Raw genomic sequence first — 144,179 nt, 5'->3', positions numbered from 1 at the left:
GGACAAAAAATAGGCCTGGGCATTTAAGCCTGAGCAGACCATTTTTATTTATTTATTTATTTATTTATTGTTAAAGCCCACCCTTCATGTACCATCTTTGCATTTACTCACTCATTCACACAAATCATTAACACATTTATTAATGCAGTCTCACAAATCATTCAAGCAATTCATCCACACATGAATTCATTAATTGTCATACGCATTCACACAATTCATCCACACATTTATTCATTCATTCTCATACGCATTCACACTACCCCCTCTCCCCATCTTATCTGCCTCTTCTCACTATGTTCTCCCTTTTTACTATGTACCCCCTTTCACTATCTAACCCCCCTCTCCCCCTTCTCACTGCGCCCCCCCTCCCTCACCCTACTTACCTTTTTGCTGGAGCAAGCACCAACTGCGACCGGGCCCGCGGCAGGGCCGGATTGACTTAGGGGCTGATGGAGTTGCAGCTCCAGGCCCCTACCTTAAAATAGGCCCAGTCAAGACCGGACTGACTGGGCCTATGCGGCCTCTACGCAGGGCCCCTTAAGCCCACCGCAACTGCGACCGGGTCCGCCACTCTAAGGGGCCGGGAAGCCCCCACCAGGGCCGGCCTTAGGGGTCTGCGGCCACACAGGGCTTAAATTAAAACATCGGGGGGGGTTTAACTTTATTTAACATCCTCCATGTTAAATAAAGTAAAAAAAAACTTTATTTAACATGGAGGATGTTAAAGTAAAAAAAAAAATCCCAATGTTTTAATTTAAACCCTGTGCGGCCGCACACCTGTAAGGCTGGCCCTGGCGGGGGCTTCCCAGCCCCTTAGAGTGGCGGACCCGGTCGCAGTTGCAGCGGGCTTAAGGGGCAGGTGCCCCTTATGCCCTGCGTTAATGTGGCCATAGTGGCCCAGTCAGTCCGGTTCTGACTGGGCCTATTTTAAGGTAGGGGCCTGGAGCTGGACAGTCCGGGCCTGACTGTATGTGTATGCCCGGGGAGGGAGAATATAAATTTCAAAGAGGATAAAAAATGTAAAAGGCAGGTAAGCAAGATAAAAGGCAATAGAAAAAATGTCAGCAAGTGATGTGCAAATAAAGAGACAGGACAAAAGAAGAACAAGAAATCCAGAAAAGGGGGTCCTTCCTGAGTAATTGCTCAAGGGCCCAAAACTCCTTAATCCTGCCTTGCTGATTGGGGTGTGACCAATCCGCAGCATTAGCGCAAATGGTAAATGTGAAGCTTTCCTCTTGTGGGTAAACTTTGTACTAGGTATATGTTTGGTAAACCATGATTCTAATTTTCATAAGCAGCTTAACATAAAAAGGTGGGTATAATTTTGATTAGGGGTTTTTGCTATAGGATGAGTGCCACTGCTGGGGGAAAAAACATTTTTGGCAACATCCCTCAAGTACAGTAAATATTTTTTTGTGTTTTGTAGGGTCAAAGTTAAAGTAACAAATGTGTTTTTTCATATTTATGTATTACCTTTTTGCTTCTTTTCTAGGTAATAAAAAGGTACCCATGGGGCTTTGTGGATACCAGAGATCAATCGTGTAACTAGAGGATGCTCCTAGTGATGCCAATTGGATCCCTTTTAAATGCATTTTGAAAACTGTGTATATACATCAATGACATTTTGCTAATTGTACATTGTATTGATTATCCGTAATGTACATGTTATACTGCACTCATTGCAATATTTTTTAAACACAGATACAGATGCCCAGGTTACAGCTTTAATTCAGTTTAAGTTATTGAAAAAAATGTACAATAGTTGATTAAAAAACAGAGAAGACTAAAGAGTATGTGTGATATGTAGCTGTTTATAATGTATGAGATAGGGTAAGCTAAGGGCTAGTAGAGTCTATGAATAAGTAGATTGTTGCGCCCAATGTCACCAATTTTATTCCCGAAAATGTGATATCAGGCCATGTCTGTGGCAATGTTACCTGGGGTGATGCGTGATGCCACTCCCTGCTCACATTATGTTGGCACATGCCCAATGTTGTTTTGCTGGCATTGGAATTTATATGTTATTACTGTAGTTATTCCTTATTTCAAGGAATATCAAAACATTCTTTGGGGCAGCTGGCCAGTAGGACCATTAAAATCTAGACTGTTGGCAACTATGCTCTCTAGGACATAACAGACATCCAAATATCTTCACAGTGAGGCATCAAAACCATAATCAGATGCATACACTAGCACAAAGTTATACAGGCAGAAATGTTTGATGTTGGAATAAAGAGACCGTTCTGTCTAAATAAATAAAAAGCTCTTTTTATATATTACAACAATTATGGACAGAATAATGTAACAACTGAAAATAAGACATGCAAACCAAAGCATTGTAAGTGCTCAAAGTTTAAGAATAAATGTACTTTAACCACCTTGATATACTGAAACTATGAAATAAGAAGCCCACAGATTATGCAACAACCATTATGTTATAATTAATATGTACGTAAGTACGATTTAATTGTGATATATTGTGCTTTTTGTACAGCAGAATATGGTATTCATTACGGATTTATTAAGCAAAAATACGTGTTGTCACCTTGTCGCTAAGGTTTTCTGTCGTGACAAACCTCCCCTCAAAGCAACATGGCTGACAGGACAAATATAAGTGTCATTTGTAAAGTAGCATGTGGGATAGTGAACTGCACAAGATGAAAGGTGAGTCTTGCAGGCAACTATCACTAATGTGCAGAAGATGGGGAAAGGCTGGGACATACCTGCAAGCAATTTGTTAGAGAATCATGGGTCATGATGGTAAACAGATCTTTTCCAGTAGCTTATATACCAACCCATTGTCTCCCTTTCTTTTATTCATTTGGCTCTATACGTTCATACATTAGCTCTGTTGTATACATTATCTGTCTCAATCCATATATACAGTATGAATGGATACAAATACTTGACTGGCAAATCCATTTTTCTCATGTAAATGTGTGTGTATGTACGTGTGTGTATATAAACCCACACATGTGCAGACACAGTTTTTGGGTGTGTGTTTCGGTACAACGATTAACTCCATACCATTATATCCTCTGTCCTTTCCTTTGGGTCTACTGCATTCACCCTTTTCTTCTTTCCTCCCCTTTTACTATACCCCTTATACTACATGGCTTGTTTTCTTATTTAGCTATGTATTGTCTCTAGATCTACTCTTTCCTCTATGTCTATGTTTCGCCCTGTATGTCTGTGTTCCCCCTCCCGTCTCCCTTTCCGTATGTTTCTATGTTTCTCCCTCGCTCTGTCTCCACCAGTGCCGCCTCCCCCTATAAAATGCACCAAAGGCTGTCAAACATCACAGCTGCAACATTTCCATGCCCTAGTGTCACAGCAAATTTAATAAATAAACCCATTTATCTGCCTGGATTTTAATAAGAACCCATCTATTGAAAATCAACTAAGCCACTGCTGTTTTATGATTAGCCTGTATAATTATTTTCTTTTTTAATTTATACCATTATTTCAAAGAAATATAAAACGGTGTCCTTCTATTTTTCTCTTAATCAAAATAAATTGGATTGCTTTTCTACAATACCTTTTATTTTTGAATACATGCATAATACAGTTGTTATATACTGACTTTTTCATTTTTTTGTACAAAACACAACAAACTCAAAATGATATCCATTTATCTTACTATCTGAACTGTAACTAAAACCACGATTTGTGCAAAAAACACCACAAATTACTGAACCGTGTCTTTCGGCATTGTCCTTATGCACAATGCACGGACAATAATTTTTTTAGTTCTGTTTTACTTATCAAATAAAAACATTAATATGGTTTTTTTAAAACCAGATATTATGTTCTTTTTTGTTGGAGCTATTCCTGCAAAAGCAGAGAAAGAAATGTGCTTTATTCTAACAATAGCAGAAATATAAATAAATAATTGCTCACCTTTGTGACAAACACGGAGACAATATCCCTGTAATCTGTATTTTTACTGTATTGTAGTATAATCAGAATTCTTAAAAATGCAACAGTTGCAATAATGATGTCTTACGTCCTCTGAATGTGCACTTTCTCTAAATTGCAATTCTCTGTTAACCATTTTTCAAGGCACAGAGATAAAAATGAGGTAGATCCGAAGGCAGAAATGCACCATTTCCTTGTGACCCCCATAAAATTCTTACAGAAAGTAACAAATACTATGGCCAGTTTTGCACCTAATAATGTGTTATAAAGGCAAACATACTTGGGTAATTCGCACTATGAACTAATATGAAATGGAGTAGGATATGCAAAACAAAATATCCCCTGCATTGCAAAGGGGCCTTTGTTCATCTTCAAATAAAAATGGATTTTCTATGATTATATATACTTTAATAGAGAAAGAGCAATGCACGTGAAGTAATTCCACATGTGTCCTATTATGTTGCCACTCTCTGCCACTACACCAACCCAATAGGAAAATCACACAAATCTAACTGAATATAGTTCCATTTTATTCGTTATCCATATGTAGAGTATGTGTACCGTCTAAAGTTGTATGAGAAAAATATCACATTTAAACATGTGGCCTATTGCGTAGTTTTCCCTTAAGTTTCACTCCCAATCTTATTTAAATTTGACCCTCAATGCAATGATTTCCCACCCACATACATAGCGATATGTACACACATGCCTAGCATTGAACATTGAGCATTGATGATGATAATGACTATAACCATTAAACGATTGTGTTTTGCATTGTAAAGTATATGGCAGCATATATGATATGGTTATTTTATAGACATCAAGACATACTGGATAACTATCATTTTAAAATGAAAATTCCAAATAATTAGGATGTTCTTTTAGCAGTTACATCTCGGGATAACCTTTTCCAGGTAAACATGCATAATGTATAAAAGAGGATTTTTAGCATTATAATGAGAAAATAATGGAGGTGGCAATGTACATTCCTCACTCGATTCCTTAATTATTGAGGATTTTGCCACTTACCAAAGGTTATACCCTGGGCAGTTTAGCTGGTTATCCTTTATTTTATTCCTCAACGTCTTTCTTTCTGATAAAATACATGTTTAAATTGTAACACCATGCCTGCTCCCTGCAGTATATGAAGGATTTACTGTCCCTTCCATTCCATTCAAACACCCCTAGGGGAAATATACAAGCCACTCGTTTTCACATTACATGAATGGATTTTGCATTAAATTTACCAAATAGCTTAAGTCATTTTACACACATCATCTTTCTATATACTACCCCGTAAACCCTTCAAACCATTGCATATTTACCCCTCAGTGATACTAATGTGTGCCTACGTGTGATGGGAGAGCAGTTGTTTTCCGACAGAAACACAAATATGTGTGTTGCCAACAAATGCCATGTCGCCCGTTTCTACATTTTAGCTCAATCACCCTCCCTTATCCCTTTATAGAGTACCTGATCCACAGCAGAGTTGCAGGTTGACAGGGATGGATCCTTTGAAAATATATACAGGCCCATATATCGCTCGCAAAAGATGATGCTGCTACCTCCCAGAATCGCAGCAATGGAGAATATACCAGCATCAGGACCACAGCAGACCACGCCCACTCAGGGCCTTACCCCCCCCCCCCGCCTGCCGTCTTTAATTGGTCAGAGGGGTTAGGATACTCCCTTTCATCGCCACAGACAGGGGTAGCGGGAATCTATAAGGAAAAAAAGGGTGATGACACTTTGATTGGCAAGGAGAAGAACCTATGGATGTAGAGAAGGTATCTGGCGTGTGTATGGCTGTGTGTGAGTGAAGAAGGAGGGAGAGAGGGGAGGGCGAAGTGAGAAGGAAATAAGGAAGGATATGTAAAGGCAAGATGAGAAATATAGCAAGGGGTAGCGGGAGAGTGCAGTAGGGCGACGTATGCGATTAAAAAGATACAGTGGCACCGAAACATCATTTTACTGTAATCTTTCCTCCCCTAATACCCTCATGTAGCGGGGATTCTGCGTCGCCCTTTATTTTATTCCGCCGTTAATGCATCCCCCTCCCCCAACATCCAAAACTACAGGAAATCAATGAGGTGAGGGATAGCAGGCATATCTCTTTCACGGCTACATTCTTTCATCCTCGTTTATACTTTATTTGTCCGCGCAATATTTACTTTCCTTTGCGCATCCACTGAAGGTTTCCCTTTCTCTCTTTTACCACCTACACAGAGGCTGCCTAACCCGTATATTTCTTTTTTCCTCTATCATGTGCCCGTCTACGTTTTGGTCTTATAACCTTCCACCATCGTGATTATCCTTGAGTTTCCCTATTGCTATGCCTTCCCCATCTATCTCAACCTGCATTTCTCTGTGTCTCTCTTTTCCTCCCACCATCCTTCCTCTCCCCGTTTTGCTCTCTCCATATCTCTTTCTCTCTCTCTCTCCTTCTCATTTACTACATCTGTTCCTTGTTCCCTGTGCCTGGGCCGCTCTCTTCCCCCAAACACTTAACAATCTGTTCTTTGCTCACACAGAATGCCTCCCATATTGTCACTGTCACAATTACATAGTACATTGAATTCTCACACAGTCACCAAGGCAGCCTTTTTGTCCTCCGTCCTCTGAGACCCTATAAACTGTCCCATGACAGATCCAGACACCTGCCAATATCACTGCAATATTTACTATGTTGTGTGAGGAAGAAAGGGAGGGTGAGCTAGAATGAAAAGGGTGTAGGGGAGATATACCATATATATATATATATATATATATATATATATATATATATATATATATATATATATATATATATATATATATATATATATATATATATATATGTAGGTAGATATCATACATATTTATAGGTATAGTACATAATCATTCGTTGATGATGGATATGCAAATGTGTTGTCATGGATAATGTTGTTAGATAGCTGGGTACATGTAGAAGGTGACCATTATGTAAAATAAATGAATGGGGGGGGTTGGAGGAAAAATGCAGGTGTTACAATGAGGCAAAGCATTATTTAGAATGTTCCCATCCATCAAATGCAGAGACAGGCAGAGTGAAAATGAAATATTGATCATTAAATGACAATAATTCCCTTATCAGCGTTAAACAGTAACGCGTTTACTGACAGCAAAGATATTTGGCGGCATAAGAACGATGGTGTATGAAGAGTTGTGTCCGTGTGCACAGTGCTGTATATTCTGCGTGTGTATACGGAAGGGAGAGTGTGAGGCTGGTGGGGAGAATGAAGGAGAGAAGAGAAGGCGACAGAGGAGGAGGTAGGCGGCCCGTGAACTGCTGGACGTGATGAGTCCAGAATTGTGACTCACGGTGACAAATCGAAGTCCCGGTGTATCGATCTGTGAGGATATGTCTGACAGAAAAGGGCGGGAGGAGAAGGAGTTAAATAGCGATTACCACAGGAGAAAAAAAAACAGAACGGCTAGAGAGGTGAGGAAAACGAGAAAAAAAGGAGAGAAGGAAGTATAAAAAGAGAAAGTAACCAAAAGCCCCTTTTTTCTAATGAAGGTAAGGCTACCATTATTATTATGGTGGTACTGCCCTCTTATGGACAATATGTAACGCGCCTGTATACACAATCTGTAAAATGCCTGAAATCTGTGTATAAAATGTTACATCACGTAGTGATTTGTGTGCCAAAAAGAAACAGGCAACCTGGCTTCACATGATTACAGATGCCTTCAGTGTTCCAAGGTAAAGTAAATATAAACACCATAGCATTGCTCAGTCCTTCCCACCACTTCCAGATTGCATTGATTTATCCCTGTAATCTTGTTTTTTGCACAGTTAAATTTGATCTGTGGTGGATCTGCATATTCTCTCTGGATATAGTAAAATTAACGTTTGTCATGTGTCAGATTAAAAGGTTCCTTGTGGCAGTAGGCAATCTGATCACAGGAGTTTAGGGTCAATAAATACATAAACGGATAATAACGTTATCTAGTATTTCTGCTATTAGTAGCTGGGTTGTGATATGCGTGTTTTTTTAATTTTTATTTTATAATACTTTTTAAGGGTCAGTAAAGAAAACTGCCCTTGCTACGGTATTAGTGTAACTGTTTTCATGTAAAAATGTAAAACACATTTTGCTCAGTTACCTTTTGTCTCCCTATTAACATCATGGTTCATTCATTGAATCAGTCAATAGGAAGTGCAAATTATCTGCATAAACACTAAGTCTGATATTTCTCACTTGCTGTTGAACTGCAGACCTACTGAAGAGAGGTGTTAGGCAGTTTCATTCCTTAAATAGAAAAATTATAAATCCTGTTTTTTTGGATTTTTCTTTTTTTTTTTCTATGTATCCTCCATCTATTTGGGTTTGCTCGTACCAGTGAAGTATCAGTGAAGATGCATGGGAAATGTGAGTTAGGACTAAATTCCATCTTGGATTTACCACTAATAAGCTACTAATGGGCATACTTGAAAACTCTCTGGCTTTGACCTGGAGACTCAAATTGCCTTCCTTTCTTCTGACATGGGGGCAGCATTTGTCCCTGCTTACTCCCCACCACATTGATTTACTCCTAGTTAATTTAAAGCAATCTGGGGCTAGACCGGCATTCATGCAAAGCCACTGCCCAGAAGAGGCGTACCTCCAAGTGACTAACGCTGGGAAATTCCCAGGTATGATCATGGATTAGATAATCCACTAGTTTCTAGATTTTTTTTTTAGCTCTTGTGAGCGCGACTGAGTGTTACTTTCTGTCAACACAAATAGTGAATTTGCCAATTACTATTATTTTCAGATTTATATAGCACCATCATATTCTGCAGCACTGGACAATGGGTAAACAGGACCTAAAAAGCAGGGAATCACATAAGAATTTGGATTTATAGGGATAAAAGATGAAAAGGGCTCAAACAAGCTTACAAACAAGATGTTGGATTTAAGTCCACTCAAGGGATACTTACCAGCTGTCCTACACAAAGGCATGAGTTATAATATCACAGTGCATTCTTAACGTGGAATGCCCTATCTCCTCCCTGATTTGAGAATTGGGCATGCTAAACTTCCATCAGTAAATGGGGTATTTGCCTACACATAAACTCAGTTAACAGAACAACCCACCAGAAAAAGTACACGGCACACCTATTCAATGAACATGGTGGTTTACTTAAGCATAAAGCAGGCAACGTTCCAGTCCTCACAGACCTTTATCTAGTCTTGATAAAGGTCCTTGAGGACTGAGATGTCTGCTTTATGCCGGATTAAATTAGTGTTTTCATTGAAGAAGTGAGCTGTATCATTTTTCTGGTGAATGTCTATTTTGAGACAAAGCAGAATCCTGCACATACTTTCACCCTTAAACAAGAGTTGGCATGTATGACTGATTTTATAAGGTGCCACTGTTACATATATTCTTTCACAGTTCCCAGAACTGTCACAAATTTATGACTGTTGGCAAATATGGCCCAAGTATATAGTCAGATTACATTGTTGATGTAACTCAAGATTCATATGATGTCTAAATGTAATACATCTATTTACTACATATATATATATATATATATATATATATATATATATACACTTCTAATGCTAACATACTACATGCTTGTGATATGTCCTTGCCTTAGGGCATACATAAAAAAAAAATTTCTACTTTGGATCTCTGTAATGTAACACATTCTTTAGTTTCATGTGGTAAACACAGTTATAAAAACATAATAACCCTATTCACTAAAGGCTGAGTCAGGGGAAGAAAATATAACAAATGAGAATCAGGGGACATGATATTGCATTATTTTTCTTTTTCCAATTACTGTGTTGATAACATTTGGAAAGTTTTCCTATTTAATGAAAAAAATTATATCAAGCAGAGTATAAAATGTTTATGCATGGCCGGTACCAACATGTTGCTTTTACAGAAATACACAATTACATCAAAATACAACGCCTTGCAAAAGTATTCACCCCCTTGGCATTTTTATTTTGTTGCATTACAACCTGGAATTAAAATTGATTTTTATTTGGATTCCATATAATGGGCATACACAAAATAGTCTAAATTGGTGAAGTGAAATGAAGATTTTTTGGGGGGAAAACACTTCTAAAAAATAAAAAAGGGAAAAATGGTGCATGCATATGTATTCACCCCTTTGCTATGTAGCCGCTAAATAAGATCTGATGCAACCAATTACCTTCAGAAGCCACATAATTAGTTAAGTAAAGTACATCTGTGTGCAATCTCAGTGTCACATGATCTCAATATATACAACTGTTCTGAAAGGCCCTAGATTCTGCAACACCAGTGAGCAAGGAGCACCACCAAGCAAGTGGAACCATGAAGCCCAACAAGACCCAACAGGTCAGGGACAAAGTTGTGGAGAAGTACAGAGGTTGGGTTCCAAAAAAATATCTGAAACTTTCAACATCCCACAGAGCACCATTAAATCCATTATTAAGACATTGAAAGAATATTGCACCAATATTGGCACCTGCCAAGAGAGGGCTGGCCACCAAAACTCACGGGCCAAGCAAGGAAGGCATTAATCAGAGAAGCTATGTCTGGTGCAAACCCAACACCTCTCATCAACTCAAGAACACTATCCCTCCAGTGAAGCATGGTGGGGGCAGTATCATGCTGTGGGGATGTTTTTCACCGACAGGGACTGGAAAACTGGTCAGGATTGAAGGAATGATGGATGGCACTAAACACAGGGAACTTCTTGAGAGAAACCTGTTTCAGTCTTCCAGAGATTTGAGACTGGGACTGAGGTTCACCTTTCAGTAGGACATTGAACCTTGAGTGGTTTAAGGGGAAACATTTAAATGTCAAATGTCTTTGAAAGGCCTAGTCAAAGCCCAGACCTCAATCCAATTGAGAATATCTGGTATGATTTAAAGATTTCTGTACACCAGCAAAAGCCATCCAACTTGAAGGAGCTGGAGCAGTTTTGCCTTGAAGAATGGGCAAAATCCCAGTGGCTAGATGTGCCAAGTTTATAGAGACGTACCCCAAGAGACTTGCAGCTGTAACTTTTATCTTATTAAAGATCTTATTAAAGAAAGGGCCCAGGTCGGAAGGGCCCTTTCTAAACTATTTTTAACTGGCACGGGGAGACAGGAGCATATTGGGGATAACGTGATGTCATAGTTTGTGAGCAGCCGGATAGGAACCTGCAGAAGCGGTGAGAGGTAAGGCCATTGGAGTACAGTTGAACTCACTGTCATGTTCAAGAAACCAGTTTGAGGTGATGTGACATAGCCATCAGAAGATGGGTACACTGTGGTTATAAATACTCATCAGACCAGGCAACGTTCCTCCAGTCTGTCCAATTTTGGTGAGCCTGTCCATATTGTTTCCTGTTCCTGCTTCAAGGTTCGACATGTTGTGTGTTCAGAGAAGGTATTATGCATTCCTTGGAAACAAGTGGTTATTTGAGTTACTGTTGCCTCTCTACTGTCATCTCGAACCAGTCTGCCTATTCTCCTCTGACCTCTGACATTAACAAGGCATTTTTGTCCACACAACTGCCGGTCACTGGATATTTTCTCTTTTTGGACCATTCTCTGTAAACCCTAGATACAGTTGTGCGAGAATAATCACAATATCAGCATCACTTAAATTCCCATTTACATGCCTAAATGCATTGAGTTGCTGCCATGTGATTGGCTGATTAGCTATTTGTGTTGAACAGGTGTACCTAATAAAGTGACCAGTGAGTGTATGTATGTATGTATGTTAGCATGGATGTGTACTTCTGTGTGTGAGCATGGATGTGTACCTGTCTGTGTGTGAGCATGGGTGTGTACTTGTTTGTGTTTGTGTGAGCATGGATTTGTACTTGTGTGTTTGTGTGTGTGAGCATGGATGTGTACTTGTGTGTTTGTGTGTGCCAGGCCCCATCCAGGCCTGCTGGATGGGGCCTGCATGTCTTTAGTTTACCTAGTCCTTGCTACAGTGTCCTTAGTCCTTGCTACAGTGTTCCTAGTCCTTGCTATAGTTCTCCTTTTGCAGTATTCCATTCCTGGATTTCCCTATGCTCTGTCCTGTACCTCTGATTCCTTGATTCCAGTCTTGCTCTTTGCTTTAGCTCTGTTTCCTTTAGAAGGTCTGTCCCACCTGTGTGTTCTGTTTGTCTCAGTCTGCAGTCTACAGGTATGTCTCTCTGATATGTGTTTGGGTTTCATGTTTAGTTTGTTTAGTACCTCTGTAGGCAGGTTTTAATGTTAGGACCCACTGGATTGGAGTACTTTGGCGTAGTGGTGGGCTAAGCATCTCCAAGCATCTCCAATAGTTATCATACAATCCTAGGCTAGTTCCTGTATTTATGTGTGTCTGTCTGTGATGTAACCTGTATCCCCGGTAGAGGGGTGTCCTGTCCTGAATCCCCGGAAGAGGGGTGTCCTGTCCTGTTCATGTCAGATCTTGAGTATTCCTTGTCTTGTTCCCTGTGGTACCCTGTATTATGTATATCTTGCTTGGTCACCCTGCTCCTTGCTCTGTCCCCCTTGCTTGCTATGTTTCTCCTGTACTCTGCTTAGCTTTCCACACTCCCAGCCTGCAGCATCCTGCGCATGATTCTACTGCTATGTCTCATGCCTGCTCCAGGGTGCCTGCAGGATATCTCCAAGTTCTGGTTAACATCCGCTGCTATATCAGGGCGCTGGTATGTGGCTGCACAACCCTAGATGCCCACCCGGGAGAGTTTGCTTTATACTCTGCTACTGCGCAATAACTCCTGCACTCCATCTTTGGGCGCTCTGGGTCATTACAGTCGAGCAATAACCCTTACTATTGGCCTAGCTTAAATAATTTGGGCCTCTGGCAACAGCTTTGGTATTTTTCTTATAATTTCACTTATGAGAACAGGATGCATCTAGAGTAAAATACAGCCAAGTGTTTCAGTAGCTGTTCCCTCCAGTCTGTTTGGGTGATTGCCATTATGTGTTGAACAGAAATCGTGCATGCTGCACTAGTTTATATGGAATTCTGTATTACCCTACATTTTGATTGAGTTTGCCCTGCATGCTTAAAGTTGCCTCCGTGTCTTGGCATACCGTGGAGTTTACCCTGCCTTTCCTGCTTCTCTAAGAGGTATTTTCTGCTAAATTGAACATTTGCTTTATTCTGTCCTTATTCACCCCAAATCGGAGCTATTTTATGTCTACATCTTAGTGTTAATAGACCGTTGTAATCATTTTTATATTTGTATGTATACAGCTCCACATATGACTGTAAAGGAGAAAAAGAGCTTCTATTTCTATAACCTTTGATTGGAAAGTATATTTTATTATTTGGTTTCTTTATGACTTCTTATTCCTTGAAGGACCATTTATGCAGCCCAGGTATGAGCCTACCATTAGAGATGGGTGAGGTGGCCAGTGGAGTAGCATTCACCAAGCTGGGCTGAGCCATGCCTCTGTCTCAGCTGATTGAGTTATGCATTAGGTAGATGTGCTCCTAACTGGTGGAACATGCCTATTACCATTCCATGCTAGCAATCCTATAAACAAGCAAAAAAATACATAATCCGGCTGTACATATTAAAATTGGTGGGGTAGCACAAAAGATTATTCTTAGCTGGCGCGCCATTTGGTCTAGGACCTGTCAGTTGTTTTAGTTTTTGAATGCTGTTTTCAGACAGCTGGATATTGGTCATTTTAGGTGCCCTAGCTGTGTTATCTAAACTCAATATACAAACAACCAAACTCCTTATCATATTGATATACAGTATAGTCTCAATCCAGACTAATGAAAGTCTTTGAAAGAAAGCATTTCTTGTACAAGTAGGACTTCATCAGCATTGCCATAAAGAGTCAGCTCAGTGAAGAAGTGTTTCAGCAAGAGAAATCTGTAAAAATATCACATAGACTGACTACAATAGGAGCTTCCAGTTCTGTAGGTAACAGAAGATTGTTTGAGCAAAACAAAGGAAAACCTAATTTTTTTTTAAATAGCACTGTATTTTTGTTCAATGAGAAAAACAGACTGCCAATTTCCTAAAGAACAAAGCAAATAGAGATCCATAATCTTGAAAGCACTAGACATAATTTTTATATAAGCTCAAACATGTACTGAACTCTCTCCCATAGGCTGCTGTTGTACATGATGCATAAGATATAATGACTAATGGCATGTCAGGTGGCTTTAGATCCTTAATGTAGATGCAAGGGACATCTTCATTATCTATTTTCTGTAAGAGCTAAATTAAAATAGCAGGGCTTCCATCAGGGAGGTATAACCAGTACCCATCAATGTGGCCCAAGCAACCAAGGGTACCATGACTGTGCCCCTGCAGCCTACAACTTGTGTCTGGGCCCCTGTAGGCGTTGGGACCCAGGTGACCTCTTTCCAGTAATTGTGCCACTTTCTGGGGATCGTGGCCTGAGGTTTACCAAGGATTAGGGCTTGGTAGGATGGTATGGTGAGAGGAGCGTGAGACAGGGCAAAAAAGGCCCTCTCTTTAGGCCCTACTGGTATGCCACAAAATAAAAGCAAGCACACCTTGTGCTACCAGAATTATAGGCATAAGACACAGGACAAAATTCCTAATCATGGTATGTCTGTTCAGAAACTGTGAGGTCCCTACTTTAAGGACCAGTTGTCGGCACTAGCGCTGAATCCCATGGCACTGAATCCAGTGGAGTCCAGTGTGTTAGCAGATCTTCTGTGTATCTGTAGGAAGATTTGCTGCTTATTTAAAATAGTAAGGAGATAATATTATGTCCTAGTTCACATTGCATTCAAAAAGCTCTCAATGAGAGACACAGGGGAAACAGGGGAGTAGGTACTCACTAGATACAAATGTATGCACAAATGTGGCAGTTGTGCCCAGTGTAACAACATAAATAATACCAAATGGTTTAACCCCTTCAGGACCGGGATTTTCATACTAACGTGTCGCTAAAGGACCGGAGCCGTTTTTGTGTTTTTGCCATGTCTTTCTTCAACTGTAATTTCTCTCTTATCAATTGGTGCACCCACACAAATCATATATTGTTTTTTTCAGCACAAGTAGGGCTTTCATTTGAAACCATATTAAGCTGGGTAGTACATTGTTTTGTTTGAAATAAACTGGAAAAAGTGGGAAAAAAATGAAAAAAAACGCATTTTTTTTACAGTTTTGTATACATACAAATTGTACACACATTGAACCAATGGGAAAAAATTATCCCAAATATATTCATTAAGTTGTCCTGATTTGGAAACCACCCAACATGGCCAGGATTTTTATCTATTTTGACCAGTATAGGGCAAATATTGCAAGGCATGTATCACGTTTTTGAAATGTAATTTTTTTCAAATTTGGCATGGTAGTCTAATAACTGCAATAGTTGTCACAGATACTGATTATCCCCCCAAAATTATATGTTTATGAAAAGTAGATAAGTCAAGGTGTACAACTAGGGTCATTTTGACACTTTTCAAACAGGGATTTTATCGCCAATTGCTGCCAAATTTTGAGGTATTTTTATATATTTTTGGGGTTTTTTTTGCATATGTTGCAATGTTGCTTTAGATTTTATATTAGATTTTGTATAGAATATGTGCAACTGCAGAAAAAAACACCAAATTGTGTTCACCAACATCCCCCGGTTCCAACAAGGCCTCACATGCATGGTTCATGCATTTTTTGAGGAAGCTATGAGGGCAAAACTGGAACATGCGCATTTTCGTTTTCACATTTGGAATTTTCAGAAATTTTTTCCTGGGCCCATATCCCATTTGGGACATTTTGGAAGCCCCCCGCTGTAAATTACCCCATAAAAGTATATATTTATGAACAGTAGACAAGTCAAGGTGTTCAACTAGGGTAGTTTTGACAGTTTTCAGCCAGCCATTTCTTCACTGATGTCTGCCAAACTTCACAGGGAAATTATTTTACTGCTTTTTTAACGCATACATTTCAATGTTGCACTGAATTTCTTGCACACCATAAGTGCAACAGTGGAAGAAAACACCATTTTGTTCACCAAGATCCCCTGATTCCAACAAGACCTCACTTGCATGGTTCATGCATTTTTTGAGGAAGCTATGAGGGCAAAACTGGAACATGTGCATTTACATTTTTTTAAATATTTTTTTTCATCAGATTACTTGTAAGTGACAGGTTTAGGCCGCTGACATCAATCAGGGAGACCGATCAATAATCAGCGACTTAAAATGTCACCGACAAGTGATCAGGTAATAATTATGATTATTTCATTTATTAATAATTTGTGTTTTCATAATTACCCTAGATGACCCCTCTCTCTTTGTAGAGCAGGGTCATCCGTGGGCTGCCATAATGATCCGATCACTCCTATTGGCCAGGAGCGATCTGATCAGCCCAGCCCAGCATTTGACCTGGAAGCACCCTGGACTTTCAGGTCAGTGCTGTTATTTTTTTTATTATTATTATTATTATTATTATTATTATTTTATTAATTTTTTTTAATTAATTGTTTTCTTTTTTATTATTATTATTATTTACATTTTTTTTTAACTCTTTCAATGCTGATGCTCCATTGAAGCACAGCATTGACTGATATTAGTCCCCACAAGCTTGTGGGGACTAAATATTAACCCCTGCAATGCTGCGATAGGGGTCATACACAATTGAAGGGGTTAATTGAGGAAGAGGGGGGGTAGGGGTTAACTGAGGAAGGGTGGGGGGGGTCTGGTCTCCACACTCATGTGGAGACCAAAGAACCCTGTCTCCCTGTCCCTGAAGCTGCCTCTGGCAGCTGGGACACAATCTCCAATAGACTGGAGATTGTAGGGGAGGAGTCTCTCTGATAAGTCCTACAGGACTGATCAGAGGACTTCTGGGGGTCGTTTTTGCTGTTGCTGGTCTGCCTGGGCTTCCAGGCAGACCACCAGCAGCAGAGCCCCCTACAAAACGTGAATTAACCCCTTCAATGCCACGATCGCGGCATTGAAGGGGTTAACGCTGCACTGACGCTCTCATGGAGCGATCAGGCAGCAGGGGGGTGTTGGATCAGGTCCCCACACTTGTGTGAGGACCCATTCAACACCCCCCCTTCCCTGAAGCTGCCTGTGGCAGCTGAAACCGCGATTGCAGATTTTTCTGCAATCGCTGTTTCTGCCTACAAAATCACTCCGTGGGAGCGATCGTAGGCTTGGGGGCGGGCTTAGACAGGCTGTGCTGTCTGCCCAGGACTCCTGGGCAGACAGCAGCAGCAGCGCCCCCACGATCACCGCGATTGTGGTGATGTGGGGGCGTTTTTTGGAGGAGACGTACCTGGTACGTCCCGGTCTACCGGTGACTATTAACCAGGAAGTACCAGGTACGTCCCGGTACTGAAGGGGTTAATCAGCCCTACACCGGTAAAAAGGTTTATATTAACTCCTTCATTAACTGTGCCACTGCTTTTGTGGTATATGTTCTTTTTTGTCCATGTTCCAAAACTTATGTAGGCACTACCCAAAGACCTTTAAAGGAACGTATATCTGAGTATAAATCTGCTATTCGTAATGCCATTAAAATTATTGGGACCATGGCTGTCCACTACCATCTGGCAGGCCACGGATCTCCGGCATCCTTGAGATTTTATGGTTTAGAGATGGTTCCTGTTCAATCTAGAGGCAGGGATAGGGTGAGGACTTTATTACGCCGTGAATCCTTTTGGATTTCAGGAATTAGGAGATTTGCAAAATGAAAATAATCAGGCAGGCCTTAATAGGGGGATTAATTGGTCTCTGTTTTTATAAATAGCAGTCCTTTAAGTATTAACCCTTTATGTTTTTCATTTCATTTTTTTTTCAGTAACATGTACATATTTACACATCTTTACTATTCTATGGTGTATAAATAATGGGAATGGAAGTGATATATTTTTGTAAATTTTTTTGTATGTATTGTATTATACATTGTTCAAATTGTTGGTAACCGATTAAGTGATTGTTTGTTATTACTCCCCCATTTGGGTCACATGACCTTATAGGGAGGGTACTTAAGGTTATCTGTGAATACCATTTGTAGGTTTCACCTTGATAAGGGCGTTTGTTCACGCCGAAACCGGTCGATGTTTCCAGAAATAAAGAGAACTGTATTTGATTATTATCCTGGCTGAGTTTTCTGCTTTTCTTCATATTCATGATTGAGGGTGATTCATTTGTATCCAGTGAGTACCTACTCCTCTGTTTCCCCTGTCTCTCTCATTGAGAGCTTTTTGAATATTTATTGTTGCTACCTACAGAGTGGAGTTCACATTTATAAGCAGCTCCGGTGATCCTTTACTAGTTCGCATTGCAGACATTTCTTTAGAACATAATAATAAGTCCTACGTTCATGGAGTTAAAAGGGAGGAGAGAAGAAGCCCAATTAGTGCAGAAGTCGACCACAAATGAGAAAGAACATAGGCAGGAACAAAGGAATATGAAAGAGGTTAAAAAAAAAATTGAGAAATGATAGAGCGTGTGTCTAAAGGTAAATGCAAAGTTGCCCATCGTTCCTCGTTTAGCTGTGACAATGAACTTGGTGGAGTATAAACAGAAGAAACTGCTTCTTCTCTCATGTATATATTAAGCCCCATTTTGATACCCTTGTTCTTCTGTAAAATGAACATAGTTTATCAGGATATTGCTGAAGGTAGTGTCTAATGATACATAGTTACACATTTAGTAAAGTTGAAAAAAGGCACGTCCTTCCAGATTAACCTTTCCAATATGTCCCTTATTATATTGATTCAAATAAAGTAACAAATAATTTTTTACGTCGCAAATGGATAGTTAGAATAATCCCTGCATCAACTCTTAAATAAAAATTTAATAACTATGAATACCGTTTCCCTATCTTAAATGAGTATTGTTTAAACTATAATCAGTATCTGCAGCCACCACCTCCATGGATGTTATATTCTATTGGTCTCTTATATATACTGTGTCTGTGACGTGTTTTCCACTGCTACTGCTTTATACTGACATTTGTACGTTATAATAAGACCAGGCCTTAAGCAGTCCTTTTTAGAGTAAAAAAAAATCTATCTTGGCTAATTACTCATCATAAATGAGATGCCCCATTCCCTTAATCAACTCTTATGCATTCATGTGAACTTAAGTTTCATCTTTCCTTTGAATTGGTGCCTTAATTCCAAGTTAAGCCTAAGAAATGTTTTTACGATCTAATAAAATGTTTGCCTTAGCTACTGCAACTTCACATTGAATATACACACAGAGATTACACCCAAATCTTTGCTTTGATAACATTCCTTGTCTTTCCTTGTTTAGCTCATATTTAGGATGCATTGTATTATATTAATTAATAACAAATCATTTATACCATTTATCTGACATTACCAGAACTTAATGAAATTATTGTAATAAGCATTCTTCATGAGCTGAATGTATAACCTTACACACTCTCCCAAAGAATGCTCCTTTAAATACCTATGTGTGATAGACCACTTTAAATTAATTCAACTAAATAGAAGCAGTCCATAACAATATACTAGCACCAGAACCTTATAGTCTATTTTGTAAAGCAAATTCTTTCTCAATAATTTCCAATCAGAATCACACTAAAATAATTAAATAATAATTATTAAAAATTAAGTTTTATTAATAATATGTTTGTAAGGATTTCAAACAATTGTTTTTGCTTGTCAGATATGCATATAGGAACACTGTGTTCCATGGTATATCTAATGCTTTGGAAATTCTTTTGTACCCTTCTCCTGACTGATATCTTTCAACAATGAGATCCTTCCGATGCTTTGGAAGCTCTCTGCGGACCATGGCTTTTGCTCTGGGATGCAACTAAGCAAATGTCAGGTAAATCTTACTAGAACAGCTAAACTTTATTTGTGATTAATCAGTCACTTTAACCCCTTCAGGACCGGGATGTACCAGATACGTCTCCTCCAAAAACCGCCCCCACATCGCCACAATCGTGGCGATCGTGGGGGCGCTGCTGCTGCTGTCTGCCCAGGAGTCTGGGCAGACCAGCAGAGCCACTCAGAGCCCGTCCCCAAGCCTACGATCACTCCCACGGAGTGATTCTCTAGGCAGAAACCGCGATTGCAGAAAAATCTGCAATCGGGGTTTCAGCTGCCAGAGGCAGCTTCAGGGAAGGTGGTGGTGTGTTAAATGGGTCCCCACACAAGTGTGGGGACCTGACCCAACACCCCCTGCTGCCTGATCGCTCCATGAGAGCGTCAGTGCAGAGTTAACCCCTTCAATGCCGCAATCGCGGCATTCAATGCCGCGATCACGGCATTTAAGGGGTTAATTCCCGTTTTGTAGGGGGCTCTGCTGCTGGTGGTCTGCCTGGAAGCCCAGGCAGACCAGCAACAGCAAAAACGAGCCCCCAGAAGTCCTTTGATCAGTCCTGTAGGACTGATCAAAGAGACTCCTCCCCTACACTCTCCAGTCTATTGGAGATTGTGTCCCAGCTGCCAGAGGCAGCTTCAGGGACAGGGAGACAGGGTTCTTTGGTCTCCACATGAGTGTGGAGACCAGACCCCCCACAACCACCCTTCCTCAGTTAACCCCTACCCCCCTCTTCCTCAATTAACCTCTTCAATGCTGCGATTGTGTATGACCCCCATCGCAGCATTGCAGGGGTTAATATTAGTCCCCACAAGCTTGTGGGGACTAAGTATCAGTCAATGCTGTGCTTCAATGGAGCATCAGCATTGAAAGAGTTAAAAAAAAAATTTAAAAAATAATAATAAAAAAAATTTAATTAAAAAAAAAAAAATTAAATAAAATTAATAAAATAATAAAAAATAAAAAAATAACAGCACTGACCTGAAAGTCCAGGGTGCTTCCAGGTCAAATGCTGGGCTGGGCTGGGCTGATCAGATCGCTCCTGGCCAATAGGAGTAATCGGATCATTATGGCAGCCCACGGATGACCCTGCTCTACAAAGAGAGAGGGGTCATCTAGGGTAATTATGAAAAAACACAAATTATTAATAAATGAAAAAATCATAATTATTACCTGATCACTTGTCGGTGACATTTTAAGTCGCTGATTATTGATCGGTCTCCCTGATTGATCTCAGCGGCCTAGACCTGTAATTTACAAGTAATCTGATAAAAAAAATATTTAAAAAAATTTAAATGCACATGTTCCAGTTTTGCCCTCATAGCTTCCTCAAAAAATGCATGAACCAAGCATGTGAGGCCTTGTTGGAACAGGGGGGTGTTGGTGAACAAAATGTGGTGTTTTCTTCCAGTGTTACACTTATGCTGTGCAAGAAATAAATTGCAACATTGAAATTTATGCGTTAAAAACGCAATAAAATAATTTCCCTTTGAAGTTTGGCAGACATCCATGAAGAAATGGCTGGCTGAAAACTGTCAAAACTACCCTAGTTGAACACCTTGACTCGTCTACTGTTCATAAATATATACTTTTATGGGGTAATTTACAGTGGGGGGCTTCCAAAATGTCCCAAATGGGATATGGGCCCAGGAAACCAATTTCTGAAAATTCCAAATTTGAAAAGTAAAATGCGCATGTTCCAGTTTGGCCCTCATAGCTTCCTCAAAAAATGCATGAACCATGCATGTGAGGCCTTGTTGGAACCGGGGGATGTTGGTGAACACAATTTGGTGTTTTCTTCTGCAGTTGCACATATTCTATACAAAATATAATATAAAATCTAAAGCAACATTGCAACATATGCAAAAAAAACATAAAATAATAAATATAAAAATACCTCAAATTTTGGCAGCAATTGGCGATAAAATCCCTGTTTGAAAAGTGTCAAAATGACCCTAGTTGTACACCTTGACTTATCTACTGTTCATAAACATATAATTATGGGGGGATAATCAGTATCTGTGACAACTATTACAGTTATTAGACTACCATGCCAAATTAGAAAAAAATTACATTTCAAAAACGTGATGGATGCCTTGCAATATTTTCCCTATACTGGTCAAAATAGATAAAAATCCTGGCCATGTTGGGTGGTTTCCAAATCAGGACAACTTAATGAATATATTTGGGATAATTTTTTCCCATTGGTTCAATGTGTGTACAATTTATATGTATACAAAACTGTAAAAAAATGCAGTTTTTTTTCATTTTTTCCCCACTTTTTCCAGTTTATTTCAAACAAAACAATGTACTACCCAGCTTAATATGGTTTCAAATGAAAGCCCTACTTGTGCTGAAAAAAACAATATATGATTTGTGTGGGTGCACCAATTGATAAGAGAAATTACAGTTGAAGAAAGACATGGCAAAAACACAAAAACGGCTCCGGTCCTTTAGCGACACGTTAGTATCAAAATCCCGGTCCTGAAGGGGTTAAATGATGGCAGGTGTGTAATGACTTTTATTTAACATGAGTTTGAATGTGATTGGTTCATTCTGAACACAGCCCCAGTTATAAGAGGGTGTTCTCACTTATGCAACCAAGTTATTGTGAGGTTTTTTTCCCCCTCAAAGATTTCAGTTTGTTTTGTAATTTAATTGTTCATGTTATAGGTCACATTAAAGGTAGAAAAAGTTTTGACATGATTTATCACAAGAACCTGACACAAGAACCTGGGTGTGTAGACTTTTTAAATTCACTGTATTTTTGAAAACACCACAGGGTATTTCAAATGGTTCTACATACTAATTTTGCATTAGGCGATGTTGCTGAAACATATTGTTGTTTGACAGTGACCTATACGAGGAGCTGTAAATTCATACCAGAAGTAAAAAATGTGTGAAATCATAATGCCACAGGTTCGGTATCATTTGGATTACCTGACATTTCCAGCAATGCATGGTATGTACTTAAAACACAATATTTTTGCCTAGACCTAGAGCTGATTGTGGTATAATGCCAGTAAAGTTGGTTCAAGGTCTTAAGGGAAAAATTACAATAAAACTGCCTTTAGTCTGTGATACTGGTAATCAATCAATTATATCCAACAGTGTATTTTACTTTGAAGGTAAATGGGCATTTTGCCGTTAACTTAACTTTAGCTGTTAAAGCTGTTATTGAGCTCTTCCGTTTGAAAACAATGCAATGACTTACTGCATTGCTAACTTAATTACCCAAGTCTGTCTTATTATAGAGATGTTAAAATACCTAAGATGTATTAATTTGATAACATTTGTTTCCATTTGCATAGACTGTATGTTTAACGCCAACACACTGTATTATGAAACAATGTGGCGACCGTGGAGGGAAAGTGTCCCTGGATTTTCTCCTTTTTTGGTAAAGACATACAAAAAACTATTTCACTGCAGATAAGCTCCATTCATCCTGTTTTATATGCTGTTAAGGTTCAAACCTTTATTAGCCCTCAGGAGCCATAAGCATATTTACATTTATCTACCACTTCTGCTGTGAGGCTTTTCCACTTATACACCACCCAAAAGTATATTTTCCTGACAGTACGTAAATGTCAACATTAGTTTTCTTTTCAAGCCACTGTGTCAATTTTGGACAATCCTGTGCTACCTGCACAGCAGCAGTGCAGTCCACTGGACTGGAAGTCCACAGAACCTCTGAGATTTTTATTTAATGTAAGGTAGATCTATTTTACTGAAGGGCTGGTAGACAAGTGGGATAGCCTCCCAGCAAAGGCAGCCTGAGGTCCACAGAACACCTGACATTTTTATTTCTATTTAATGTAAGAAAGTGTTTCTTAATGTAAGGATGACTAACCTTACTGAGATATGTAGAATGGCCAGATAGAATTGGACGGTCAGATTTAAAATGTCAACATTTTGGACCGTATTGCAGTCCTTTAACATACAGTCCGAAATGTTGACATTTTTAATCTTTAGTCCAATAAAAGATGAATTTTCTATATTCAGAAAAAGTTTAGTGAGTGCACCTTTTGTGTTAGACTTTTATATCGTAGTTTAGGCTGTTAGCACCAAGGCAGTGAAATATACTAATAGGTTGAGACAGAGTGCAGATAGTTTGGACTATATGCCACATTATTAAGATAACAGATGTTTTGGATAAGAAAAACTTACTTTGAACTGAAATTTATGGAAAGGCAATGTGCCTATATCAAAATTGTGGGTTGCAAAGTCAATTTTCAAGTAAAGATTTGATTAGATCACTATTTACACATTAAGGAGAAAATTAACGCTCTAATAAAAGGGTTTCTTTGCTATAGCACAAACTGGAACATCTTTAGAGTTTAATGAAACAATTAGGAGCACAAGCAATTAAAATACATTGTCTGAGGGAGGACAGTTCTTCTCGATGAGTATCTCTTATGAAGTAATGTCATGCACTCTCCATCTTATGAGCGTTGTTGACCTGTAAGAAGCAGAGAAGGCATATTCACCCGAAATGTGAGGTAATATTTGTTAGACATTCTACCACCTTCCCCTGAGCCAGCAAAGTGGGGAGGAGGTATTGGGGTGAGGATATCCCCCCTAGAAAAAATCCCATGCTACAAATTATATGTAGCCCATGCTACAAATAAATATGAAAGGGAGGGTGTACCAAAATTTCAAATAATACAAAAATATCAGAGTTGGCTTAAATGAGTAGATGTTTCCCTAATTGCATGATGCCAGAATGTGTTTAAACTGAGAGATTGCAGGGCAGTTAACATTTCAACTCCCTAGCATCATCATGCTGGGCAAACTAAACGGGAGAAGTCGTAGAGGTTGCCCCTACATAATGCATTGTGAAGTTGGCAAGTTTAAAATGCAACTCTCCTGCAACCCACCAATTCCCACTTTTGTAAATAAATCCAAGTCACAGAGAGACTGTAAAGCAAACTGGATAGACAAGACAATTTATTCCTGTGCTGTCTTGTTACTTGTTAGAAATCTTCAACTATGGAGTCACAGTTTGATGCTTGGAGTGCACTTTAATTAAACTAATGATCTAAATGACTCTAAGTAGGTGAATCAGTAATTTGTGCTGCAACTATTTGCTTACATGCATTTATCATGGAACATAAAATGTTATTACACAGGTGTGCAAATTCAGGATGTGGTGGGCAGATTGATATCAATTTCACTACATTGACAATCTTTATTATTGTTGATATTCATGATTACCCTGCAGTTAAGTATTTGTAATGTACATTTTTGAATTCACCTTACAAAAAAAACAGAAGTGCGCTGAACTGAGTCTGGAGAATAGTTTTTGAAATCTATGGTGTCTATATTTTGTAAAATAAAACTGTAGTTTCATTGACTAGAGCTGTTTTCACATTTATGTTATCATTGTGAAAAAATATCTGCTTAACAAAAATGTTGGCTACCAGTACAGATTTAGTGAACAGTCTATTCTGTTATGTGTGGATAACTAATTTAGCAGGGTTTGTCCAAAACCACAAGCGCAGTTCAAAAAGCAGGGACAGAACCACTGTAGACATAAACACCTAGAATCTGACAGTGATAAGAACTTTTCAGCTTGGCCATTCTGCCTTTTTTCCTCTGCTTTTATTCTGCCTTTTTTCCTCTGCCTTTATTCTGCCTTTTAACCTCAAACCCTATTCAGGGTTGTCATCCATGGGAAGTCAATAACTGTTCTAGGAATTTTAGTGGAAACAAAGAGCAGTATCCGTTTAGTACTGTATCCTAGTTGTGCCTATGGAACCTAAAGTAGTGAAAAATATTTCTGTGACTGGGAGGGGTTCTGTAGTGAGATGAAGCTACCACTAAAACCCTCATGAAAGCATGACACCGTACTGTTGTAGACCATTAATCATATTACTATAAGGTGCACATTATCTAAAGGAGGTAAGAGGTGTTTAAAATCAACTAGGGTCCCAAGGTCCTCCTGGTCTCTATGCATACCATGCTAGCATTTCAGGTTCCCAAAACAGGACATCATTGGGGTGGAGGAGTGGTTGGAAACAAAAAGAAGGCATGGTGAGAAGCAGTGCACGAAACTAAACTTACCACTTTGTGTTGCAGTAAGGCAAAACTTTGGCATATGGTGTCATATGAGTGCACAATTTTAATGTGACGCAAAGGGTCACATGGTGGCTGTCATTAATCAATGTTAAAGCTTGGCCAGGGAAGATCTTTTGATTATAAGCAGAACAGGTGGGCAGCTCAGTAGGACAAATCCTGAAAACAATTCCTGCCCTGCAGAAAAAAGGATGGTTTGGAGGTTTGCTATATGTCTCAAAGTGTACCTGTAGCCCACTACATTTCAACAGTGCATCTGTAGAACCTTTTGTATCAGCACTTTGTACCTAGCTATTAATTTCCTTTAGATTTGTGGCATAGTATAAGTGCTATAAGCATATTTTAACTAAAGAATATTTTTATATACAAGCCATTTTACATCACACACCTTCAGGTCGCTCTGGTAATCACGAGGAGGCCCAGGTACTTAAGGGCAGCGGCCTCTTGATGACCTAAGTGTGGCCGACGGCTAGATATACATGGCCACATGCTAGGTTTTTACGCTCATGTAGCATGCAGTGAGGGACTGCACACCTTGTGTAAACTTCCCTTACATGTTTTTTCCCCATTAATTATTTTTTGTGTTTTGTTCTATGCATGTGTCTGTTACATCTTTCTGTCACATTTCCCTATGTCTTTATTATATATTTCCTGATAAAACCCTGTCAGTACCACAATGTTGTACCTGCTCAGCATAATGCCAGAAATTGTACTTACCTTGCTGGTTATAAACGATCATCAAATACAGAATCATCTTCCACCTTTGAATCCTCCTCTTTTAAAGCTGCAAGAACAAAGGGGTGGCATAAATAAGCAATCTGTTCCTCAAAACCCAGACAAGATTTGATGTGAAGGGATACCATTTTATCACAACAGAAAACAATAATTAAAACTATGTATAGCTTGTGCTATTCATCAATCAGCATAATTTTGGGGATATTCAATGTAACTCCGTTAAACACCAGACTCGCATAAAACTGCTGTTTAACACCAATTGACCGGCGTACTTGTTATTCAGCGACGTGAGCGCTACCAGACACGGCACTAATCACACCACTGGAACCACCAGAAAGTGGAAAAAAGACCCCATAGGGTCTGCACAGATGTACACAAGGTGTAATCAGTACACAATAAGAAAATAGAATTGGCATGTTCCCTCTCTTCAAAAAAAAAAAGGGGGAATATCATTTCTAAAACCAAAATACTAAAAATACATTTTAAAAACCTAAAGTGCCCATGATGTCACAATGACATCTTTAGGCATAAAACCTAAATGCAAGAGAGATCCCTGGGGTTGTCAAAGATCCTGAAAGAATCTCAAAAATAGTCATGTTCCACAAGTGACCTTATATCCATTCTAATATTGTATTCCCTGATATCACAAACTTAACCTCAAATTGCCAATCTCTTTTTTTTTTTTTTTTAAACTAAAATATAGAGAAGTACCATTTTCTCGTTTGATATGTGTACATCACAATATACCATCTAAGGTTTAAGCAAAACAATACATTTTATATATTGTAAATTAGATGCTCATCACATACATATATAAATGTTCTACACAACACAGAAGAGCATGTGTTTTCAAACCAATATAAGATATCTTCTAAAAATATATAGTGTCATGAGATATAAGCAGGTGCTTAATACCTGGCTGTATTGACGTCCTCTTAAACGACCGTGGCAGGGATAAAGAGAAATGCCGAGAATTGTTAGAGGACTCACGCTTTTCACTCATACTTTTAGACTTCTTCTTGCACTCTACGGAGAGATGATCTTTACAATGCTTGTGACAAGTGACTCCACAGGCTGTGGAAAATACAAATAGTATATAATAACATACCTTACATAAGTAGTGCTATCCAAATAAAATTACAAACCTTTTCCTCAAAAATCATACCCAAAAGAATCTGTATGCAAAAATATTTTTCCCGTCGTGTAGTGTCAGTACCACGGGGGTGTCGCTCTTCCTGGGACAAGGACCTAGAACCGAAGAGGTTAAGATCCCTCCTAACCCCTCCTACTCCTCCCTATAAGAGCCCCGGCAACCCTCATACCTCCAGTTTCTTCCTTGTCCCTTGTCAGGGACGGACCTTGTTTCTTGTTTTTTCGTTGGTGGGGCACACGGGTTGTGTCCGGGGGTTCCCTCCGATTGCTCCCCGGGTGGTGAGCAGAGCGAGGAGTAACGTCCGCATCGGCGGACGTTACGGAGCCGTTTAGACGCCGCACTCTTATGCCGGCAGGTTGGAGCATGCGCACAGCGGTGGAACGCACGCCAGAGGGCGCTGCGTTCCACCAAGAGTACTGACACGCTATTGAGCATGCGTGATTCAGTTTTCTCTTGTTCAGGGCGCGAAAACTAACTGGTTTTCGCATATATATAGCTGTGTTGCCCAGTCTGACAGCAGAGGAGCTTGTCAACACTGGGATTTCCGTGTCACCAGCCCCCCCACACGGATTGAGGAGTTGTAAGGTAGGATTTGGTTAATCTTACCTTGTCAAATCCTCTGCCCTTTATTTTTTTCTACTAAAAAAATTTTTTTTTTTTTTGTGTTTTATATTAGATGTCTGGTCCGGTTTCACCAGATAAGCCGGATAAAGAGAAATCTTTTACACCTGCTCCAAAAAAGGCTGTGGTTAAAACCAAACATTTATCGTGCACTGAATGTGCCACTCCGTTGCCGGATGGTTGTAAGAAGAAATTTTGCAATGCCTGCTCTGCTGAGAGTTTGGCAAAAGAAAAACAAAAAGACATGCAGTCTTTTTTAGGTTGGTTCCAGGACAACCTGGCGCAAACGTTTGAAACGTTTAAAGCAGCAGCAGCTACACCTGTGGAACCCGTTAAACTTAAATCCCACAAACGTAAGAGGATATCATCCCCTCATTCTGATTTATCCTCTGGGGAGGTTTCTAGTTCATCCTATTCAGCTTCATCTAGTGGGGAGTCAGAGGATGAGACCAATTTTCCTCCACAGGAGCTGCGTAAATTTGTTAAGGAAGTCTCACGGCTTTTTCAGGATTCAGACCTGTCAGCGCACCCCAAAGGGTTGCCCATGTTATCTCACATGCAGAATCTCATGTATAGAGAGTGGAATAATCCAGGCAAAAGAGCCTTTATATCAAAGCACTCTAAGCAGCTTTTTTACCTTCAGGGCGATGAAAAATGGGAAGATATCCCTAAAGTGGACGTCCAGATAGCCCAGCTTTCCAAACGTACGACCATTCCCATTAGTGAAGTGGCTGGTCTTAAGGATCCTATGGATAAGAGGGCAGAAACGTCTTGCAGACGGGTTTACCAATCATCTGGTTTCCAGTGTAAAGTGGCGTTGTCTAGCGCATCTGTGGCTAAAGCGCAAGGTGTCTGGTTGCAGTCCTTAGAGGGCAGTCTTTCAGAATCTATGGATGAAGGTTTGTCTAAACTATTTAAAAACCTGACACTGGCTAATAGCTTCCTGCTGGAAGCTGCAGAAGAGGGCCTTAAGCTTTCAGCCCGTAACATGGGTTTGTCTTCCGTTGCCAGAAGGGCATTATGGCTACGTTCCTGGGCAGCAGATACTGCCTCCAAATCTACTCTATGCGATCTGCCCTTTGAAAGAACCAAGCTATTCGGTTCTTCCTTGGAGGAACTGATCAGACACATGTCTGATACTAAAAAGGCACTTCCTCAGGATAGGAAAAGCAGATGGAACAAGCGATACCAGTATAGACCTTCCAGGCCTTTTCAACCAGTTTTCAAGACTCAGGCCTTTCGTAAACAACACGAGAGAAAGTTTCAAGAACACCCTAAGAAACCAGAGGGTAGGAAGTTCTGACGGTGTTGGAGGTCGTCTGCAATGGTTCCTACCAAAATGGAGACAAACCACAAACAATTCCTGGGTCCTCAGGATCATTGCGGACGGGTACAGGATAAAGTTTTCCAGTTTTCCTCGTCCTCTGTTCCTGATTTCGTTTTACCCCTCTCAGGTGAAGAACTCAGCACTGTTTGCCGAAAGCCTTACCCTTCTAAAAAAGGGTGTCATAGAGCCTGTTCCAAAAAATCAGGAGTTTCAGGGAGTTTATTCCCGTCTCTTCCTGGTCTCAAAGCCGGATGGGTCCTTCCGTCCAATTCTGGATTTAAAGAAAGTCAATGCTTATATCCCTTACCGTCACTTCAGAATGGAATCCATTCTCACGGTTACCCGCCTGTTGAGACAAGGGGACCTTATGGTTACGTTAGACCTAAAAGATGCCTATCTCCATGTGCCTATCGCCATAGCCTCCAGGAAATATCTCCGGTTTGCCATAAGAGTCGGGACAAGAGTTCGTCATTTCCAGTTTACTGCTCTCCCTTTTGGCCTGTCGTCAGCTCCTCGGATCTTCACAAAGCTTTTAACTCCTATTGCAGCGACTTTACGGAAAGAGGGGATCACAGTCGTCCCTTATCTAGACGATTGGCTGCTAAAAGCAAGTTCTTCTCAGGAGCTCCGGGCACATCTCAGCCTTACGACCCGCTGCTTGGGGGAACACGGCTGGATCATAAATTACAAAAAGTCCAACCTGATTCCAACTACGAAGATCCAGTTTCTGGGGCTCATAGTGGATTCCGTCTCTTCGAGACTTTATCTCCCGCGCTCCAAGATCAAGAAGATAAAGAATCAGGTTTCCTTTCTGCAACAAAATCCAACCCTTTCCTTCAGGTTGGCTATGAGTATCCTGGGCAGTCTTACAGCGTGTATTCCGGCAGTAAGCTGGTCCAAAGCACAGTTGAGACCCCTGCAATGGGACATCCTACAACAGTGGTCCAGGAGACCGGAGGATCTAGATGTTACCTTCACGGTATCCAGGGAGGTTTTACTCCGGCTGAATTGGTGGAAAGCGAAGGAGCGCCTCACCCAAGGGCGATCTTTTCTACCACGTCATTGGGTCACCCTCACCACGGATGCCTCCAAGGTAGGCTGGGGAGCTCATCTACTCGACCTCTGCAGTCAGGGCAGCTGGTCCTTAATCGATCAAGCCCAATCATCAAACTTTCGGGAACTGAAAGCTGTGTTCCTGGCACTCAAGACCTTCGGTCCAAGATTACGGGGAAAAGCTGTGAGAATCCAGTCCGACAATGCCACCACAGTCTCATATATAAACAGACAGGGTGGCACCCGAATTCCAAGGCTACAGGACCTTTCAGACCATCTCATGCGCTGGGCCCAAAGAAACCTGGAGGATTTAGCAGCGACACATATCAAAGGAGTAGACAACTGTCTGGCAGACGATCTCAGCAGATCTCGTTGCTCCCAAGCAAACTGGTCCCTGGACAAGAGCATTTTTTCTCTCCTAGTTCAAAGATTCGGCCTACCAGATATAGACCTTATGGCGACCAGACAAAACAGGAAATTACCAGTTTTCGCCTCCCTTTACAGGCAGGACCATCCCCCCCTGCTAGACGGAATGTCAGTGGTTTGGTCTTTCAAGATGGCTTATGTGTTTCCTCCGGTAGCCATGATTCCTCGGATCCTCCTAAAGATTCGGGTAGACAGAGCCAGGGTTTTAGCTATTCTCCCTTATTGGCCGAATCGAAGTTGGTTTTCGGAGCTGCTCAGTATGGCGATTTCAGTATGGGAGCTGCCAGTTTCCTCCCATCTTCTGGAAAACAAGAACCTGTCCAAGGATGTTCTTCTGCAGTTCAGATTGACGGCCTGGCTGCTGCAAGGGTGATCCTCCAGAGCAGAGGCATTTCCAATTCTATGTCAGAAATCCTCTTGGGTTCAGTACGAAGATCTACGTCCACTATTTATCTTCGAGTCTGGAATAAATTTCTCCACTGGTGTGTCTCCAAAGGTTTGGATTTCTCTTCTCCCCCCACAAGTTCTGTTCTGGATTTTTTGCAGGAAGGTTTTTCAGCGGGTCTCACAGTCTCGACGCTTAAGGGACAGGTTTCAGCCCTGAGTCATTTTCTCCTGTCAGAGTTGGCGTCCCAAGTTCTCGTCAGGCGTTTTTTTAAGGCTGCCACCATTCAACGGCCTCCCAGACGTTCGCATTTTCCCTCCTGGGATTTGTCATTGGTCCTCCAAGCACTCTGCTCTGAACCATTCGAACCTTTGGAAGAGGTATCTCTAAAATTTTTATCCCTCAAGACGGCTTTTTTGGTAGCCATTACCTCAGCGAGGAGGGTCAGTGAACTTCAGGCTCTTTCCGCGGCTCCAGAATTTACTATATTCCACCAAGATAAAGTCGTCCTGTATGTTAAACCTTCTTTTTTGCCCAAGGTTATCTCTGAAGCTAATGTCAATCAGCCATTAATTTTGCCCTCTTTTTTCCCGTCTCCTTCTACTCCGGAAGAATCACTCTGGCACACTTTAGACGTCCGCAGAGCTCTACGAATTTACATAGACCGCACTGCCTTTTTCCGCTCCATGGATCAATTGTTTGTTAATTATTTTGGTAGATCCACAGGCAATGCGGCCTCCAAGCACACGATATCTCGATGGCTTTCCGACACTATTCACTTAACCTACTCTCTCAGTGGTCAGGTTCTTTCATCCCGCGTTACTGCTCACTCCACCAGAGCTATGGCTACATCCTGGGCTGAAAGGTCTTCGGCATCTCCAGAAGAAATATGCAAAGCAGCTACTTGGTCTTCCTTTCACACGTTTATCAAGCATTACCGGCTAGACATCTTCTCCTCCTCTGATGCTGACTTCGGGCGTAAGGTGCTTCAGGCAGTTACCTCGTGACCGTTTTTTCCCCACCCAGGAGGGGTCATCTTGCTATATGCCCGTGGTACTGACACTACACGACGGGAAAAATAGTAATTTTACTTACCGTAAATTCTTTTTTCCTTAGTGTAGTGTCAGTACATATATCCCTCCCTGTGCATTTTTGTATTAAAATTATTTTTTTGCAAGCTATCTTGTGTTTCTTGGTACTTTCTGGAGGTATGAGGGTTGCCGGGGCTCTTATAGGGAGGAGTAGGAGGGGTTAGGAGGGATCTTAACCTCTTCGGTTCTAGGTCCTTGTCCCAGGAAGAGCGACACCCCCGTGGTACTGACACTACACTAAGGAAAAAAGAATTTACGGTAAGTAAAATTACTATTTTTTCTGCTAAATTCGAGATTTGATATTAAAAAGGGACTAAACTGTAACACAAATCCATAGGTAAAAAAAACTAAGATTATATACCATATTTTAACAGCAGAGATTAAACAAAATCCCCTGGAAAAAGATGAATATGCACTTCTGATTACACAGATGGCCAAGGTATCAATTGACAGAGGTTTCAAATATACATGTGCTAGCAAAATTTAAACTTACTTAAAATCCCCAGCTATTTTGTGCCAGCACAGGAGGTAAAGACTCCAAATACAGATACCTGTTGGGCTGTAAGTGCATGTGTGCACACACAATCCTCTCCACTTGTATAACGTGTTATACTCACCTGTATTAGACAGTGTCTGTATTACATACTGTGTCACAAATTTGTATAGATCATTTACTATGATCCTTATTATTATTTATTGTTTTATATAGCGCCATTACATTCCGTAGCGCTGTACAATGGGTGGACAGGACACAATAAGTAGTATGTAACATAACAATTTGATTAACAGAGACAACAAATGAGGAGGGCCCTGTTCAAATGAGTTTACAATCTTATCAGACCAACCAGACTTCTTGGGAGTGTATCTAAGCTGTTTAGGGGTTTAAATCCCACTAACTAGGATAGCACATGTGACGGCCCTGGGTTAATCTGTGCCGTCTGTAGTAGTATTGTGACCATCCGGGGTTAAAATGTGTTTTACAATGTGGTGTTTGTGTGTCCTTTGTTCTCCCTCATGTCCTACCCTATCCATGTGCCACAAGCCCTGCCCACAGAATAACAGAGGTTATATTGACATTTTTAACTATATGTCTAATATTAAAAAATGAGTTAAAAAGTTGTACTGAAAATGAAACATTCAGTGCTCCACTAAATACTCACATCGACACTTCAGTCCCTTCTTATAAATTCCAAGTATCTGAAAAAAAGACATAAGTAATTGTACCTATGTACATGTATGTGTGTTAGTGCCTCTTGGTGTCTTTCAGCTTTATAAATTCAAACTACCGTACAAAAAAGTCAGATAAATATGGTCTTTTTTTAACTCAATATGTAGATCTTTTTAACTCAAAGGAACTGTTTTCCAATAGGAAAGTCACTTGTTCAGATTATTTAACAAATGGGACAAGCACTGAGAGAGTGAGGGTATGTCAGTGTTCTTACCAGTGGGGTACCTCAGGGATCTGTACTTGGACCCATTCTCTTTTTAGGTAAACTGGAAAAATGGTCAAAGCTGTGGCAACTGGTATTTAATGTGGATAAATGCAAAGTAATGCATCTAGGGCATACAAACCCAAGGACGGAATATAGAATATTTGATACTGTCCTAACCTCAACGTGCGAGGAAAGGGATTTAGGGGTAATTATTTCTGAGGATTTAAAGGTAGTAGACAATGAAATAGAGCAGCAGGAACTGCTTGCAGAATGCTTGGTTGTATAACGAGAGGTATTAGCAGTAAAAGGAGGGAAGTGGTGAGACCTCACTTGGAGTATTGTATACAGTATTGGAGACCGTATCTCCAGAAGGATATAGATATGTTGGAGAAAGTGCAGAAAAGGGCTACTAATATGGTTCACGGATTACATGATAAAACTTATATAGCCTGGAAGAAAGACGTGAAAGAGGGGTTATGATAGAAACATTTAAATACTTAAAGGAAATCAACAAGATAAAGGAAGAGCGTTTATTTAAAAGGAGAAATACTACCACAACAAGAAGGCATAGTCTTAAGCTGGAGAGGAAAAGGTTTAAAGGTAACATCAGGAAATATTACTTTACAGAAAGGGTAGTGGATGCATGGAATAGCCTTCCAGCAGAAGTGGTAGATGTTAATACAGTGAAGACATTTAAGCAAGAATGAGATAGGCATAAGGCTAAGCTAGATGTAGGATAAGGCCAGGTACTAAGGAAAGTATTCAGAGGTTGGGCAGACTGGATGGGCCGAATGGTTCTTATCTGCCATCACTTTCTATGTTTGTATATTTCTCTACAAAAAAGGAACAATTTAAGGGCCACTTTGCCACAGGAAGGCACGTCTTTCACCTGTCAGTATCATCTCTGCAGCTGCGCAAGAGACTAGAGAAGGTAAGTGAGCAGGAGGAACGGGGAGAGTTCATGGGGGACAGACAAGAGAAGGTCATGGGATACATTATAGAGAGGACTAGGTAAATAATAGAGAGAGACTTATAATTGAGCAACAAATTTAGTTTCCAAAGTCTGGAGTCTGTACAATCATTTAATATTATATTTGTTTTCTTACTATTTTAAAATTGTTATATTTTTTCCGTTTGATCCCATTTGCAGCTGATCACATAAGTCAGCAATCAGGGCTGTACAAACATAGAAACCTTTATGATGGATTTGCAGTTTCTACCTAACAAGCAAATGTTACAATCTGCAAAAATTCTGCATGATCAATAGCTTAAGTAGATGGCTTAAGATATCCATGCTCTGATTAGGGTGTTTCAACTGAGTCAGCCATATAAAAGTGGGGAGAATTTGAGTTTTTTGAGCTAAGACAAGGTGAAAGGTGAGCCTATAATGCGTAGAATACATACAGTGATATATACCGTATTGGCTCGAATATAGGCCGCACTTTTTTCCCCCACTTTAAGTTTTTAAAGTGGGGGTGCGGCCTATATTCGGGGTCTAGCGCCCGGGTGCCAGTGCCGGCACCGGAAGTTGTATACGCGTATTGCGTAGATGTCCCCCGCCGGCCCCGCAAGACACCCGGGAGTCTGCTCCGGTAAGTGAGGAGGACAGTGGTAGCATATCTCGGGCAGGGAGGAGGGCAGTGGCAGCATATCTCGGGGAGGGAGGACAGTGGCAGCATATCTCGGGCAGGGAGGAGGGCAGTGGCAGCATATCTCGGGGAGGGAGGACAGTGGCAGCATATCTCGGGGAGGGAGGACAGTGGCAGCATATCTCGGGGAGGGAGGACAGTGGCAGCATATCTCGGGTGGGGGAGGACAGTGGCAGCATATCTCGGGGAGGGAGGACAGTGGCAGCATATCTCGGGGAGGGAGGACAGTGGCAGCATATCTCGGGGGGAGGACAGTGGCAGCATATCTCGGGGGGAGGACAGTGGCAGCATATCTCGGGGAGGGAGGACAGTGGCAGCATATCTCGGGCAGGGAGGGAGGCCAGTGGCAGCATATCTCGGGCAGGGAGGACAGTGGCAGCATATCTCGGGGGGGGGGGGGACAGAGTGGCAGCATGTTTTTTTGGTGCTTTTTTAAAGAAAAAAACTTTTTCTTTAAAAAAGCACCAAACTTTTAGAGTGCGGCCTATATACGGGGGCGGCCTATATCCGAGCCAATATATGTGTATACATACGTATATTGTTGTAGCTGGATTAATGAGGGCAATAATTGTCACATTATACCAACCAGATTTCCACACTGTTGACAAGACACAGGTCGTATGAACGTCCTCTCGGAAAAATTGTGGATAAATCCCATTTTACAATCCAAGACTGAACTTGCTCTCAGGAAATAAGATGTCATCTCCTGCTTGCTGATCTTTCCATCTCTACACAAAAGATGCAAGGAAACTGAAATAATGTTGCTTCTTAAAGAGCTTCTTGTTTATCACAATTGACTTTGGCTTTCTCATACTTCTTTCTATATATATCGCATCCACAACTGAGAAAATGTACGCATACATATCAAAAACCACAAAATAAGCTTTTTACACAACTTGCCAGAATGTGGAACTTATTGACAAAACAGGTGTATGATAGACAGGTCTTAATAATTTAATTAAGAGGCATTTATTTAAAGGGTATACTACTTCGGTACATCTCAGAATATATAATACACTGTGACAACATCTTAATGTTTAGCAACATGTGTATTTTTCTCTACACAAAGCATATAAAAATAACATTATAATATAAGTCACAGAATATTTAAGACAGCCAGCAAAATAGTGGTAAGATCATACTCACTGATTTTGATCAATCTCATCAAATGCGCAAAGATAAGGGAAGTTACTACGAACTGTGTGGAACTCTTCTTGTGAGATGTGACCATCTCCATCTTCATCAAAAAGTCTGAAAACTGACTAGAATAAAACACAAAATAGATCATTTAAATTCCAATGCATGGGAATGATGCATGAACAAGTATTTTTTGTTAATTTTGGATTTGCCAAAAGTCTTTCAGAAAACAGGTCTAAAAATTAGTACAGGATGATAAAGCACGGACATGGTATTGCAATATTTCAAAACCTTAGATTCAACAAACATTACATTTGAATAGATGGCAATGTAATTAATGAATTTTCATGTATTTAAAAAATATTCAAAATGTATAGCTCATAAATGGCAAATAAATTGATTTGTAGAGACTCTGATGTTAATGACTGCGTCATAGATTAACTTTTGTATGTAGCCAGCACTGGTTATGCTGAGTATGAAATACAAAATAAAGATGTATGCCCCATTACTAGCCCAGCAATTATATCCACTAGGGATGATTGTGAGGAGCGGGCATCTTTTTCTTCTGAGTAGGCATTTGAAATATTCCCCTCATTGCCAACTTGGAAATCAAGTTTAAAGTGGTAGGCTTCATACTGTTTTGGTTTATGGAGCTGTCTCCTTTTCTGCAGCTCTGCTTTTTCTCTTGCCTCTTCTTGTTTTTCTGTATTCTTTCTTTACCTACTTCTCCTTGGTATCAGCTCTGTTATCCAGGTCCTTCTGAAAAAGGACGGAGCCTCTATGCACACCCACTCCCCCATTGGGAGAGGTTGCCCCCATGGTGTATGTGACGAGAAGCCCTGTACCCCGAATAGGTACTTTCGCCAAGTTGTGCTTCCTTCTGCCGAGACACTAGCGGTTAACCCCTTGCCGCTGGATGCCACTGCACCAGAGCTGCATTGGCACTGTGGCTAGCCGTAGATTAGTGTATTAGTACACGCACTGTGCTGAAAAGTGAGTTATTACAACAGCCAGCCCCAGACTGTCCCATAATAATTCCTTCCGCCAAAGTCATAGCCCTCTGGGGAACATTCTGTTGCAGAGCTTGTTATTGATTGTCCAACTCTACCTCCTGTTGGACCAGCTTGTCCAATATGGATATCCATTACTGCTGGTCCCGGTGTATAACAGCCTCCTGGTGGGCCACCTCCCATAGTGATCCTTGAATCTGTTGCCTCAGTTCCAGGTATTGCTCTGTAGGCAGAGCAGTGGTGTAGCAGGGGAGGATGATCCGCAGCCAAGTCCATGTCCCCGTCAAGGTGACCGAAGTCTGCCATCCTGACTATCAATCCCACTGCTGCCACCATTTGTGACGGGAAGCCCTGTACCCTGACTGGGTACTCCTGCCAAGCTGCACTTCTTTATGCCAAGATTCCAGGGGTTAACCCCTTGCCGCTGAATGCCATTGCACCAGAGCTGCGTTGGCACTGTGGCTAGCCATAGCTTATTCAGCACATGCTATTACATATGCTAATCTACAACTAGCCACAGCACCACTGCAGCTCCGGTGCAGCGGCTTCCAACTGCAAGGTGGTTAACCGCTGGTGTCTCGGCAGAAGGCAGAGAAGCTTGGCAGGAGTACCCAGTCAGGCTGTGGCTTCACTCTATTAAGAAGTAGTGCAAGAGGCCAGAATTTTTCAGACGGATTTGCTAAGAAAAAGAAGTAGAGCTGCAGAATAGGTGACAGGGGCATGGAAGCAGTTGGCAGAGATATAGGGAGACACTGACAGACAGAGAAAGTGAATGAGAGTATGAGAGAGAGCGTTAGAGAGAGTAAGAGTGTGAAAGCAACTAAAGCATAAAAAGTTGTCTTTTATTCTTTTGTTTTTTTCTTTTATTAAGAGCCAAAGTTTGGGGGGCCATCTTATAATCAGAGTCATCAATTGGGCAAACACGGAAACAGCCATCCTAGTGGGTATAATTTATCACTACATGGCTAAACTGCACTATAAAAGGTACATTTCTCTTTTTGGGGGGAAATACCTAACCATGGCAAGAAATCTTTCCTCATTACTGTTAATATATCACCCACCCCAAGTTGTTTCTACATGCTGTTGATACACATTTAAGACACTGAATAATAAATACCAGATATCCCAAATTTGGTATAACACATTAAAACATGGGGGGGGGTATAAAAATAGGCAGAAAGCCTTTAAATCCAGACCCCAACCAGCCAGACCACAAAAAAAGCTCTGCGTAAAAAAGTGAAATCCTTTCACCAATTTGTAAAGAAGACATGCCACATCCCTTCACCAAACACTGATGAAGTCAGCTAGACCTCTGAGTGAGCCAGTCAGAAGTTACTAAGAGCTTTTTAGAAAAGTACTGAATACGTTGCTTAGGAAACTTCCACAAACTGTATAATAAGAAAGTCTGATAGCTACCTCAATTTTACAGAAGGAATATACCTTATTTCTTTGACAATGGAGGAAAAATTTTAATGGTTCTGCAAAAAAGTAATTACAGAGGGAAAGACAGGAAAAGGAGAAATGATTGTTGAATAAGGTTTCTAGGCTTCATACTGTTTTTCCCCAGAACCGATAATGTAACTACAGACGCTTGTTGCTAAAATAGTTATGATACTTCATAAACTAATGAAAATGTATCTAGTGAGACCTGTAGTAAATTTTAAGAAATTTTAAGAAAGTACTGATATAGCAGAGTGTGAAGCATCATTGACATGGGCATCCACAGGATTTTTTATGGTGGGGTGAATATTGTCCCCACCTTTCCCCTGTCCTACCCCAATTCATCCTTACCTCATCCCCATTGCCTACCTTTGTTGGCTGATGAAAGGGTTTTCTTGGTGAGAGGTAAATGTTAGTTATCCATTACCAGGAAAAATGATAGGACAAGGGTAGTAGCTATCAGACCATCATGTAAAATCAAGCAAAATCACTGCTGAATATTATTGTTCATGCAGTCAACAAAAGTGTTTGCACTGTAGACTTACTGTAGCCCCCAAAGCCTGATCTACAGTTACCAGCTACTATTCCTACTATTGCAGGTTCAAGATCATGGGGGTTGTAGTCAAGAAAAGTTAATGTTGTGTTGTGTACTTCTGAAGTGTTACAAAAGGAGAGGAGTCAGATGGGAGTAAAATGGTAAGATTTGGCAATCAAACTGTTGTTATTACATTTGTCATGATGTTTACCCCACTAAATGGATGGCTGAGAATCATAAGCTGTGCATTCAACAGCAGCTGCAGTCACAATTCATAAATATTAATAACTAAGCTTTGACACTGCAGTTGTTTTCACTTTTCCATGATGCTTAACACACCAGACTGGCTGAGAGTCATGGGAACTTGAGTATTAACTAACCCTAACTGCAATACATGTGTGAAATAAAACTACCTTATGTCTGCAGCCTGCAAACTGTGCCTCTGCCCAGGTGGGGACTCTGTGTCTATTAAGAAGCAGCAGAGTGAAGGGGAGGAGACCAGCTTAGATGAACAGCAAGAGGGAAGATCAAACCACTCTGACATCAGAGGGGTAACAGAATTAAAGAAAATGTTTTTTTTCAGACTACAAGGTGTATTTTCTCTCTCTGTCTATTTAACCTACCCTAAACATCTCACTCTCTCTCTCTCTCCTGCTGCTGCTGTTTCAGTTGGCATCTTGTTGCACCCCCCTCCCCGATGCCCATGGTTATCTTGTTTGGCATCAATAGAATGATAGTCGGGGGACCAGTTGCGTGCAAACAATATCATTTGATCCTATTACAGGATCAAAGACAACAAAATAAGAGAAATGATTGTTGATTACGGTTCTGAAACAACAGTAAAAAATATATATATTGTCACACTTTTTTCCTAAAAAAGTTAGAGTGATATAGATATCATTTTGTTTGGGGAAACACAGTGATTGGACACATTGATTACAAAATGTTTCAAAAGAAGCAAAAGACGTTTTGCATTTCTAGAGCGTTGGCTTGGTGAAACATAAAAGATTGGCAGCATTAATGCAATACTTAAAGAGGGATTAGAAAGTAAAACACTGATATTGGCAAGAGGTTTGTACTTAAAGTTGTGGAGACAAAGTATTTGTGTGAGCATGGGCTGGGCTTAAGAGGGTATGGCAAAATTATAGGAAACCTAACAATGGCAATCTTCTAATTTAAAAATGATTTAAAAAATGAATCCTTTTCCTTCAAGGACCTTTTCCTTCAAAGCAAATTAAGGGTTTTAAAAGTTTTCCCTTTGTCCTCAACAACCTTTGAAGTGATTGATTGTATTAGTTATGAAAATGTTGCTGCAAAAAAGGCATACGAGCAGCCGTTACCAAGTCACTTAACCAAGCAACATCCACGTTGACATATATCCTGGTTGCCCGTTATTCCATCCTGGACAGAGATAAAGAGATATACCAAGCAGAAACATTAGTGCTTGGTAAATCCATTGCTCCAGTGGTAGAGTTCCTATGCCCACTTTAACCTCTCACATATCCTGTCAACTTTCAAGCTCCTGAGTTTCTCTTTTTGACTTCCGGCTTTTTTCCAGATTACACTTCCTGCCCCTTGTCTCATCCTTTACCTTATTAATCATTATTCTTGCCGGCTGCCGATTGGACTGTTCCTACTGCTCCTTTGCCCGTTCCTTCGCACTTTGTTTCCAGAATCCAGGCCCCTATGCTTACGTTCCTGCCTGGGTTACTCTGTTTCCCTTTAGACTGCTTGGATCTGAGATGTTCCATAAGGGGTGTTTTTAATTCTTCACTGGTAGTGCAGAAGCCCACACCTAACATCACATTTCTATTGTTTTCTACTATGTTGATTCAGCCTCTCAGCCTGAGCTCTTCACTGAAACCTGTTTAGAGCTCTACCTTATTTTTTTTTAAATTACCATCACTCATTCCTGTAACCTAGATGAAACGAATACATCAAAAGAAAAAGTTAATGTTAAATTATCCAGTGATTTCATTTGCCCCGGTACTTTGGACCTTACAGATTCTTAACAGTTTTCAGGGTATGTGTGGGTAAGTTACACAAATAAAACACAAATAATTAGGGTTGTTTCTTGAAATTATAATTTCTGAACATGGAATCCAAAAGTCAACCAAAAGAATATGTTGAATAAAAATGCTGAATACAAATTACATTTTTTACACGGCAAAAAAGACCTGATTATTAAACTAACCAAGAAGAAAGAAAAAGGTAAAGTGTAGCAAAGATAATTTGGTGCATCAATTAGTATTTGTCACGGAAGCCCCCGTGCCATAGGCCCCTGGAGGGGACTGAGTGCCAGCCTCCTTCCTACAGACTATGGGCCCTGGTATGGAGTTCCAGGTTTCCCAAAGTACCAGAGACTGTGGAGCTCAGACAGATTTGGGTTTCTGCATTTTGGGAGGGGGTTTATGTGTGGTTCTTGTTTTCCCTGTTGTATGCCCAGTGTATAACATGCCCTTTTGCCTGACCGGGTCCTGGCCATAATCCTCTGGAACTGTTTCTCGGCTAGGACCCGAGCACTTGCCTGCGGACTTTAACCCCTCATAACCCGGACACCATCGACTCCACCGGAACGCTATTTTGTGGAGTTGGCCCACGGGTGGTGGGATGCAAACCAGGGGTGGTTCAGAGAGGGAGCCGTCTGTAGATTCCTGGCCGATGGGACTTCCAGGAGATCATTTATTTTCCTTTTCAACACAATAGCATCCCTCCTTCTCTCTGCAACGCTGGTTCTGTCTGGCTGTGAAGGGGTTAATTGTTGGTGTACCGACAGGAGGAAGCAACGTTTGGCGGGAGAACCCAGCTGGGGTACAGGTCGTTCCCGTCACAGTGTTATTGCATATAATTGTATATATTGAGTTTGGTGTCCAGGTATTTGATATGGTAGTTTGTCAGTATACAGTATAGTATTGCAACAACTCTAAATATATACCTTTCCCATCTATAGTTACTCACCTGTCAGTGAGCAATATTAATTCCTTTTAATTCCAATAATGAGAAAGAATAATAAAGTGCCGGGGAAACTAGAGTAGGTACCATACTTTTGATATAAACAAACAGATATGTATGTTTCTTAGTAACTGCACAAATGGTTGTGACATCCTGCTGTTTTGTTACAAGTTTTATTATGGCAGTAATATTAATAATAATGAATTGTTGTACATTAATTATGTGACTAATGGTATGTTACTAGAATTCTATTGTAGAAAAGATCCAAGGTAACATTGCGATGTTTTTGCAAAATAAATACATTCTATTTTCGCCACAGCTTTTGGTAAGGGCTTTATAAAAATGTGTAAATGTTTATGTAAATACTTTTTAAAAACAATTTAGTTTCATGAGGTAAATCTGAAATATGTGTTTACTATTGTGCCTCTAATAGAAATCTAAAATACAGAATCATTTTGAACATTTGCCATCCGAAAAAAGAAAAAGCCACCTATTTACTTCCATATTGGGATGCTAGTGAATGCTAATTAGTGTTTTTTTTATAAAAACATAACACAAAATAATCGTGTTTTTCTGCAATAAAAATGATATACCTGTATTCCCAAGATATACATACCTCCACCATTTTCTCTATATGTTGGCACAGCAAAGCCTGATCTGGTTTAGCTTTGAGGGAAGCCCATTCTTCCAATGGAGGTGATGGAGTGGATTTTACATTTGTTTGCTAAAGAAGAAATTGTTAAAAAGTAAATAAAAAGTTTGACAGAAACATAGGAAATACACTTCTATAAACCTATCAAGTTTGATACAATTTTCTCCAATGATTATCAAACATCAACACATCTTCTCTTCTATTTATGGGTCTAGTTTAAACTCATAATAGTTATTACTGATCTGTAGCTGTGCATAGGTTCCTAACTCCTCATATTGCTCCCTATTTAACACTGCCTCTATATATATTGTCTCACCGAGGAACGCGCCCTTGGTTCTCTTTGAAGAGACAGTTGGTATATTTCTTCTTCCGACCGGTATTGGTCCAGTGATACCTGGAATCAAAGAATGACAGAAAGACTGAGCAGTGTATACAAATGCAGGAAATTAAAAATGTGTCTCTATTTTGGTTTTCACTAATTCACTTGATAGAGCAAATGCTCTGAAAAATACCCCTCGTCTTCTAATCGGGGTCGTCTTATAATCAGACCTCAAATAGAGGTCTGACTATGAGACTAAGATCCAGATCCAACGCACCGCTGGAGGGGACCTGGATCCTTCTGTCTCCCCCTCCCATTTAACACTCCCCCCCCACCCCACACACACTTACCGGTGCTTCCAATTTCCTGCTGTATTGCCGGGGCAGCGGGTTGACGTCCATCGCGCAGATCTTCCCCGGCTGTCAGAGATCAGAGTTCCCCCGGTGCGGGGAACTCTGATCTCTGACAGCCGGGGAAGATCTGCGCGATGGACGCAGACAAACCCCTGCTGCCAACTCCACCTCCTTCCGGCTGCAGCGAATCGCGTAAACGTCAACCCGCTGCCCCGGCAATACAACAGGAAATTGGAAGCACCGGTAAGTGTGTGTGTGGGGGGGTGTTAAATGGGGGCATAGGGCATTTATGGAGGCAGAGTTTGCTATGAAATGCCTTTTAACCCCCTTAATGCCACTCTGCCTCCTGAAATGCCTTATACCTCCCTATATGCCACTCTGCCCCATAATATGCCTTTTAACATAGTATAAGGCATTTCTGGAGGCAGAGTGGCACATAGGGGGTTAAAAGGCATATCATGGGGCACAGTGGCATATAGAGGGTTAAAAGGCATATCATGGGCCACAGTGCCATATTGGGGCAGATGTGCGTAACTGGGGGGCAGGTTGGAAAATACAAGGAAATAAAAACAAAAAAATATTTTTCTCAATCATAGCTTTTATTAAAAAATGTAATAGTTTACATGAATTAACATTTACTGGTAAAACTTTTTTCCTATAGGGTTGTCTTATATTCAGGCTTTTTCTTTTTTTCCTAAATTAATATTCAGATTTTGGGGGGTCATCTTATAATCAGGGTCGTCTTATAATTGAGCAAATATGGTATTTAACAACCAAGCTGAGCACCATGAACCTTAAAATACATGTATATCGTTGAAAACATATAGTTTCACAATGCCATGAACACTACTTTCCAGTATTATAATCCCAGGAGCATTCAGCTCCTGTTCCCATCGGCAGCTGCAGGCCGACTAGCTGCTTGCATGGGCAAGAGCAAATGTGCTATTTAACCCCTTAAGGACAAGGCTGTTTTTCTTATTTTTTTGTACCCTTTGGGACCAAGGCTGTTATTTATAACATATACGAGTTATATATTAGTTTTTTCCAAGAGAATTTTTCAGGAAAGCCCTTTAGAAGGGTTTCCTTCAGATACCATTTTTTGATCATATCATCTAATTTCCTATTAAAAGAAAAAAATTTGTGTTAGTAATTTGTTTTGTATCTATCACACAAATTGTACTTCAGGTGTGAATTTACAGCTCCTGGTACATGTCACTGGCAAACAACACCCCAATATGTGTTCAGCAACATATTTCGATTACAGTGATACCACCATGCTTGGGTTTGTCTGGTGTTTGGGGGCTAAAAGGTCACATTTGGGAAGTTCGCTTTCTTTTTCCATTCTGGTCAGTCTGTGCCTATGCCTTATCTTTGAACAAGGCCACTCCAATCACTGCATAGTTATTTTTAAATGTTACCACATTTTTTAAGCTATTTTTTTCATATTTTTCATAAGGACGCGCCACCATCTTGCGAGTCTCTGGTAGTGGCAGTTGTGACCGCTCACCAGAGCGGTCACAGCGCGCCCTGGGGTGGGTGTTCGGTGTTGCTGAATGCCTCGCTATCAAGGCATTAACACCTTTGTTTTTAGTGTTGACACTCTTTTAAAACGGACGTTGACGCCCCTGGGAGGGGCCAGACTTGGCCCCTGATGCCAATCTCATGTGTTGCTGAATGCCTCAACATCGAGGCATTACAGCAACACTGTTTAAGTGAAGAAAGTGTTCATAGATTTAATGAAATGACGTGCCAGGCACATAATTGGTCATTACCTGACTATTTTTGTGTGATGTCCCTGGCCCATCATTGGACTTTAAGGGGCTAAGCAGCCAACACCTGAGCTCAGGTGCACAGTTGTGTTTGTGTCAATACTGCAACCAAGTGATTTCTGCTGAACGTCTCCAGTTTCCTTGTCCTGCTCGCAGTTGCCACTGACTATCCAATCATTGCTGACCTTGGCCCTGTTTGACCACCAGTACCTTTCAGATCGTTTCTTACCTGCTGCTGACCACAGGCCTGCATAATTTCAACTTCCTGCCCTCTGGTACTGACCCTGGATTAGACCCTTTGGCTTCTCCTGACTACACTTTTGTATCCATTGTTCCTTGGCTACATTATCTGCTATCAGTTCTCCTGTCATAATGGTGTGTCTGGAAGATCCGCCCTTTTGGGGAAGTGCTCTGTGAGGCCTGGTTGACAAGAGGAAAAGCAGATTAAGAAAAAAGACAAAAAAAGAGGCAACAGAAGTGAGAGAGCATGAGAGAATGTGAGACCGTGTGAGAAGGTGAATGAGTGTATGAGAGAAGTGAGAGCATAAGAGAACATGAGTAAGAGTGAGCGTCGAGAGCGTAATTGTCAAGGCTCTCTGGGTAGGAGCCCAGTTGCAGGGAATACCAGAGGCTCAGTTTGTAGCCCACAATGCATTGTTACCAGAAGGAAGGTACAGACAGGGAAAATGAAACACACCACAGGCTGAATAGTAATAACATATGGTCTGTACTGGAGAAGCTGGCAAGACAGGTATGTACAGACTGTAAGTCTCTTGACAGGGTGCTGTGGCTGGAATGTTAACATGGAAGGAACACGAATAGGGGACAGGCGCCTCAGACTCAGATAGGGGACAGGCGTCTCGGACTCAGATAGGGGACATGCGTCTCGGACTCAGATAGGGGACAGGCGTCTCGGACTCAGATAGGGGACAGGCGCCTCGGACTCAGATAGGGGACAGGCGCCTCGGACTCAGATAGGGGACAGGCGCCTCGGACTCAGATAGGGGACAGGCGTCTCGGACTCAGATAGGGGACAGGCGTCTCGGACTCAGATAGGGGACAGGCGCCTCGGACTCAGATAGGGGACAGGCGCCTCGGACTCAGATAGAGGACAGGGGCCTTGGACTCAGATACGGGACAGGCGCCTCGGACTCAAATAGGGGGCAGGCGCCTCGGACACCCGACTGGAAGGTCCTTAGACAGGGAACCGGACACACAGCTGGAAGGTCCTCAGACAATGCACCGGACATACAGCTGGAAGGTCCTCAGAGTCCTCAGACAGGGCACCGGACACACGACTGGGCACTGGACACATGGCTAGAGAAGCAACCTTGCCAAAAATGTTCACCCGATGAACTGCTTGATCATGAAAGTATTCATAAACTCATTCACCAAATTAACCAAATGACCAGTGGTAAATGCACCGATCAGCCATAACATGACCACCTGCCTAATATTGTGTAGGTCCCCCTTTTGCCGTGACCCGTTGAGGCATAAGTGCCACCAGACCTCTAAAGGTGTGCTGTGGTATCTGGCACAAAGACGTTAGCAGCAGACCCTTTCACTCCTGTAAGTTGCGAGGTGGGGCCTCCATGTATGCAACCTGGTGCCATGTTTTCTTCAGGTAAGCAACGCACACGTACCCAGCCATTCACATGATGTAAAAGAATACATGATTCATCACACCAGGCCACCTTCTTCCATTGCTCTATGGTCCAGTTCTTATGCTCATGTGCCCTTTGTAAGCACTTTGGGCATCCTTACTGGTCTGCTACGCAGCCTCATACACACCAAGCTGTGATACAATGACACCTTTTGATCAGAAACAGCATTAACTTTTCCAGTAAATTGCACCACAGTCACTCATCAGTTGGATTTAACCACACGGCCCAGCATTTGCCCACCACGTGCATGTATAAGAATGTCTTGCTAAACATTGTTTGTGGTACTTAAAGTAATAGTCTTGTCCCAAAAAAGATATTTGTTGAACTCCATTTTGTATAAAAACTCAATTTTCCATTGAGTTAATTGCATTTTAATGAATGCAAATAGTTGCAGGCGTTTTTAGTTAGTAGAGTTAGAAAATGTGACTTTTGAAGTCATCCCCGGCTGCCTCTACTAAAACCAGGAATATTAGTAACTTACTCATACTCAATATAACTCCCAGTTTGGTCACTGAAGCAAAACATTAGTATGTTATTTGTTTGTGTTAGATATTTGTTTATCATTGCTATCATATACACTAGATCCTGATCATGCAATCATATCACTGTCCCACTATCCATCTATCACATTTTCTATTTACACCTACCCATACCCGACAAGATTTCAGTGTTCAGGAAGGGGCACCTTAGTTGGGAAGGAAGTGTGGCCATTTATGGATGGAGTGGGAAGTCCAACACTAGTATTTATATTATATCCAAGCACACATCTTGTGGGCTGGTCAGGGGAGATTAGATGGTTTCCCCAACCAGACCATTATCTCCACTGCCTGCAAATTGATGTCAATGGGGCTGCTTGTAGGACAGTCCTGATTTTCTGAAAACAGAAACAGGCATGTCTACCTAAACACTCATATGCACACTCAAGTTAAGTTTTGCATCTTTCCACTACTATGTATTGCATTGAATATACCTGTATTACCATTATTCTCTTTCTTTAATGAAGTAACTCACCGTCAACAAGTTGAGTAAATCCGAGTTTGCTTTAACTGGAGGCTCCAACCTCTGAGCTTCTGTAAGCTCATGAACAACTTTGTACACCTGACGCATTTTGGAGATGTTGATGGTACCTTTGGCTTTGTCAGTCCAATCAGGTAGTGCCACATGTAGAGCCATAAGATCTTTCAGGTGAACACCCAATGCTGGGAAGCGGAAACCGTCACAAACTGCAAACCTGCGCCTGTATCTTGCATAGTTATCTGAGGATGTTAGAAGCTCCAAAAGCGAATCAAATACCTTGGTACAGATATAGAAAGAGATCATTACAGTATAATAGATCTGCAGATATGTATCTGAGTTAATAAGATAGGATGTCCTTAAGACCATGACAGTATTGTGAATACTTTGTAAAGAAACTAAAATTCTTCATCTTTCAGCTTCTCAAGAATTTAAAATGATTGTATTAATCATTTTTAAAATGTTAATTTTAATGTTAGGCATATACTATATATGTAGGGTTATTATGAAATAACCAGTCATTCCAGGGTCGGAAAAAAAAAAATCTTAGTAGAGAAAGCTTCATTTGCAGGTCACTTTTTTTTGTGGCAAGTTGTTTTCAACAAGCTTGTCAAATGTGGATACATTGCAAAGAACATATGAGAATATGTAAATATATATATATATATATATACATACACACCGGTATATATATATACAGTCTTTAAATACAGTTTTTAAAACCTGTTCATTTAAAAAAATCAAGTTCTTACCTTAGTGGTTTCTGGACTGATATAAGAATGTGTATTCTTAAGACGAGCGATTGAGCTATGGCTGAGTCCACCCACTACAGACATAAGAGTGTTGAAATTCTGTAGCTGCAGCAGCCTCTGTAGAAAGTATAGTTATTGACCAAGATGAATCCCAACTTTTTTCCCTTAAGATAAAGTTACATTCTCCATTATGAATTACATATTTAACACAGATGGGTTTTACAGAAGACACATTGCAACACAATTTTGACAAATCAAACTTTGTGAGCCTACTTGTACCCATAACCAATCTCTGACCTGTCTGCATCCTACTTTTCTCTCATATAGAGACTTTTAAGTATGCATTTTTATGGCATAGTGGGGCATCAACAGTCTTTAGCTTTATCACTTGCTGCGGATTATATCTTTGGGAAATATATGCTTGTGCCTAATAAAAATATGGACTTGAGAGTTGCATACCTCTGCGACATGCACAAATTGTTTAATGACAGCTGCCCTCTGTTGTGGAGTATGTTTGCTGAGCACCATGAGTTGGATCCACTGGGATACACCATTAAAAAGGGCTATGAACCTCTCAAGTACAGGATTTCCCACTGTGCAACCATGAAGGACGAAGCTGTGATAGTCTTGAAACTGAGGAACAGAAGAGCACAGTGAGTTAAACTTAATGTACAATAGGCTGAGAGTTATAAATTAAATGTACAATTATGCTGTGTGATATGAGGCAGACTAGATACTGTGACTAAGTTCATTTTATATTTTAAAGTAATGTATTCAACTGTTAAGTAGTTAAGTAAAAGGATAATTAGAAGGAATGGAGTTGTGGGAAAGTAGAAGAGGAACAACTATATTAAAGTCCATTTAGAATATAAACAGTTTTCGTTTGACTCTGTTAAACAATGCAAGATTGGCATTTAGGTATTTCTTTTATATTTAAAGTAGGACTATTTTTTTATCCATAACTTTGAGAAAGCATCACACTACCATTCACTACATCACTGTAACCATCGGCACATGTAATTCTGGTAGCTCAGTTTAACAACAGTTCCGTAAGAATATTTCATTTAGTGTGTATGTAATGTTATTATTTCCTCTCTCTATCTGACTTCCGGATTGGAGCCCTTTCTTCTCTTAATATCATGTCAGCTTCTTTCCCAACAACCCTACTTTCTCTATCAGTGGAGAAACAACCATGGTCACAGGGTTCGCAACTGCAACCGGACCCGCCATTCTAGGGGGCACGGGCACTAATGTTAGCACCCAGGGGTGGGGTGGGCTGGGCTAGGGGGGCAATTGCCCCCCAGGCCACCCTAAATGTGAATAAAACGGTGGGCCGATGCGGCCACATGACCGCCTTTAATGTGGGACAAAAGCCTGCAGCAACCGTGATCACTTCCACAGAGGCCCTGCTGCTTGCCTGTGTGTTACTCGCTGTGCGAGCAGAGTCTCTTGTTCCACCCAGGACAAACAGGAACACAGCGGAGTCACGTGACTTTACGTCACGTCACATGACTCCGCTCCGTTCAGAGGGATGTAGCGGCAGAAGTCTGCAATCGGCACAGAGTGATCTGCAGTTCAGATAAGGGGGTGGGGGAGGGTGTATGAATGAGTATGCGTGATTAAGGGAATGAATATTTGTGAATGAGTGAATGAATGAGTATCTGTAAATGATTAGTATCTGCGAATGAGGAAATGAATATATGAATGAGTGAATGAATGTTTGTGAATAATAAATGAATGAATATGTGTGTGATTGCATGGATGTGGGGGAAAGCTGTTTGATGATACCACAGGCAGGTTGTGTGGGGGCAAAGGTGGCAAGTCATATGCTTCCAATCTAGGTGTTGGGCAGATCCTGTGAGTGCAATCTGGGTGCTAAGAGGGGACATTAATTCACGAGCGGGTGCTGGCTGGGGGCATCACATAAATCAATACTAAAGGGGGTGGGGGGTTAATAAATATACAATGTGGGGGCATTAGGGTGACCACATCGGCCATATTTTTCAGGACACATATAACATTTACATTCTGCTGACCAGCCTAGATAAAATGCTGCCCTGCAGTATGTATAGACTCATGGAAGGAACAAACTTGTCACACATACATCCCCCATACTGCAGGGCAGCATTTTTTTTATGCTGGCGGCATAAATACACAAGGGTGGCAACTGGTGCAATTACACAAAAGGGGGCAAAAACACAAAAAGGGGGGTCAACAACAAAGCAGTGTGGAAAATACTTTTTTGTTGTTGTTGTTGTAGCTTAGCCCGTCTGGTGGGTGTCAGAGCCTGTCCTGGTGTGTGTGTTTGGTTGTCGGTGTATCAGAGCCTGTCCTGGTGTGTGTGTTTGGTTGTCGGTGTAGCAGAGCCTGTCCTGGTGTGTGTCTGGGTGTCAGTGTGGCAGAGCCTGTCCTGGGGTGTGTCTGGGTGTCGGTGTGGCAGAGCCTGTCCTGGTGTGTGTCTGGGTGTTTGTGTGGCATAGCCTGTCCTGGTGTGTGTGTCTGGGTTGTTGTGTGTATTTGGGTGTCGGTGTGGCAAAGTCTGTCCTGGTGTGTGTGTGTGTGTGTGTGTGTATGTTTGGGTGTCGGTGTGGCAGAGCTTGTTCTGGTGTGTATTTGGTCATCTGTTTCCTGGCACTATACTTTATGTAGGAATAAATTTAACTATTTAATTTTTACTTATCCGGAGATAAAATGCCCTCCTGAATTTGTAGTCACTTTAAAGGACAAAACTTTCTAGGCCCAGAAATCAGTGAGCAGAAAAGTGAAGGTTTTGTGTTATTTACTCTATTTCAATCTGCATAATTTATTAAAAACGATTAGTGGCAGTAAATTGTGGCTTCAGGCGTCCCATGTATGATAACTTTTTTTTAGTGTACTGATTTACTCATTCCTCCATACAGAATCTCTCCACACTCTTCCAATTCCGAGGTCAGTGCTGGTAGATTCTCCTTTTCAGTTCACCACACTGATTTTCTATGGGGTTCAAGACTGGGGTGATCATGGTAGGACATGATTTTGATGTATCTTTTGGATCATTGTCCTGCTGGAAGATCCAACCATTGCCCATTTTAAGCTTTCAGGCAGATGCAGTGAGCTGTTCATTTAATATCTGTTGATATTTGGTAGAGTCCATTATGCCATGTATCCTAACAAAATGCCCTGGTAAAACAATCAGTCCCAAAACATTAGAGCCACCAGGGGCGGGCTGGGCCGGGGGGGCAATTGCCCCCCAGACCGCCCTAAATCCGGGCCGGTGGGCCGGACGTACGACGGGCAGACAAGCATTCAATGCAGCCGCAAAGTTAAAAACTAGATTGAAGATCGAATGCGGCCATCATGCCAGTAGTGTACCTGGCGGGGGGGGGGGGTCCGCCCCGGCTGCCGCTCATCTGAGGGGTGCCACCATGCCGGCACGCCTTCAGAAACGATGTGCTTGGCAACTGTGGCTGTGGATTAGTAAGTGTGTGAGAGTTATGCTGAATGTAAGTGTGTGAGAGTTATGGGTGTTATGCTGAATGTTTGTGAATGAGGGTTTCAGAAAGTGTTGGGGGTTAGCTTGGCATAGGGAGTCCATAATCACATTCCTTTCATGCCCAGATTCCAGCATGTAGTGGCTGCCTAGGCATGATAGGAGTGTGATTGCTGTTATAAATTATTTTTTGGTCCAACTTTGGTGTGTTAACACTTTTATTGGACAGAATAATTCAATGACAGTATTAATATATATATATATATATATATATATATAATTGCAAACAGCAATCACACTCCTATCATGCTAAGTCAGCCAGCACATGCTAGAACCTGGGCATGATAGAATCGTGATTGTTGTTATATATATGTGTGTGTGTATATATATATATATATATATATATATATATATGTTAATATTGTTATTGATTTTTTTGTCTAATTTTGGTGTTACTTTTAATAAAGTATTTTAAAGTTTTTTTTGTTTGTTTTTTTCAGTTTTGGCCAAGTGAATGCTGAATTTTCAGTTTCAGTCCAGAATTTTCATTTCGGTGCATCCCTACTATATACTATGCCAGTCACTAAAGTGGTAAGCCTACACCATATCAATGTTTGGCTTAGTATATAGTGATAGGGGTTGTCAGTGTCTGGCTCAATGTATAGGCACACATTGACGGTGGTACCGCATAATCCCTAAGTATATAATGATAACAATTTTGCTGTACCCCTGTCAATGTTTGCCTAACCATAGAAACTATGTGTGTGGGGGGGGGGGGGTACCACATACAGGATCTGCCACAGGTGCCGAATACTCTAAATACGCCCCTGCATCATGCGGCTGTCAGACCCAACAGCCATGCCTCAGCTCCTCTTCCCACGTCTTAAAAGGGGTGTGATGAAGAGCTGAGGCATACGGTGTGTGCACACCGGCCACTTTAGTTTCATTAGGCGCTGGTGGAGTGACTGCCGCACGACGGCCGCTTTCAATGTCGCTCGCAGCCGCTTTGATGGTGCAATGGGCCAGTTGACTAGACTTGCTCCCCAGGCCTTAGGCTGCCAGCCCTCCCCTGAGAGCCACCACCATATTTAACTGTGAACTTGAGGTACTTTTCCCATATCGCTACCTCTCTGAGTACACCAATCACACCTCTGGTGTTTATTAATGAAAAACTCTATTTTGGTTTACTTTGACCATAGAATCTGATATCATTTGACGTTCCAATAATGTCTAACAAAGTAAAGTTTGATGTTGATTGAGAGTAGAGGCTTTTTTCTTTAAAGCCTTCCAAACAACCTTGTGGTGATGTAGGTGACATTGGATTGTAGTTTTGGAGACTTTATGACCCTTAGACGCAGCTAACTTCTGCAATTCTCTAATACAATATAGGACAATATGCCTTCTTCCAGGTTGATTCATAAAACAATAATTTCCTGATGGTGGAAAGGGACATTTTTAATGCTTTTGCTATTTTCTCGTAGACAATTCCCAAACTTTTGCCCCACATCACAGCTATATTCCATGGTCTTACCCACTGCAACCCTCTATAGTGGAGGGCATGGATGACGTCTGCAGACACTATTCTGCCACCTTAAAGCTGCTCTCCCTGCACACAAAAAGCACACAGCTTACAGTACCTCTCTGGTGCTTCCACAATATGCGAGCAGCCTCGCTTTTACTGCTAGGTCTCATGATGTAACCCCCGCTGCATTCCTGCGGTCCAAAATTGTTCACATAGGTCTGGTCCAGCCAGGTCCACCTCAGTCTAACCTGCACACCCTGGCAATCCAATTCATCCCAAAGGTGTTCAATGGGGTTAAGGTCAGGGCTCTGAGTAGGCCACTTGGGTTGCTCCACACCAAACTAGTCAAACCACATCTTTAAAGGACCTTGCTTTGTGTACAGGAGAACAGTCATATGCTGGAAATGTCCTTTCCTAATACTGGTGCCACAAAGCTGGAAGCATACAATTTTCTTAATATAATAGGGCCTTGCTCAAACCATGTAAAATAGTACAGGATGATTATCCCTTTTCTACTAAACTTTAAAGTAGGCTTTATGCATTCCAGTAACGTTCTTCTGACCAGTTTAAAACTCTGTAGTGGGTGATGCCACAGAGGTCAGGTGATTTTTACATGCTATGTGCTTCAGCACTTGGCATCCCGCTCTGTGCCTGTGTGTGGTCTAGAACCCCTGGATGGAGCAGTTAATTTTACAAACTGACCTGGGCAAAGGTGGCATCCCATGACTATGCTAGGTCTAAAGTCACTGAGCTCTTCAGTGCAACCCATTCTGCAAACAGTGTTTGACCATGGAGATAGCATGCCTATGTGTTTGACTTTATATACTGTTAGTAACAGTTGAGGCTGAAACAGCTAAACGTAAATAGGAGGTCTGTCTGCATACTTTTGGTTATAAAGTGTATAACAGTTTGTTGGGATATTTCATAGATACTATCGCAAGAAATTGCAATATTACCATTTTATTGAATGTTTGGGCAATTGAACATGGCATATGTAATTCTTTATTTTCCATTAAATGGCAAACAGGGAAAAAATAAATCAATCCAACGCGGTCAAAAATGTATGTCCTCTATTATTTATTATCCAAGGACTGTATGTCCTTTAGTATTTATACCCCTGTAGGAACACAACCACGGACCTATAAACATAAGCATTACATCAATTGAGGTAAATTACTGAAAGCATCATTCTGGTATACGAAATTGGTAGGGCTATATGGGGGACTGTATTATCCCTTAAATCATCTGTAAGGGATAATACTGTGCCCTAACTGTTTATCAACAGTAATAAACATTCCTTACAGTGGGTGTTCGGACGTGTTTATTCATGCAGGAGTTTGCCGGTAGTCACAGTTTCATCTCACCAGTATTCATTATGGATTATGAAACACAGAATTTGATGGCACATAAGAACTATTCAACCCATCTAGTCTGCCACTATTCCCTTGGCAGTCCCTGATAAGTTTCTCTTACAATATGCACCAACATGGCCCTGCATAAACTATACGTTAGGTGATGCTATGAAACCTTGTTGATGGGAAGTTTACTGATGTTGTTCCTTCATAACACAGTAATAACATAGTAACATGGGTTAAGTCCAAAAATCTTGTAGTTTTCCTGTTGCCACATTGTAACTCTTACACAGCCATCAGCTGAGTCTCTGGTCAATTAGAATTGGTTAATGAGCAGCTGCTGCAGCTACACTATTGAGAATTAGCTTTTTTGTCTTGAAAAGTAGGAACATTAATTGGTGTATTTTTTAACTTAAATAGCATTGAGAGACTGATTTCACATTCCCTAGCAATATAAGATATATTCTCCCCTTTGTGGAAAAATTTGGCATAATATTAAGTCTTTTCAGAAACCTAAATTGCCTGTTTCATGCATTTGTAGGAATCTCAGATAACAAGGAGGCACACAATGAAACCAGCCAAAATGCATGGCAAAAAATGCAGAAATGTCATTAAGTTATATTCATTTGCTTGCCTGCTGTAGGTGAGGAATATGGTGGTGCTGTATAAAACAATAAATAATAATAATAATCTACATCCCCGATATATTATATTCTATGATGCTCTTTGGTTTTAGGGCCAGTGCATCACCCTCTCCTCTGACAGTTACAGGTACCACTTGTTGTTTGTGCATGGAGCTGGAGACATAAACGTCCTTTTTAGGGAAACTTTTCAGACTGTGACACAAGCTGGGGTGCCAAAACAAAATAAAAATCTGAATAGCTTTGGGCTGCTGTAGTACTTCTCTACCCAGAGGTGGTAGCCTTTGTTCAAATGGGGCAAGAGAAGGCCCCACACTATCTTGCCACTTGTGTTTAGGGAGTCTGGGCAGCCAGGGGGATCGATAGAAATTCACTTTTTCTGTTTGAAAGGCAATCTGCCTTTGAACAAAAGAAGGGATTCGTCAATGGGTCAGGAGGTGATCAACAATCGCCTCTTAAGCTTAAACGGTGTCGCTGAAATGCCTTGATAGCGAGGCAATCAGTGACACCTAAAATCCACCCAAGGACACTGCAAGAGATTTTGCCTTTCGCAAGATGGCAGCGCCCATTGAAAAACAAAAAAATTTCCAATTGTCTCTTCAGACCTTCCCAAGAACTCTTTGGACTCCATGTCCCAAAATTTAAAAACATAAAAAAATAAAAAGTTAATTTTTATGAGCAAGTGCTAAAATTAGTGCTGTATCTTTAAAAAAAACATGGCATGTAAAATGTTAAAATACTAGCATTTCAAATACAAGCTTAAAAATGTATGGTTGCCCGTGTATGGGAGGGAGGATGTTGTCTTTCGACGCCTGGCCCGGGAGGGGGGGTCGCACCATTGGCGATTTTCTGGACCCACGTGAGGGTAAATTGCTGTCCTTTTTGCGGCTCCAATCTAAATTCCCTACTATTAACGTTCACCCTATTCACTACCTTCAACTTCGTAATTATGTTAATACCCTGCTTCCTTATCTCTCTGGGGCTAATTCTAACAATCCCTTAGACCAGGTAACGGTATTGTCCCCCATCATAATGCTCAAGATGTCAACAATCTATAATCTGATCAGACTTGTCATCGACTGGGAGTCCCACGGTGCAGGTCTTCCCTCCTGGAGGGCTGATTTTCCAAATCTAACTTCGAACCGGATTCTTCAGGCGTATATGTTCAATTCTAAAGTCCTGGTTTCTAGGGACTATTGTGAAATGTTCCTCAAGATTGTGCATAGAGCGTATGTCACCCCTAAACTTCGGTTTTTAATGGGCTTAGCGGATCACTCCCGATGCTTAAAATGTCAATTACCTGAGGCCGATCTTTTGCATGGCTTGTGGTCTTGTAGCTCTATTGTCCCATTTTGGGATGCCTTACAAACATACATCAACGACACTCTGGGCATTTGTTTTGTAATATCTGTTGAATGGGCTATTTTTGGTATATTCCCTGACCACATTCCCCCACCTGTAGCGAGGGCTAAATTTCTCTTGCTCATTCTTTCCGCAGTGGCAAAACGGGCAACATTGTCCCATTGGATTACTCCTCAACCTCCGTTGCTTCCTCTGGTTCTGTCCGACTGCAATTTTTGTTTCATATGGACTGGCTTGAAGCTGTCCTTCATAAGGAGAGCAAGGTCAAATATCTTTTCAATCGCTGGTCCCCATTTATCGCAACACTAGATAGCACCACCAGATTGTCACTGTTTCAAACGTTCAATACCACGGAGTGGTATTGTCTTCAGGTCCTCAAAAGGTATTCGCCCCATTCCGGGGTTCTGATCTCGTTGCGGGACAGGACGTATCTGTGTTGTGGCCCGATGTTCTGTGATTGAGGAGGTGATCTTACCTACACTGTATGTATTCTTGGAATTGTGCATTACTTGTACCTGTATGCATCTAGTTTGTCACCATGTCTATATGTAATTTTGTTCTTAGGCTGTATGCTTTGTCTGTAATAAAGAAGTTTAAAAAAAAATAAAAATGTATGGTTTGATGGGATAAATTGAATTGGCCAGGTTCAAAGATGTCCCAAATAGGACATGGGCTCAGACTCACCAGATGTCAAAATGAAAAGACAAAATGCACACCTCCCAAATTTGATGTTTTAGCCCCCAAACCACCCAGGAAACCTATGCATGGGTGGTATCACTGTAGGTGATCTTTCTGAATGCATATTTGGGTGTTTGCTAGTGACTTATACCAAGAGCTGTAAATCCATACCTAAAGTACAATGTGTGAAGAAAAAAGCCACAAAATGACTACCATAAACTTTCACAAAGGCTGATGGTAGAATTGGTGCATCGAAAGAGTTAAAATACCACCATTTGTAATACCCTCAGGTGTCTGGTTTTCAAAAGATATGGTTTGAAGGGGAAATTTAAATTGGCCTGGTTCAAAGATTTCCCAAATAGGACATGGGGGCAGGATGATCAGATTTGGAAAAAAATGGTTTTGAAATAGCAAAGCACTACTCAGGTCAAATAGTAGAATCTATTTAGTAGTTTTTTTCATTAGCTTTTGTAGATGAGTAAAAGATTTTCTAATACAAGTGAGAAATAGTGCTTTTAACGAGCACTGCTAAAATGTTAAAACAGCCTGGGTCACAAAGGGTACAAAAAACAGCCTGTCTCTAAGGGGTTAATATCTTTAAAATTCTCAAGCTTCTTCTGCTTGAAGGATTTTTCCACATATCCACTACCCGCTCAGTAAAGTAAATCTTCCTTACATGAAGTAAGACTTTATTACATTAAATAAAAATACAAATCTCAGGAGTTAGCTGTTAGGCTAGCATTTTGTATTGGATTTAGAACAGCCAGTACTTTTGGAAGGTGAGATTCGCACATGCAGCGTTAGTATTCTGTCCATCATTCTCCAGGGGCGTATCTAGAGTATTAGGAACCAATATGTGCCCCCCACTTTAAAATGTAACGACACCCACAAAAAAATAATGTTGGCAAGAATATTTATTTCACAAATTTGTAAACTGTATGTGACTGGGGAAAAAAACTAGAAATCTGAAAAAATAAATAATTAACTTATAAATAAATGAAATAAGTTTAAATAACTAGCATTTACTGAACAGATATGGCACAGCATTACTCCCATCACTATACACTGACCATGACATTGATGGTAGTGCAACATAACCTACATCACTATATAATAAGCCAGACATTGATCAGGTAGGCCTCTGCCCCTAAAATAACCTGCCTGTGCCACCTCTGCCCCTTAACAGCCTGCCTGCACCACCTCTGCACCCCTAAACATCTGCCCCTGGCTTTCCCCTTAGCTATGCTTCTGTCACTCTCTGAAATGTGGCAGGGGTACCATGCAAGCCGAAAGTCAAAACTATACTAAAAAAAGCAATTGGGTAGAAAATTGTTCTTTTTTTCCCTTGCTGATACTCACCAGTAGCTTTTGGTTAAATTTAGTGTAGTAAAGTACCGGGTTCTCCCAAGTCTTTCAGCTAACTCCTCAACTCTAGGCATGGGGTATGTATCAAAGTTAGAAATTGCATTTAGTTTGCAATAAACATTGCAAAACTGAACTATACCATCAGGTTTTGATACAAGCACAATTGGGCAATTTGTGACTTCTCAGTTACCCAAATATTTTTCTTGACTTCTGCTCTGAGCCTTGGGTATTCTATATGGTTTAAAATTAATCATTATTCTCAGTTCTGTCAGAATGTCATGTTTAATCATACTAGTTCTTCATGGGACTGGAGAGAACACCTCTTTATTTAATCTAACAAACACCTTTATTTCCCTTGTCTGGTTTATAGAAGGGCCTCAGAGATATTTACTTCTGGGTCACTATTGCTCTTTTCAGCTAAGGCTGAAGCCTCTGAAGTAACTTTCCTTTCTTTCCATGGCCTTAGCAAATTTACATAGTGTATTTGGACTTTTAATCTGCCTGGTTGCCTTACTTCATAATTGCCATGCCGAGTTGCCAGGAATTTGTTCTCTACTGTACACCACAGCACTAGCAGTCTGTCTCCTGGTTGAAATACGTGAATTCTAGCCTTCTTATTATAGGTATTCTGTTAATATTGTTGAGCTTTTTGTATGCGTTACCAGACTATTGCCATGATGGTTTCCATGCGTTCTTTCATCTGGGTTAAATAATCCCCTGGAGTGTCATACAATAATTTTAAAAGGTAAGAAACCAGTTGAAGCTTGGGGTACTCCTCTAATGGCAAACATTAGATATGGCAATAGAAAGTATGGCTACAACAACTAATAGAAAAAATTGATAATAAAATTGTTGTTGACGTGGGGGTCCGTCAGAGAAGCCCCAGCAGAAGTACTGGGCAGCAGTTTGGCGGAAGGCCCTTTTCTATTCCAGCATGACTGTGTCCCAGTGCACAAAGCAAGGTCCATAAAGATATGGTTAGACGAGTTTGGTGTGGTAGAACTTGACCGGCCAACACAGAGCCCTGACCTCAACCTCAAGCTGTTTTAGCTGCAAAGGGGGGGACCAATTACATATTAATGTCAATGTATTTAGAATGTGATGTCATAAAATGGTCAGGTGTCCCAATACTTTTGTCCATATAGTGTATACATACACACACTATGGGTATCCAGGAGTTTTAATTACTTGAAAATAATATGATTAATTAGTAAATTAGTAAAAACGTTTTCTGAATGTATTTTGTGAATTAGTGAATATATGTGTTTTGGCATTATATTGACTTTGGTATTTGAAAGATTCTGACGTTGTCATGAAAAATATGTACATAGGTTTCTTATGGTAACATATAAACTGCTTATAACAATGCTGCTTAAAACAATAGCAAGATGACCAAATTGTTGTAGCCATTGTGCTTAAAACTGGAAACCACTCATCAGATACCTAATTGTTTTTTGTAAATAATTAAGGGGATAGGAATTTAATTAAATAATAATAGTTTATTCAAGCCATCTGAGTGCCAACTGTGTGAGCAAAGCTCTCTGCAGCAATTAAATACTTATAGGACATTTCTCTAATAACATAATGGTTTAACCGAAACTTGGGATCAGTTGTCAGAAAAGACATTTTAAGAGACAACATATTCGGAAATTAGAACTGTCCTACAGTCACCTAGAATAAAGATTGATGCATCGTTTTTATGCAGTTCCCAGCAATACAAAAATATGCCCTTGTGTATTCACAGGAGGCTAAAATTATAATCCTCCAAAAACCTTAACTTTAAAAAAAAAAAAATATATATATATATATATATATATATATATATATATATATATATACTAATTATAGTGGCGTAATATCTTAATTCTTATTCTTTTTTTTTTATTTGGACATTATGTAGCCCCCCACTCCAAAAAAAACACATCACAAGCTGGAAGTCCTCCAAATGTGGAAGCTATTAGATACCTATTAAAATCCAATCAATTTCACTAATTTGGTATTATAATGGCCAATGGCTGTATCAAGTACAACTAAGACTGGTGGGACAACTTTATTACCAGTGCCAACAAATGGTGCTGTGAAAAGTTTCTTGGTTTAAATTTTTTAGTAAATCTTTTTACTCAATCCCTAAACAGGTTCAAAAAGGGGAAGAGGCAGAGGTCCCATGGTGAGATGTTTTCATTCCCTGCCCATAAGGAAAATTCTGAGGCATTTTTGATTCGGGAATGAAATCCGCTGCCCGGTGCCCATATTCTCTTTTTCTCACTCTCTTACACTTTTATGCTCTCTAAATGTTTCCCTACCTTCTTTGTCGACTGCTACTGCCAACCACTTCCTCTTTGCATCTTCTTCTGCGTCTTCTTTTTCATCCTCTATCGCCTCCCTTCTCGTCTCTCTTCTCTACTCTATCTTCAACCTTCAATCCTTAAACTGCTATTTTCTTTCTTTGTCGGCATCTCCCTGGACATAACTCAGCAGGAACTTCCGCCAACATGGAGGCGTTGCAGTGACGTCCTCCCCGATCCGCCAGTCAGGAAAGGGGACATCAAAGTTCCCACTGAGGGCAATATGACACGCTTACGGTGATGTCCTCCCCTGATTCTCTGCTGCATTATGTCCGTGGAGATGCAGACGAAGAAAGAAGATAGCAGATTAAGGATTGAAAATAGAATACAGAACAGAAAATATGCGGAGAGTGCGAGGGAGAGTGGACAAGACTGCAAGTGTGTGACAGAGTGTCAGGGTCCGCATACCGGACCCTGACAAAGTCACTCACCAGAGTACCCGCTATCTGCTGGTACTGGATCCAGTGTCGCACCCCCAGCTTGTTCCTCTGCATCCAGCGTGACTGCTTCTAGGAGCACGCCTTCAACAAACTTTGTGTGTCCCAGAACGGAGACGGCGGGAACACGCTTGGTTAATGTGGGGGCGGGGCATCCACCGAGCGGCAAACTCTTTCTGCTGAGTACCGCTGTTTAGTTTGAGTTTCCTAATATCCTAATTTCTTGTGTACCGAACCCGGTTATTCCTTTGACTCTGCTGCCTTCCATTTTCCTGACCTTGCCTACTAAACAGCTTACCCTGATTTCTTGTGTACCGACCCTGGCTATTGATTTTTGGACTACGCTGATTTCCGTGATCCTGACCTCGGCTTCGTGTACGGATCTACGCTGCATTTAGTGAATCTGGCCCTGTTTATGGTTTTGGCCTTGGGTTATCCTGCATACTGGACTCTTCCACCTCCCACACCTTACAGAGAGTGAGTAAATGTGGACCCATCTCATTTTCGGGGCTTTGTAGGAATTGGCGAATTTACCAAATTTCTGTAAATTCGCACGAATCCAAATGCACAAATCTACTATTTAGTGATTTATTTACTTTTTACACCACATTCATAAAGTGGCATATAATGACACAAATATCATATGTAATTCCACATCTATTCTGTGTTTACTCACCAAGATCTTAGAGAACGAGTGAAACTCTAGGTGTGTTAAATGTTCTGCAAGTTCAGCTGGATCAAGGTGATCAAAGAGGAGGGATGTCTTTCGAACTCTGTCCCCACCTTGTGCTCGTTGTGTCACTTGTCGTTTCCAGCCATAGGATGGGCTATAACACAATATCACAAAGTAAGAGATAACAGATATGGGTGTAAAAGATACCCGTAACACACAACAAAGTGTCTATGACATCAAAAAATACACATACATTTCTTTGAAAGAAGTTTTGCAAATTAAAAAGGTCCATTCATGCACAAAAGGTGACATGTTAACTTATAAAAGTATCATAAACTATTTCTGGTTGTCAGTATATGTTTTGTCAAACTTCTTTTCTCTGGGTGCTTAGGAATTATTTTTCTGGTTTACACTGTATACACAACTCTCTAGCCTGATGGAACAGAAGGAAAACAATCTAACCAGCAAACTATAATTTATCTGAAAATGAAAATGCCAAAATATAAATCATAAAAATAGTATCTCCCCTCCCACTCTGGCCACCTACAGTTTTTCTAACCCTAAGTATCTTCTCTCATTCATGTCTCTCTTTCCATTTTTTTAGCTTTCCACAAAACATCCCAAACCCTCTGCAAACCACCATCTGAAACCAAGCACTGAGTGTAAAATTGGGGGAAGTACTTTTTCTATTACTATTAACATGTTGGATACTTTCCAGATTTGTTATTGTCACTCATGCTAATGCCTATCTTGTTTGGGGAAGTTCATAGCATTTTTTTCTAATTTGTATATATTCCTTTATTACAATTAAAGCTGTAACTTAGCTTTTTCTGTGTCTGAGAAATCTGTGTGTGGCTTGTATTAATGGTAAACAAAAAAGTTAGCACAATGTAATACACACACACATGCATACACGCACTATTACATACACTATTAACATTTTAGTAAAATTAAGAACAAGGGCATAAAAACCCAAGGGCAGAGATAGAATATTTGATGCCGTCTTAACCTTAACGTGTGATGAACCAAAAATGGGTAAATACCTTAAATGTCTTTAGCAAATGGGTGACCTGAACGTCTAGGTCTAGGCTACAAGCCACCAAACATTAACAATGAAAGGGAGGATCAGCTGCTATTTCAAATTGAAAAGGCTCCAAATAGGAATGAAGTTTTAGTCATGGGAGATTTTAATTACCCAGATATAGATTGCAATAGTGGAACTAGTTCCACTAATGGCAGCAAGTTTCTGAACCTGCTTAATTAACAATTTATGTCACAATTTGTAGAGACCCCAACCAGAATGGATGCCTGTCTAGATCTGGTAATAACTAACAATGAGGAACTTATCTCAAACATCAAAGTAAGAGAAGACTTGGGGAAAAGTGACCATAACATGGTTTCATTTGAGATTAATTCCAAAAAGCAAATGGGTAACTACCAAAACACTTAATTTCACAAGGGCAAACTTTGTGTGCGCTAAGGTATGTATAGACCGGGATGGCTTGTTCTCTGGACTAAACACATAGGACAAATGGAATATCTTTAAACACACATTGCAAAATTACGCATCTCAATATATACCTATGGGAAACAAATACAAAAGAAGCAAATCAAACCAATGTGGCTTACCAGGAAAGTAAAACGGGAAATAAGAAATAAATGAATGGCATTTAAGCATTATAAAAGCGAGGGATCAGCAGTATCATTTATGTCATACAAAGATGCCAACAAAGCTTTCAAAAAGGGCATTAAAATTGCTAAATTGAAAAATGAGAAACTAATTGCCAAGGAGAGTAAAACTAATCCCAAGAAATGTTTTAAGTATGTAAATGGAAAAAAAGTTAAAGGTAGAGAATGTGGGTCCTTTATTATCTTAAACAGGAAACTTGGTTAGTGATAACAGAGAGAAAGCTGACATCTTAAATACTTTTTTCCTTCTGTTTATACCAAGAAAGAACCAATGACAGAGCCCCTGCTGGCTAATTTTAAGGAACCATTACAACAAACATGGGATTGGCTGACGCAAGAAAAAGTGCCCAGGCAGTTAGATACTGTTATGGTAGACAAGGCCCCTGGACCAGATGGTATACATCCAAGGGCACACAAGGTGCTAACCTTAATTCTGGCCCAACCATTATTATCGATCTTTAGGGATTCTTTCAGTTCAGGAATAGTTTCATTAGATTGGCGCAAGGAAAATGTGGTGCCCATATTTAGAAAGGGATCAAAATCCCAACTGGGCAATTACAGGCCAGTAACCTAAACATCAGTATACATTCAAGAACATATCTTGATCCAAAATCCAATTAGTAGAAGTAAAAATGGATTTGTGAAAGACAGGTCTTGTCAAACCAATTTATTAGCATTCTATGAAGAAGGTGTGGCTGTAGAGGTGATTTATCTGGACTACACATAAAAGGCTGAACAAATGAACAGAAATAGGCTTAGGGGTAAATGTCTGTAATTGCTAAATGGCTAAATAGGATGCAGGGGTCTGTCCTAGGTCCTCTTCTTTTTAATTTGTTTATAAATGATTCCCCAAGCTGCATTGAGAGCCATGTCATAGTTTTTGCTGATGACACAAAATTAGGCAGGGTAATTCAGACTAACCTGAGTTGGGGACTGGGCGTGCAAGTGGCAGATGCCGTTTAACATAGATAAATGCAAAGTTATGCATTATGATAAAAACAATAAAAATGCAACCTATACTATGAATGTAATATCCTTGGGGAAACTGCCAATTAGAAGGATTTAAGAATAATGGTAGACAACATACTTCGTAACAGTGTGTAATGCCAGTAAGCAGCTGCAAGGGCCAATAAGGTCAGGGCCGGCCTGACAATGGAGCCGAGTGGGGCAACTGCTCCAGGCGGCACTTTTGAAGGGGCGGCACTTTTGAAGCCCCAAGCCCCCTTTTTTTTTTTAAGCGGAAGAGAGAGGGGCGCCGAGTGGTTTTCGCTTACCAAGTTGTCAGTACCCGCTCGGCGCCCCTCTCTCTCTCCTCTGTGGCGAGTCTCCCTGTTCGGTCTCGATGCCGGCTTGTAATGCTGAGTGCCGGAAGATGACGTCATTTCCGGCGCTCAGCATTACAAGCCGGCGCTGAGACCGAAGAGGGAGACTTGCCACAGGACTGCTGAAAGGTAAGTGGGGGGGTAGATAATAGGGAGGGAGAGTAAGGGTAGATAATAGGGAGGGAGGGAGAGTAAAGATAGATAATAGGGAGGGAGGGAGAGGAAGGGTAGATAATGGGGGGCGGCAGGGACGGAGGGAGAGGAAGGGTAGATAATGGGGGGCGGCATTTTAAACTATGCCCCAGGCGGCATTTTGTCTTGGGCCGGCCCTGAATAAGGTTTTGGTATGCATAAAATTAGGTATTGATTCACGGGAGGAGGATATCATCTTGCCTCTTTACAGGTCCAAGGTAAGACCCCATCTTGAATATGCGGTACAATTCTGGGCACCGGTCCTTAAAGGACATTATGGAACTAGAAAAAGTACAAAGAAGGGCTACAAAATGAATAAAGGGATTGGAAGATACTAGTTATGAAGAAAGACAAAAAAAAAAAAAGTTAAAATTATATACACTGGAAAAACGGCATTTTAGAGGGGATATGATAACATTATATAAAATATATGCAGGCCAATATAAAGAGCTCTTCAGTGACCGGTTCATTAACAGAAATGTACAAAGAACAAGAGGTCACCCTCTGAGACTGGAAGAGCGGAGATTTCATAGATACAGGGCTATAAATAGAATTAATATTTTAGAGCTTCTTGATCCAAGGAGAATTATGATTGCCTTTTGGAGTCAAGAAAAATTTTTTCCCCTCATGGAAGAATTTGAAGTAGCTTAATTAGTGTTTTTGTCTTCTTTTGGATCAAGAGTTAGGAAGGTTAGGTAGAATGGTTGAACTTGATGGACTTAGGTCTTTTTTCAACCTCATGTACTATGTAACTATGTGCGAGGAAAGGGATTTAGGGGTACTCGTTTCAGAGAACATAAGGGTTGATAGATAATGCAATAGAGGAGCAGGAAATGCTAGCAGAATGCTTTGTTTCATAGAGAGAGGATTTAGCAGAAGAAAGAAGGACGTGCTCACGCCGTTGTACAGAGCACTTGTGACTGAGACCTCACTCTGGAGAATATAGATAATTTGGAGAAAGTTCGGAGAAGGTATACTAAAATCGTTCATGGATTATAGGATAAAATTGACCAGGAAAGGTTAAAGGATCTTAACATTTACAGCCTAGAAGAAAGGGAATCAACATGATAAAGGAAGAGAGATTATTTAAAAGAAGAAATACTACCACAATAGTAAGACATAGTCTTAAGCTAGAGGGGCAAAGGTTTAATAATAATATCAGGAAATATTATTTTACTGAAAGCTAGATAAGATAAGGCCACGGACAAAGGAAAATATTCAGAGGTTGGGCAGAATAGATGGGCCAAGGGGTTGTCTATGTTTCTATGTAATATCTACTCTGGCACAGCAGCTCTGCCTGGCCTCTACTTGCCTTTGGAGCATTTGAGAATTTCCTCTGCGCCCAACAGTCACCCTGTTCCAATCCTTTGGGTAATTAATATGGTCCTGATAGGCTCAATCAGAATTAAAGACTGGTTATGTAAATCTCAACATATTCAGTCTTCCCAACAACATCATCCCACTCTATTCTTAAAAAGCTCTGCGCCAGAGACCCACATAATGTGTGATGCCTTTCCTATTTTATTCACACATTTCCTTTTGAATGCAGCTCAACAGCCTGTCCAGTGTCCACACTTCTCTGCATACGAATATCCCTTTTCCATTATATAGATGTAAACTATTTTCCTGCTTCCTAAATATCATAAAGGTGCCATATCCCTTGATTTCCTTTGCACCATCTTTTCAGATTGCCTCACGCAGGTAATACTGGCTTTCTAACTTACCATCTGCCGTAAGTTTTAGGTTTTGTCCCTTATTTGATTTCATCAGGGTATGTTATTAATGATTTCTGTTTTTCTTCATACTCCACAATCTTAAGCTGATTTCACATGTGCAAACTGATGCAAGTTGTTAATGACTGTCCAAGGTCAAATGTAATCACTTTGTTTCCCTGTCCTTAAGGATGCATTGTGTCTAGAACAAATTAATCATTACCGCCCTATCCTAGGTTTCCCGTGAGTATAGTTATTTCTGGAGCTAAAATGGACATTCAAGTCATAAACCTGTAGTCTTAGTTTGTTTGTATGCATAAAATCAGAACCAAAAAAACACTATCTGTAAATATAAATATTTTAATATCTACATTATCCCTCATGGACAGATAAAAAGCAAATGAGCTATACAAATACCATAAAAAGATATACTTATCATATTATTATTGTTACAGATAATAGCAAAATTGTGTAGCATCAGTCACACCATGAGCACATGCAATCCCCTGATGGTGGGCCTAGTAAAATATACTTTCTGTACAAAGTACAAATTTAATGCTGGGCTAACTTTAGATGCAGCAGTTTAAAAATGTTCTGCGACACAAAAAAATAAACACTGAATTTATTTGTAATAGTAATTTAGTCAGTTCCTACGTACACACTCTCGATGTCTATTAGACTGCTCTCTCTTCGATTTCCTTTATTTTCTAATGCTCTCTTGAGGTCTCGGATTTGCTCCCCAAGTTCTGGATTCAGATCAAACTCAGCCGGGTACTCAGATATCCAAAATCTGAAAAAAAAGAAACATAAAAAAAGAGTTAGTGGGCAGCAAATTGTATGGTAATAAAAAAAAGAAAATTACATGTATTCAATTACTAAATATATTACATGAGATAAAAAAAACAGCTACCTGACAAGGTTGCATATCCTTTCACGCTCCAAGTTATCTCCAGCCTCTGAAGTAAAATATTGTCAAGGAAATACAACTAGAAATTACACCATATACAAAGACATAAAGTGACACTAGATACTTATGGTAAAATGCATTTTGATTGTTCTAATCAATCATTTTGTTTGCAGTGTTCAACTTGGGAAGTCCACTTTATATTCCTCTAAGATATGTCTGCACTACTGTTAACTCAAATGACCTTAGAAAGCCAGATTTAAACATAAGGTTAAAATGAAAATGTAAGGTAATTTCACTTCAAGTTCGTAGTAGACAAACGTGATACCTGAAAACAGAACCAAGAGAACTTCAGAATGCTTTGTGTCTGTTCTAGAGTGGGCTATAAATTAACAAACAAAAAGGAGGATACCCTCAACCGACCCATAATCCCCACTGCCCACAAAATAACAGTAGGGCTGCCCCAGAAAACAAGCCAGGTATGTGTAAGGGAAAATTTCTACCTTTCATAAAATGGTAAACATATGAATGTGGGCAATAACTGTACTTAGGTGAGGTTGTTGAATAAATATTTTTCCCAGTGATACATATCCTGTGCAAGAAATCCTAAGAAACCTTGCAAAAAATGCAGTGATGTTTCCCCACATGGGAATTTGAGACCACTTTTTATTTCCATAAGAAATACGTAATTTGTGTGGGTACACTAAATGGAAAAAAAGGGCTTGCAAGATTTCTTAAGGGCTGACCCTCTCCACCCTCCCATGGGTTATTTACCTTTTCCCCTGCCTTCAGTCCTTCAAAGAAATCCCACTTCTCTACTTACAAAGTTACACATTAACGTCCTAGTACGTCTCCTGCAATACTTATACTAGTGTGGCTGGTCCATCCCCAACAGTGGCACTTTTACCTATTGTGTAGAACACCCTAAATCCCTGTAAATTGTAAACTCGTTTGAGCAGGGCCCTTCCCATTTGTTGTTTCAGTATATTGTTATGCTATATATTACTCATTATGTCTTGTTTACCCATTGTAAAGTGCTGTGGAATATGATGGTGCCAGGGCCGGACTGGCCCACTGGGATACCGGGAAATTTCCCGGTGGGCCGGACAGTTCGTGGGCCGGTCGGCGCCAGACCAACCTTCAAAACAGCCGCTGAGCGGCTGTGAGCGGGATTGAAAGCGGCACCCAGGCCACCTCCTCCCGCTGCTGACGCCTAATGAAGTTAGAGGGGCCGGTGCACACACCGCGCCACCCAATGGCAGTGCCTTAGCACTTTGTCGCACGTCTTAAAAGGGGTGGGGTGAAGAGCTTAGGCACGGCCATTGGGCGGCGCAATGCGTGTACACCAGCCCCTTTAACTTTAACCCGATGCCCTCACCAGAACCAGAAGCAGTGGTAAGTCGGGGGGTGTTTTATATGGGGGCTTAAGGCTCTTCTGGAGGCAGAGTGCCCCATGATATGCCTTTTAACCCCCTTTGTGCCACTCTGCCTCCGGATATGCCTTTTAACCCCTATATGCCACTCTGTCCCATGATATGCCTTTTAACCCCTATATGCCAGAGTGGCATATAGGGGTTAAAAGGCCTATCATGGGGCAGAGTGGTATATAGGGGGTTAAAAGGCATATCATGGGGCAGAGTGGCATATGCGGGGGTATAAGGCATTTCTGGGGGCAGAGTGGCAAGCCTTGGGGCAGATGTGCATAACTGGGGGGGCAGGCTGGCAAATAAATAAAAACAAAAAAATATATATTCTTCTCAATCACAGCTTTTATTAAATATGAAAAAAATAGTTTACATGAATTAATAAAGAAATAAGTTTCTTACAAGAATATAGGGAAAAATAATGTGATCACTGTTTTGTTCCACTGAATAAAATGGAACTTTTTCATCTAAAAATGTTTGCAGTAGCAAATTATTTGATTCCATTATGTCTAATGTATTTAATTTATTAGGGCATTTTAACACTTGTGCTTTCTGGCATTTTATAGTTATTTGTATGGCAAATAGTGTGACTCGGGTATGTATAAGGGGTGCATGTGGGTATAATAGCTCGACCGTGAGATAAACTATATGGGGCTGATCTCCAAATGTTTCCAGGGCTGCTTTTCATTCCCAGTCCGGCCCTGGATGGTGCTATATAATAACAACAATAATGTTAAATTACATATTTTTCCTGTTCCTAGTTGTATAAGTCACCAGACCTTTCCACTGTGAATGCTTTGACTTATTTGATTAAGATATAGCTGTCTTTATTTAAAAAGGATATAGAATAAATAGTTTCTTTGCAAGTTCTCCAGATGGTATATACCAAGGATGCATCATCAGGAACATCTGGACGAGCTCTGGATCTTTTGGTTTCCCATCAGAGTCTAGAAGATACATCATTCATTAGGGCATTATCTTTCTACAACCAGCTGGAAAATGAGAGGTATGGCAAAAAAAAAACACACAAAGCTTTCTCCAACTGTTTTCAGAGCAACCAAGACCCAAGACTCATTGAGAAAAATATACAACTGTATGCACAAAACAATAGTATTCTTAAAACGACGATAGATTTTATAACATATATTGAAACAGGGATATCCAATTTCCATCATCACAAACACAAGACCACAAACACAAGCAGTTTTCCGTCACAGAACTTGTTTTGGGCAACATAGGTGAATGGACACATTCATCTGGGGCATGCAAGTGTACAACTTTCTTTTTTTTACCAGGTTGTTTACAGTCAAGTTTTCAGGCATTTCCAATTGGTTGCTCATCCAGTTGGTACTCTTCTTTTCCAATGGTTTATATCGGAACATGGCTCTATAGCTTTGTTCCCAGGTGGTATTGTCACTGTAAGTATCTGTGTAATGATATTAGATGCCTTTGTTTCTACTAATTTTACTACTCTAGCCTTTCTTCATAGCTAATGTCTAATGACTGGTGAATTGTCTTCAGGAATATAAGAAATAAAATACAGAGACCAGTAATATTATTAACATAAAATTAACATTTTATTTCTGCTGGATAAAATAATTATTCACGGCAAGTTACTTAACAATTTGTCATAATAAACATCCAATTTTTGTAACTAATAATTTAGCATAACACATAATCATACATCACCTTAAGAATATTAACCAACCAAGTGCAAAATTAACTGGAGCATATGATAACCAACCTTGGCATAGGCGTACTGCTGCCACACATTCAACACTGAAGCCACTGGTATCCTCCACTAGCATGGTGGCTACCAAAGGCTATAACCGGGGCACTGGACCCAGGGAACGTCCTGCACATGGGCCCAGATGTTTGTGCACCACAAGCAAAGGTATTCCTAAAATGGCCTGCTACTGCACTATACCAGGGCAAAAAAATCTGAATGAAATGCAGATCATACTAGCTACTTAAAATATGAAGGACGGGAAAATACTTGTCATATAACTTCTGAAAAGAAAAAGAGCCAACTGACCTCCTTCCCTAAATAGGGCATTTTCTCATCATTTAGTGAGCCCAGCCCACCCAGTTTTACTTGACCACCACCACCCCTTTAAATCTGTGGACCCCTTACCCTGTTGAAATTGGGTCCTATCCAGCCCCAGCTATGCCACCTTGCACCCATTCCAGGGCTTTTCATTTAACTTTAATGACCAAAAATAGTAAGTTAGTTAATGACCAATGACAAGCCTGGCAAATCATTGCATTAAACAATCTGAGAAAGCAATCTAAGATGTGTAGATCAACTGAATGTGACATACAAACCCTATATTTTCAGGTATATATAATGTATGGAAACATAGCATAGTAGGTTCAACAGAATAACACACAAATCCAACTTTGCATGTATAGATCAATTGAAAATCACATGTTAACTCAGTATTGAAGGTATAGATCTAATAAACAGAATCAGAGATCCAAATCCTATGTATGAAACAAAGCACAGCAGGTATAGATTAACAGAATAACACACAAACCAAGCTTTGCAGGTATAGATCAAATGGAAGTCTAATGTAAACTCAGCACTGAAGGTATAGATCAAATAAACATATGGAAACAGCACCGCAGGCCTGGATCAACTAAATTAGACATACAAACCCTGTATTTGCAGGTATATATAAATAATGAATGTAAACATAGCATAGTAGATATACATCAAGAGAATAACACACAAACCAAACTTTGCAGGTATAGATCAATTGGAATTCACAGAAAAACTCAGCATTAAAGGTATAGCTAAAAACCCCTAAATTACAGGCATAGATCACAGGTTGCACATCCCAAATGTCAGCCCTGGCGTCCACATTGCCCACATAGAACCTGACCAACACCCAGATTACACACATAGGGCTTGCCATCTTTGTCCCCAACTTGAGCAAACTTTGTCCCCAAGCAGCGCAGTGTAAGACATCTTTGCCCCCTGCCCTGTGCAATCGTTGTCCCATAAACACCCTGCTCGTGCCATCTTTGCCTTTCCCCAAATCACTTATACATCTATGATACACAATTATATAGTCACTCACACAATCATTCTCTCACTCGTTCACACCAATCATTTACACATATGCCTTAAAGCATTTTAAAAAATAAATCACGCATTTCATCCACACATTAATTCACGCATTCACCGTATTTGCTCGATTATAAGACAAGGTTTTTTTCAGAGCAAATGCTTATAATCGAGGTCGTCTTCTAATCAGACCTCAAAAAAATGTCCGCTGGGGCCAGGCTTCTTACCGGTGCTTTGGTCGCGAGCAGCGTCTCTTCTGGTAGCAGCAGGAGAACAGGAAGCTAGCAGAGTGTCACATAATTCTGCCTCCCCCTCCTTCCTCTGAGGGCGGGGCCAGAGAAATTGCTCGCACAGCCGGGCCCCTGCAGAAGTCTTCGAGTGAGAGATCTGCAGTTCAGGTAAGGGGGTGGGGGAGGGTTTTTGAGCAAGTATGTGTGATTAATGGAATGAATGAGTATTTAAATGTTTGTGAATGAGAGTGTTTGTGATAGCATGGATGTGTAAGGGGGGTGGTGGTGGTAGCATGGCATAGGGAGGCTGTACTCACACTCCTATCATCCCCAGGTTCCAGCATGTACTGGCTGCCTTGGCTTGATAGGAGTGTGATTGCTGTTAGCAGTTATATATATATATATATATACCTCCAGTAATGCCTTTTAACCCCCTATATGCCACTCTGCCCCATGATATGCCTTTTAACCCCCTATATGCCACTCTGGCATATAGAGGGTTAAAAGGCACATCATGGGGCAGAGTGGCAAATAGGGGGTATAAGGCATTTCTGGGGGCAGAGGGGCAACCCTGGCGGCAGATGTGCATAACTGGGGGGGGCAGGTTGGCAAATAAAAGGAAATAAAAAAATATATATTTTTCTCAATCATAGCTTTTATTAAATAGGAAAAAATTGTTTACATGAATTAATATTTACTAGTAAAACTTTTTTTCCTATAGGGTAGTCTTATATTCAGGCTTTTTGTTTTTTTCCCTAAATTAATATTTAGATTTGGGGGGGGGGTCGTCTTATAATCAGGTTCGTCTTATAATCGAGCAAATACGGTATCTAAAAAATGTTTTATCTCCATTTTTTTACTGAGAGGGCAATTCGCTCTTCTGCATGCGATTTGGCAGATCTTATAACTTTCTTTGCCTCTTTCTTCCTAATTTGACCAGCCTAATACAATTTTCTGTAAACTGTGGCGTTGCTACAGGGGGGCAAGGGGGGCAATTGCCCCCCCTAGGTTAATCCTTGCCCCTCCTCTTGCTCCCCTGCTGAATTTGGAATAAAGTCGACTTTAAAGCCCGTCTTTTTTTTTAATGCGGAGGAGAGAGAGGGGCGCCTAGCAACCGCTACAGATAGTGAGGAAGAGGGTAGTAAGAATATTTAAATAAGTAAAGAGTGTGAATTAATGTGTGGATGCATTGTGTGAATGAGGGAGAGCATGAGTTAATATGTGGATGAATTGTCTGAATGAGGGAGAGCATGAGTTAATGTGTGGATGAATTGTCTGAATGAAAGTGTGAATTAGTGAGTGACTGTAAAATTGTTTGTATATATAACTAGCAGGATGTTTGAACCTTGGGGACCAAGATGGCACAGGCAGGGTGTATATGGAACAAAGATGGCACAGGCCGGGCTGTTTGGGGACAAAGTTGACTTGTGCTGTGCTATATGGGGACAAAGATGGCAAATCTTATGTGTGTTATCTGGGTGCTGGTCAGGTTCTATGTGGGCGGTGTGGACGCCGGGGCTGGCTTTGGGGTGTGCAACCTGTGATCTATGCCTGTAATTTAGGGGGTTTTAAATATACCTTTAATGCTGTGTTTTTATGTGAATTCCAATTGATCTATACCTGCAAAGCTGGGTTTTTGTGTTATTCTGTAGATCCATATCTATATATTTCCATACATTATTTATGTATACCTGCAAATACAGGATTTGTATGTCTGATTCTGTTTATTTTATATATACCTTCAGTGCTGAGATCACAAGTGAATTTCAGTTGATCTATACATGCAAAGCTTGCTTTGTGTGTTAATGTGTTGATCTATACCTGCTATCGGCAGCAGGGACTAATATTAATATATATCGGCAACTGGGGCTAATATTAATATTTATGGGCAGCAGGGGCATCAATACACAAGGGGAAAAAACACTAAGGGGGGTATAAACGACGATGCAGTGTGAAAAATCCATCCTGATGTAGACGTCTGTGACGTAGATTGTGTCCTGCTGTTTGTGTGTTTTTGGTTATCAGTGTAGCAGAGCCTGTCCTGGGGTGTGTGTGTATAGGTGTTGGTGTGGCAGAGCCTGTCCTGGTGTATGTGTTCGGTTGTCAGTGTGGCAGAGCCGGTCCTAGGGTGTGTGTTTGGATGTCAGTGTGTCAGAGCCTGTCCTGGTGTGTGTGTGTGTGTGTTTGGATGTGGGTGTGGCAGAGCCTGTCCTGATGTGTGTGGGTGTCTGGGTGGCAGAGCCTGTCCTCGTGTGTGTGTGTGTGTTTGGTTGTCGGTGGGGCAGAGCCTGTCATGGGGTGTGTGTTTGGGTGTCGGTGTGACAGAGCCTGTGTTGGTGTGTGTGTTTGGTCATCTGTTTCCTGGCACTTAACTTACAGTAGGAATTATTTAATTTATATTTATCCAGAGATAAAATGCCCTCCTGAAGTTGTAGTGACTTCAGGGGACAAAACGTTCAAGGCCCTGAAATCATTTAGTGGAAAAGTTAAGGTATTGTGTTATTTACGCTTTAATATTTATTTCAAGGATTAGTCACACTCAATTGTGGCTTCAGGCTTCCCATGTTGAATGATCAAGTATTATTTTAGTCCAATAACAAAAGTATAATTCCATAGCACATTACTTATATATATAGTTTTTTCAGTGGTATGATTTAATGGTGGAAATTATGAATGCCCCCCCAGTTTGACTGTCGCCACTGCCAGTAAACCATTCATGTGTTATGTTTTGTCTGATAGATTGGCAATGTTTCTGAAGGTTTAGGTCTAGGTTGTTTTTTTTATATATAGAGCTTCTGAAATAACACTGGGGTTTGCTCTAGTATCCACTTTAAATGGTATCACTGTGTTTCCACCTCTACAATCTATTCTAAACCATGTCAGCCCACTCTTCACCCAAAAGTATCTCTTGTGTCTTAAAAGTATTTCAGATCAAGTGGTCTATTAGCACATTTTCCCTCAAGGGAGATCAGGCCAATTCTCTAATTGTATTATAATTATAGTTAGGTAGCAATGATTTTAATAGTTTACACTATACCTAGGGAAACCTTTATATTTTTTTTATTCAGGACATACTAACAGGGATCAAGTTATTTTTTTAACAGGATACCAGCCATTTGATCTCACTATAACATTTTAATACCCACCCACCAGCGTATGTTGCTATGGTAGCTGTATGAGTTACTAGAACTTAATTTATATATACAATTCCAAAATAATGCCCCAGCGGGGACAAGGGTAAGTTACAACTACAAACAAACCAATCCCCTTCCCGGGATCAAAAAATACCCTTATTATAACCCCACCCTAAAACATAACTTTTATTAATATGTTTATTAAAAGGTATAACCAAAAAAAGGATTTTTAAAAACACCAGTGTCACCAGTCCTACCATGAGAGGTATACGTCACTGTAACATAAGCTGTGTAACACTAATATTAGGTCATACATACTGTTGATGGCTGCAGTCCTAACAACAGAAATAATTCAATTATGACCAGTGACAGAGGCTTATAAAAATTTTTTTATATACTTAGCGAAGCTCCCGACTAGTATGCCCAGAGAAAGACAGTGTATTTGGGTAAGATGGCTGCTTGTCAGCCCAGGAGCTAATTGGCAGCATCCCTTACCATATAGAAATGTTTTCTCCCTAGTTGCTGCAAGCTATGAGATATCCATACCTGGGAACTCTCCGGGTTTGACCCGGAGATTGCCGGGTAAGCACTGCTTCTCCTTTAGCAGTGATTTACAGAATATGTTGCTTATGTACTGCTCACATATATTATTTAATATTTCTGTTAATAACAGTAATAATTCCCTGGATTTTCACTTAATTTAACAAGTAAACCTCTGAAACCTCTTTTTTACTGTGTAATAATAGTATTTTTTATTTTATAAAATAAATTAAATCTAGATAATTATCAAAGCATTAGTAATTATGGACAGTAATTATTAAATTATCTGTATATTTTACCTTTAACTACTCACACACAGGAATGTATGCAAAACTGTTATAATGTGTGATGTGTATTTGTTTTGTGAGTATTTTGTGTGAGTTTCAGTTAATATCTAAACCTATTTTTATGGATGGTTTAGATAAATTGTTCAATTACTTTGACTTAAGTTGGCAGCCCAGAGATTGTCTTTTATTTTCTCTTTTCATTGGGATGGGCAGAGAATTGCAAAAAGGGTGATGGAATGAATAAAATCAAACTATTATTATTATCTTTTTTTATATAACACCAACAATTTACACAGCGCTTCTTACAATACATATATTCAACGGGTATGAGAAGACTAGAATTGACATACTAAGACCAATACATTAGGTAGAGAGGGCCTTGCTCGCAGTTTTATGTTTATGTATTTTCAAGGGTAGCCAAGATATGCATACACAAATCATGATACTCTTAGTTTAACCCCTTAATGTCACCCGAAAACAAAGGGTTAACGACAATTGACGTGACTGGACTGTCATGACTTCAACCGGGTGCAGAAATCGATCTACATTCGCTTTCTGCACCCAAACGGTGTTGCATTCAGCAACACCACGATCTGCATCAGGGGCCGTGTCTGGCCCCTCCCCAGGCCGTCAACTTCCACCATACACTGTATGGTGGCAGACGCCCGTTTTTAAAGCGTTTAGGAGACGATCAACGATTGCCTCCTAAACTTCAAAGGTGTCGCTGAAATGCCTCGATCACGAGGCATTTAGCCACACCGAACTCCTCCTGTGAGCGGTCACAACCACCACTGTGAGTGGTCACAACCGCTACTGTGAGTGATTTTGCCACTGTGAGCATCCATTAAAAAAAAAACAATAAAGTTGAAAAGAGTTCTCAGGAGTGTCTCTCCAAACCTTCCTGAGAATCTGGCTCCACTTGCAGGTTGAATACAGGTACTGCATTCGACCATGCAAGTCAATGGAGCCCAGCTTTCTAATCACAATGTGATTAGTAAAATAAAAAAAAGAACAAGAAGAAGGGAAAAAATAGTTAAAAAAAACCAGTAACATGTAAAAATTATTTCCTGCTGATGTCACCATCAGGGGAACCTTCAAGTTCCAAAAAAATGTAAAAAATAAAAAAATAAAACAAGGCAAAAAAATTAAATATATATATATATAAAAAAATATATATTTTTGTGAGCAAGTCCTAACATTTAGCTTAAAACAATTCTCACATGGAAAGAGTTAAAATATCGTCATGTTAAATGCCCATGGGGTGTCTACTTTAAAAAAAATTATGATTTGACAGGGTAAATTGAATTGGCAGAGTTCAACAATATCCCAATTAACACAGGGGGAAGGAAGACCACACGTCTAATTTCCAATTAGAAAAATGCACACTTCCCAAATGTGGCCTTTTAGTTCCCAAAAACCCAACAAACCCATGCAAGTGTGGTATCACTGTACTCAGGAGATGTTGCTAAACACATATTGGGGTGTTGTGTGACAGCGACATATACCAGGAGCTGTAAATTCATAGGTGTGTGGGGAAAAATACACAAAAAAAAATACTACTGCAAACTTTGAAAAAATACTGGTGGCAAAATGTTTGCATGCAAAGAGTTAAAATATCAGCATTTGAAATACTCTGTGGTGTTTTCAAAAATATGTGGTTTTATAGGGCACACTGAAATGGCTGGGCTCAAAGATGTACCAAATAGGGCATGGGCAGTGGATCACCAAATGCTAAAGTTCAACATTGAAAAATGCCCCAAAAATGCGCATGCCCCAAACTTTTGCCCCCAAACAGCCAGGCAAACTCATGTGGGGTATCACTGTATCAGGAGATGTTGCTGAACACATATTGGTGTGTTTTATGACAGTGACATATACCAGGACCTGTTAATTTATATCTTAAGTAAAATGTGTGTAAAAAAATAAACGCAAAAAATGACTACCACAAAGTTTGACAAAGACTGGTGGTAGAATTAGTGCATGAGAAAGAGTTAAAAACCCTGGGGTGTCTAGTTTTCAAAAATATATGATTTGATGGGGTAAATTGCATTGGCCAGCTTCAAAGATACCTGAAATAGCACATGGGGGGGAGGGAGAATTACCAGATTTGGAAAAAATGGTTTTGAAATAGCAAAACGCTACTTGTACTTATTGCCCCATAACGAAAAAAAAAAACAACATAAAAACATTGGGTATTTCTAAACTCAGGACGAATAGTAGAATCTATTTAGCAGGTTTTTTCATTAGCTTTTATAGATTGATTTAAATATTTTTCAAGTAAAATTTAGAAAAAGTCCTTCTTTTCTACATTTTTCACAATATTTTATACTTTTTTTTAAATAGAAAGCCCTTTGTCCTGAAAAAAACAATATATAACTCGTGTGGGTTCAGTAAACGGGAAAGAAGAAAATTATAGCTAAACACAAGCAGCGCAGAAATGTTAAAACAGCCATTGTGACGAAGGGTACAAAAAATAAAACCAGCCTTTGTCACGAAGGGGTTAAATAAAGACACGGGATACATTATAAAATGTATAGAAGTAGAGCACAAATCTAAATATGCTAAATATCTCACCAAAATTTTGGATGCATATTGTTAGCATGTCATCAATCGTGACTCCTTTTTCAAGATCAGCAGTGTCCATTTTACTGTTTCATTGAGTCGCAAAAGTAGAGGTATCCTTTGGTACAGCTGTAAATATATAGATCAGGGAAATGCATGATTAAAAGCAGAATTGCTAATATATCATACTACAATATGATATATGCAGCAGCAACTATGACAAAACAAAGCTTGTCTGTGTCTATATTCAGTTTTGAGACTGGTACTAATACTATTTTTCACCCCTCCCAAAGTTTGGGTAAACTCTTTTTCTGCTTGCTGATTTTGTTCTTACATGTTTACCTTCCTGTTTTCACAGCTCACTTCCTCTACCACTGGAAAGAACTGTGTTAGATCCCCTGGCTTTCCAATACTGTTTATTCACCTTTCCAAAAAAATGATCACGGTGTCACAATATGTTGCCAGTTATAGAAGAAGATACAGTTCACTAGTTTAACATATTTAAGTAGATTTGCATATTGTCAGGAATTCAGGTGTACACCAATTCACATATCTATACATTTAGAAAATGGTATAAAAAATAATCCACTCCCTACGTTTGTCATGAATAAAGGGGGCCTTGCATTTCGTCATCCTACTGAACAAATTTAAGAGATCCAGATGGATCTTGATCGGCCATAAAAGACTGATGTTGGGTGGGCCTTGGACACATGCTTAGTATATTGCTAATGTGTCACGGTATTAAAAATGGCATAACCGCCCTAAAAGTAACCCTTTGGGTGCTGGGACAGGCCAATTCTTATATTTTATAAGACAAGTAAAGCCATTCATAGATATATACCTTAAGGCAAAAATATATGCTTTACTCCATTGTTTCCCAATATATGGAGCAAATTAAACAGTAAAATTATTACTAACTCATTTTCCAAAACCAGTAACCCAGTAAATATGTACAACAGCGTTATACATCCCCAGCCCTAATAAATGTATTCAATAAATGTAGGTAACAGGAACCAAGGGGTCTAACAGGATGTCCCTGGCAGTTGCTGCCACCTTCTCTATGTTGAAAGGCAGTTACAAGATGGGTAGCCACACTAGTTCTCCGAAGTAAAGAAGCTCCACTGGGGGAAAAGGTTCCCCAAAGAACCTTACCACCAGTTAGAACTGGGACTGGGCATTGTTTATATAACCACTTTACCAGACAGGGTAAGTTGACAAATTTAGAAAATAGGAAAGGATTAATATAATTAACAAAATTGCAAGGGGAACATTGCCACCTACACCAGATGAATACTCAGAGGTAAAGGGATTAAGGAAGTAACACTTAACACACATTTAAATGTAAACAAGAGGATAAATATACAAATGTTACAATTTAACCCCTGAAAGACAATGTAAAATTGAAGTCTCAATATTCTTCCTAAAATATAGGAGTACTTGTACATAGCACATCCAGCTCATGTAAATGACAAAACACATAATTTGTTAAGTCACTTGTTTCCTGAACCCCTTATTGTTCACTTAATAAAAATGGTTAACCTGTTGCATGTTATATAATATTAGGGACACATTTATACAAACTGATAAAATATATCATTGCTGGAGCTGACTGGCAGTGAGTCCACCACATGGAAACAGACAGCAGGAGGTGTCTTCAGCGGGGGTAGGGGATGGTGAAATAAGCAAATGCATAGGTTGGATTTTACAAGGGGACCACATGAAAATATAAAGGGACAACTGAGCTATCATATGTACTAATAAGCATTTGATAGCTGGAGTGTTAGTTTAAGTATGCACAAAGAAGGGAAGAGTGATGATCAGAGCTTACCTTCTTAACTTCTAATTAAGACATTGGCATAAATGTTTCATCCTCTTAACTCATTTGAAATCTTTCTTTTCACATTCTGCTAAAGTGTAACCAGCAAAAATACAGCAGTAAAGGCTGAAAAAAAAATTCTTTTTTTTTTAAATAAATTGTTTTAAACTTAATTAAAAGAAAAAAAGACAAATCAGATTGATATTGCAGATGCAACATCTACAATCTAATATTAAATTGAGTAAACACTACTGCACAACAAAATTATGCTTCATGCAAGCATTTTACTTGTGTCCTGGGACAGACAGAGTTAAAACAAGACTAGCAGCTGATAAATGCATGTGGCCACATGCTCCTACATTCTTGTAGCATTCAGAAACACACAACAAATCTGCATCCCATGCAACAGTAAAGGTAACTGTGTGGTGCCCCCGGCCAATGGCACTTACCCAGTTGGCCAAATAACCAGACTGGGTTTGTCTGTGACCATATTGTTAAGAAGTGCAAAACAGAATCCTAATTTAAAAAAAAAAATTGCAAACACAAGCTAAATGGAAGACCATGCCAACAATTAAGTCTTCAGGTTTTTGTGAAGTTTACCTGATAAGGTAATTGCTTATACTCATAATCAATTGCTTATATATAGCAGAAATGTTGTTTGCAAAAGTCTTTATGTCATTAAAAAGCTGGAGAAACCCGTAGAGAGCAAAGACCATCTTTTAAATGTACAAACAACAGGCTGCACTAAAATACAGGTGAAAGAAATGTTAAATAGTTAAAATCAAAAGTGAACACAAAACGTGGTATAAAGATGCCTCTTTGAAAACATAGCATAACCTAATAAATAGCACTAAGGCAAAATGAAAATATGTAATGTGATACTGTAATCATCTTGTTAATAGCACTAAAGAGGAAGTATCATTTAGGTAGCTAAAAAAGTATGGAGCTGTCTCAGTTTTTACAAAGTCTCTCAGGGTCTCTTTGCATTAATATATTGTAGGATATTTAACTCTTTACAAATCAGTTGCAGAGCTACATGAATTATGTACTGTGTGGAATGCAAACACCACTGTCTCATGAGCTGGATACAGCTCAAATGATATATATATGGGTGCGGATTAAGCAACAAATTAGCACTGAAGTGCAAGTCCTTTACTTTTCCAGGAGTGTTCATCATTAAAGTGGCAGCCATGGTCTAAATTTTGAAGAAATAAAATCACTGTGCCAGTCTCAGTGAAATTTGAGCAGCATTCCCATGCAATGCTGTGCTCAGTTACTTACCCAGCAAATATTCCCTTGTGTAACTTGTTCAGAGAATAAAATTGTTCAGTCTAAAGCACCAGAAATATGTGCACAGCCACTGGGAGAACATTCAAATGAACTCCAAATTATTTTACCCTAGTAAGGAAGTTTAGCACTGAACACTGAAGTACACTGGCACCCAGACCTGTTAGATTGGGTAGGGTGCTGATTTAAAAGAATTGTATTGTCTTAGAAGTATTTCTCATAAAAACACAGTGAATACAGGAACAGAGTGTGAAAAGCTTTTTAAGCCTCTAAATTGGATCTCCTACAATTGCTACATCCTGGTAATGATGCTTACAGATTGGGGGGAAATGTGTATTAAAAACCCACTTTATGTGTATATCAGTGGGATGAAACATTTGATTTGCCGTTCTGGATTAGAGTGATTATTCCTCCCACTAAATTACTCCACTACCAGGACACTTTCCAATATGTTATTCTGGTGGGAACAGATTGCAAATGGATGGACACAGGGAACCACATATAATAATAAGACTGATTTCACCCTGAAGTGGCTCAGGAGGTGTACCTCTTTGTTCACTACTGTTCACAACTGGAAGTGGGAAAAGCCCTGAAAGTAATTCATACTCCCAAAGAAACAAGCTGTAAGGAGACAGCCACTGTGTGAGCAGCATTTAACACCACTACTCTGTTCTTACAATTTAACCCCTACTTATCCTCCATTTTGTAACCCCCTCTTCTTTCCCTTTCCCATTTTGAACTCTCAGCTTTTAACTCAATCCCTCTTAACTTGCATTAACATATACAGCCATTTGGGTTCCTGCAAATACCTTTGACCCTATGAGCAGTGCCAGATTAACGCAGGGGCTGATGGAGCTGCAGCTCAAGGGGCAATTCCGTGGTGGGCCGGCCACGCACTGCGGCCACACGACCGCCAGGGCCATCGTTAATGCGGGGCAAAAGCCCGTAGCAACTGCAATCACTTACCTGTGTGTTGCTCGCACACAGTGTGTGTGAGCAATGTCTCTTGCACCGCACAGGGGAAGCAGGAGTCACTTCAATTTGTCACGTCACATAACCCTTTTCCGTTCCTGCTTACCCTGGGTGGTAAAAAGAGAAGTTGTTCGCACAGAGTGCGAGCAACACAGAGGGAAGCAGCGGCTCTGCTGAAGTCTGCGAGTGAGACATCTGCAGTTCAGGTAAGGGGACAGGGAGGGTGTATGAACGGGTATGCGTGATTAAGGGAATTAATAAGTATCTATGAATGAATCAATGTTTGTGAATGAGTAAATTAATTAATATGTGTCTGATAGCATGGATGTATAAGTGGGGAGGAAGAAGCATGGTGCAGGAAGACTGTTTGATGCTAGGATGCCTCATGGATGCTGTTTGAGGCTAAAATGCCACAGGCAGGCTGTTTGGGGGCAAAGATGGCAAGTCCTATGCTTCAAATCTGGACCTTGGACAGGTCCTGTGAATGCTATCTGGTGGGATAAATATGCAATGTGGGCCTAGCTTGGGGCAAAACACAAGGGTGTGGGGGTCATTAGTGAGACCACAACAGCCATGTTTTCAAGGACACATATAATGGTGTGGCAGAGCCTGGCCTGGTGTGTGTGTTTGGGTGTCGCTGTGGAAGAGCCTGTACTGGTGTATGTGTGTATAGGTGTCGGTATGGCAGAGCCTGTCCTGGTGTGTGTGTTTTTCGGTGTCGGTGTGGCAGAGCCTGTCCTGGTGTGTTGTTGGTCGTCTGTTTCCTGGCACTTTAGAAATAAATTGAACTATTTAATTTTTACTTATCTAGAGATATTCTATTAAAAAGGATTAGTGGCACTAAATTGTGGCTTCAGGCATCCCATGTACGATTTTTTTAGTCTATTGATGTAATCCCAATCCTATCCCATAGGATTCTATCCTATATTATCTGCCTAGCACTGATGTCATCTGTATCCAGTAAACATGGATGGCGAGGAGTTAAAATTCTGTCTGTTACATTTATTTCCATAAAAAGGCTCACCAAAATCCTTAGCACCAGGCCTATGATGCTCTTAATCCGGCCCAGCCTATGAGTGCCAAAATATCTTTACAGCAGTATACAGCCTTCTGTAACTGAAAGGGTTGTAAGCAGGTCTTCACTGGGACTGGTTATGCTCAGTACTCATAACTTTGAATATGAAACCACCTTTTGGAAACACAGTATACTATACTTTTACATCAACTATATAGAGAAATTGAGCATGTGTATCCACAAGACAGCTGTATGACACACTAATACATTCAATATAAATGTCAATTCTCATGAATGTGCCATACTATGGCAGTGTCAAATTTCCCCTTAACTGAAAACATATTATGTCAGACTACATTAGAATTATTGCTGCCCTGTCAGATTCCCGTTATATAAATGCCATCAGTGTTCTCACCCCATTATTAGAGAGCTGCCTTAGATGATAATCTGATAAACTGAGCACATAGATGCATTTTCTGCCATATACAGATCATGTTGAAGAGTATACATTTTTATTTGTTTTACAACATATTGAAGTACAGTTTAAAGCTAGGTTCGTGGTATGTTCTGCTAGAAGATAAGCATTGCAAAATGTGTCACATGGAGACAATAAAACAGTCAAAAATGCTCACTGCATGCAAATTGCAGTTGCATGAAACTGAAAACTACACTAAGCAGACTTTGTCCACCATACTGTAAGCAGATTTTACACTAAGAAAAATTAGATATACTATATACCATCAATAATTTTTTATATTTGTGATCACTGTTGTTGATGCAAAGCTTTTCTTTTTAAAAGGGCCGTATCACAGTAACCCCCTGAGGCTGAGGAAATAAAGGGGAAGGTTTAAGTTAGGGAGGGGTACCATGATGAATTCAAGAGAGACTCCTTACCTGCCTGTCCAATCCTCATTAGGGGCACAGGGTGACCAGGAAACCCCATCTGGTCTGCCTTACCAGACTTCCATGTACTAGCCGGCTATGGTGGCTTTACATGGTCGGAAATGCTCCATGTGCCTGACTGGGACCTAGCCACAAATCCATGGAACTGTGCGGCACCTAGGAACTGTGGTGATGCAAGCTGACTTTTGGAATTGAATCTTCAGTATTGAGTATTTTGTGTTAGGAAATGTATTTGGCCAAACAGAAAATAGCCGAGGGTAGGGAAAAGGGCAAGGGAGGCACCATTAAACTTAAAGAGAACAGGCAGGCTGTTTGGGGACAAAGATGGCAAGTCATATGCTTCAAATCTGGGTGTTGGGCAGATCATGTGGATGCAATCAGAGTACCAGGGCTGACATGATACTAAAGTGTGTGTGGGGGGGGCATTAATTCACAAGGCGCTGCTGGCTGGGGGCATTAATTCACAAAGGGGTGCTGGCTGGGGGCATTAATTCACAAGGGGGTGCTGGCTGGGGGCATTAATTCACAAGGGGGTGCTGGCTGGGGGCATCACATAAATCAATACTTAAGGGGGGCAGGGTGGTGGGATAAATATACAATGTGGGGCTAGCTGGGTGCAATACACAAGGTTTGGGGGCATTAGGGTGACCACATCGGCCATGTTTTCCAGGACACATGCAACTTTTACATATTGATGGCCAGCCCAGATAAAATGCTGCCCTGCAGTATGGGGGATGTATAGACTCATGGAAGGATCCAACTAGTCAGATATACATCCCCCATACTGCAGGGCAGCATCTTATCTTTGCTGGTGGCATTAATACACAAGGGGGCAGTTGGGGACATTATATAAATCAATACTAAAGCGAGAGGCAAGCTGGGGGTATAAACAGACATAGTGCTGGCAGGGGGCGATTTACAAGGGGCAAAAACACAAAAGGGGGGTCAAAGCAGTGTGGATTTTTTTTATTGTTGTAGCCTATCCGGATGTGGGTGTCAGGGAGACAGAGCCTGTCCTGGTGTATGTGTCTGTCTGGCTGTCGGTGTATGTATGTTTAGGTATCGGTGTGGCAGAGCCTGTCCTGGTGTGTGTATGTTTGGGTATCGATGTGGCAGAGCCTGTCCTGGTGTGTGTTTGGGTGTCGGTATGGCAGAGCCTGTCCTGGTGTGTGTGTTTGGGTGTCAGTGTGGTAGAGCCTGTCCTGGTGTGTGTGTGTTTGGGTGTCGGTGTGGTAGAGCCTGTCCTGGTGTGTGTGTATGTTTGGGTATCGGTGTGGCAGAGCCTGTCCTGGTGTGTGTGTTTGGGTTGTCTGTGTGGCAGAGCCTATCCTTGTGTGTATTTGGTCATCTGTTTCCTGGCAATTTGCTTACTGTAGGAATAAATCAAACTATTTAATTTTTATTTATCCAGAGGACAAAACTTTCTAGGCCCAGAAATCAGTGAGAGAAAAAGTAAAGATTTTGTGTTATTTACTCTATTTCAATCTGCATATCTTATTAAAAAGGATTACTGGCAGTAAATTGTGTCTTCAGGCATCCTGTGTATGAAGACTTTTTTTAGTGTACTGATGTACTCCCAATCCCATCACATTACATAGAAAATGTTAGGAAAAGATGGGCATGGATGGTGGCCTGAATCGGTGGCACAATGAGCCACTTGACTAGACTTGCCCCCTAGGCCTTAGGCTACCACCCCTTCCCTGTATATGCTTATATTTATTAAGTGTTTGGTGATTATGGTTTGGTAGGTTTCATATATCCCTTACAACCACATGTATTTATACGCCCATTAGTGGTTTCAGTGTGGTAATGTTAGTACTTAGTATTTTAATTCAGCAAAATTGTGCCTTCTTCCTTATGAGACCAACCCTATAAAACTTCACTCACTTGTTTTCAATTTTCTTAAAGTAGATGTCAAGACAAAATCAGGTACAATCAGGTACAAATGGAAGGTACCATAAAAAAACAAGAACTTGGAAACATGACAGGTGTGCTTCAAGTCAATAGATAACTAGCAATGGACTTGAGTATGCAACTGACAAAGTGTTTTTTAGCAGATGCTGCCACTGATCTAATGTATGGACTAGGACTGGACTGGCCATCTGACACACCAGGTAAATGCCTGGTAGGCTGCTGGCCAACATAGCCAGACACTCAACTGTTCTCCCACTCCAGTGGCAGATCAGGTGCTGTAGCGTGCGGCCAGGAGCTGGATATGCCCAGCCACATGCTACCCAAACATATGTGGTCATGCCTATAACGTGTCAGGGCCGCCTTGTGATCAATGCAATAAATATATAATGAAACCTGTACACTTTTAACCATTTACTTTTGTCAAGGCCAGGGTAAGTGGTGTTGCACTTAAAGGTTGTGCAAGAAGTCATAAATTAATCTATTTAATAGTTCCACAGCAATATGAACTGTGAGTTAATACTTTTGCCTTAATATTTTTTATGTCTCTGCCATGACTGGGCTGGCCACATGAAAATTGCCTGTATGATTGCTTTGTCTGTGTCTTGATTTCCAACTACCGAAAGCATTTAATAACTTAGCAAGTGGCTTTGTGTTCTTTAAATGTAAGGACCACATATTGGTCCCAGTCCATCTGTGATTTGTAAATAAAGCAGTTAGAACATATTTCCTAGCATGGTGCAATGGCATTGGTCCTGCTGCAATAAAGAACCTGATGCAGAAACTGAAGCTACCCTCTCATGAAAGGACATCCAGCCCTCACTCACAGCTCCACTTCAAATAAGCCTTGGCCCTAGTATGAATTAACTAATTAGTAACATTTATTATCAGCATATATAATATAATATTAGAACGTATCATATTAGTACAAACCTATTTAGTACAGGAAACCACTATTCTTATTTCTACTGTGTAGGTTTTTGTGGTAAAATGCCAACAATTTAATGTTAATTCTCTAGTCCAGACAACAAAATTTGGCAGGAACATAAGAAATTACAAAATACACACTTTACAAAACTTTTAGAGCATTCCGTGTTACCTTTTCCACTAAAAATTCACTACCACAAAAAGTCACTCAAACACAACCTATATAGCGGAAGGACCGTTCTTGTTATATGAATAACAAACTCAGGTACTTTTTCACACAGATGCAACACTAAACGACTTAATAAATTATGTTTCGTCACAAAAAAGGACAAATATTACACACAGGATATATATCACACGTCATCATTTCGTAATGTGAAACAATCCATTTATGTATCTCTCTATATCCACTTCATACACTGACTCCAAGCTGCGTATTAACGCGCGTCTTCCCACCTCAATCTGTTTCAATTTCTGAAACAGCTCTTACACCATGTGGACAGATACTTCTCTACTTTTCAAAGAAAAAAAAATATATATCTACTGATACACTGCATGGTATGACCCAAACAGCATGGCGTTAATGCATAATTCCTTATCCAAGACACAGGGGCTCAGCAAAAACACTGCACCGCGAAAATACTACATAATAAGAACGGGTGCCCATCCCCGGAACAGCAGAGGAACATGCTTCCTACCTCTCTCCAGCGGTTGTGACAAGACACCGTCCCTCCCTGCCACTTTTCCGCTGATCAAAACAGCCCCCCCGCTACATTTTTGTTACACTTCCTTCCAGTACATCTGGGCAGGAAACATTGTAACAGATAATCAACATGCTGCGTTTAACTCTAACAGCCTGCGTTTTTCTGAAGACGTTTTTCTGTCACTCGCGAAACTCGCTCTGCTGTTTGCCACGGTAGATTGCATAATGCCGTCACCCCATTGCGTGCTACTAACAGTCATTCCGCTGGCACCGATCTGTTCCCGCTTTTCTTTACTGACCCTTTAGTCCTCACCCTCTCCTGAGTCTCCTGGGCATCTCTGCAGCATGTCACTGCCCCAATATCAAAATTCTAATTATACTTTAATGATAAAAGAATAATTTCTCTCATATGCAGACAGCTTCATGTGCCAATGATACCGTTGGTAAAGCAAAACTTTATTTATCAGGTATATATGAAATGCTTTCAGAACTCAATATGTTATGCAATGTGCACCACTTTGAGGCCAAGGTTTTTGTGGAGGGCAACATCCTTTGATGCTCCAAGGACCCAACATAATTTGAATGAAACCACTAATGACCTGGTTAATAAACCAAATTCTGTGAATTCTTGCTTTTCTGTACCTGGCACCTGGATTCAGTAAAATTACCTCAGAGTAGAGATTACTGATAGTGGACCAATTGTTCATAATGTCCATTGTATAATGTGGCCGCACATAACTTTTGCCAAACAATTGTGATAACACAATATCAATATCAATGTGAGCGTCCATCAAACTCGACTATTTACAGCTAACAAAAACTTGAACTGGAACAAAAGTTATGTTTAACACATTTGGAAAACTCACAAGTTTTTCATTCACACACAATACCATTTTAGTTTTTATTCCTAATTATTTTAATTCACCTGCTTATTTCACCCCCTGCTTCTCTATGTGTTATGTTACAGTATATAATCCTCCATGCCATTCAATGGGCCTTGAAAACCAATCGAGTAATTTATTCCATTATTATGCTCAATCAAATGTTCGGCCATTTTCAAATCCTTTATCAATATGTCTTTAAAAAACAAAAACTGTCTGCGCTTCTTACCCTAATAAAGTTGGCAACAAATATATAAACATAATATAAATGAGAGGTTTTGGTTATATGAATTGGCCAAAGCATAATTAAGCTCACCCGCCACGTCAAGGCACACTCTCAATAGGGTGAGAACCTACTCTCACTTCCTACATAGTGGACACACAAAGCAGTTTATACTGCTACCAAAACCTTATTAATGTGTTGGGGGAGGTGCAATTAAACCTCCTCCCCATTAACCCCTGGTCTGGTTGCAGCTTGCTGTCCAGGGGTTAATGGGGAGGAGGTTTAATTGCACCTCCCCCAACACATTAATAAGGTTTTGGTAGCAGTATAAACTGCTTTGTGTGTCCACTATGTAGGAAGTGAGAGTAGGTTCTCACCCTATTGAGAGTGTGCCTTGACGTGGCGGGTGAGCTTAATTATGCTTTGGCCAATTCATATAACCAAAACCTCTCATTTATATTATGTTTATATATTTGTTGCCAACTTTATTAGGGTAAGAAGCGCAGACAGTTTTTGTTTTTTGTATACATTGTACAGCCAATACACTGTTTCTTGCTGCATGCTTACACCTGTTTGGTAGGCCTCGTATTTCAATATGTCTTTATAAAGGTCAGCTATGGCAGGACCAGAGCTTTGTTTGAATATAATTGCAGAATAATTTACCAGGTAGTGCTTTTTTTCTGGATATTTAACTGCCTTTTGAGCACTGTGTTGCTAACACCTACTGTAAGATGAAACTGTAAATATACATCACTTTCCATCTATATAGGAATATACGCAAACATTCACATGCTTCACAACAATGCTTCAACAAGCGCTATCCCGCATGGCTCAGTCTTAGCAAGTCAAATTTGACTTGTATTACTTTTCCTATGAGTTTTCGCCTTTTGACTTTATTATTCAATCTTGATTTATTAACATATCACTTTTATAAATATCCACCCTTTAAATAAAATTAAGGATGTATAGCTCCAGTTGACAATTATTCCATTTTAAGTATAAAAAGGGGGGGTAAACAATCCCCGCTTCTTCCATGTGTGGGAAGTGACTGTATTAATAGCGCATGGGAAAGGTCACAGCTGGAATCTGATTTTTTTTTTTTGTGCTCCCAAGCTTGTCTCGTCATTAAACCCACTACATGGCTCTGACTGGATAGGGGTCTCATGATACTGTACAGGGATCGGGCAGGAAAAGTGTTAATGGTAACATGAAATGGTCCTGGGAGAAGACATGTTAAGTATATCCTGTTTTAGAGGAATCTCTTATTGATATAGCCGAAAAGGGTGTTAAAGGATGTGGTGAAAACCCCCAATGTGGGTCACTAGTGACTCAATGACATTCAATAAAAGTCTGCATAGAGAAGATATAAGTGATGGTGTGCAGGCTTTGGCAGTAAGGAAATTGAGCAGTGCATGGAAGATAGAGAAAAACAACTGGAACCACAATCAGATGTTCACATTTGTCCTAAGAGGAAAAGAAGAGGAAGTCAGAGGGATAGAGATAAAAAAAGAGAGGGAAAGGAGGAGGTTAAGGAATGGAAAAAATTGTAAGAGAAGTAAACAGTGAAAATGAGGTAGCAATTGGTGTTTTTTTGCAAATATATAGAGCTGAAACAATTTGTACTGATATGGCTTTATTAAATACCACATTAGAAATAACATATCTGGTTTATAAATAATATAACCTTGGTTAAAAATAGATATTCATACTGTTTGATAAGAGAGATATGGTGAACACATTTTTCCTCTTATACAATTGGAACTTAAAGAACTGCAAATTAATAGCATGGGGATAAGTTGTCAGATGATGAATGCCTTATGACTTTGTTTATAAGTAAAACAAATTATCCTACTCAGGATGAACAAGGCAAAAACAAATTCTGTATGTTCGGTTGTGGAAATGGTATTAAATTGAAATTAGCGATGGGGTGTAGAAAAGTCTCCAGTGTTGGAACAGAAAGTAGAAGATAATTAGAGCATGAGTATAAATTACATTTGGACACCTCCTGGTCAGAACTTTTGAGCGCCATTTCAAAGGGTTCAAAGGTTTATTTGTTATTTTTGGTAGGGATCCATCAATGATGAGTGGAGGAGTCACTCGCGGGGGACATCAGGAGGGGGGATTTTCAAGGTGCTTGGCTCTACTCCCCATATCTCACGAGCATACTGGGAAATAGTCCGGTCACTGGAGAACTTCCCAGAACCAGCAATGTTGTGGATAACCTTGCGAGTCCATTCTTTTGGATTCTGGAATTAAAACAAATGTAAGTTGGAGTAGACAAAGACTTTATGAATGGGAATGTGCTACCCATATAGTGAAGCCATAATAATGTTATGTCTGTAGCACTATGTTATGATATACACAAAATGGAACATAAGAATACACAAATGAATCTCAACAAGTACAGAAGATGATAGGACTTAAGCTGCCCTGAGTATTATTTAAATTTTGGTTGTCACCACTTGCACTTATGTCTCTCTTCTGCCAGCTGAAGGAGTTATTTTAAGCCTTTACCTTTTAGGCTCCTGTGTCTAAAAAAAAATGTTTGATTTTGCTAACTTAGTGACACAGAATAGTGATTTTTATTAAAGACAGGAGTTGATATAATATGAAGCCTCCTGTCTTACAAATAATCTTTTTAATTGTTTCTACTGACCATTGTGTACATGTGGGCTCTGCTAAACACTTTAGACCGAATCACTTGATTTATAACTATGTTTCTGTGCCCAGGGGTACTTGAGCTCTTTGATGACAGACATCATGTAACTGTGCTTGGTGTGAAGCCCATTTTACTGACACTGTTTAAACAGAAGTGCATGCTGCACTGCTCCCAGAGGAGGGCTATGCAAAAAAGTGAGAAAAATTAAAGCAGTTACCCCTCCCAGTAGAATTATGAAATTACATTTTCGTTGACCATAACCCAAAAAGGTTAAAATAAATAAAAATACTGTTGTGTGTAACTGAGCATTTCGCCCTCTAAAAAAACATGCATGCTAGGCATTGCTGTACACTGTGGATGTTTAACATAAATTGGGTATTTTTTAACATCGGAACCTTGTGAAATAAATCCTAAGAAAAGTTAAGAATATATACAATTTTGCTCAATGTTTTATAGAATAGGGCTGTCAAATATAGTTCTGATAAGTATTAATATGATCTTTCCCCAGGAAAAAAAAAATCATATATAATTTATATGAGTGAGAGGTAAATCACGGTTGAACAATGACATGGCAAAAATGCTAAAATGTTTTGGTTTGTAAGTGTAAAAGCATGGTCCTTAAGGAATTAATGTGCCGCTCAGGGTGGACTTAACTATAAGTTTTTTTTATTTGCATCTTTGTGTCTTTTGGCAGACTACGCTGTAGCTACTCACCTTGTACAGAGCACTGACAGAATCCTGACATCTGATATAATCTTCATAATCTGCAAACACTTTAAATCTGAAAAATATAATAAATATATGAGAAAATGGAGAAAGTGAAAATAGTGTTAGGATGACAAAATGTGATGAATAAAGTTGATAAGCAGAAAAAAAGCAGGACAGTGAAGGAGATGAATAGACAGAACAATAGAAGGTTGCATGGAGACATTCTGACCTGTCATGATTCATCAGCATATTGACAACGTCCTTGAAGAGGTCAGGCTGTTTGGGGGAGAAATATCCTGAATTCAACTGATCAATTACTTGTTTGAGCTCAGGAATTCTCTCATAATATGATCGAGCATTGTACCTGTGGCAAAAAAATACATAAGTCATACATGTTGCTATATATTATTACTCTGGTGCACAGTTATCTGTGTATATATATATATATATATATATATATATATATACACACATATACATACTCACAGGCTAAATTGTAACAGTGAAGACTTATTATTACAAATAAAAATTGATTTGCTGCATAACATAAATTAGATATTGGATTAACACAATGATAAGAAAGCTTCAAAACTCAAACTGAGCTTTGATGCACCAAACTAATATTTATATGCTGGTATGTTTTAGCAAAATTTTGACTTGATTTTGATTTGTAGATTAGACGGATTAGGTATTATTGATGTGATTAAAACGGCAACATCTAACATTATAGCAAACTTAACCCATAAAACTCATCAATGGCACCTTTACTGCTCTTGTGAACTATTTATTATTTATACATTTTGGTGACTATGTATTCTCCAATGTGAATAATTTAATTGTAAAATAGTACTGTGACACCTTAAAAAAAGGAGGTCTGGTATTTTTTTTCTACACAAAATATAATTCAAAAAATGAACAAATGGGAGATTCCTGAAGTATTTTTGTTTGCAAATTAAGTCATCAGTGATTCTTGAGACTCTTCCTTTTCTGTGGCTGATGGAGAGACACAGCACAACGGCATGTTTGCCAAGCAAGAAATCTCTTTGCCCAATATCTGTCCCGTTCTAAATATAATTTTATTCCCTACCCCTCACGATCAAGTCGCTCTACATCAGGCACTCTCATGCCAAAAATGAAGAGGTTCCCTTCTCCAGCTTCTTCAGCCATCTCAACATTTGCTCCATCCATGGTGCCAATGGTCAGGGCTCCATTCAACATAAACTTCATATTTCCTGTGCCAGATGCCTCAGTACCGGCAGTGGAGATCTGCTCAGAGAGGTCTGCGGCGGGGGTTACTGAGAAATAACAGATTTCACAAAATTACCTATTGGAAATTAACTGCTTAGGAACAAGCACATTATAGCTTAAAAAAACAACAAAAAATAAATAAAATAGGATGTGGGATTTGTCATGGTAACAGAAAGTGAAAAAATGTAAATTAAAGGGAAGGAAGAAGAACAGAGACTACACTATTAAAGGACACTTTTTTGCTAATCATGTCTATTTTCTAACACAGAGGATATCCTTTTACACAGATATACCTATTCACAACATTATAATAATAAAGAAAACTGTATCAAATAAAACTAAATTAAACACACTTTTCTCTGCCAGAGAAACACGGTAGTTCTCCAAAAATATGAGCTTTAGACGATCTCCGATAACTGGATCATTATTGATTACTTCTCCCACAGATGTGATTAGTTTGATAATCATCTTGGCCATATGATACCCAGGAGCTGCCTGTAATGGAAAAGAGGAGAAAAAAGGAAACGCATAAAGGTGATAAAAAAAGAATTGAGGAAGGAGATCATGAAGTCAGCAAGTGGATATGATAACAAGGGAAGGAAAACAAGAAAATATATAGATTTGGAATCTGTATTTCTTTGTATTACCAAACCTTTGGAATGCAGGTACTACTGTGCTTTTTCTGCTATTTAATTCCTGAATCATCTAACTCCACCTCATATGATATTTTTGATTGTATTGTATGTGATTTTGGAGAATGTCTAAAGACAATTACACCAAGCATAAAACTGGTATGTTATAACATTTATATTATTCTTAAAACCTCTTATTTCTCACACGCCATTATATTAATAATTTTTAGATTTTCACTATATATTATGAAATATATATTTTACTATATATTATATATAGATATTTCACATAACATAAAAATGTGCATTGCTGCATATGGTCTGTCAAATATGCCAAGAAAACACAAAAAAATGCTATGCGAAGAGGTAGTTGTACTCACCTTTCCTCCAATCATCACTGTTCGGGGCACATAGTGTTTGCTGGGGTCTTTCTTTATGCCTGAGATACAAACATAAGCATATGATTTAGACCATCCCATGGATTCATACAACCAAAAAGTGAGCCATCTCTTGTGCATACAACCAGTAATGAGCTACAGTGGGAAATCTTCCAAGAAATCATTGATGCTGTCCCAGTCCATCTGCTCAGTTCAGATGAGATTTGTGTGGGTTTTACATGTGGCATCATCCACTAATTTACCATATTGCACTGGCAACCCAGTGAATAATAGGTGTTCTGCAAACCAATTGCCCACCCAACCTACAAGGTTTCAGAAGGATGTACTCCAAGTTGGGGTTTGACAAACAAGTTAACTTATGTTGATCCTATAGTCAAAAGGGTAGCTTCACAGGCACTTTTACAGCCACTTTTTACAGCCATTTACAGTGTTGTGATCACACTCTAGTTGTGACTCTACTAAGTTTGTAACATTCATCAGCATCTCTAGCGGCCCTGCATCTTACTCACGATTGTAAAGAGTGATCACATGTAGACAGTTCAGTAGCTGTCGCTTGTATTCATGGATTCTCTTAACGTGGACATCAAACATGGAGTTTGGGTTGATCTTTACTTTGTATTCATTCTCCAGATACCGTGAAAACTTCAACTTGTTTTCCTGTAGGTGACAAACACATGGATCTTAGACCTTGACAGATTGTAGTCACTGGACAAGATATGAATGTCAGTTTTAAATTAGGTGTAATCTGTTTTTCCATTGGAAAACTCTAAGCCAACAGGCTAAAACAGCCTAAAAAGCAATAGCTAAAAATAATTACCTACAAACATTCCCTATTTTTTATGTTTGTAAATATTGCTAAAAACATAATTACTCCACTGTCCCACTAAGCTTGCCTTCCTTACATTTAGAATTCCTTTAAATACAAAAAGTATTAATATATTACATTACATGTATTTTTATAGCGCCAACAGATTCCATAGTTACAATCAGTGGATAATTTAAAGTTACACACAATAACAAACTAGTACAAAAGGAGAAGAGGACCCTGCTCTTGCGAGCTTACAATCTATTATTAATAGACATACTGAAAAAAAGTATATGCCACAATATTACTCCATGTCATATGTGTTATACCTGTTTCACTTTTGCAATGTCTCGGATTAATCCTTCATCATTAACAAAGTCAAGAAGCTTCTTCAGCTGGTCCATATGAGTGATATAATCATCTCCTATACGCTGGAGGGGCAAAAAGGCATGTTAACAAAAAATGCATATATATATATATATATATATATGTATATATACATACAGGTCCAACACAAGACACAAAACAGGCAAGGTTATTGAATGAGTGTGTGGATATTAGAGTGTGTGTCACTTTAAGTGTGTGTTAGTGAACAAAAATAAAAAATGTATATATCTATGTAGATATATACATACAAATATTATATACACATAGATATACATCATTGCACACCAAGCAGGCACCTACTGCATTAAGCTGAGCGTAACTTTTGAAAAAAAAAAATTGGTATTGATTACCTCCAGGAAAGGAAACCAATTAGATTCCACATATCATCTCAAATACTTTTAAACGTAATATTTCAAAAACAATTACACTTCTTGAAAAACAAAATATTCACGTTATAGGCACGAATGATTATTGAGTTTAGTTATTGTCTCTTTAAGACCACGAAGTCCAACATTTCACAAGTTCAAGTTGAAAAAGGATGATACTTTGTCATCAGTCTATATCTTAGTATGGTGTCCAACCTAATACCACTAAAACCCAGTCATCTTATTATTGTTCAGAAAGTACTCACAAAAGCAAATGTTCCCTAACAACCATAAATAATCATGACATTGTAAACTAGTACTGCGTCCAGAGCTGGATTTCCAGATGGATCTCCAGTTACCACAGATGTGTCACCATCCAGCCATAGAAGCAATCATATTTGAAAGATTCGGGGGTCTACCTAAACTCATCTATCATGTACAATGTGCCTTCAAACTGGACATGCCAGGATATGATATCATAACCTATTTATTCACATTACCTGAGGACACAGAAGCATATTAAGAGGCAAGACAATGTTTTGCCTATTAATGTAGGTTCCTTATGTTTTAAGAAATGGGTAACATGAACTTGGAGCCTGTGAAACCTTAAATGGAAACTCCAAACATTTTGATTATTACTGGCATCAGATTAAAAATATTCTATTTTGTATTTTACAGATCAAGTTCTGTATAATATATTTTTTCCAGCTCCTGTATATTAGCCATTTGTATGTATATTAGCTCTGTTATCTTAGCCCAATCTACTAGACAAACATACTGACTTCTTATCACATTGCCTGGTGGTAAACAATATAACAGCTCATTATTAATCATCCAGCAGGAAAGTCTGACTAAAATTTATGGAAAACAGACTTCATTAAAAGAATCTGCTACGTATGGTGTTTTAGCAGGGAAAGTCACCAAAAACACACGACTGACAACAATGGCACACTCCAGCTCTCCAAATAAAGGAAATTTGCTGGAACAAAATAAAATTAGGCTTTTGTCAATGCAAGGAGAAATATTTTGCCATTGGACTTCCTCTTTAATCCAGCTCTCATTGAAGCAGTCATTGGCATGGCTTTGTCAGTAATTCATATATAGGTACTATGAAAATAAGCCATTCAATGCTTGTCTAGTGCCTTATCTTGTTGTCACTGGTAATGGCATGTTTGTCGGTCTTTGACAAACATATTGTTTCATACTGCCTTACTGCTGTAGCATGCCTGCAGTGGAGTATTACATTGTGATCAATCAGAAAGCAGGAGGTGAGTATATCACGCGCACATACTTGCAAGTACATATCCTGCAAGGAATTTAGCTGGGGAGTGGGTAAAGGCACAAATGCATTCGGGGATATTCTGCAGAATCCACGTCATGCATTTGCAAAACACGAAAAGGAACCGTCCAGCTATCATATGCATTAAAGTGCGTCTCACAAATAGTTGATGCAATTATGGTTTTTTAAGATGAATTGTTTAAAAATATACAGAATATTGTCTATCATGACATTAGCTTTAAAAATGTATTCTAATACCAACAGTCCACTCTAATCTTTTTGCTGCATTCTTTATTGTTATTTTGAGCTAAAATTAAACATTGTATTATACATGCAAGATAATGTTGCTACTCATGCATATTTTCGGTCCAGCTACGTCAAAACACATTTGGTTAGTAAGCAAACAAACTGAGCCCTTTCTTATTGTTATGTTCCGTATGCATTCCTCTAACCTCTGCTATGACTTCCGCCAAGCCTGGGTTACACAGCACTAACCAGCGCCTTGGTGTGATTCCATTAGTCTTATTCTGGAACTTGTGGGGGTCCATTTCATAAAAATCATGGAAACTGGGATATATTGAAAATTAGAGAAAATGATGGAGAAATACAGGAGTGAGAAGGACCTAAATATTAAGAAAATGAGAATAATGTGGAAGAGGAAGAAGAAAATATTAAAAGCAGTATTGATACTCACACCGTGTCTTTTATGATATCAGAATGGATTTGAGCAACTCCATTAATTGCATGTGATCCCACAATGCACAAATGAGCCATGTTAATACGTTTTACTGAGCCTTCCTCTACCAGAGACATTCTGCTGAGACGATCCATATCTCCAGGGAACATGGCAGCAACACGCTGTAAGGGAAAAAAAACAAGAAAAAATGAAAAATTACAGTCTTTTTTATGAAATGGAGGGACATTGAGGGTAATGAAATGAAAAGTAAAAGCAGGCCAAACAGAAGTTACTAAACAAAACCATATGCTTAACTTAGTAAGAAGAAAAACCTCAAACAGGAAGAAAAGAGAGAAGAAAGAGAAATGACTGGAACCAGATAAAGGATCCAAACAAACAAATAATACGATAAAAGAGGAATACAAAACACAGTCAATAGAGAAATAAAAATGAAGGACAAAGAGGCATGGATGTTTAGCTGTACATTGAGATGTCTCTGGTTGATTTCGTAGATGATTTCCAAATGTCTTGGGAGCAAATTCTGTAGGAGATGAACAGGCCAGCGTTCTAAGGCCTCTGGTAACACTGTGTGATTAGTGTAAGCACAAGTGCGGACTGTTATGTCCCAGGCCTGAAAAAAAAGAAGAGAGACTCGTTAAAATCTGCTATTGGTCTTGTTGTTTTATGTCTGGAAGCTTATAGCAAAAACTGGGTAAACAAACCTAAACATGATTTGGCTAACATTTATCTAATAGGAAATAGGTTTCTGGTTTCCAGAATGTTTGGGGCATCAGATATTCATAGTTGCCAACTTCCATAAAATATTCACATCTACACAGAATGATGCACTACACAGCTCCACTCACATTATCACATGCCAACATCACAACACATTCACCCACGTTATGTGTGGACGTTGTGATGTTATATAATACTTCACATAAATAACATCCTAGTTCTGTCCATTTTGCTATGTGGTCATACACGGTTGTCAAAGGTAATAAACTTTGAACAGTGATACTGTATGGAATGTTCTAATAAAATCAGCTGAAAGACTATACATACCTCACCCTGCTTAACAAGGTGAGTTAATTAATGCATACCTCTTTTGGCCACATGATTCTAATAATTAAATTCAATTGCCAGAAAGAGCATAAAACTACACGAATGATTCATAAGAGCCCCCTCCAAAACAAATGTGCCTTTTTCCAAATTTTCCAATTTTTTACGAATGGCTTCTGAATTTAGTTCTTAAATCTATATGCAAGGTGTTTATTATATTATTGGCTTAAAACATAGGTGAGAGCATAGCAATTTGTGATATGCCACTAGGGGGAAAGCCATTAAAACAGATGCAGCTATCAATCTCTTGTAAAACACAAGTTAGGAGAACTCTGAGCTAGTCATGCATGATGCATAGTTAAATTACTTATCACCTTTATGAGTAGTTGTAATACTCATTTGTAAAAACTCAAACAAGTCTAAGCCTCACAGATACCTTGAAAATCAACAAGCGCCACAAAAGAGTTTCAATGTAGTGCTGTCTATTTGTTATGAGGCTTTATTTTTTCTTTTAATGTGTTTCCTTCCATTATTTATCATCATTGTTTCGTGATTGTGTCCAAATAAATATGTTATATAATGTAGAAGTAACCTTTTTATATTGAATATCTTAGCACAATGGGTCCCACCATAACACAACCACCAACAGTCCCCACAACCAGACATATGTCTCGGCTGTATGTTGTCCCAGCAAATATCATGATTTACATGTACTTTGCGTGTAAGCAAGGCAACATAACATGATGAAATACCACAATGACAACCACATATTGCTGGTGGAGCAACATACAATGTCTCACGGGCTGGAATGTGAAACTTTGCGAGTAACTGGGAAGTTGGTATGTCATAACACTCCAGATTAACTACTTCAGTTATTACAGAATTGTCTATTAAAAAATGGCACTGAGCGCGTAAGGCAGGAAGAAGTGATACTTGCAACACAAGTTTTATCACGCAGGAGGCTAGACCACTAGACTGGGTGTCCCATTGACAAGCAAGGGTCCTAAGGTTGCAACCATCGTTATTAATTGTTAACATTTTGATTTGGATATATAAGGATTAGAGTAGCTCATGTCAGTGCAAAATTAACTGCTTGCTCAATAGTTTTCCAACAGGCCTATTTTAGAATGCACTGGGCACAAAGGACTACTTTCATACTCTGTGCCATTATAGATTTACTTAAGAATCGGTTCCTTTCTACTCACACATATTCTTATGGACAAATGCAATGCACACCTTTTTCACACCATTTTTACTATCCTGAGGGCAAATAAGTTTACTGGGGACAATTGGGGGTTTGCAGGCTCTGGTGTAAGTACCATTGCTCTAGCATTCCTTCATATTAAAAAGACCCTGCAACTCCTGGGAGAGTGGGACGGGTGTGTAAAGGTTAAAAATCAATGTATAATTAGTGTAGTTTACAAATATGAAGTATACTAGATTATTAAGAGACTGGTTGAATATTACATCCTCAAAGCATTTTGTATTTTAGAATTATTACTGGCATCAGCTAGAACTTTTCTTTAGTTTGGAAACTGCACTAGTTTCTAAAGAAATAGAAACTGAATTTTCAGTTGTGGTTCTTTTTAATAAAAGCAAAAAGTATTCAATGGATTTACTTGCTCGCAAACCATTTTGTGAACACGGTATTTTTACCATAAACAGGTATTTTTTTTATAACGAGTCATCTATTGATAATAAATGATAATACCGGTAACCTGATGTATATTTCTATTGTTGAGGGCGGAATATTACAAGCAAATACAAATAATTTCTAGTTCAATATATAAAACCGCATTTGACGTTTAAGGGGAACTAAGGATGTTAACACAGCTGGAAAATAGTGAATAAACCAAACAATAGTAAAGCTGTCCCTTTACTGATATTTGTAGACAAGAAGAAAATAAGAGGGCAAGAACAAAGAAACTACTAAAACACAACTTTGGTTACATACAGTTATAGTTAAAATACAGAACAAGCAAAAGAAATAATAAATACCATACCTTTTCCCAATCCATTTTTTCAATATCCACAAAGATTCTCATGAGTTCAGGAATAGCAAGTGATGGGTGAGTATCATTAAGCTGTACAGCCACCTAAAAAACAGAAAGAAACACAGAAATTTAAAACAGGCAAAAAAATGTAAAGAAGCTGCATCTGGAAGCCAGGTTACCTTTTCAGGGAAGGCTTCAAAGGATGTACGCACTGCATCACGGCACCCAAACTTGGAAGACTTGAAACGCCTGATTATATCCTGAAGGGTGGCAGCTACAACAAAGTACTCCTGCTTCAGACGTAACTCCTTTCCTTCAAAGAACTGGAAAGTGAAGGTTGGAGGTTAATAAAATTGAAATAGACTTAAGTTTAAATGAATGTATGGGGTGGAAGAGCTGCTGGGGGTCTGTAGAACATTTTATATATGCAAGTAAAATAAATCTACAAAAAAAAGTTTATGCTGTATTGTTGTACACTCCTAAAGAATAATAAAAAAAACTCAAAACATTTCAAGGCTAAGTAGTTTTGGCAGGTTTTAGGCATTTTGTATTATCCTATAATTATGTTATTAGAAGACTTTATGGATGTGAATGATTTACTTTAGTGAAGGGATATTTAAAACTGATTGATATGTCACTCCGATTTTAACATTTGCAAGCTTTTATTTAATCTGCTTTGTATACTCACATTGTCATTGGGGTATAAAACACGTGAGATGTTTTCAGCAATGTTACGGTCTAGTACAGCCTGAATATAACCACCCACATTGACTATAAAAAAGGAAAGAGAGAGTTGATGACAGAAAAATTAAATAACAAACACATAACCCATGTAAACATGAAAGATAGACAGTATAATATAGTAAAATGCAAAACTATATTTTGGTCCCAAAATAGATCAACCTCACAATGTTTTTTCGTAATATAGCCATTAGTCAGGACAAAAGAATTAGGGAAGTATATATAAGTTCAGCTCTATTGGTCGTCTGCAGGTGCACTTCATTGGTTGATGACAGAGGAGGCTCCTGCCGGCAACCAATAAAGTTGCTTGTATGAACATTTAAAATCCTGGTGCCAAAGTGCATAACCCCTTTTACAAAAAAATGGAAAAATGCAAAGAAAAAAAACAAACACGAAGAATGTACACGAATATTCGCCCGAAGCGAACATAGGAACGGGCGAGTATTGGTGGAATACAAAGATTTCTTCCAACAAGAAGACGAATACGAAGAGTTGGCCGGTGCCCAAGTCTAGTTCCTGCTATAATTATAAAATCAATTAAGGTACATAATTTGCTTGGGGAATTCATTTTAATTGTTATAGGTTTAATGAATTACTCGTATGCTTTTGAAATAATGGATATTCAGATATAAATAATCGCAATAATTCTGCAGAATCCCCCAAGTGCATTTTCCCTTTTTTCCACCCCCCAGTTATATGTCTTGCAGGAGAATTATTTGGCCAGCACTGGCTTGGGGAACACTGCGAGCGACCTTTTGCACATGTGTGGAAAGTCCTCCCATTGATTTTAAGCCAATCAGTTGCAAGAATAGTCAGATAGAGAAGGAGGCCAGCTACTTCAGCAAAGCAGCATCCTCTGTATCAGTTAAATGCTTAATTTTTTTCATTTTGGAAGAATGCATATTGAAGTACTCACAGAGTGAGACATTATACTGTCCCATTATAATAATTTGATCCATTCAGACTACAACATGGTATATTATGGTGAGATATTCTTACGATAAATATTTAAAAACCTTTACATGTGTTGAAGCAAGTGTGCCAGAAGGTAGTTTTGAGCAGTTAATCAACTACAACTCATATTCTTAGTCAAACTTTGACTATGAATAGGGTGGCTGGAAGTGGGAGGAATTGTAGTTCAATAAATGTCTACCCGGTTGTGAGGAAATCAGAGGTGCATGATAGCTGGAAAAACTCACAGTCCTTCAAGTTGAATTCAACAGGGGCTTTTGCTGACCACAGTCTCATGGTGTTTACAGTATTATTCTTGTATCCTGGAACTGGGGTGTCATATGGAAGAGCGAGAACAGCCTGAAGATGGTATAAACAAAATGAGTGAGGGAGGAAGAGGAAGAATGAGTGAATGAGAAGAGGGAGGAATAATGGAAAGGTGAAGGAGAGAGAAAGGATCCCAGTTATGTGTCATAAATACAAGTACATACTCATTATAGATCTTTTGCACATCAAAATATGTATTTTACATACATAATCCTGATCACCTATTGCCTATTGTGTATACTGTCCTTATGATGTTACATTAAATGTTTGTTGTATGTAGTGTCACTTTCATTGGTTCAGGAGATTTGTTTTTCAGGCTCATCCTGTGGATGCCTGAGGTCAAACCGTGCAGTCGGGGTCTAGAAGTATCAATGCTACAAAATGACAGTAGTGACATTAGGAATACTTTCTGATGCTGAGAATGCTGCAAATCTATTTGACTTTACTGAAAAAGCACCTGCTGCCTGCATGGCAAAATGTACAAAATATATCTGTAAAGTACCTGCAAGCAGGTAGTTATCCAGAACAACATAACGTAAAAAAATTCAAAATTCAAAATTTTAGATATGTGAAAATTGTCTCATACACAGTATCTAAATATGTGTTATGTGGAAGGCTGTGTTTCTTACCCTTGCTTTAACCTTATGGCAATCAAAGTCATGCTAGATTCTTACGTTTTACCAAAATAATCCCTGGTTCTTATGACACATTTCTAGCCTAACTAGTATAATTTATTTTCATTGGTTGTAACTCAGTTGTTAAATTCTCTATAGAAACTATATTTGCATAAGGTAATTCCCCAGGTAATCAGGGACACAGCCCTAAAGCCCCAAATAAACTTGTTTTTATCATAACATAACTTAAATATTTTCTATTACATTGAATGTCACTGATGTTCTATATCCTTACCTGAGTATCTACCCACTCAGCTCCCTGTGGGGTGTGTTGTACTTTGCCATAAAAGTGAACAGGAATCATATATTCAGGACGAGCCTTTTCCCAGGGGTTCCCATATCTCAACCAGTCATCTGCCTCTTCAACCTGTTGAGAAATAGGATTAGCATAAGTATAATAATCAACTGAAGTAGTAAGTAGTTACATTTCTGATCAATGGCTTGTATATCTTAAAATAAAATGTCTCCTAATATTGGTACACCGTGAGGAAAGGTATTTTAACTTAATTTTCCCAATATCTGCTTGGTTATTACCCTCATCTTTTCTGTGCCCGGCTGTTAGCACGCTGATAGATGTTGAGAAAGGCATTCCAAGGGTGGGTGAGGAGAAGTGAGAGAACTTAGGGGCAGAATAGATAATACAACCAGTATTTAGGTGACCTTTAAATCTTGTTAAAATAAAAGCATACAGCACTGGTATTTTTAATGTGAGAATTTAATTATGCTAAGTTGTAGTAGCAGTACATTTTTAATGATTTAGACTAGAAATTTGATATTACCCCTGCCAAATGTAGTATTTGTCTAAGAGAGAGAGGTGATACAAAAATATCTGAAGTCCCAAACCAACCACTTATATTTGTTTTTTCCCTGTGTGGTTGCACCTTTCTGTATAAAAAATACATTTTCATAATAAAAAGGTAGTTTTCAGGTAACAAAATAGTAATGTTCATATTTCCCTAGGACAGCATTCAAAGGGTGTATGGTTATGTAATACTTTGCTGTCTTGGCAAGTCTAGGAGCACAGTAAAGGTTCTGTTCCTATTGTCACAGTGTAAGATTTGTTTGCCAGCCTGTCTCCATAAGGCCTGAAAATGAGGCCAAGAAGTAGAAAATAAGTCTTGGGAATATTACACAGTGGAGAAGAATCCCTGTTTGTATGTGTCTCCTGTTACCTAATGTTCTCTTCACTTAGTTTAGATATTCTCCATAGAAAAAATATTCTCCCAGAAAAAAAGATGTGCATCCTCCCAAGACAGAAACATGCATGATTTTGCTTTCCAAGTGGGTAGATTAACTGTTATTAAAATACAGAAAATATGATCCATCATAACTTAGTACATACAAATATATACAAATCTATAATATATAACTGTAAAATATAGTAATTAATTTCCTTATAATACCACTTCAGCTTGTCTTGAAAACAATAAGCATTAATAATGATATATTAGTGCAACATTATTTACTGATGTAGAAATTTGTAATTAATTACCAAGGCAGGAAACATAAGAGAGTTGGCATCTTTTACTGTCACACAAAATGAGTGGCACTTAAACCAGCTCAATTACAAGCAGCGCATAAGGAATGGGGTGGCTTTCTACAAGCAGATGATGAAATTGCATCATCCCTCTGGATGGAATATGAGAAAATTGGCTGGTAGCTGTACAGCAACAATAGTTTGGTGAAGACCACCAGTGCCTGATACAAAAATTGCATCTGATACCCGCATCCAGTAGTCAAAACTTAGTAAAGATGATTATTATTATCGATGTATATTTTGTACGTTTTTACCTAACTTTCTCAGGAGCACATATGTAAGAGGCATACACACAAAAGACAGAGACACACCAAATAAATAAATACATTATTATTTAAATGTAAATTAAGTTTTTACTATTTACCTGATGGGGTTATCAGATGCTGTTTCTGTATAAGCCATTGATGGTGTTCCTCAAGCTATTGTTGCTGTACAGCTACCAGCCTATTTTCTCCCATCTAGAGGCATGGTGGAATTTCATCACCTGCCTGCATTCATTATGCACTGTTTGGACTTGAGCTGGTCTCAATGCCATTCATTTTGTAAGTGCATTTTAATTAATGTACCAATTGCTTTTTTATTGAAGAGAGATTATATGCATTTTTTCTCCTCAATCATATGTGTATTTGTGTCTTCTAAGAGAAAACCAGCCTCAGTATTTCATTTGAAGAACTATTTTGAGTGACAGTAGAAGATGCCAACTCTCTTATGTCTGTGGAGAATATTGTAAATGTTTCATATATATTCTATATTTTGTAGATTGCATTCATTACCAAGGCAGGAATATACATATATACACTCACTGGCCATTTTATTAGGTACAATTGCTTGTTAACACAAAAAGCTAATCAGCCAATCACATGGCAGCAACTCATTTGAACGTGGCATGGTTGTTGGTGCCAGATGGGCTGGTCTGAGTATTTCAGAAACTGCTGATCTGGTGTGATTTTCACACACAACCATCTCTAGGGTTTACAGAGAATGGTCCAACAAAGAGAAAATATTCAGTGAGTGGCAGTTGTGTGGACGAAAATGTTGATTTCAGAGGACAGAAGAGAATGGGCAGACTGGTTTGAGATGACAGAAAGTCAACAGTAACCTCATAACCACTCGTTACAACCAAGGTATACAGAATACCATCTCTGAATATACAACACGTCGAACCTTGAAGCAGATGGGCTACAGCAGCAGAAGACCACACCAGATGCCACTCCTGTCAGCTAAGAACTGGAAACTGAGGCTACAATTTGCACAGGCTCACCAAAATTGAATGATGGAAAACTGGAAGAACGTTGCCTGGTCTGATGAGTCTTGATTCCAGCTACAACATTCAGATGGAAGGGTCAGACTTTGGCGTAAACAACATGTTGTTTACGCCAAAGTCTGACCCTTCCATCTGAATGCTGCTGCTGGTGGTGTAATGGTGTGGAGGGACATTTTCTTGGCACACTTTGGACCCCTTAGTACCAATTGAAAATCGTTTAAACACGACAGCCTTGTTACTGACATTGTTGATCCCTTTATGACCACAGCGTACCAATCTTCTGACGGCACCATGTCATAAAGCTCACATCATCTCAAACTGGTTTCTGAACTCCGATGGCCTCCACAGTCACCAGATCTCAATCCAATAGAGCGCTTTTGGGATGTGGTGAAATTGGAGAATCACTTCATGGATGTGCAGTCGACAAATCTGTAGCAACTGCAGGATGCCATCATGTCCATATGGACCAAAAATCTCTGAGGAATGTTCCCAACACCTTGTGGAAAGTATGAAAGAATGAAAGCAGTTCTGAAGGCAAAAGGGGGTCCAACGCGGTACTAGCAAGGTGTACCTTATAAAGTGGCCAGCCAGTGTTCTGGCAAAACATGTATCCGGTCACTGAATACTGAGCGTGTTACCCTTGTTATTTTGTTTTCTACTCACGATTATAAGTACTTTATAAACATGTTCAACACTAAGTTGTTTTAATTGTAATAGTATGGAGAAAAGTTTAAGCTACCATTTCTACTTCTTAATTAATTAACAGGGAGATCTAGATTTTTTATAGGGAGCCGTTTCATAGACAATGATTAGTAATCATATGTAGCTATTCCTGATACTAGAGATACAATGTAAACAATTAGCTACATAGTACATTTATCTAGACTAGTATAAAAATGGAGCCTAAGGATCAGAACTTGGCAGCATGAGACTTAATATTTTAATGAAAATTTAAAAAAAATATATATTAACCATATATTTTTACCTGCCTTAGTAATTAGTTATATGCATATTGTATTGGGTTACTCTCTTAGGAAGGAAAAAAATAAAGATCAGGATATATTTCTTAGAACTTATATTATGGATCCGCTTAGGCTCTTTGCACTAAAGGTGATGTTTCTATGAATATACAGTTGTGGCCAAAAGTTTTGAGAATGACACAAGTATTGGTCTTCACAAAGTTTGCTGCTTCAGTGTTCTTACATATTTTTTGTCAGATGTTACTATGGCATACTGAAGTATAATTACATTATTTATGCTTTTTTAAAACATTTTTCTTTAAAGTGTCAAAGGTTTTTATTGACAATTACATTACGTTTATGCAAAGAGTCAATATTTGCAGTGTTGACCCCTCTTTTTCAAGACCTCTGCAATCCGCCCTGGCTTGCTGTCAATTAACTTTTGGGCCACATGCTGACTGATGGCAGCCCATTTTTACATAATCAATGCTTGGAGTTTGTCAGAATTTGTGGGTTTTTCTTTGTCCACCTGCCTCTTGAGGATTGACCACAAGTTCTCAATGGGATTAAGGTCTGGGGTGTTTCCTGGCCATGAACCCAAAATTTGGATGTTTTGTTCGCCAACCCATTTTGAGAAGCTGAGAAGCGACCCCACACAGGAATGGCCTTAGGATGCTTTACTGTTGGCATAACACAGGATTGATGGTAGCGCTCACCTTGTCTTCTCTGGATACGCTTTTTTCCGGATGCCTCAAACAATCCAAAAGGGGATTCATCAGAGAAAATGACTTTACCCCAGTCCTCAGCAGTCCAATCCCTGTACCTTTTGCAGGATATCAGTCTGTCCTGATGTTTTTCCTGGAGAGAAGAGGCTTCTTTGCTGCTCTTCTTGACACCAGGCCATCCTCCAAAATGACTCGCCACACTGTGTTTGCAGATGCACTCACACCTGCCTGTTGCCATTCCTGAGCAAGATCTGCACTGGTGGTGCCCCGATCCCGCAGCTGAATCAACTTTAGGAGATGGTCCTGACGCTTGCTGGACTTTCTTGGGTGCCATGGTGCATTCTTCACAACAACTGAATTGCTTTCCTAGAAGTTCTTGATGATCCGATAAATGGTTGATTTAGGTGCAATCTTACTAGCAGCAATATCCTTGCATGTGAAGCCCTTTTTGTGCAAAGCAATGATGGCAGCACATGTTTACTTGCAGGTGACTATGGTTAACAGAGGAAGAACAATGATTTCAAGCACCACCATCCTTTTAAAGCTTCCAGTCTGTTATTCTAACTCAATCAGCATAACAGAGTGATCTCCAGCCTTGTCCACGTCAACACTCTCACCTGTGTTAACAAGAGAATCACTGGCATGATGTCAGCTGGTGCTTTTAGGGCTGGGCTGACATGCAGTGGAAATGTATTTTGGCATTAAGTTCATTTTCATGGTAAAGATGGACTTTGCAATTGATTGCAATTCATCTGATCACTCTTCATAACAGTTTCATGTGTGTCATTCTCAAAACGTTTGGCCACGACTGTACATATACAATGGTGTATGTTTCTTTAGTACATGCTAGCTTTGAAATAATTCTAGTCTAAGTATTTATTTTTGTAATTTCAAGTATATTGTTTTTGGAAACCTTAGTGGCCTGTGATACTGTGTTTTTATTGCATGGCTCCCATTTTTCAAAGCTCTTGGGATGTTACCTAAAAAGCCACACTATTTATGTCCATGGTTCAAAATGTTACACCTGCTTCAAGGAAAAAAAAACATACTTATGCATTACTTTATACATTCAAGACATACCTTATGGCAATGTAGACAATTTACAGTGTGTATAGATATATTGAGTACAATATAGTATTGCTTTCTCTATTGCAAACTAAACCTTATAATAGCAAATACAGCATTTAGCATTTCAATATTTGTGAGCATTGTGTAAATAAATATTTGTTCATTCACATTATAATAACGTTATGTTTTTCACTGTTTTCGTAAGAAAAATTATATTTAATATTTACCACAAAGGAAAACGCAATAGCTCCATGTGAATTTTTGCTACTCTGAGAGAAACCTCAAAAATTTTAGTATATAGGCTTTGGTGATACAGTATGTTATATCATGATTGCTGCTACTAAATTTTCTTTGTGGTGTTGGTCACTGTTATTCTTCACAGTTCCAACAACTATTCCCCAGGTTGTGTTTACTCAGATCTCCATGTTTATAAACCTATATAAATATATCTTACCTGCCAGCCATTTGAAATCTTTTGGTTGAAGATTCCAAATTCATATCGGATTCCATAACCATATGCGGCAAGACCAAGAGTAGCCATAGAGTCCAGAAAACAGGCTGACAATGACAGAAAATGTTGTAAACAAAGAAGTATTGGGCGAAACAGGGTAGGTTTAGAATAAATTATAGGTATCTTACTTTCACATACTTCAGTGCATTTAGTTTAGCCAAAAAAAAACCCATTCTGAATGCTGTTGAACAATGAACAATGATATCAACCCTTTCTGTATTGTCACTTTAAATTGTTGAGTACTAACTAAATAAATAGCCTAGTGGTCACTTTCTATTTAAATAACACACAATGCAACCTTTTGGAATAGTATATTTAGTTACTAAACCTAGCTATGCTTGTGGTTTAATAAGTATGGTGGATTCGGGAAAGCTAAACAGAGTAAAACAGAAATGTGATAGAGAATATAAGGGCTGGATTCCCCATGAGACAGAGCAGACATGTCTATTTTGGTTAGTATCTCAACCTACTTCTGGATCAACACAGTAGGGACACAATATGTATATAGGTTGAACTTGATGGACTTTGGTCTTTTTTCAACCTTATAAACTATGTTACTATGTTACTTCTATTGTGCCATCTCCAGTTCCTGGATGTGTTGTGTTGACATAGCTTTTACTTTTATTTTTGTTTACATTTATTTATAGGGATGTAGAAAACAAACGTTATTGCCTAGACTCAGAGATTCAGTTAACACATAATACTAATCACCGAAATTTGAAGAAATGTACCTGCCAGTCTGCCAAGACCACCGTTCCCCAGGCCAGCATCTTCTTCAATCTCTTCCAAATCTTCCATATCTAAGCCGAGCTGGAGACACATATTAAAACTGAGAGGCCCATGCAAAACTCTGTAGCCTTTTCTGTCTATATAAATGCTATACACATATGCAGGTATGCACATCCCTATCAGAATATGTCTAGATTATTACCACATACAATGTTGATCATTACCAGTCTGTATATATGGTCATACATATGTACTAACACATCAGTGTGTAACTATATCTAACCATCATAACCTTTATTTAAATTGATATGTATACTGATCTCACGTAAACTGTCTCAACATAACAGTAGCTATAGGTTTACACGATGACTAAGGAAGTGAAAGATATTTGATGTTTGTATAAGAGCTTATAGAAACTGATAAATGAATATCAGATGACTACAACATTAACAATTTAAAATCTTAGATGTCTAAAAGTATAACTGATGTGACTTCAATTCAATGTCGAGTTTTTCATAATAATTACTGCGACCATTTGATTTTCAATGGAGTTGTAGACAAAAAAAATGGGAGTATTACAATTGGAGTATCCTTAACTTTCAAACCTGGTTTGTAGCTGTCTTGCGCAATTGAAAATATCACCAATAATCTTGTACTGGCAACACTATGTAGTCTTGCTTCCTTTGAGATGCAACAGTAATCTTGTACTAATGTTTAAACATTTTAAGTTGTAGGCAAATGTGCAAAAACAGGTGAAACCTATCAATCACGGAAAGAGTTAATAAAAGTTTGGGAAGCCTGTAGCCCTCCAACTTCATAACTACCATCACCCTCAAACTATCTATGAATCTATGAAAATTAAGATATAGATAGACAGCCCTGTTGAACACTGATTCTTACCTGGTATGTTGCTTCATCACATGCATTTTCAAGACCTAGATTGACCATGGTGTTCTGCAGAGTGCGTCCCATGTAGAACTCAAGGGAGATGTAATAAATTCGCTGAAGGCAAGAAAAGAAAATTCATCAAGATAAGCCAGGTTATTAGCTCATATGTAAAAATAGTGCCATCAGCCATACCTTATACCTAATGCTCCTGCAACCTTACTCAATAATCACCTACTATGATATTTTTACGTTCAAGATCTAAGTCTGATCACATATGCTAAGCATGTTGCTACATTTAGGTATCTTTTTTTTTTTTTTTTTTTTTACAAAATTGCAAGTATTTATTGTGCACTACATTATCTGGAGTGACCAAGATAGGCTTGGGGTTGACAAACATGTTTAGAATTTAGATGAGCTGATATATTTAGAAGTCAACCAAAGTTCAGTGGCAACCACTATAAAATTATATCAGAAGACATTTAGACAAAAAACATACAAAAACATTAATATCTTTTTTAGTAATTATGGCTGACTTTTTCTTGGTGTTTCTCAAGTCTGTCCTAGAAGAGTAAAATATAAGTCAGTGTAAAAGAGTAGTATTCCCATGTTTAGTTTTGCACACAGTAATATTCTTAAAGATATTTTTTTCTCTTGAAAAAATAGTTTTGGCTTTTTGATGGCCTTTTACAATACCACGATTATTTGGAAAAGGCAGCTTGGACATAGAATTTACAAGTTGCTTTCTCGGAACAGCTGGCTCTATATGCATGCAGTTAACGTTCAGGTTGCCAAAAGGCATTTGCTAAGCGATCTGATTACACCAGAAATTGCTAGAGGCTATACTGATTATATTCATTTTGTCAACTTTATGTAAAAGATTGGCAATTGGATTAGTGTATACAGTGCCAGTCTATAAGAAAAAGTAGTTTATAATTCCTAAAGCTTACAGTAAGAAACAAATGATCACTAAATAGCTGCTGGTGAGCCTGGGGGCACAGTGATAGTATCAATGAGCTCCTTCAGATGATCAGCCACAAGTTGGTAGGCAGATGCACAGTGTTTTCCTAAAATAAGTGTCTTTCTTGCAGAAAAGCCAGTTATATTTGAAACTTTAACTTCCTGGATAAGTAATACGTAGACAAAACGTACCCGAAAAAACACCAAACACTAGTAAGCTGTGTAAAACAATTGTATCGCTCCAAATACACAAATATGTACACTTCCCCAGAAAATAGATTGGAAAGATAATAAGGAAAAGTCCCAGTAGGTAATAATTCTAGTGGTGGTTATAGATTATCTGCAAGGCTTTATTGAAAAATATGGAAACAAATAAGCTAATAGCAGAATGAGATATCAGATTTATCGTTTATTTAAGAGTACATTCCAGATATATTTTTAATGCATTTAGAATTCCTGCTGTTCCTCATAGACAAAACAATTGCATTCTGCAGTAGGCTAAGCAAATAAAGCAGATCTGTCAGTTTATGTGTTTCTCTGATTAATGGTCTGTATTTGTTCTTGGTGTATCCTTTACTGCACTTGATTTTGTGACTTCTCTATTACTAGAAGGAAATCAGGACTGGGAATGTTAACCTAGTTGAGTAGCTGTCCAACAGACACATGGTTGGGTGCAGACCCTGGCATTTCACCCAACCACCTGACAATGGATGCCTACCATCTACTCTCACGTCTCCTGAAGAGAGATGGCTAGTTTGGCTCACAAAAGGTAGGAAGGAACTAATTAATATCCCCTCTACTGATCTCCATAGGCATCCCAGACAGTTGTTGAATGGATCAGTGTCTGCAAGCTCCCAGTGCCAACCACCCTGAGAAAACAGCTTATAAAGTACAAGCTGTTTTCTTAAGATTTTGGAGAAACTGGAAAAGTAACTTTGACTTCTTCAAAGAACTGTTTATTAATAACAATCCAGGAATATTTTAAAGAAAATATAAAGAAAATGGAAGTTCCTGCTCTTCACAGGAAACTATGGCCACTTTCAGCAAACTTTTGGTAACTTAATAAAACATGCTTGATGCCAACTAAACTATTGTGTATACCAGAAGAACGACTAGATGGTTTGGTGATTTCATCTTTATCTCCCATACGATAAACAATCGTATGGAAAAAGTAAAACATGAAATAAATAAACCAACAGAAGCAAGTGATGGATTTTGTTACATAGCAACAAAGAAATCCGATACATGTTTAATGATTTATATAAAAAGCAACTTATTAATGTATTATAGTATATGATGGCACCACTTCTGAAACCATTATTGATCCCCACAGTCATTTCGCAATATATCTTTCTCTGGAAGAAGAACGGACCATATATTATACCTCCAAACCTCAAGCAATGTTCTCCTCCATGAAACCCACCTTTGGATCATGTTCGTAATAATGCTGCTGTGTCCGGATCCAGCGACCGACCAGGTGATCCCGCACCGTGTGAGCGAGAGCAAAGTAGTAGTCACGGGGATTGGCAACGTTACGATCCTTCACAAGAGTGAAGTGGAGATGGCGATTGAAGTTCTTTTTGAGCTCAGAGACGTTCTCTGCTCCGGCTAAACCTCGCACACTGATCTGTTTCCGCTTCTCTTGGTCGGTGAGAGGTCGAGACATGATGAGGGTGGAAGAGAGCAGAAGACGCGGGTGAGGTTATGTCAGCTTGAAGCAGAGCGGAGATAACGAAGCTCTGAAGGTCTCACTGTCTCAACTCATCTTTAGGAGGCAGCACACCCTTTTTTTCCGCCCCTCCTACAAATTGAAATAGCCACAGGGCATGGCCAAAGGGGGCGAATTGTTCATAAGGGCTGATGGTATGAGGGGAGTGTGGTACCTTTGTAAATTGAGAAACTTAATTTAACTACTTAGCCCAGTTATTTATGGATGATCTATATGGGCCAGATGCATGGAATCATTTCAGTCATGTTCTGCAGCAAAGACTTGCCCAAAACAAACACTGAGGTGGCTTTATTGAAGGTATCTGGATAAAGACGGAAGAAACATGATACTTAATGTGTTTTATGGTAGGGTATGGTAAGGGTTAACTGAGATGCTGCAGATCAGATTTAGTCTTCCCCTTTGGGCTTTATAAATAGTTGTGACCTTCAAATGTTAGGTTATGTGTATTAGAAGACCAGGAGCCACCAGACCAGTTAATCACAAACCTCTAAGCAAACTCCCAAACTCTCAGGCATTTGGGTTAAGTATCACTCTTATAAATCTAGGAAAAGCATCACTTAGGTGTCTACATTGGCATAAAGGTTCTTAGAATGACCTTGCATGGTATTCTTTTGATATGTTTTTTCTTTTCTTTTTTTAATATATTTTTTGCAAAATCCTCTATTTTTTTTAAATGTATTTATAAAGCGCTATCATATTCCTCAGCGCTGTATAATGAGTAAACGGAACGTGGCATATTGTGCATAAAAATGTGATCTTACAGAAACAAAAGGTGAAGAGGGTGCTGTTCAATCTCACAATCGAAATTGTAAACTTGCATGCAGGGCCCTCGTTGTATTGGTTTGTCTTAGTCTGTCAGTTCCAGTTCGGTCTTTCATTTGTACATATGTGCTGCAACAAGCGCTGCGTAAACTGCTGGCAGTATATAGATAAAATATAATAATTTTTAAAAATCCAATATTCCTTCTCTTTAATAATGCCTCCAGACATTTAACCCTTCTTCTGCTGAAAGTCATAATTACTGCAAATAATGTATTTTTCTGCCTATAATTAAGTTGTGTTTAACCCTTCCGCAGCCACATAGAGCAGGTTTCTTTTTAATGCAAAAGGGTACAGTGACTCCTTTGGCATGCAGAACATTTGGCTTTTGAAAGGTCATAGGGATGAGAGGGGAGAAGTGACACCTTGGGGTGTGGGGAGGGGAGTAGGCAGGAGAGTTGAGAGAACATAGCTGGTAGGCAGGAAAACAGAAAACACTGAGAGGAATATGATGCCAAGTATTTATTGAAGTTTAGCGTAGTGAGGTACACAAATGATATAAAAGGATATAAAAAAAACAGGTTTAAAAAGAAAAGGAAATTTATATTTGAGGAAACAGATTGATGTAAAGAGATGTTCTGAGACTGTAGTAGTAACATATGACAAGTGACAGCTGCTCTGGCCTACGTGGAGCAGTCTATAAATATCTGCCATAGATGAGGGCAAGAGGTTGAGGAGATGAGATTGACAGGTGGGTCTGCTGGAAGAGAAAGGTCAAAGGGGATACCTGGGACAAAGCAACTCCTCTAATACTTTAGTATGTGTTATCTGCAAATAGATTGCCAGTTTATTAGTCAAATAAACATATATATATATATATATACATATAAGAATGCAGGAAAGGACATTGTTGAATGCCAGGCATGTGCATACCACACAATTATCATTTATTTAAACCTGTAAATTAACCCTATTAATATACTATAAATATACAGATAGCTTTTAGAATGCCTTCAGGTGATATCACTATTCTCTAGTGTCCTAGAAAAAAGGACAGTTAATGGTTTGATATTTTTTCTGAAGCTTGCCTGAGCAAGACCCTCTTTACCCTTTGTTTCTGTACATCCATATTGTTATGCACTACTTGTTATGTCCTGTTTACCCAATGAAAATATTTGCATAATGTAATGGTGGTGTTTAAATCAATTAATAAAATTTTTATCAATGAAACATTGGACTAGTAAACACATGACTGGTAGTAAAAATACACCTTGTTGGCAATATACTCCTGCAATATAAAAATATATTTTCAGCAGGGTTATACCAGATTCCCAACTTAATTCCCTTCATGGACAGTCTGACAAAGGTTGCAGTTCAACTAAGGCTGATAAGCAATGATAATATCATATTATGTGTGACATCATTGATCAAGTAAGAACATAACACTATGCAACACTGAAAATGGGGGACTATTAACATATTTTACAGAACATATACAAAATATATCTCAGAACAGATAACTGGCAAACTTAATTTAAGTAGTCATCAGACCAATGGACATACATGGCATGATCTCTATTTGTAATATTAAGAGTATCCAGACTCATCATCTCACAATGCATTGTAAGGGGTCAACCAAGTCGGCTGACCTGGCCCGGTATAGTGCATAGGTCATTTGCTGAAGTGATATAAGAAATTGCGTTGATTTTTTACATGTATTATACAAACCTTGTATTATTATTATTATTATTATTATTATTATTAATTTTATTGTTTTATATAGCACAATCAAATTCCATAGGGTTGAACTTGATGGACTTGTGTCTTTTTTCCACCTTATTTACCATGTAACTATGTAATTCTTTGAACCAAAGTTACAATTGTGAGATCTGTACAATTCATTCTTTGCCAGTGAACTCTTTTGTTTTCAAGGCTCTGACTTTTTGGTTTCTTTTTTGCCATCGAAGAATAAAAGAAAAACAATCTTAATTTACACAGTTTAGTAAAGTTCTTTTACAATGGGTGGCATAAAAAGTAGCATCCTAGAGCTTAGATAGCTTGGGAGCACCTCCTCTGCGGCAAACTAATTAGCCCACTGATGGAGGAGCAGGGTCTTTTGGGGAGATCATTGATGTCCGTTTCAGTCCCCTTTTGAAGGTATCTAATGTATTTGATGGCTCCACCTCCCTTGGCACTAAATTCCATACCTACTGTATATTGTCCTTAATGTAAAGAATCCCTTCCTTTGTTTGTTGTCTTCGTTTGAAATCTCCTCTCTTCCAGTGTCAGAGGGTGACCTCTTGTTCTTTTTACATTTCTGTTAATGAACAGGTCACTGAAGAGCTTGTTATATTGGCCCTGCATAGTTTCTCTTCATAACTAATATCTTCCAATCCCCTTATTAATTGTGTAGCCCTCCTTTGCACTTCTTCTAGTTCCATAATGTCCCTTTTAAGGATCAGTGCCCAGAATTCTACCGCATATTCAAGGTGAGGTCTTACCATTGACATGTAAAAAGGTGAGATTATATCCTCCCCCATGAATCAATACCCTGTTTTATACATGGCAAAACCTTATTGGCCCTTGCAGCTACTTGCCGACATTGCGCACTGTTACCAGGTCTGTTGTCTGCCATTATTTCTTCTCATTGGTAGTTTACCCCAGGGATATTCCATTCATAGTATAGGTTGCATTGTTATAATTTTACCATAATGCATAGCTTAGCATTTATCAATGTTGAACCTCATCTGCCATTTGCCCACCCAGTCCCCAACTCTGTCTAAATCCTCTCGCAAAGAAGAAACATCAAGATTAGTCTGAATTACCGTGCCTAATTTTATGTCATTAGCGAAAACTGTGACATGGCTCTCAATGTAGCTAGGGAGATCATTAATAAACAAAAAAAAAGAAGAGGACCCAGGACAGACCACTGAGGCACTCCACTTAATACCTGTGTGCAGTTTGAGAAACATCCATTCACAACAACTCTCTGCATTCTTTCGTTCATAATCCAAATACAGACATTTGCCCCATGCCTATTTCTGTTAATTTGTAGAGTAACATTTTTACGTGAAACTGTATCAAATGCCTTAGCAAAGTCCAGATAAATTACATCTATGGCCACATCCAGACCTATATTTTTACTAACTTCTTCATAGAATGCTAATAGGTTGGTTTGACAAGACCTATCTTTCTCAAATCCATTTTGCTTTCAACTAATTGGATTCTAGATCAAGATATGTTCTTGAATGTAAACATTTAGCAACCCTTCAAATAATTTCCCCATTACCAATGTTAAGCTTACTGGCCTGTAACTGCCCAGTTTTGAAGAGCAATTTAATACACTGAAGACTAAACACATGACTTATTACACCATGTCATGATTAATTCAACAAAAATGCAGCCAAAATGGAGAGGTCATGTCTGAAAAACTAAGTACACCTTATGATTCAATAGCTTGTAGAAGCACCTTTAGCCGCAATAACTTGAGGTAATTGTTTTCTGTATGACATTACAAAGTTGCTTCAGTTCATTGACGGTTACAGGCATTTGTTTAAAGCGCTCTTAAGGTCTGGCCACAGCATTTCGATCAGGTTGAGGTATGACTTTTACTAGGCCATTACACTGATTCTTTTCTTTTTCAGCCATTCTGCTGTAGATCTGCTTGTGTGCTTGGGATCATTGTCCTTTTGTATGACCCAATTTCGGCCAAGCTTTAGCTGTCGGACAGACGGCATCACATTTGACTCTAGAATACTTTGGTACACAAAGGAGTTCACGGTCCCACTCTGGTCTCATTTGTCCTAAGAACATTGTTCCAGAAGACAACAGGCTTTCTCGTGGCAACAAACCATACTTGTTCAGTCTTTTTTCTACATAGCATCAACTTTAACATGCTAAGGCCTGTAGAGTCTGAGATGTAACTCTTGAGTTTTTTGCAATTTCTCTGACCATTACACAGTCTGACCCTGGGGTGAATTTGTTGGGACATCCACTCCTGGGAAAACTGGCAAATGTATTGAATGTTTTCCACTTTTGAATATTCTTTCTCACTGTATAATGATGGACTTTAAACTGTTTGGAAATGGCTGTATAGCCCTTTCCAGATTGATGGGAAGCAACAATTGCTTCTCTAATATAATTGCTGATGTCTTTCCTCCTTGGCATTGTGATAACACACACATGAATGCTCCAGACAAGCAATTTGATACATTTTGGCTTTTATAGAGGTGGTCACACTTGCTGATGGTCAATTAATCAAGGACATTTCATTGGCAGCACCTGTCTGCTACTTAGCATCCTAATTCCTATGGAAGTAGTGAGAGTGTGTTTCAGGCAAGGCTTCTCCACTTTGGCTTTATTTTTGTTGAACAAATCTTGACACAGTGTCATATGCCATGCATTGCTGTTCATCTGAAGTTATATGGACCTAATTTTTTGACCTGCTAAGGGACAGATGATTGTTATTATGTCCTGGTATCTAAAACCATAAAATTCAAAGATGTGTAAGAAATTATGACCCTCTTACATGTTTTTTTTAGGGAATGTGTGACGAATAAAATACAAATACGTGTTCTAAGTGTATAGAAAAAAAGATATAGAGAACCCTGGAGAGTATCCATTCCTCTTTTTTTTTTTTTGTTTACTTCCATCCTCCTCTTATGTCTCTCCCTCTCTTTCTCCTCTCCCATTTTTCTTCTTTTCTCTCTTCTCCCTCTCTTACTTTTTAAGCCCTCCTTTCTCGGTTACTCTCTCTGTCCTACTTTTTGCTGTCCCTTGTTCTCTCCCTTCTTTCTTTTCACTTTTATGTCTATTTTATAACTCTAACTCTCTCATACCACCCCCTACACACATTTTCCCAGTAAGGAGAGGATGGTGGATAAATTGAACAGACTCCCAGCAGAAGTGATGGAGGCTAATACAGTGAGTGTAGAACAAAGGACATGAAAAAATGACAAGAAAAAAAAAAAATAATAGTGCACTCTGCATGATAAAATATAGCATTTTAAAAAAATGTATAAAAAACTCACATTCTGATGAGTCAGACAAAGACTGACTCAAATCATCAACGCCTGGTGTGATTAGGGATCACACACCCAACTGTATTTGAATGGAGATATCTACAAATGGATAAAATCACATAGAGCAGTATTGCAACACATCCAAAATAAGCCAGAAAAAGGTGGCTACAGTTAGCCTCTCACCTTGCCTAGAGCCTGTAACCTATATTGAAATTGAATTAGGTCACTGTTACAGGTTATAAAATATATAACATACACAAAATATTTGATAATAATACAAAACATATATGCTTAAGCATTAAAGTGATGATGCAGTTCTTTTAATCTCTCCTTCATCCTTGGGAAACCTCTCTCGGCTCCCAGTATTCTCCTGACACTTCTGTTCACTGTGCTCTTGTTTCATAAACTGACTATTGCAGCCCTTAACTAGTTATCCCATAATCCCTTGTACCTTCCAGAAATTGGTTAATTCAACCCCTCTTTCCAGAGATTTCCAGTATGACTCAGCTATGGAGAAGATAGAGAACCCTGGAGAGTATCCATTCCTCTTTTTTTTTTTTTGTTTACTTCCATCCTCCTCTTATGTCTCTCCCTCTCTTTCTCCTCTCCCATTTTTCTTCTTTTCTCTCTTCTCCCTCTCTTACTTTTTAAGCCCTCCTTTCTCGGTTACTCTCTCTGTCCTACTTTTTGCTGTCCCTTGTTCTCTCCCTTCTTTCTTTTCACTTTTATGTCTATTTTATAACTCTAACTCTCTCATACCACCCCCTACACACATTTTCCCAGTAAGGAGAGGATGGTGGATAAATTGAACAGACTCCCAGCAGAAGTGATGGAGGCTAATACAGTGAGTGTAGAACAAAGGACATGAAAAAATGACAAGAAAAAAAAAAAATAATAGTGCACTCTGCATGATAAAATATAGCATTTTAAAAAAATGTATAAAAAACTCACATTCTGATGAGTCAGACAAAGACTGACTCAAATCATCAACGCCTGGTGGATTAGGGATCACACACCCAACTGTATTTGAATGGAGATATCTACAAATGGATAAAATCACATAGAGCAGTATTGCAACACATCCAAAATAAGCCAGAAAAAGGTGGCTACAGTTAGCCTCTCACCTTGCCTAGAGCCTGTAACCTGGCTCCAGGGATGACTTAGGGAAGTACTCCCCTTTAAGGTGATGGACAGCAGAGTGGATCCAGCAGAGTGTATGGAGTATATGTATATATATAATATAAAAGATGATGTAAAATGTAGAAAAAATACTTTATTACATAAATTACAACACTATCATAAAATATACTCTATTTAAGTGTCTCTGTGAATCCTCCGATGCGCGTTTCGCCCGTGGGCTTCCTCAAGTCGGTTTGCTCTATGTGATTTTATCCATTTGTAGATATCTCCATTCAAATACCTGATCCCTAATCACACCAGGCGTTGATGATTTGAGTAAGTCTTTGTCTGAGACTCATCAGAATGTGAGTTTTTTATACATTTATTTAAAAAAATTGCTATATTTTATCATACAGAGTGCACTATTTTTTTTTTCTTGTCATTTTTTCTACATAACCCATTGGGGTGAGGGTGAGTTATGTTTATATTTACTTCTGTTGCTCCGCTCACTGTTGGTGGGTTACACTACCAATACCTGTCTTATCTTGTTGAAGCGTGGGAGAGTGGGATTCACACAGAGTGTTGTAGCGCATGTACACTTTTACCTATTGTTTTTTCTGTTTTAGGCATGGGATAGAAATAAAGCTAAAGGACCTGACCAAAGATTGGCAGGGTTTAAACTTGTATAGTGCGTGGCATAAAAAAGGAGCACCCAAGACATCATGGGATCACATCCTCTGCGGCAAGCTAGTTAGCCCACTGCCAGAGGAGCAGTAGGGAGATCATTGATTTCCATTTCATTGCTTCCTTGCAATGCTGCCAGCGAGTAGTGCTGAGCGTTGGAATATGATGTCATATTCCAACGCTCAACAGTGAGGTGAGGAGCACCATGATAAAGAACTGCAAGAAAAAAGACTTCAGAAAGCGAAACATAAGTGATGAGGAGGAACAGTATAGAAAGACAGAAAAAAGGAGAGATACAGAGAAAGAGATAGGGGAGGAATAATGGTGGATTGTGAGAAAAGGGGGATCAAAGAAAAAGGGTAGAAATAAAAAGAAAGATGAGGTGTGATAAAGAAATAAAGAGGAGAGATAAACAGAAAGGAGAGGAGAGATAAACCGAAGGGGAGGGGAGATAGACAAGGGATACATAGGGGGGAAGGGACAAGGTGAAATAAAAAGAAAGGTGAGAAAATGGAGAAAGAAAGGAAGAGATAAAAAAAAAAAGGGTGGGGAGATAAAGAGAACAAAGATAGTCAAAAAATAAATTGGAGAGATAGAGACAAAGGGGAGAAATAGAAATGAGAGATAAAGAGGGGGAATGATAATGGGAGAAAGGGGAAAAGAGAAGGGGGGATAAAAAAGGGAGAGAGGGGAAAAATGAGAGACAAAAATGGAAAGAGGATGAGATAAAAAGAAAGGGATGGAACAAATGGTAGAGTATGGGTAGAGTATATTCTATTCATTACTGTTCCTCTGGGTACAATATGAGGGCCATGTGATTCAAGTATAGATGAAATATACACCACATGGAAACAAAGTATTACAGGTATAGCTGTAACTGAAAAATCACAAGCAGAAGACAAGGAGAAAGGGCTCTGTCAACACAGGGAGAGAAGCAGGGGAACAGAGATGGCAATGGGAAGCTGTGGACAAAGATGACACTGGTAAGTGACAAAAGATTGGGCACTTTGGCGGCAAAGGTGGCACTTTTTGCCACAAATACACAGTGCTGTGCACAAGCTGGATTGAGTTTAAACTTTGTTTTAAGATCCACACCGATCTTGATAAAGGCACATTGATGCCCGCTATGCTGTAAGGGGCTTTCTTTACCTTTAGTTGTCATTGCCATATTTTGGTACATACTGCACTATATTGATTTTATTTGTTTTATGCCTTTCATATATCTTTGTGAGTGATCATAGATATCTACCTGATTGTTCTGAACCATCATACAAGGTTACTATATTAGTTTATCATTATTTAGATTTTTCACAATATATTAGATGCGCATACACTATTGTATACCGTAGTTTAATTTTGATACAGTTTGTGCACCATCTGGCCCCACTTGCACATATTGGTGGTTGTAGTCATACCAATTTATGGATCACCCTAAAGTTTTTTTGCTTACACATCTATGCCCGCACATAAAAATGTAAATATACACATGTATGCTGACACATATACACATACACATTCATGCTTGCACACTTACACATCCATGCCCATACAAGCATACTCCCTCACTCAACTCCTATCTCAACAGCAGCCTTCATTCCGACTGTGAGCAGCCTCACGCTTAACTGCGGTTTCATGTAAACTTGCGTTACATGACCATGCTAAGTTTCTGCCTCCTTGGTTCCTCCCACATAATGCCTTTACTCCAGGTGCACTTCAGCAAAAGGGTGGCATCTTTGGGCACACTATCTTCTCTTTGGAAGTATGGGGGGGGGGGGAGCTGTCCCCATGGCTACGCCTTTTTTCCAAGAAGTGCACGATAGGTCAGCATAATTCAGATAAATTCATGCAGCTAGAGAGGTGTAAAAATGCTTCTTTTTCCCCACAAATCTATCATGCATGTGTTTGTAAATATGAGAGGAAATATCTTGCTAGTCATTTAGCTTGGTTTGGCTTCAGTGTGATGCCTTATCTTTATAAGCTTTCCGATAAAAAGTGGTGGGTGCTGCATGGGAAGCAACACAAAGCTGAATAAAATATAAATTAGTAATTGTTCTTATTTGAAACAACAAATTAAAAAAACACTTTGGAAAAGGAAAATCTAACAGCTTCCGCAGAAGGTTCTAACATAAGGTGATGTCAGGAACCGGGCAAGCAGGTCAGATAGGAGCCCAGTAGCAGGGGATTCTTGGGGGTCTGCTGTACCCCACAATGCCTCATAGACAGGCGCAACGGAAGATACCAGAGGCAGAATACTAGGAAATGGTCTATGTTGAGGAAAATGGCAGGACAAGTAAATACAGGTAATAAAGTCACTTTGGCAGGAAGCCCAATGGCGGGGTGGATGGGGTGAAGATAGATAGATAGATATATATATATATATATATATAAAATCGAATGACATGCCTCTGAGTAACCTTAATCAACCCAGAATGAATTGAGTACAAAGTTCCAGCTCTTGGGTGAAGGAACAGTGAATGCATACTGGGAAAGTCCCGTAGGCCTGTAATGCAAAAAAAGACCATAAGATGGTGCCTGAACATAACAAACAGCAAAGGACTGGATAAGAGTTAAGTTGAGAAACACCCTGAAAAATTGGGAGACTAAGAAAAATTGCAAATCCATTAAGAAAAAAAGAAATGTAAACTAATAAAAAATGACATATTTAATTTAAAACAATCATACATAAACTGTCCACACTATTATTGTTATACAGGTACAGTGTATAACGCCAAAAGACTGCTTGCAACTACTGTTACATTTCAGACTCATTGTGGGTTTTCATTTCCCAATGACATAACTATAGTCTTAAAAGCTTGCAATCCATTGCACTTTAGTAAGCTAATAATAATATGTTTACCTACTTTGTTCATAGAAAGAAAATACTCAGTTGTGACATGTCAAAATAATGTCTTTAATGCAGGAAGGCATGGGCGTAGGAACCCCTAAAAATCCCCTCTCCCTACCCCCTTCTCACTAGCTACCCTCTCCCTACTCCCCTTTGTAGTTCACTTACCCTGCAGTCCTGTGATGGGAGCGCGAGGCCTCTGTCTCACTGCTCTGACACGATACGCGCGGCTTCACTACTGAGCCCAGCCGCCACTGAGACAGACGCCTCACGCTCCCACCACTGCAGTCGGGGCAGCGTTGAGGCGGGTGGCGGCAGGGAGCAGAGGAGACAGAAGGATGCCGAGCAGTTGCTGAAAAGGACCGATCGGCACCCCTCTCTCCCCTCTTGTGGAGTTTATATTAGGGGGGTATCTTCATTATCGGTCCCCCCCGCATGAGTTACCGGGGGGGGGGCATATCAGTCCCCCCCCCCCCCCCCCCCAGTTCCTACGCCCATGCAGGAAGGGAATTCCATGGCCTGCGACTGGATTAGCAAGGAAATTGCTTAAATTTAACAAACACATCCGATACAAACAGTATTTCAGTGTCTTTTTTTCCAGGGTACATGAAATTATTGAAATAACTTGTGCTTTGTATTTAGAAACACTCCACCCGAGTACAGGAATACCCCATATACATGGTTAGGGCATGTCTCTTTGGCACTCAGTTTGCTGGGTCTAGGTCTCATTTGAGACACAGTAGACATCTCATATTTCATATTAACTCCCTAAAACTATATATTTCCAAAAACTAGAGAGCTCAGGGAATCTAGCTAGGGGCGTATTGGCATGTCCCCTGCAGCTGATTACACTGCAGGGGACATGCCAATAGATAAGTCATGTTTCTCAGACATTGTGGAGTCACAACTGGAATGTGCACATTTCAATAAAAAAAAAAAAATATATATATATATATAGATTTTTTTATCAGATTACTTGTAAGGGACAAGTTTACGCCACTGACATTGACCAGGGAGACCGATCAATAATCAGTGACCTAAAATGTCCCTGACAAGTGATCAGTTAATAATTCTGCATTTTTTTTTAATTAATAATTTGTGTTTTTTCATAATTACCATAGATGGCCGCTCTCTCTAAGGAAGGGTCATCCAGGGGCTGCCATAATGATCAGATCACTCCTATTGGCCAGGAGTGATACGATAATCATCATCAGCCCACTTTTGATTGGTTCAGTTACTAAACTCACAGCATTTGACCTGAAGCACCCTGGACTTTCAGGTCAGTGCTATTATTTTTTTATTACATTTTTCTTTTTCTTTTAACTCTTTCAATGCTGATGCTCCATTGGAGCACAGCATTGACTGATATTTATTCCCCACAAGCTTGTGGGGACAAATATTAACCCCTGCAATGCTATCATACACAATAGCGGCATCGAAGGGGTTAAAACTGCACAATCGCTTTTAATTGAGCAATCAGTAAGCAGGGGAGGGTTGGGGCTGGTCTTCACACTCCTGTGGAGACCAAATAACCCCTTTCTGCATGTCCCTGAAGCTGCCTCTGGCAGCTGGGACACAATCGCCAGAGCTTGTTGGGGCTTTTTTTGCTGTTGCTGGCCAGACCAGAGCAGCAGAGCCCCATACAAAATGGGTATTAACCCCTAAAATGCCACCATTGCAGCATTGAAGGGGTTAATGCTGCACTGTTACTCACATTGAGCGATCAAGCAGCAGGAGAATGTTGTATCAGGTCCCCACACTTGTGTGGGCACACAATCAACAAATAACCCCCTTCCCTGAAGCTGTCTCTGGCAGCTGAAAATGCGATCGCCAGTTTACCAGCGATTGCGTTTTGAGCCTATATAATTGTTCTGTGGAAGTGATTGAAGGCTCGGGGCGTCTGTGTAGGTCAGGTAGGTCAGGTTTTTTTTTTGTTTTTTTTTTTTAATAATGGAGCATGTCTAAAGGGCTGAGTCGGATGAATCGATATCTGATACGGTAGATGATAACGCTGTTGTCCGGGTTCCTGAAGCAGCCTCTGGTCCCAGTGATGCTTACTAGAATGGTAAGGGGGTGCGGGAGAGTGAATGGGTGAATAAGCGGTCAGGGGAGAGGTGGCACAGGCAGGATGCTTCAGTGGCAGTGGCCTACCACACCAGTGCCTGGCTCAGTATATAGTGATAGGGGTTATGATGCACTACCATCAATGTCTGGCTCAGTGCATAGGGATAGGCGTTATTTATACGTTAACTTATTTTCTTAAGATGTTTTGTTTATTCCAGTTGGCATACACTTAACCAATGTATGAAATATTCTTGCCATTTTTTTGTGGGGTGGGAGGGTGCCACATATAGGAGCCACTCCCAGGTGCCCAATAGTCTAATATATGCCCCTTCCTAAAGGGGCACTCTAACCCCTAGAGTGCCAGCTTGTGTAGCTGGCAAAATGGACTTCTATGGACAGTTACAAAGGTGCCCTGTAGTAGAACTGCAATAATCTGTTTGAACAGTGACTGCATCATACCTGCCATCATTAGCTTATTTTGCTTGAGACAGTCTGTCAGGTAGAAGGGTTAAAAATGTATCCCACATAAAGATTAACCAGTCCACTACTACCTTTAAGATCAATCTAGAATTTGATAATTCATTTTATTAATAATTAATAAACCCTAATTATTAATAATTTAGTTAATAATTTTATAGTTAAGCTAATCTTATGAGTACTGGTGCTGCAGCTCTTTAGTTTGTGCTTTGTTTTAGCAACAGCAAGAGACCAAGTCAATTTTTCTTAATATTTAATTTCATTTGTTTTGCTTACCTCCTTCCAACATGTAAAGTGAACTTGTTGGGCTAGTGAGTTCAGCCGCATAAGTGCTGTGTTCTTTTTTGTTCAGCAAGCAGCGACGGTAACTGTTTTGCTAAAGATTAGTATTTTCTCATTTTAAATTTTATTTTATTAAAAGTACCCTTAGTGTTTTGCTCACCTCAGTCGATCCCATCATTGAAGTGAATTTGTTGAGCTAGTGAGTGCAGCCGCATAAGTGCTGTGTGTTTTGGTTCAGCAAGCAGCGAAGCTGTTTTGCTGTTACATTTTATTTTCTAATTTATTTTCAAGAAAGATTGACCGTGTGACGACAACTGTGCTAAGCAAAGTTTCAAGGTACTAGCTGTAGTACTATTAAAAAACTAAATAATTTAGCACATTTTTGTAGAGTAAACTGAAGTAGGACAACTATTTCTGTCTGCTTCTGTATCTGATTTAAACTAAAAGTTGTTCAGCCCCATAATATAATTTAATAAGTAATTCTAATCTATAATCTATTCTAAAATAATAAAATATTCTAATTCATAATCTATATTCTATAATATAAGTAATTCTAATTTATAATCTATTAATATTATATAACTTAATATTAATTAATAAATCATATACTGATCTAACCTCACTTTAGTTTAGTGGTCTTGAGAGCAACTGCGTTTGCCTAGAGGTAGACTTAGAATAGTAAGGAAATATACCTTTAGCATAGTAGTAGGCTCTTAGGCCCGTGTAAATTTTAAATAAAAATAAAATACTGCTAGTTTATAGTTAATCTTGAGTTAATAATTTAAATAACTTGAGCACTTTGGCAGATTGCACACAACAGCACAGTGCAGTTGTGCATAGTTTTACTATTCAGAAGTATCACTGAAGAGAAACTTCCTCTAATTTTTTTGTCTTTAATTTTTTTTTCCTTGTTTTGTTTTTTATTTCCTATTTTTCCTTAATACATTTATTTTCCCTGCCCCCCTATTTTTAAACACTACATTAAACACACACCACAACATTTGAAATGGATCCTCCTTTTGGGACTAAGGAGGGACATGCTGCATCTACCACCACCACCACCAGTTCTACGATGCAGCCTTTGCGTCAGTCTAGTTGGCCTAGCAGGCCAAACTCTCACTTATCGTTTGGTGAAGCATTCCTTGAAGGATCATCAAGTAAAGGAAAGGCACCAAAAGCAGGCAGTAGTAGTAGTGCTGCTAGGCCCACAAGCTCTATGGTTCTTTACGGAAAGCCTAAAGCACCAGAAGCACGTTCAAAGTTAAAGGGTAGCACAACTAGTACTTCTACTAGCCCAGTGAGTAAAAAGAAGTGCATTTTGCCCCAAGCAGCATCTTCCCCATCCAGGAGCAGCATGCAAGGTACCAAGCAGAGCAAAATCAGCAGCAAGACTCAGAGGGGTTTTCCCAAACCAAAGCGATCTCATTCCTTCGTAGGGAAAACCACCACCTCTACCACCACTAGTGCTGCACCTACTGTTCCCACCGGTACCGCCATGCCATGTCCTCCTAGCACCTCTAGCAAGCCACCAAGTCCTTACAATATTTTTGTAAAGACAGTTAGAGAGAGGGCTACACATAGTGGAACTCCACCTAGCGAGGTACCAGAGGAGCCTGAGACTGAGAGGCCAAGTGCAGGGTTAGGGTCTGTTCTTCCTGGTCGTACTACTAATAGTCATGATATCAGTCTTCGCTCCAGCCTAGCAGGAATTCCATTTGATCTGGCTAATGAAGAAGTTGACTATGAGCCAGAGGAAGTAGAGGAGATGAGTGGTCAGGAATCATATTCCTCAGGGAGCAGTGTACAAATGACTAGTGCATAATTTTCCCCTGAGCCTCCACCTTCTCCGCTACGATCACCACCACCAGTGGCAAAACCTACCAAATCTGCTAGAGTTAAAGCAATTAGCAGTCCCACTATGGCCAGTACTAGTACCACCAGTGCCACCACCAGTACTGTAACTGTGTCAATAAGACCAACCACTAATTCTGCCTCTGGTTATCCACCCAGAGCAGTAGAAGCAGCACCCAAGGCACAGTCCAAGGCTCTCCGCGCCCCAATTTGGGAGCACTTTGAAAATGTTGAAAAAGAGCGCTATGGAAAGTGCAAGCATTGTGAGAAGCTAATAAGCAGAGGGGAAGTGTCTGGGCATTTTACCAGTTCATATCATGAAGCATCACCTGAGCACTCAACACATCGCTGTGCTATTGGGGAAAGATGCAGAAGAAAAACGTAGTGCAGGCAGCATAGCTGGTGGCCGTGGTACTACAACAACTAGTAAAATCTCCAGAGAGTGGAAAAACAACAGCTGCTTCTGAGCCAATAGCAGCAACACCTAGGAGCATTGCATGTCTAGCCCACCCTGGAAGAATTTGGGGCATTCCACTCCAAGAGGTCAACACCCAAACAGCAGGCCAATAAAGTAACCCGACTTATTGGTCAGTTCATTGCTGTTGGAGGGGCAGCCTTCTCCATGATTGAAGGGGAGCCTTTCAAACAATTGATGGCGGCTGTGGCTCCACAATGCACAGTTCCGTCACGTTCCACTTTCAGTAGGAACATTGTCCCCTCATTGTATTGGTCCTGTGTTTCAGCAGTGAAAGCGGAGCTTTCCAAGGCTGCTGGTCAGTGTGTTCATTTCACAACAGATTTGTGGAGTGCACCTAGTGGGCAGCATGCCTTTCTTTCTTTGACAGCACACTGGTGGCAGCCCGGTGTGTCTAAGGAAGCTGCTGCAGCAGGCTACCGATCTTTCCTTCTCCATGCAGAAGTGATGGATGAAAAGCACACTTCCCGAAATATTCTGCATGCAATGAGGAAAATGTTTAGCCTTTGGGTGGGAGCAGAGGCGGGCACCAACATTGAAGTTTTGTGGTAACTGACAGACATGCCAATATGGTAAAAGCGCTCCAAGATGGTCATATTGTTGGTGTGTGCTGTGCAGCACACATCATCCATCTTGTAGTGAAGGCAGCAATGTCAGAAGGAACTAATGTAGCAGCAGTAGTTCTGTCACACTGTAGAAAGATCGGTGGGCACTTTCACCAGTGATAAGGCTAGCCAACTTTTGAGGGAAGAGCAAGAGAGTGCAGGTCTTCCCGTACACTGCCTATGACAGGATGTCAGTACGCAGTGGAACTCCACTTTAGAGATGCTGGAGAGGATTTTGGAGCAGCAGAGGGCAATCCATAATCTTGCCTCAGAGCATAATATTGGGATTACATCTCCATTGAATAGGGAGGATTGGACAGTGATCACCCAGCTAGTGGCAGTCCTTAAACCATTCAGGGATGCCACTAAACATTTAAACTCAAACACTGCCAGTCTGGCCCAGGTAATCCCAGTGTTCTCCCATCTAGGCAACAAGATGGATGTGTTCCTTGAAAACCGTGAGGCTGTTCAAGGTGGCACTCTACATCCTGACGTAGCAGCCATAGTCAGGAAGCTGAAGGATCTGCTGAAAGTACACCTTCGCAAACGCATGGAAGAAAGTCCGGAAATGATGCTAGCGTGCCTTTGCGATCCAAGGATTAAGGGAAAGCTAGCAATCAAATTCAATGTTCTCAGTAGCTATCGGGAGCAATTGGTTCAAAAGGTACTTGACTGGCACCGTAAAATGGGAATGCTGTCCGAGGAGGGAGAGGTGCAGGAGGAGGAAGAGATGATTTTGTCTGCTACTCCTAGCAGCAGTGCCACAAGCAGCACAACACAGCCGAGTGGAGCAGCTGCGTTTTGGGAAAAGGTTATAATTGGACCAACTGACAGAGCTAGCAGCAGAAAGGAAAGTAGTGCTGATGAAATGGTCAAACTACCTCTGTGAAGTTCCTTCTGTGCCTAATGTTGATCCTCTTAGCTACTGGGATGCAAAGAAGAGTGTGTGGCCTGCACTCTCATAGGTTGCGCAGCAGCTACTATCATGGCCCCCAACCACTGTTCAAAGTGAACGTGTGTTTTCTATGACTGGAAACATACTGAGTCCACAGCACTCACGCATGGCTCCTCATCTGATGAAGCAGATTGCCTTTTTTAAATTCAAATCTGCCCAAGTTGGAGTACCCAGCTCTTAGCTTGGAAAGTTAATTTTCCCTAAAGGTAAGGGTAGTTTCTCCCCCTGGTTGCACTTGTTTGCGGTGTGGCAACGTCTGCTACCTCCGCCAGTGTAGCCAATTTACACTAGGGCCTAGTGTCCAAGTTCTGGAAGTCCGCTCCCGAACGTCAAGGACTAACAGCGTTTGGCTGCTTTGTTCTGGGATGAAACAGGTGAGCGGGTCGTCAATTGCCCACTCATTTGCCTTTCCCAATGCTGCTGCCAGCATTTCTTCTCTGCCAGCTCGCTTCCTGGCTAGAGGCATGCCCAAAATGTCCCTAATGGTAAGGGCAGTTTCTCCCCCCTGGCTGCATCTGTTTGCGGTGTGGCAACGCCTGCTACCTCTGCCGAGTAGCCAGTTTACGCTAGGACCTAGTGTCTGAGCTCTGGAAGTCCATTGCCAAACGTCTAGGACTGACAGCGTTTGGATGCTTTGCCCTGGGGTGAAACATGTGAGTGGGTCGCCAATTGCCTACTCATTCACCTTTTCCATTTTTCAATCACCTACTTTTTCTCAGCAAATCTTTCATTTCATTTTTTAACGTCTGATACACAACCAAACAAAACACACACGCAATTCACAAGGACCTTTCCTCCTGTTATTTGCCCTGGCCTTCACTTCTACACTCACTAGCATTAATGCTATAACTCACACTGCACTACAAAATTTTTCCATCCACATACCTGCCAACACACCCAACTTTTTCAGGGACAGTCCTGCTTTTTTCCAGTACTGTCCCGTGAGTTGGGTTGTTGGAAAGTATGCCATTGTAAATAGGTAGCAAATGTTAGGCATGTGTTTAAAAGTGGTCTAAAATAGATTTAAAAATGTAAAATCCCTATTCTTTTATTAAACATCTATGGATGTGTGTATAAATAAGCCCCGTTTCTCCCAGGCCAAGTTCCTCAGAGCGTTTGTCTACTTCTCAGACAACTGCTTGGAGGAACTTGGCCCTCAGTTTAGGGCAATGTGTGTGTATGTATGTATTGTACACCTCGGATAGCACCATAAAAAGGTACGTGTGTGCGACTGTATTGGCTGTTTTGGTAGGGGGCTCATCTGCCATCAATGAATGAAGTGCATTCTGCAATTCATTCGTTGATGCCAGACGAGCCCCCTTCACAGAGCCAAAGCATCTGCTGCTGCTCCGATGTGTTCTTAACCCCGTATTAACCAGATAGGCAACCGGGAGAAAACGAAGAAAAAACGAACAAGAAGAATGTCCACGAATATTCGCCCGAAGAGAAGATAAGACCGGGTGAATATTCGCGGAATATGAAGATTTTGTTTTTTCCCGAAGACGAGCACGAAGACGAACGCGAAAAAGTCTACCATTTATCTGCATACAACTTGGATCTTCTTAGTTTTGTAGCCCTCTGAACTTTCTCAAGTTCCATAACGTCTAAGAAAAGGTGCCCAGAATTGAACTGCATATTCATGGTGGGGTCTTAGCATAGACGTGTAAAGCAGAATATCTTGCTCCTATGAGTCAATACTCCTTTTAATACATGTCAATATCTTATTTGCCTTTGCATCTGCTAGCTGGCACTGTGCACTACTGCTAAGTATTGTTTACAGTTACTCCCAGATTTTTCTCATTAGATTTCTCCAAATTATATGAATCAAATTTTTATTACTATGCAACCTTGGTTAGTGCCAGTTTAAGTCATTGATTAGTCTCTCCAAAGAGCTTCCGGTGGGTGTCAGCCATGGCACCTACAAGAAGGAAACTGCTAATTGGGCATTCCTTATGCAAGTGTACAAGCTGCTGACAGTGGGAAGTCCAGGCTGTAAATAGCCAGCGTCACATACCTGCCACTAAGAAAAAACATACAGGTACATCATATGGGTAATCTTGCTGTAACTTTTGTGGCAGTACCTGTATGGCTATAAGGTAATGAAGAGGTTGAAGAGATTGCTCAGATCACTCTGTGGGAATTGGCTGTCAGCCACCCAAAAGCTTTCTCAAACTTCTCTGGCAGATTGTCTTGCATGTTTAAAACTACATGCAAGGCTTCTACTGAAAGCAGACGCCTTGCATTAATTGTTAAATACAAAGCACTGTTTGATCACTGGATCACTTTTAGTGTGCTGTTCGCTAATTTGATAGTCTATGCAATAACATGGCCCTTGCTTTTCCCACACCAGGTGTGCGCATCCCCAGTGCTCCAGGGTTGTAACAAGGCAGTTTTAGAATATGTAATTGAGAACTAGCATACTTTCTCAGTTAAGGATACACAAAATTATTGCCTGAACAAGTAAATACACACTTAAGAGCAAAGTGATTTGGGACATGGTGACAAAGTTTAACTTGCATACTTGTCAGTTGCATGGCATCAAAGCCCACCCTACACGAGATGTCCAAGGAGCATTTACTGGGAAGGATGAAATGCCTTTTCATTTGTCAGTCTGAGATACATCTATATAGTTTAAGCTTGTGTAATTTAGAACAAGACTTTTTTGTAAAAGGCAATTTTTAATGTAAGACTGACCATAACAGTAACCAGACAAAATGGCAAAATACTTGACCCACAATGTTCTTGAAGGCAGTCTTGACACAATATGTCCCAAAGCAAATCACATTAATACCAGGGAATAGAGGCTTCTCAGAAATGAGCGACTTTGGAACCTGAAATTGGTATAGATCAAGCAAGAGGTTACGTAGGCACTGGGTAACGTAGGCACCTCAGACATTAGTACAGTTGTATGCGCCTCTAGGAAAAATCATCAAATCTTTAAGACAGATTTCTCTACTGGTGGATTAAACTAAAGGAACAGTAAAGACAACTAAAGTCTATAAATACCAAATTGTTTAAGACCATTTGTCATTAGAACATACCCATTCTTCTAGCATCGGTGTTTGAATATGCACACTTTAAACCAATTTAAAACATTATGATTTAACAAAATATATACTGTAACAAAAACTGCTCATACACCCGTTTATTGTTCCTTTAGAGAATCAACACATTTAATAAATTAATGAAAATACGCTATGTAGTTAAGTCTCTAGACGAAACTTCAAGGGATCAAGGACACCAGTTCTCAGAAAGCCGGTCACACGAACATAAACGCAAGTCCAGCTACAAGTATAATTTTCATTTACACTTTATGTAGGTAGTAGTAAAAAACGGAAAAGCTGTTTGAGCTAAAGGATATAACAAAAGTTGTGCAGTGCACATTGAAACCTTCCATAGTCCATATAAATCACACCCCACATGATCAAACCTACCTGAAGTACCAGGTAAAATTTTGCTGCACAAAAAAACAATCTTAATTTCTGGGAACAAGTGCATATATGGATTTTGCATTTATTTTGTGAGGGATGAAAAACTGCTGTCCAGGGAGGATGTACTGTTCTCTATGAAGCGGAGAATTCAATAGGGTATTTTCAATAGGATACACGCGAGTTGTCTTAAAAACAGGTTTGCACATGCAAACAAATTGGACAAAGTCCAACTTGTAGACTCATATGGCTTCAACCGACTACAGGACCTCAAAGTTGAGTTGGAAAAAGTTATCCAAACTCATTTTACCCTGCATACCTAGAGGCGGCAAGTATGCCCCATTCCAAATATAACAAAAACACATTAGGGACCCAATGCGTTAAGGTGGCAGCAATGAACAGTCCCCAAGCCTCACATGGTGGGGTAACGTCATCCTGTGACCAGTGAAATATGGGGAGAGTTTAAAAATAAACCCTTGGGAGCCTATGCTGCCCTGGTCAAGCTTATGCCTACTGGTGAGTAGGGTTAAAGAACTTAAAAATCTTCCCCGGAGTAGCAATGATTACATTCTATCCATCTCTCCCTGCCCTGTAGGATGGAGGGCGAGTGCCTGTAATAAAATAACCGCAAGCTCAAAAATAGGCAGTTTTACAATATGATCCTGCCAAGTGGAAAAAAAAAAAAGGCTGTTTCGCAATTTTTATTTTGAGGCCTCTGGTCAAAAGTAAGGTTTAAAGGCCATACCGACTGCTGGATGTCCCATAAGATGCCCTGCCAGGCACACAAAAGGCGCTTGGATAGACCTCAAACTAACACCTCCCCCATCCAAACATACCTAGGGGACTTAAATGCTGGGGGTAGGTAGGGTTAAAAAATTAACTCCCCCTTCACTTAAAGCATGGGTTGAAAGATGGAGAGGTATATAGTGTGAATGTCTGATGTCCAATGTTAATTCGTCCAATAGTCTATTTCCATTTAAATTAACCCCACTAAAGGATGGGGTAGGAAAGTATAACTGAGGAATAAAAGATTTTATTACCCTTTGTTAAGTCCTTAAAACACCCCATTAACTTTTTTAAATTTTAGCCTATTGCATGGGGAGGTTAACCAAATTTTGCAGAAGGACACATGTTTTTACTCAAATTGTACCAATGAAGGCATTCATAAACTGACATAAGCAAAATGAGATGGAGCCTCAGTTGAGTCTGGTCAACGGTGTAAACCATAGGGAAATCTTTACATATTAACATACTAAGATAAGATCTTTGGAGTTAGAACCTCTAATTTTGGGGGGGTGGTGGAGGTGGAGCGGGGGGCATTGAGAACGGGGGGATTCCAGGAACACCCATACCCATCATAGTTACAAAGTTTGAAGGGTCTAGAGGAGGAGGTGGTGGGGGAGGGGGTGCATAAAGTAGACCAGATGTTCCAGGTGGAGGAGGGGGAGGTGGTGGAGGAGCACCAGGGGGCAGTGGTGGCTGGACTCCTGGTGGTGGTGGCACCAAGGAGGCTGTTGTCTGGATGGTGGTGCTAGATGAAGTAGTGCCCCCTCCTTGCTGCTGCTGCCAGGGTGGAAGAGATGCAGAGCTAGATGGTGTGGTAGCCGAGTCTGGAGGGAAAAGAGAAGTTCACATCAATAGGTTTATTGGAGGTACCTAGTTTGTGATATATCTCTTCCATTAATATGGAGGAATTATTCAAATAGTGATAGCACCAATATACACTTATATACAATGTGGGTTTCTGATACATATCATATTTAATTTACAGCCATTGTACTAAGTTTAGGGGCAGCTGATTTGTACTATTTCAGGATTTGGCTATAACACAAGTTACTAGAGATTTAATTAAAGCCTTACTCTGTTGCCAAGGAAGGGGAGCAGCAGGCTGAGGTGGAGCACCTGCTTGCTGCTGCTGCCAGGGTGGCAAGGATGGTGCAGAGGGTGGTGGTGGAGGTGGTGCTGGACCACTTGGGGGAGGCGGCGGCGGGGGCATCATTCCCATGGGGTGAGAGTGCAAAAGACCTGAATACAAAAATAAAAATTATGTTAACATAATAGGAAGGTATCTACAGGTCTGTTAAATGTTAAGTTGCCTTAATCAACCTACCCATGGGATGGTGGCTAGGTGGATGGGCCCCATGGTGTGGCTGCATCCAGTGGTGATGAGGACCTGCAGGATTGTGCTGGAGAGGTGGTCCGTTACCAGCTCCACCCATTGGATGAGGAAATGTGTGGGGCGCTCCATGAATAGAAGGATAAGGACGTTCTGAAGCCATCCATGGGGGTCTGTTCTGTCGAAGGGGAGCAGCAAAACAAAAGAATCTTAGACTCAGAATCTAAGTAAACTTATTAAGTCCACTTTATAGTAGCGTAGTAATACGTGAAACCAATCATACTTTCTCAGACAGACTAGCACCTGCTATGATTAGAAAACATTGTTACCATACAAGCACATTGAATCTTGGCTTGCAAAAACAAAGCACTAAATAAGCATTTTTCCTCATCAGAGTTGATATACAACTACGTAGGTAAACACCATTATAATTTTAGGAGTTGTGAAAAGCAAAGTAACAGGTGAATGTGTACCATTGGGGGTTGGTTTGCTCCCATTGAAGTGGGGCGAGGTCCTCCCTGAATGGGGCTATGAGATGGGGCACTAGCTTGTCCCATAGATGTAGGTACAGGGGCTTCTCCCAGCTCAGCCATGAGAGAGAGGTATTCTTTATCCATCCTTGCTTTGTCCTGTGCAGATTGGGGTTCTCCAGGTCGAACAGGAACACTACAGGAAAAATTAAGCCGTGTGAAGCTCGCAATACAACCAGACTTAAAATGTAACCAAACACGCTATGCATAACTTGTGCTGAATATAAAGTCTGCTAACCCTAATCTCCAATATGCAGTGCCATAGGAAATCAAAATGTTTTACAAATTAAGACCTATTCTCTGAGACTGCAATATTTATTTAGCCAACTGAAGGTCAAATAAATCTCCATAGCTTAATTTGTTTTAAATATTCAAAATTCTGAGAAAAGCTGTAGAAAAACACTGGAAATACTGCATGCAGCAGATGACCCCGAAATGCATTTCAGTGAGCCATTTTAATCAGAAATTGATTTTTGTGCAAACAGATTCCACAGCACTATAAAAGTGAGATTTAAAAATAGATTTTAATGTTTACATTAATATATGGTAAGACATTGATGTAAAAGAGGGTTCTGTTCTTGTGTGCTTACAGTATTAGGTTGAGTGAAAAAAAGAATGTGAGCAACTGCGCATGGAAGAAATTTGTAGGTGGAGGGAATATTTCAGAATATTGTGGGTGTGGAAGAAAGCAAGTAGAACACTGGCAAAATTAGGAAAAAAAAAATGAATGGGAAGAGAAATCAGATTCAAGTAGTGGACAGATCAAAGGTAAGAGCAGAGACTTAGAGGAGCACAATTGTTAGGGATCATGTAGGTAAGGGCCATGAGTTTAATTCTGGAGGAAATGGAGAGCCAGTGGCACAGAGGAGCAGCAGATGGTATGAGAGAGAGTTGGTTTGGTACAGCAATAGGTCAGTTAGGAAGTCGCAATCGTTAAGAATTCGTATTTTAGTTGGGTATTGTGTGGAAAGGACACACTTGACATTTTACAGGCAAATGACTAGATGAGAGGGGTGAAGGAGAAGCAGTCAAGACCAAGGTAGCCAACTTGTTTAGATGTGCAATTGTGAAGTGCTAAAAAAAATAAACCAGGAATTAGAGAGACATGGGAATATCAGATGCTCATTCTTGGAGATTCTGAATTCAGTGAGATGTCACCCAGGATGAAATTTCAAAGATACAGGAAGACAGGTGTGTAAGAAGTCAGGACAAGGTAGATGCAGTCACCATACTGCTGGAATTGGTAGTCCAAAATAATTCAGAAAAGAGGCCCCAGAACTGAGCCTTGAGGCACGCTAACAGGAGTAAAGATGAAGGGTCATTGTTCTGCAGAGAACAAATTGTTACCAGCAGAAAGTTTGTGGGCACGGCCACCATAACCACCTGTTTTGGCAAGTACTAAAATGAAATGAGTGACAGTTTACAGTGCCGGGCAGACTTACTAATGAAAAGGGATATTAAAGTACTCAGTACTTTAATATGCAGTTTTCAAAGTCAGAAAAAAGCACTTAACTGAGGTAGAAGCAGCTGCAGCTCTGCATCAGTGGCACAAAATTGCTCAAAAAAATTAGTATGAATTGAGGCAAGTATTTCACACGCACAGGGATGTGCGCATCTCCTACATGGAAAATATCTGTAAGGGGCAAATGCTGTGGAAGAAATCCTTAGCAGAAATGCAATGGATGCAGTACAAAAGACACCTTTGAAAATTAAGGAAAGGTTGGGGTGGAAATGGCCACATAAAAGACAACATAATGACCCTTAAGAGCCTAGGTTGTCTGCGAGTGCTATTAAGGATATGGTCTCCAGATATAATTTAAAATGTAAAATCAAATGAGAATAGTTGGCATTCAAGTCACTTACAACCTTAAGTATATTTAGGGTGATTTTATTTGAACTAACTGCACAAAATGTAATTCGATTTTCACTCACCTTAATTTTCATTCCTAAGGACAAACTAGCATTGATTCTAAAAAGTGTTCTACTGGGGGAGGGGGGGGGGGATCAAGCAGTATTATGTTCAAAGCTCCAATGAAGAGTTGGTAAAAATGCTAAAACTGTTGGTGTAAAACAGCTAGCATCCTTGAGCGGAGTTCAGTGATTTACATCTAAATGCCAAGGAACAAACATTTCTTATGTCTACTGTGTAAGCTGCACCTCACCTGTTAAACTTGCAGTCAGAAGCAATGTGTCCGGCACCTCCACATTTTGTACACAAAGTTGTATTAGTAATACTGCGCGTCTCTGAGCTCTGCCAAGGTCGCAAGATCCTAAAAGCAAATTGATGCCATGTTAAATAGGGACCAGTTTTATTGAAAGCGGTGACTGATACATTTTATGCATAATGGAACCAACCTATTGTCATCTTCACGTAAAGTTCCATTGAGTCTTGCCAGCTCCCGCAGCTGCATTTTACGCAGGTCATTCTGATCCTCTGGAGTCTCTATTCCCTGTTTTAATATATTACGGATCTGGAAAAAAAATTAAAATGTTAACTGCCAAAACAGTCCATACTCGTGACAAAATAGACTATACATATTTCATGTAAAATGTGAAAGTCCTGTATCATGTTAGTGCAGTTAGAGGTTACACACATTGGTATGCCTAAACACATTGGAAACATCTACAATTATAGGGCCACATGTCACTGGGTGGGATATATTAGGCAGCAAGTGAACATTTAGTCCTCAAAGTTGGCATCTCAGAAGCAGAAAAAAATGTTTGGCCCTTGTCAAAGTCGCTCAGAGCCTGATGGCTAGATGACTGGGTCAGATCATCTCTTGTGGGACATCCCTGGTCTGCAGCTGTCAGTACCTATCAAAAGTGTTCCAAGGAAGGAAAAGTGGTGAAGCAGCAAAGGGGTTATGGGTGGCCAAGGCTCTTGATGCACGTGGGGGGAGAAGGCTGGCCCATGTGGTTGAATACAACAGACAAGCTACTGAAGTTCAAATTGCTGAAAAAAAAATCAAGGCTGGTTCCGATAGAAATGTGCCCATGCTGACCCATGTCCACTGCCGAAAATGCTTACAATGGGCATGTCAGAATAAGAACGAGTCCACGGATCAATGGAAGGTGGCCTGGTCTGATGAATCACGTTTTCTTTTACATCACGTAGGTGACCAGGTCGCACTATGAGAAAAAGACAAGCACCCAGAGGCAGTGTGATGCTTTGGGCAAAGTTCTGCTGGAAAATCTTGGGTCCTGACATTCATGTGAATGTTACTTTGACAAGTACCACCTACCTAAGCATTCTTGCAGACAATGTACACCCTTTTCGTGGACACTATACCCTGATGGCATTAGCCTCTTTCCACAGGATAATCCACCCTGCCACTAAGCAAAAACTGTCCAGGAATGGTTTGAGGAACACAACAAGTTCAAGGTGTTTACCTCCAAATTCCCCAGATCTCAAACTAATTGAGCATCCATGGGATGTGCTGGACAAATAAGTGTGATCCATGAACTCTTCACCTTGTAACTTACAGGACTTAAAAGGATCTGCTACTAACATCTTGGTGCCAGATACCACAGCACACCTTCAGAGGTCTACTGGAGCCCATACCTGAAAGGGTCAGGGCTATTTTGGCAGCAAAATATGATATTAGGCAGGTAGTCAATGTTATGTCTGATCGGTATACATTATTGCACACAGATATACACAGATTAAGATTCTGTAAAGCCTCATTTGTAACTTTCACACAGAGGGGGGAGAAAAAAAAAAGCTTGTTTACCTGATCCACTGCTTTCTTGACATTTTCCATGGTGTTTGCTGTGACTAAAGCATGCAATGGTTCATCTTCACCAGGTAGCATCTGACCATCCTTGCGACCCACCTTCCCCTCTTTTACAGAACCCTTTCCTCTAATCATGATCTTTGCATTACATTCCTTCTCTATGTTTTTTAGCGTGTTGCCCCTGGAAGAAAATTCGAAACGGCATTGGACTTTCCAGTCAAGATCTAATGTGAGCTGTAAAAGCTTAAAATGAGCCTAAAAAAAAAAAAAAAAAAAAAAAAAACAAGGACAAACCAAAGGTTTGCATGCTAGAGAATTTGGCATAGTTTTCACACCTGGGTCCTATAAGTAATCCCACAAAGTTTATCTCTGGGTATTCATCCTGAGGGATCATGACCTTGTCACTGACACGTGTGGCGGGTGGCCTGCAATATAAAAAAAGGTGAGCGGACATTAGAGAAGGAATCCAGCCAACAAGCACAATGCGCATACTAACTAGTATGATAAACACTGGTAGAGTGAGAAGGAAGTGGTAGCTGAGTAGCGAAAATATTTGACATGTTTGGTAGTAAGACAGGTACTCAAATGGAAGGAAAATAACCGAAGGGTAGTAAAAACTAGATATTTACAACTGCATCTACTGCCCATTTGTTATAACCATGTTGCGTCACCCTACAAGTGTAACCCCAAGAAACGAGTATGTTTTAAGGGCGGGTGAAGAAAGTCTGCATGAAAAGTAACGGTCGCAAAGGCATTAGAGAAAACATGCAATAATAGCGGAAAGTTCATTTAAAGGCTGGTTAGAACTGACAAGACATAGCCCACTCCATTACTTGTAATCTGCTGGAGGCTTGAAATCCGGATTCAATCCAACCATTTCAGTTATTAAGTTATGACGTTCCTCTTCTAGCTTTTTTCGAGTCCTGAACTCCCGGGTGTTCAGACGTTTTCCCTCACTGTTATAGATGGGCTCGGGAGAAGGAGATCTGCATGGAGGAGGGAGTCAGCCATAAGAACAGATGCTAGAAATTAAAGGCTCAAAAGATCATATATATTCAAATCTCATTTCAAGTTCGATACACAAACTGATTGTTTAAACAAAACTGAATCAACATACAATAGGTATAAATCTCCATATTTTTTTTTAAAGTTAGCATTCAATTTGTGCTTAATGCCAATTAAACGGCTTGTTCTTAA

General features: G+C 39.8%; 3 protein-coding genes across 3 annotated transcripts in view; all 3 read right to left on the bottom strand.

Moving 5' to 3' along the window:
• Nucleotides 1-26,471: 26,471 nt before the first annotated feature.
• Nucleotides 26,472-80,208, bottom strand: LOC149298589 (RAS guanyl-releasing protein 2-A). Its single transcript, XM_089487343.1, has 15 exons — nucleotides 80,139-80,208; nucleotides 71,148-71,250; nucleotides 68,886-68,936; nucleotides 68,634-68,765; nucleotides 63,064-63,214; nucleotides 49,676-49,849; nucleotides 49,217-49,333; nucleotides 48,462-48,743; nucleotides 43,662-43,739; nucleotides 43,310-43,417; nucleotides 36,766-36,881; nucleotides 36,206-36,347; nucleotides 33,698-33,734; nucleotides 27,397-27,555; nucleotides 26,472-26,530 (listed from the first exon to the last, which is right to left on the bottom strand). Exons 1-15 carry the CDS (start codon nucleotides 80,206-80,208, stop codon nucleotides 26,472-26,474), a joined length of 1,779 nt encoding a protein of 592 aa, XP_089343469.1.
• A 12,649-nt stretch (nucleotides 80,209-92,857) lies between these two features.
• Nucleotides 92,858-115,974, bottom strand: LOC149298588 (glycogen phosphorylase, muscle form-like). Its single transcript, XM_089487420.1, has 20 exons — nucleotides 115,732-115,974; nucleotides 113,364-113,465; nucleotides 112,466-112,544; nucleotides 111,678-111,781; nucleotides 105,906-106,037; nucleotides 104,918-105,029; nucleotides 103,666-103,748; nucleotides 103,157-103,300; nucleotides 102,987-103,079; nucleotides 100,406-100,552; nucleotides 99,940-100,103; nucleotides 99,698-99,812; nucleotides 97,544-97,645; nucleotides 96,919-97,066; nucleotides 96,392-96,450; nucleotides 95,733-95,874; nucleotides 95,219-95,426; nucleotides 94,361-94,495; nucleotides 94,138-94,204; nucleotides 92,858-93,010 (listed from the first exon to the last, which is right to left on the bottom strand). The coding sequence occupies exons 1-20, from the start codon at nucleotides 115,972-115,974 to the stop codon at nucleotides 92,858-92,860; spliced, it is 2,532 nt and encodes an 843-aa protein (XP_089343546.1).
• A 21,909-nt stretch (nucleotides 115,975-137,883) lies between these two features.
• LOC149298587 (splicing factor 1-like) overlaps nucleotides 137,884-144,179 on the bottom strand; it is an 11,239-nt gene continuing 4,943 nt past the window's right edge. Inside the window, exons 3-11 of the mRNA XM_089487348.1 lie at nucleotides 143,816-143,968; nucleotides 143,318-143,407; nucleotides 142,980-143,163; nucleotides 141,604-141,719; nucleotides 141,411-141,518; nucleotides 139,192-139,384; nucleotides 138,713-138,896; nucleotides 138,463-138,627; nucleotides 137,884-138,212 (exon numbers count right to left, since the gene is read on the bottom strand). Coding sequence (XP_089343474.1) covers nucleotides 137,884-138,212; nucleotides 138,463-138,627; nucleotides 138,713-138,896; nucleotides 139,192-139,384; nucleotides 141,411-141,518; nucleotides 141,604-141,719; nucleotides 142,980-143,163; nucleotides 143,318-143,407; nucleotides 143,816-143,968 — 1,522 coding nt within the window. The remainder of the gene's footprint in view (nucleotides 138,213-138,462; nucleotides 138,628-138,712; nucleotides 138,897-139,191; nucleotides 139,385-141,410; nucleotides 141,519-141,603; nucleotides 141,720-142,979; nucleotides 143,164-143,317; nucleotides 143,408-143,815; nucleotides 143,969-144,179) is intronic.

This window comes from Sceloporus occidentalis, unplaced genomic scaffold (assembly GCF_023333645.1).
Source record: "Sceloporus occidentalis isolate IW3139 unplaced genomic scaffold, rSceOcc1.0.p SCAF_32, whole genome shotgun sequence".
Taxonomy (NCBI): domain Eukaryota; kingdom Metazoa; phylum Chordata; class Lepidosauria; order Squamata; family Phrynosomatidae; genus Sceloporus; species Sceloporus occidentalis.
This window is presented reverse-complemented; position numbering and strand designations above follow the sequence as displayed.

Coding starts and splice junctions, on each gene's coding strand:
- LOC149298589 (XM_089487343.1), bottom strand. CDS start 80,208: ATGGACACTGCTGATCTTGAAAAAGGAGTCACGATTGATGACATGCTA. Junction 43,418..43,661: donor AACCAAGGGCGCGTTCCTCG/GTGAGACAATAT, acceptor TTTCTTCTTTAG/CAAACAAATGTAAAATCCAC. Junction 36,348..36,765: donor GATGAGATTGATCAAAATCA/GTGAGTATGATC, acceptor TCTTTTGTGTAG/AGATGGAAAGATCAGCAAGC.
- LOC149298588 (XM_089487420.1), bottom strand. CDS start 115,974: ATGTCTCGACCTCTCACCGACCAAGAGAAGCGGAAACAGATCAGTGTG. Junction 111,782..112,465: donor TGGTCTTGGCAGACTGGCAG/GTACATTTCTTC, acceptor TGTCATTGTCAG/CCTGTTTTCTGGACTCTATG. Junction 103,301..103,665: donor TTTTATACCCCAATGACAAT/GTGAGTATACAA, acceptor TTCACTTTCCAG/TTCTTTGAAGGAAAGGAGTT.